This window comes from Bufo bufo, chromosome 5 (assembly GCF_905171765.1).
Source record: "Bufo bufo chromosome 5, aBufBuf1.1, whole genome shotgun sequence".
Classification (NCBI taxonomy): domain Eukaryota; kingdom Metazoa; phylum Chordata; class Amphibia; order Anura; family Bufonidae; genus Bufo; species Bufo bufo.
The window spans coordinates 529,375,316-529,476,692 of NC_053393.1; the positions used below are offsets into that span (position 1 = coordinate 529,375,316).

General features: G+C 44.4%; 1 protein-coding gene across 3 annotated transcripts; it reads left to right on the plus strand.

The window, feature by feature from the left end:
• Positions 1-27,146: 27,146 nt before the first annotated feature.
• GNGT1 (G protein subunit gamma transducin 1) lies at positions 27,147-83,926 on the plus strand. 3 transcript variants are annotated; one of them, XM_040433141.1, is made up of 3 exons: positions 27,147-27,278; positions 80,952-81,050; positions 83,491-83,923. In XM_040433141.1, the coding sequence occupies exons 2-3, from the start codon at positions 80,955-80,957 to the stop codon at positions 83,614-83,616; spliced, it is 222 nt and encodes a 73-aa protein (XP_040289075.1). In that variant the 5' UTR covers positions 27,147-27,278; positions 80,952-80,954; the 3' UTR covers positions 83,617-83,923. The 3 variants fall into 3 exon arrangements, with proteins under 3 accessions (XP_040289075.1, XP_040289076.1, XP_040289074.1); XM_040433142.1 differs by lacking the exon at positions 27,147-27,278 and adding an exon at positions 80,737-80,863; XM_040433140.1 differs by lacking the exon at positions 27,147-27,278 and having other exon boundaries at positions 80,895-81,050; positions 83,491-83,926.
• The last annotated feature ends 17,451 nt before the right edge of the window (positions 83,927-101,377 follow it).

A 101,377-nucleotide genomic window follows, 5' to 3' on the forward strand; every position in this document is an offset into this window, starting at 1 on the left:
TTTGGCATCTACAATTTTATTCTTTATCCAACACGCACTTTTTTATTTTTACGACTTACCCCTTGTCGGATTCTTTCTATGGGCAGAAGTGCCAAAAATGTAAATATTTCCTTTATCTGTTAAAATATTTCTAGAACTCTGCAGCTTCTCGTGACTACGTCTTCAGAGATGATGATGTATGATCCATATCATGGACTGAATGTCCAAAGTATAGATAAGAGACACTAAATCTTATGAAGAACGCTTTAGGAGAAAACTGGTTATGCTGCTGCACATGTACGAAGCATTAATATGTTCATTGTTTGGAATCCCATTAAAGGGGTGGTCCATTCAAGACCGGCAAGGGAATGCAAATGACATGAAGCCAGTGGAGTGCCAGATATATGGTCGATGGGCCAGTCGTTGGGTGGTTAGTGTCAAATAACTTTGCCAGAGAATTGTCTAAAATAAAACTTTCCAACAGTTTTTCATAAATTAGGGCAAAACCTGTGGGATCAGAAGTGCAAGCTCCAAGTACCCAGGCCACCAGGGCCATTGGCGCCATCTTCAGTGAGGACATGTGATGTGCTTTGTTGGATCCTGGCATGATTGGACCTCAATAGCAAAAGATGATCTTTGCAGTTTGTCTCCAGTCTGGGAGTTGCTAGCAAGTTCTCCTATGCAAGGTTAGGTGGGTCCAAAGGGGGATCTTTTGGTGGGCCTACGTTCTTACACAATTACAAAGGTCCAACCACAGGACACATGAGTTTCAACGACACCAAGGATAAATCACTTGCAAGTTGGGGTCACTTTTCTTAAGTTATGGTCAACTGGTGATCTACCAGAACATATATGGACAGGTGTTGTCTTGAGTGAACATCCAATAAAAGAGGCTCTATGGTCTTCATGCTACAGGTTACAGCTGATCATAAAAGATATCTGCTAGGTGAACACTAGATAACTATCTCTCCTAACATCTTGCAGCAGCTCATCTCCTAAGGGAACCAAAAATCAGGGAACGCTAAAAATCCAACATGGTCGATCCTTCTCTGTCTCAATGGTTGCTATGGTTTGGCTACAACCATCCATACAGTAGCGTACTCACCGTGGGGCAGACCACACTACTGCTATGGGAGAAAGAGAGAGAGGGGGTCCAGTGCTAAAAGGAGTTGTGTCATCTCATATATTGGGGACATATTGCTAGGATATGCCCCCAATGTCTGATACGTCTGGGACCCACAGCTATCTTTAGAATGGAGCACGCAAAGTCTTAGAGATATACCCCCAATGTTTCCTGTTTTGTTCCTGACATAGATGCACAGCTCCCAAGATGGCGGGGGTCCAACGTAATTGCCTCTTTGGATGGTTCCTCTTCTCTGCCAGTGCTGAGCTGTTCAGCGAATATGCAAATACAAGCAGCACAACCTTCTGTACGTGCGCATGCGCTGAAGACTTTCCCTGAAGAGACATTAAGGGAAGCGGTCATGTGGGTAAACTCCATTTCTAAAAGTTCATAAGACAGAGGTCAACCCCTTTAAGTTTTATGGCTTTAAATAATTGGTAGTACAGGTGATTGCTGGCCTGGGGTCCAAATGCCCCCATCTCCAATCAGTGTTCTTCTTCATCTACTTCTACTTATCATTAGGTCAATGTCAGTCATCTGCAGCAAAGTCGTGACAGCTGCTTATCGTGGTCTGACAGCAAATCTAATACTTCATATTCAGTCATATGTTTGGACGCTAGATGTCAGCACATGAGGAAATAGGATTTTTTTAGAACACGTTATGCGGTTGGCACAGTTACGAATACTTAGGAAGCACTGTTATGGCGGCACGGTGGCTGGCGCTGATATCAGGCATTGTAGAAGGCACTGTGCATGCATGCTTATGTGGGTGTATAACTGGCGTGGACTATTTCACGGCTATGAAGAGAATGGACCCTGCCCTGGTTGGCCCCATGCCCATGTAAGACTCTCCTCTCCTGCAGTGTAAAGCAGAAATCTTCCAGCATTCGTTGATGAAAAAATGTCTGCACAAAAACTGCTTTGTGTCTTCTTTACATCAGACGCTGACAGAAATATGATGTGTAGAGATACAAGAGCTCAGTGTGGTGTGTCGACAAGTTTGCTGATTGATTCCATTAACAACCAGCAGAATAGTGCATGAAGCTCCAGAGCACAAAAACAGACTGTAAGTCAGGATCAGTACAAGAAAAATAATGAATGCAGCTCTGGGGTATAATACATGATGTAACTCAGGATCAGTACAGGATAAGTAATGTAATGTATGTACACAGTGACTGCACCAGCAGAATAGTGAGTGCAGCTCTGGAGTATAATACAGGATGTAACTCAGGATCAGTACAGGATAAGTAATGTAATGTATGTACACAGTGACTCCACCAGCAGAATAGTGAGTGCAGCTCTGGAGTATAATGCAGGATGTAACTCAGGATCAGTACAGGATAAGTAATGTAATGTATGTACACGGTGACTGCACCAGCAGAATAGTGAGTGCAGCTCTGGGGTATAATACAGGATGTAACTCAGGATCAGTACAGGATAAGTAATGTAATGTATGTACACAGTGACTCCACCAGAAGAATAGTGAGTGCAGCTCTGGAGTATAATTCAGGATGTAACTCAGGATCAGTACAGGATAAGTAATGTAATGTATGTACACAGGGACTCCACCAGCAGAATAGTGAGTGCAGCTCTGGAGTATAATACAGGATGTAACTCAGGATCAGTACAAGATAAGTAATGTAATGTATGTACACAGTGACTGCACCAGCAGAATAGTGAGTGCAGCTCTAGAGTATAATACAGGATGTAACTCAGGATCAGTACAGGATAAGTAATGTAATGTATGTACACTGTGACTGCACCAGCAGAATAGTGAGTGCAGCTCTGGAGTATAATGCAGGATGTAACTCAGGATCAGTACAGGATAAGTAATGTAATGTATGTACACAGTGACTCCACCAGCAGAATAGTGAGTGCAGCTCTGCAGTATAATGCAGGATGTAACTCAGGATCAGTACAGGATAAGTAATGTAATGTATGTACACGGTGACTGCACCAGCAGAATAGTGAGTGCAACTCTGGGGTATAATACAGGATGTAACTCAGGATCAGTACAGGATAAGTAATGTAATGTATGTACACAGTGACTCCACCAGAAGAATAGTGAGTGCAGCTCTGGAGTATAATTCAGGATGTAACTCAGGATCAGTACAGGATAAGTAATGTAATGTATGTACACAGTGACTCCACCAGCAGAATAGTGAGTGCAGCTCTGGAGTATAATACAGGATGTAACTCAGGATCAGTACAAGATAAGTAATGTAATGTATGTACACAGTGACTGCACCAGCAGAATAGTGAGTGCAGCTCTAGAGTATAATACAGGATGTAACTCAGGATCAGTACAGGATAAGTAATGTCATGTATGTACACTGTGACTGCACCAGCAGGATAGTGAGTGCAGCTCTGGAGTATAATACAGGATGTAACTCAGGATCAGTACAGGATAAGTAATGTATGTACACAGTGACTGCACCAGCAGAATAGTGAGTGCAGCTCTAGAGTATAATACAGGATGTAACTCAGGATCAGTACAGGATAAGTAATGTCATGTATGTACACAGTGACTCCACCAGCAGAATAGTGAGTGCAGCTCTGGAGTATAATACAGGATGTAACTCAGGATCAGTACAGGATAAGTAATGTATGTACACAGTGACTGCACCAGCAGAATAGTGAGTGCAGCTCTGGAGTATAATACAGGATGTAACTCAGGATCAGTACAGGATAAGTAATGTATGTACACAGTGACTGCACCAGCAGAATAGTGAGTGCAGCTCTGGAGTATAATACAGGATGTAACTCAGGATCAGTACAGGATAAGTAATGTATGTACACAGTGACTGCACCAGCAGAATAGTGAGTGCAGCTCTGGAGTATAATACAGGATGTAACTCAGGATCAGTACAGGATAAGTAATGTAATGTATGTACACAGTGACTCCACCAGCAGGATAGTGAGTGCAGCTCTGGAGTATAATACAGGATGTAACTCAGGATCAGTACAGGATAAGTAATGTATGTACACAGTGACTGCACCAGCAGAATAGTGAGTGCAGCTCTGGAGTATAATACAGGATGTAACTCAGGATCAGTACAGGATAAGTAATGTATGTACACAGTGACTGCACCAGCAGAATAGTGAGTGCAGCTCTGGAGTATAATACAGGATGTAACTCAGGATCAGTACAGGATAAGTAATGTATGTACACAGTGACTGCACCAGCAGAATAGTGAGTGCAGCTCTGGAGTATAATACAGGATGTAACTCAGGATCAGTACAGGATAAGTAATGTAATGTATGTACACAGTGACTCCACCAGCAGGATAGTGAGTACAGCTCTGGAGTATAATACAGGATGTAACTCAGGATCAGTACAGGATAAGTAATGTAATGTATGTACACAGTGACTCCACCAGCAGAATAATGAGTGCAGCTCTGGAGTATAATACAGGATATAACTCAGGATCAGTACAGGATAAGTAATGTAATGTATGTACACAGTGACTCCACCAGCAGGATAGTGAGTGCAGCTCTGGAGTATAATACAGGATGTAACTCAGGATCAGTACAGGATAAGTAATGTAATGTATGTACACAGTGACTCCACCAGCAGAATAATGAGTGCAGCTCTGGAGTATAATACAGGATATAACTCAGGATCAGTACAGGATAAGTAATGTAATGTATGTACACAGTGACTCCACCAGCAGGATAGTGAGTGCAGCTCTGGAGTATAATACAGGATGTAACTCAGGATCAGTACAGGATAAGTAATGTAATGTATGTACACAGTGACTGCACCAGCAGAATAGTGAGTGCAGCTCTGGAGTATAATACAGGATATAACTCAGGATCAGTACAGGATAAGTAATGTAATGTATGTACACAGTGACTCCACCAGCAGGATAGTGAGTGCAGCTCTGGAGTATAATACAGGATGTAACTCAGGATCAGTACAGGATAAGTAATGTAATGTATGTACACAGTGACTCCACCAGCAGAATAGTGAGTGCAGCTCTGCAGTATAATGCAGGATGTAACTCAGGATCAGTACAGGATAAGTAATGTAATGTATGTACACGGTGACTGCACCAGCAGAATAGTGAGTGCAGCTCTGGGGTATAATACAGGATGTAACTCAGGATCAGTACAGGATAAGTAATGTAATGTATGTACACAGTGACTCCACCAGAAGAATAGTGAGTGCAGCTCTGGAGTATAATTCAGGATGTAACTCAGGATCAGTACAGGATAAGTAATGTAATGTATGTACACAGTGACTCCACCAGCAGAATAGTGAGTGCAGCTCTGGAGTATAATACAGGATGTAACTCAGGATCAGTACAAGATAAGTAATGTAATGTATGTACACAGTGACTGCACCAGCAGAATAGTGAGTGCAGCTCTAGAGTATAATACAGGATGTAACTCAGGATCAGTACAGGATAAGTAATGTCATGTATGTACACTGTGACTGCACCAGCAGGATAGTGAGTGCAGCTCTGGAGTATAATACAGGATGTAACTCAGGATCAGTACAGGATAAGTAATGTATGTACACAGTGACTGCACCAGCAGAATAGTGAGTGCAGCTCTGGAGTATAATACAGGATGTAACTCAGGATCAGTACAGGATAAGTAATGTATGTACACAGTGACTGCACCAGCAGAATAGTGAGTGCAGCTCTGGAGTATAATACAGGATGTAACTCAGGATCAGTACAGGATAAGTAATGTATGTACACAGTGACTGCACCAGCAGAATAGTGAGTGCAGCTCTGGAGTATAATACAGGATGTAACTCAGGATCAGTACAGGATAAGTAATGTAATGTATGTACACAGTGACTCCACCAGCAGGATAGTGAGTGCAGCTCTGGAGTATAATACAGGATGTAACTCAGAATCAGTACAGGATAAGTAATGTATGTACACAGTGACTGCACCAGCAGAATAGTGAGTGCAGCTCTGGAGTATAATACAGGATGTAACTCAGGATCAGTACAGGATAAGTAATGTATGTACACAGTGACTGCACCAGCAGAATAGTGAGTGCAGCTCTGGAGTATAATACAGGATGTAACTCAGGATCAGTACAGGATAAGTAATGTATGTACACAGTGACTGCACCAGCAGAATAGTGAGTGCAGCTCTGGAGTATAATACAGGATGTAACTCAGGATCAGTACAGGATAAGTAATGTAATGTATGTACACAGTGACTCCACCAGCAGGATAGTGAGTACAGCTCTGGAGTATAATACAGGATGTAACTCAGGATCAGTACAGGATAAGTAATGTAATGTATGTACACAGTGACTCCACCAGCAGAATAATGAGTGCAGCTCTGGAGTATAATACAGGATATAACTCAGGATCAGTACAGGATAAGTAATGTAATGTATGTACACAGTGACTCCACCAGCAGGATAGTGAGTGCAGCTCTGGAGTATAATACAGGATGTAACTCAGGATCAGTACAGGATAAGTAATGTAATGTATGTACACAGTGACTCCACCAGCAGAATAATGAGTGCAGCTCTGGAGTATAATACAGGATATAACTCAGGATCAGTACAGGATAAGTAATGTAATGTATGTACACAGTGACTCCACCAGCAGGATAGTGAGTGCAGCTCTGGAGTATAATACAGGATGTAACTCAGGATCAGTACAGGATAAGTAATGTAATGTATGTACACAGTGACTGCACCAGCAGAATAGTGAGTGCAGCTCTGGAGTATAATACAGGATATAACTCAGGATCAGTACAGGATAAGTAATGTAATGTATGTACACAGTGACTCCACCAGCAGGATAGTGAGTGCAGCTCTGGAGTATAATACAGGATGTAACTCAGGATCAGTACAGGATAAGTAATGTATGTACACAGTGACTGCACCAGCAGAATAGTGAGTGCAGCTCTGGAGTATAATACAGGATGTAACTCAGGATCAGTACAGGATAAGTAATGTATGTACACAGTGACTGCACCAGCAGAATAGTGAGTGCAGCTCTGGAGTATAATACAGGATGTAACTCAGGATCAGTACAGGATAAGTAATGTATGTACACAGTGACTGCACCAGCAGAATAGTGAGTGCAGCTCTGGAGTATAATACAGGATGTAACTCAGGATCAGTACAGGATAAGTAATGTATGTACACAGTGACTGCACCAGCAGAATAGTGAGTGCAGCTCTGGAGTATAATACAGGATGTAACTCAGGATCAGTACAGGATAAGTAATGTAATGTATGTACACAGTGACTCCACCAGCAGGATAGTGAGTGCAGCTCTGGAGTATAATACAGGATGTAACTCAGGATCAGTACAGGATAAGTAATGTATGTACACAGTGACTGCACCAGCAGAATAGTGAGTGCAGCTCTGGAGTATAATACAGGATGTAACTCAGGATCAGTACAGGATAAGTAATGTATGTACACAGTGACTGCACCAGCAGAATAGTGAGTGCAGCTCTGGAGTATAATACAGGATGCAACTCAGGATCAGTACAGGATAAGTAATGTATGTACACAGTGACTGCACCAGCAGAATAGTGAGTGCAGCTCTGGAGTATAATACAGGATGTAACTCAGGATCAGTACAGGATAAGTAATGTAATGTATGTACACAGTGACTCCACCAGCAGGATAGTGAGTACAGCTCTGGAGTATAATACAGGATGTAACTCAGGATCAGTACAGGATAAGTAATGTAATGTATGTACACAGTGACTCCACCAGCAGAATAATGAGTGCAGCTCTGGAGTATAATACAGGATATAACTCAGGATCAGTACAGGATAAGTAATGTAATGTATGTACACAGTGACTCCACCAGCAGGATAGTGAGTGCAGCTCTGGAGTATAATACAGGATGTAACTCAGGATCAGTACAGGATAAGTAATGTAATGTATGTACACAGTGACTCCACCAGCAGAATAATGAGTGCAGCTCTGGAGTATAATACAGGATATAACTCAGGATCAGTACAGGATAAGTAATGTAATGTATGTACACAGTGACTCCACCAGCAGGATAGTGAGTGCAGCTCTGGAGTATAATACAGGATGTAACTCAGGATCAGTACAGGATAAGTAATGTAATGTATGTACACAGTGACTGCACCAGCAGAATAGTGAGTGCAGCTCTGGAGTATAATACAGGATATAACTCAGGATCAGTACAGGATAAGTAATGTAATGTATGTACACAGTGACTCCACCAGCAGGATAGTGAGTGCAGCTCTGGAGTATAATACAGGATGTAACTCAGGATCAGTACAGGATAAGTAATGTATGTACACAGTGACTGCACCAGCAGAATAGTGAGTGCAGCTCTGGAGTATAATACAGGATGTAACTCAGGATCAGTACAGGATAAGTAATGTATGTACACAGTGACTGCACCAGCAGAATAGTGAGTGCAGCTCTGGAGTATAATACAGGATGTAACTCAGGATCAGTACAGGATAAGTAATGTATGTACACAGTGACTGCACCAGCAGAATAGTGAGTGCAGCTCTGGAGTATAATACAGGATGTAACTCAGGATCAGTACAGGATAAGTAATGTATGTACACAGTGACTGCACCAGCAGAATAGTGAGTGCAGCTCTGGAGTATAATACAGGATGTAACTCAGGATCAGTACAGGATAAGTAATGTAATGTATGTACACAGTGACTCCACCAGCAGGATAGTGAGTGCAGCTCTGGAGTATAATACAGGATGTAACTCAGGATCAGTACAGGATAAGTAATGTATGTACACAGTGACTGCACCAGCAGAATAGTGAGTGCAGCTCTGGAGTATAATACAGGATGTAACTCAGGATCAGTACAGGATAAGTAATGTATGTACACAGTGACTGCACCAGCAGAATAGTGAGTGCAGCTCTGGAGTATAATACAGGATGTAACTCAGGATCAGTACAGGATAAGTAATGTATGTACACAGTGACTGCACCAGCAGAATAGTGAGTGCAGCTCTGGAGTATAATACAGGATGTAACTCAGGATCAGTACAGGATAAGTAATGTAATGTATGTACACAGTGACTCCACCAGCAGGATAGTGAGTACAGCTCTGGAGTATAATACAGGATGTAACTCAGGATCAGTACAGGATAAGTAATGTAATGTATGTACACAGTGACTCCACCAGCAGAATAATGAGTGCAGCTCTGGAGTATAATACAGGATATAACTCAGGATCAGTACAGGATAAGTAATGTAATGTATGTACACAGTGACTCCACCAGCAGGATAGTGAGTGCAGCTCTGGAGTATAATACAGGATGTAACTCAGGATCAGTACAGGATAAGTAATGTAATGTATGTACACAGTGACTGCACCAGCAGAATAGTGAGTGCAGCTCTGGAGTATAATACAGGATATAACTCAGGATCAGTACAGGATAAGTAATGTAATGTATGTACACAGTGACTCCACCAGCAGGATAGTGAGTGCAGCTCTGGAGTATAATACAGGATGTAACTCAGGATCAGTACAGGATAAGTAATGTAATGTATGTACACAGTGACTCCACCAGCAGGATAGTGAGTGCAGCGTACCTTTGATAAAATGTTTCTCTATTTTCATCAATCAGCTTCTCCATTGTATGTGGCATTTATGTTTTTTGTACCCCGGTCTATACATCTCTTCTTTTATTGCCTGATTCTGAACTTGGCCTGACTCCATGCTGCTGAGTCAGGTTGATGAAACATCTTGGCCTGGAGTTAATGTTTACCTTAATCAAGGTGTTCAATCAGAGAACGCTGGGAAATGAAATACTAAAATCATCTGGAATGTGGGAGTTCTGCAAGTGGATACAAGCAGTGATGTGCCGAGGGAAAGCAGCCAAATCAGGGGAAGAACAACTGCAAAGAACTGGATTCATGTGCTGCTGACAACCCATTATATCATACACAGCACTCAAACTCCTAACTCAAATTTCTTAAATCATTGTGTTCTCTTGAAACAAAAGCCCTTGAAAAGCAATTGAAGGTGTTTGCTTAGTTTAGATAACACATCTCAGAAATCTCAGAAAACATGAGTGTTAACTCTACTACATCGGTATCGTGTTGCCTTAAAGGGGTTGTCAGAGTTCAGAGCTGAGCCCGGGCATATCCCCATTTTTACCCCTCCGGCCCCTATGATATGAGCATCAGAGCATTTCATGTTTGTTTACATTTTTTTACACGGCTAGGCAGAGGCTCCGCGCTAAATCACGCATGGGCAAAGGCTTTCTCAGCAGATCCGGTGCCGTACCGGGCTCTCCATGGGTAAAGCTAGGTGGAGGCTTCCGCCTAGCAGTGTTCACAGTGACGTCACAGGCTCTGATGGGCAGGCGTTTTACAGGCTAGGACAGCGCTAAAACCTGACCATTAGTGCTGGTGACATCACCGGGCTCACTGCTAGGCGGAAGCCTCCACCTAACTTTACCCATGGAGAGCCCGGTACGTCACCGGATCTGCTGAGAAAAACTTTGCCCATGTGTGATTTAGCACAGAGCAAGGGAGAGCATTGGAGAGTGCTCATGTCAGAGGGTCTAAGTGCTCTGAACCCAGACAACCCCTTTAATTTGGGAAAATGTTACCGTTTTTAGCCCTTCCATCACCAGAGGCCATCGATGCCTGTACGTCCTAAGCAAACATTTTAAATGCCTATTATGTAAATTTTTTCTTTTTTTACAAGTGTTTGCAAAAGTTTAGGCGCCCCTTGTTAAAGTGACATTTTGTGTAAATTTTTTAAATTAAAATAACTGCTTGACTAAACGAGTACTTAAAGAGAACCTCTCTCCTCTCCTGACATGTCTGTTTTAGTAACTAATTGCATCCCCGTGTAATAAAACATCTGGAGCATCTATTCTTATGACTCTATGTTGTGTGATTCCTTTATTATTCCTCCTAGAAGTTATGAATGAATTGCTAGCAGTTTGCAATAAAAGTCCAGATGGGTGTTACCAGTTGGGGGTGTCTCTGCACAGTCTGCCACTATCTAATCATTGCTGCCAGTGTCAGACTGTGCAGTGCCACCACTGGGGAAATGAAGCATTACACCCTGACCCTTGAGATTGCTGAGCTGATGGACTTGTGAGGTCCTCCAGAGTGAGACGCCATCACTGTAGTCACTCTTCCAACAGGTGATCCGGAAAGCAAAAATCAGCATACTCGCCTTCTGCCACACCCGTGCCAAGGCTTCCCTTGTCCACACACCAGTCCTTGTATGTGATGGCGTGTTAACACATGACTACCAGGGCACCTGATTGGCTCTCGTAGTCATGTGTCAACACAACACGTCATAAGAAGCTAGCAAATTAACCATGGAAGCCCTGCCACCAAGAGAGCGGGTGAAAATTAGGAAGAGGGGTATACTTTTGTTTGTTTTATTTGTTTTTTTGTCAACTTTCTGCCATAATGCAAGTAGCCAGGAGACCCCTTTAAGTGCCATTAATAAATAATGGAGGGGCATCCCCACCCCTAGCGCATTAATCTATTACTACAGCATACAGTAAATATCCACGTACTACACGCACACTTTATAGGTTTCATTGTGAACTGTGTCATGTCCCCGGGGATGGCGGCGCACAGAAATTGGAAAGTTGTACCCAGGTTCCCCCGCAGATTACAGCCGATCACTGTGGGATCTGGCAGCAGGGTCCAGGTTTACTATCATGTGGGTATTCTCAAAAATGGAATTATCCAAAGTGGACATCCACTGTAAGGCTGATGCGGAGCCGTAACGAGCGGGCTACTCTGCCCAATGCAAACTCTAAGGGGGCGAAGGAGATCATTTGGTCCCCATGGATTCAGCATATGGTTGGCAGCACAAGGGCAATGAGATGCCAACAACTATTTGTAGCATAATAGATGCAAATGCTGCCATGTTGACTTGGGCCAATGATCTGGGATGAGTGTTCTTATGAGCGCTTGTTCACTCGGTTATCTGGTTTCCCTTATGATAATGTCAATGTACCCTCAACCTTTTACTGCTGTACCCTAGGGCTGTGAACCCACCAGAGATAGGGCCGATGGTTTCCACAACTTCGACAAGTCTTGTTGTTGTAGGACACCTTCTTCTATCAGAGTTCTATGGTTCTGTAAATGATGACAATCAGAATTGAGAAAATAATCAACCCCTGGTATTGCATGGAGTCATCAAACACATTTAGCCCACAGCTAAGTAAATTTCTATATAGTGTGATTATTCACAGGCCTGTGGTTTGTGGCCCATCTTCTCTATGAGTTATCCTCACCTGAAAGAAGAACTGAATCTGTCACGTTTGGATGAAGTCAAAGACTTCTTTAAATTATTTTTATTTTTCCTCTTTCATATGTGCTGTCTATTTCAGTTTCGAAATATTATTTTTTCGAAATGATTATTTCTATGTCATGGACACTTGCAGCAAGGTGAAGGTCAATTCAGATGGGTGACATTCACCATAGTTATCCCTGGAATAGTGCCAGGTCCTGAGTGTAATACCTTGACACAGCATTGCGTATGAAGGGGTTTTCAGCGTAAGGAACGCGTATTGGGAAAATTACTGGTTGGTCTAGAAGCACCAAAAAGTATAAACTTTAGTGCCTACAGGAGTCGGCTACTACCATAAGGTGCTCTTGACCAATCGCGCTGAATAATATGAGCTGGTGATCCAATGAGAGCAGGGATGTCACTATAAGGGGTGCAGAGGTTTCTGCACACCCCTTGGACCGGAGCACAAAGGGGGCTAAAGTACCCCTTGCCCCATAGGATGGGACCAGTACATAGGATACTTGGGCGTCATGTTACCGATTTTGTATTGAAGCTCAGGAGCTTCAAGTTTCTCCTCTGAATGGCAGCATATAATCGTTCCTCCAGGTTGATGACAGACCCCATTAAAGAAGATTGCATTGTCGCATTTCACTGATATTCCTCCAAAATATGTATGAATGAACTGACAACTGGGCATTACCATTGCCCTTCTCAAGAGGACAAGTCCTGACATCCTTTGCCACTGTCCCTTTAGTGATGACAGCAGTTGTGTAGGGGCATGCAGGAATCTTCCAGGTAGGCTTTTTGGCCAGTTCGCCTCTGGTTTCTGCCGTACTCCATAAGGATACAACCTTCGCCAGATGAAGCCATCGTCTTACAATAGGGTCTGTTAGGGGTTCTGTCAATATGTCTGACATTTTGGTGGTAAGAATAATCCTGCATGTTGCACTATTCTGCCCATGAAATATGGCAGATTTTTTGATGGGACCTATGGAGGGATTGGAGTAGTATATATACAGTATATAAGTCGTTTTTCCACTATTTTTGCAGCAAAAACATGACAAAAATGCTGTGGACACAACTCAAATCAATCCTAATTCACTTCCCAGAATGCTAATCCTACCTAATTCATAATGTGGGAATCTGGAGGAGCAAGCATGCAGGAAAGACCAGCAGAGCGTTCTCCTGTAAACCCTCTCTGCTCTAGTGCTGGTCGTACGTATCATGGTGCAGATTTCACTGTGATATTTTAGACAGAATTTATGATGACATGCACTTAGGATTCCAAATCTAATTCTTGCATTTTTATGGTTAGAATTAGGACAACATCCTAGTTTAAAGAATGTATTCCTAATCTTCTTCCAGGGCCTTCTGTCACTGGGGAACCTGTTGCATCATTCTGGACATGTTAGAACCAGGCTGCCTGAAAGGTTGGCACTTTAAATGTTTTATGCAATACAAATGATTAGTGCAAAACAGGCTATTTTCATGAAAAAACAAGTAACGAGATGCCTGGGAAAAGGAGGCTGAATACTAAGAAAAAGATTCAAAGAGAAATAAGACTCAGATCCTTCTACAGTTTTCTTTATGAATCCAAGACTATGGACAGACAGATGCCCAATCAACACGGAGACAGTCACCCATACATAAGACCATCGTAATTTTCTATGTGTTACCTCATAAGTCTCTCAACAGTGGTTCATGGCTAGCACAAGACAAGAAGCTTTTTGTTCAGAAATAAGAACTTACAGGATAGTCATAGATGGCCCAATTCTCCAGTAATCAGACTTTAACCTGGCCATTCATGGTGGTGACTATGTCTTCCACTGTGCATGGGGAGCTGGGAAGGGTTATTCCTCAAAGCAACTCAATATCTCAGAAGGAGATTTTCCAATGTTCTTGGGTTTCTTACATTTTATTTCAACCTAACCTTCTAATTCTAGATAGAAGATGGTAGACCATCTTTTAGAATGAACCTTCTATTAGAGCTTTAAGCTTGCCAATATTGATTAGGAAAATATCTATTTTGGTGAAAGAAGTTTTTCTTTCCTTCAGTAGATCCCCGGGTTTTGAGATTCAGACTTCCTATAACATACAGTTGCAAGAAAAAGTATGTGAACCCTTTGGAATAATATTGATTTCTGCATAAATTGGTCATAAAATGTGAACTAATAACACACAAAGAATTAAATGTTACCATGTTTTTATTAAACATACCATGTAAACATTCACAGTGCAGGTGGAAAAAGTATGTTAACCCTTGGATTTAATAACTGGTTGAACCTCCTATGGCAGCAATAACTTCAACCAAACATTTCCTGTAGTTGCAGATCAGACGTGCACAATGGTCAGGAGTAATTCTTGACCATTTCTCTTTACAGAACTGTTTCAGTTCAGCAATATTCTTGGGATGTCTGGTGTGAATCGCTTTCTTGAGGTCATGCCACAGCATCTCAATCGGGTTGAGGTCAGGACTCTGACTGGGCCACTCCAGAAGGTGTATTTTCTTCTGTTTAAGCCATTCTGTTGTTGATTTACTTCTATGCTTTGGGTCGTTGTCCTGTTGCAACACCCATCTTCTGTTAAGCGTCAGCTGGTGGACAGATGGCCTTAAGTTCTCCTGCAAAATGTCTTGATAAACTTAGGAATTCTTTTTTCCTTCAATGATAGCAATCTGTCCAGGCCCTGACGCAGCAAAGCAGCCCCAAACCATGATGCCCCCACAACCATACTTCTGTGCTGTGCCTCTTTTTCTCCACACATAGTGTTGTGTGTTTCTTCCAAACAACTCAACTTTGGTTTCATCTGTCCACAGAATATTTTGCCAGTACTGCTGTGGAACATCCAGTTGCTCTTGTGCAAACTGTAAACGTGCAGCAATGTTTTTTTTGGACAGCAGTGGCTTCCTCCTTGGTATCCTCCCATGAAATCCATTCTTGTTTAGTGTTTTATGTATCGCAGATTCGCTAACACGGATGTTAGCATATGCCAGAGACTTTTGTAAGTCTTTAGCTGACACTCTAGGATTCTTCTTCACCTCATTGAGCAGTCTGCGCTGTGCTCTTGCAGTCATTTTTACAGGACGGCCACTCCTAGGGAGAGTAGCAGCAGTGCTGAACTTTCTCCATTTATAGACAATTTGTCTTACCATCGACTGATGAACAGCAAGGCTTTTGGAGATACTTTTATAACCCTTTCCAGCTTTATGCAAGTCAACAATTCTTAATCGTAGGTCTTCTGAGAGCTCTTTTGTGCGAGGCATCATTTACATCAGGCAATGCTTCTTGTGAAAAGCAAACCCAGAACTGGTGTGTGTTTTTAATAGGGCAGGGCAGCTGTAACCAACACCTCCAATCTCATCTCATTGATTGGACTCCAGTTGGCTGACACCTCACTCCAATTAGCTCTTGGAGATGTCATTAGTCTAGGGGTTCACATACCTTTTCCACCTGCACTGTGAATGTTTACATGGTGTGTTTAATAAGAACATGGTAACATTTAATTCTTTGTGTGCTATTAGTTTAAGCAGACTGTGATTGCCTATTGTTGTGACTTAGATGAAGATCAGATCACATTTTATGACCAATTTGTGCAGAAATCCATATACACTGCGTGCAGAATTATTAGGCAAATGAGTATTTTGACCACATCATCCTCTTTATGCATGTTCTCTTACTCCAAGCTGTATAGGCTCGAAAGCCTACTACCAATTAAGCATATTAGGTGATGTGCATCTCTGTAATGAGAAGGGGTATGGTCTAATGACATCAACACCCTATATTAGGTGTGCATAATTATTAGGCAACTTCCTTTCCTTTGGCAAAATGGGTCAAAAGAAGGACTTGACAGGCTCAGAAAAGTCAAAAATAGTGAGATATCTTGCAGAGGGATGCAGCACTCTTAAAATTGCAAAGCTTCTGAAGCGTGATCATCGAACAATCAAGCGTTTCATTCAAAATAGTCAACAGGGTCGCAAGAAGCGTGTGGAAAAACCAAGGCGCAAAATAACTGCCCATGAACTGAGAAAAGTCAAGCGTGCAGCTGCCAAGATGCCACTTGCCACCAGTTTGGCCATATTTCAGAGCTGCAACATCACTGGAGTGCCCAAAAGCACAAGGTGTGCAATACTCAGAGACATGGCCAAGGTAAGAAAGGCTGAAAGACGACCACCACTGAACAAGACACACAAGCTGAAACGTCAAGACTGGGCCAAGAAATATCTCAAGACTGATTTTTCTAAGGTTTTATGGACTGATGAAATGAGAGTGAGTCTTGATGGGCCAGATGGATGGGCCCGTGGCTGGATTGGTAAAGGGCAGAGAGCTCCAGTCCGACTCAGACGCCAGCAAGGTGGAGGTGGAGTACTGGTTTGGGCTGGTATCATCAAAGATGAGCTTGTGGGGCCTTTTCGGGTTGAGGATGGAGTCAAGCTCAACTCCCAGTCCTACTGCCAGTTTCTGGAAGACACCTTCTTCAAGCAGTGGTACAGGAAGTAGTCTGCATCCTTCAAGAAAAACATGATTTTCATGCAGGACAATGCTCCATCACACGCGTCCAAGTACTCCACAGCGTGGCTGGCAAGAAAGGGTATAAAAGAAGAAAATCTAATGACATGGCCTCCTTGTTCACCTGATCTGAACCCCATTGAGAACCTGTGGTCCATCATCAAATGTGAGATTTACAAGGAGGGAAAACAGTACACCTCTCTGAACAGTGTCTGGGAGGCTGTGGTTGCTGCTGCACGCAATGTTGATGGTGAACAGATCAAAACACTGACAGAATCCATGGATGGCAGGCTTTTGAGTGTCCTTGCAAAGAAAGGTGGCTATATTGGTCACTGATTTGTTTTTGTTTTGTTTTTGAATGTCAGAAATGTATATTTGTGAATGTTGAGATGTTATATTGGTTTCACTGGTAAAAATAAATAATTGAAATGGGTATATATTTGTTTTTTGTTAAGTTGCCTAATAATTATGCACAGTAATAGTCACCTGCACACACAGATATCCCCCTAAAATAGCTAAAACTAAAAACAAACTAAAAACTACTTCCAAAAATATTCAGCTTTGATATTAATGATTTTTTTGGGTTTATTGAGAACATGGTTGTTGTTCAATAATAAAATTAATCCTCAAAAATACAACTTGCCTAATAATTCTGCACTCCCTGTAATTCCAAAGGGTTCACATAATTTTTCTTGCAACTGTAGGTAGTTGATCAATTTCTTACGGTCAATGTTTTTTTTTTGCAACTGCCCATAGGCCTGTGTATTACTTCTAGGATGGATATGGTAGAACTGAGTTTCAAATATAGTAAAGCTTACCTGTGCTCCTACATAGGACTGTAAGCAAACAAATAGTATCTTAAAGTAAATTTTGCTTTAGAGTACCATACTTATATGTTTATCATTGGAGATGTGAATTATCTAATCTTATCAGTTTGGTTAAGAATCTCTCCAATCTCTTAACTCCCACAAGGAGGTATGGTCTTTCCCAGGTGGGTCCCCAGGCCACTGTCCCAAGAATAGTCATTTATTGGTGGTAGTAGCAATGATGAAGCAGTAGTGAAGTCAGGAAAGGGGCCAATGGTTGTTACCAAGATAGCATTCAGGATACAACACGTCAGAAGTTGACGCAGGAGCATAGTCAAGGACAGAGCCAAGGACCAGAACCAGGAGAAGAACAACAGGTACCAGGTAAACAATCCAAAGTGTGAGGCAGGAGCTTATCTAGAAACAAAGATCTTTGTTTCTGGATAAAAATCCAAGATCAAAATCAGTATAGAGGAACAGGAGCCAAGCGAAGGTTAATACTAAATCTGCAAGTAAAGGATAGCAGGCAGATTCCTCTTTATATAGGCCACTAGGCCCGATGTCATTAGCGGATGCCAATTGGCTCAGCAGCCCAATGCCACTAGCTGTGTTGAGAAGTGCCATGGCTGGATCAAGCAGGGTCATGAGTGAAGACAGAACTGGATGAGGAAACGACCTGTTGCCTAGTATCAGCTAGAGCCACTCACCACTCACATTTCTCTTCCCCGAATGCTATTATTCTTGATAAATCATCATGTTCATCTTGATTACTTAATATTAAAAAAATGTATTCTGTCAATTCACAGCTGAAGCCTTATGCAGGCCCTGGCAATATAACAACCAAGCGGCACTGTCAGGAGTCTCCAGGCAGGAAGCATAAGAAATACTACAACTTCCAAGATGGCAGTTGTATTATTTCCTTTTGCTGCTGGCCAGCTGCAGCGTGCCAGTGCCGTTATGTTGCCATGGCCAGAAGAGGCTTCAGCTGTGATCTAATAGAAGTATTTAGGATAAACCTGATATTTCTTCACTGTCATGTTAGTAATGTACAACGTAATATCAAATGATGTCATGCACAAAGAACTCTGGTGGAAGACTGGGACAGTGCTGGTTCTCAGTGATTAATCACAGTCCTTCACAATCTCCACGAAGTACGTAACAAGCTCAGATTTGAACGGGACCCAAGAACATTTTAAAGCGAACCTGTCATCAACTTTATGTTGACCTCACTGAGGGCAGCATAAAATACTGACAGAAATACTGATTTCAGCGGTGTGTCACTCAAGAGCTAAAAGTAAGTAGTTCCCGAGAACCAGCATCATAATCATTGCAGCCTAGGCCTAGAGAAGAGTCAAATCTACCTGAGAAGAGTCATGGTTATTATAATCTTCTGCTCTCTCGCCCGTCTGCTGATGGTTGGCAGTTCTCTCCTAGAGAGAAAGGGAGAAAACGAGGTACAAGCCTGTCAGTCATCAGCAGGTGGGCGGGAGAGCAGGGATTCCTGAATAACCAGGACTCTTCTCAGGTGGCCGTGACTCTTTTCCAGGCCCAGTCTGCAATGATTGTGATGTCGGTTCTCAGCAACCACTTACTTTTAACTTTTAAATGACAGACCGCTGAAAACAAACTCACCTGTGTCTACTTTATGCTGCCGTTAGTATGGGCACCATAAAGGTGATGACAGGTTCCCTTTAAACACCTATGAAATTCCTCCCTGTTAGGAGTTTGCCCTTTTTTGTTCTGAAACTGACCTAAATTATCAGTATGCAATGAATGGAAAAAGTCATGTTCTGGAAAATCCTGCCTTGCAGAGATAGATGCCAATATTTTGTTTGGGTCTTCTAAATGAAAGAAAAAGGATGGATCGTAAATTCACATGCCATATAATGACCTTCCGAGGCACTTAGTATACTGTACTTTTTTTTTATCAAAGTGCATAAACCTACTCACCACTTCACAGTGGCCTCTCTCTTGAGTGGGTCCCTACACTTAATTGGATCAGCATCTCATGGCGACCACCACTGCTGCAGCACCACACCCCAGAAGCCCAATAACACCCCTGCTGTCAGGCTAGGGCTTAGCCTTTGGCACTGGGCAGCATCAACCCATCCACAGGCAAAGCACCACAGCATCAACAGCCGCCATGCAGTACTGCCCTACGTGAACATGTCTCAAGAACTCATCTTTCCATGCAGTCCCATAAACCAGACATTAACCTTTATACACTCGAATAGGAGGGGTGCTGACACCAGAAAACAAAAGTAAGAGGCTAATGCAAATTTTTAATTTAAAAAAAGGCATTGATCGTGCTTGCACATGATATGCCTTGTTCTTTTGCTGACCCAGCACTATTAATAAATTGTACGCTAGGCACTCATTATGCTTTTTGATCAAAATGTGTAGGCCCACTCATGTCAAGGTTGCCTCTTCTGAGTGGGTCCCTGCTCTAAATTGGTGCAGCATCACATGGTGACCTAGCAGCTTTTGATGTGCCTGTGGGTTGGTAAACCCAGTGCCAAAGGGGCTTAGCCTAACAGCAGGAGCGGTGTTGGACATCCTGCAGGAGCGGTGATGCAGTGGCGGAGTTCATCATGTGTTCCACCAATTTAGTGTAGGGACCCACTCAAAAGAGACCACGTGACATGCTGAGTGGGCTTATGCATTTTGATCAAAAAGTATACTTAGTGCCTCGTGGACAGTTTATTAATTGTGCTGAGAAGATCAATGCATGCCATGTGCATGTTCGATGACTTGAATATCCAGAGGATGTATGGAATGATGGTAGATAATATCTGCGTACATTTCATGTATTACAGATGGTTAGTAGAGATGAGCGAAGTGACTTTGGATGCTACATTCAAAGTCGCTTCACAAAAAAATTTGTTATAATAGTGTGCAGAGATTCGTCTCCGTACCATATTACAATGTATAGGCTCTGAGGAGCTGAAGTAAGTTATTCACAAAGTTGCGTGAGAATTCGTTGAATAACTTTGGTAATTGATTATTACAGTGAAAAACCTTGGAACCGAACTTGGCTTTGGTTCCAAGTTTTAAAGTGTTTTTTTGAGATGAGTATCCGAAGCTCGCTTCGCTCATCTCAAATGGTTAGTCTCCTTCCTGCCCTGATTCCTGATTTTATAAGGTCAGTCATACTTGCAATAGTCCTGTTTTGCCGCTAAGCCTTGGCGTAAAAAGGGTAGGGTGTATGCAAATTAGGAACGAACAGGGGTGTTTCTGGTGGTGTTCCAATGTGGAGCTCCAAAATGTCCCTTAAGGGTACTTTCACACTAGCGTTATTCTCTTCCGGCATTGAGTTCCGTCCTAGGGGCTCAATACTGGAAATGAACTGATCAGTTTTATCCTAATGCATTCTGAATTAAGAGAGCAATCAGGATGTCTTCAGTTCAGTCTTTTTGCCTTTTCAGGACAGAGATAATACTGCAGCATTCTGCGGTTTTATCTCCGTCCAAACTTGCCGGCATTTTTTCCCATTGACATGCATTAATGCCCCGAGTATTCCGGCAAAACGGATCCGGCATTGCGGTCTGCGCATGTTCAGACCGGAAAAAAAATGTGAAAAAAATAAATGCCGGATCCGTTTTTCCGGATGATACCGGAGAGACGGAACCGGCATTTCAATGTATTTGTCATACGGATCAGGATCCTGATCCGTCTGACTAATGCCATCAGTTTGCATACGTTTTGACGGATCTGGCAGGCAGTTACCGCGACGGAACTGCCTGCCGGAAAACTCTGCCGCAAGTGTGAAAGTACCCTAATCCGGGATTAAATTGTTACATTAGTAAATATGAATAGACATGAAATTTCCTGTTAGGAGACAAGATTCCTGAAACAGTTAAATTATGAGATCTTAAATGGATTGTCTAGGGCAGGGGTGCACAACCTTTTCTGCTTGGGGGCCACATTGTCAGACTGAAGGAATCCCAAGGGCCGAAAATAAAAGTTAAAGGGGTATTACCAACTGATATACTATATTTATTGCATATTGTACATACAGTGTAAACCATAAATGTCTGGTTACACATCCAGTACTCCCATCTAATGGGAGAATACATGAAAAATGCATGTGAGCAGCCACAAGACATAGGCATACATGTCTGTTACCAGATGGTTGAGGGCCGCACAGAATGATATTGAGGGCCGCAGGTTGTGCACCCCTGGTCTAGGGTTAGAAAAATATGGCTGACTTCTTTCCAGAACAGCACCACATCTGTCCACAGATTGTCTGTGGTATTGCAGCTGAGCCCCATCCTCTTTAAAGGGAACCCATCATCAACGTTATGCGGCCCATACTAACCGTAGCATAAAGAAGAGACAGGTGAGTCGATTTCAGCGGTCTGTTATTTAAAAGTTAAAAGTAAGTGGTTGCCGAGAACCAACATCACAATCATTGCAGACTGGGCCTGGAAAAGAGTCACGGCCACCTGAGAAGAGTCCTGGTTATTCGTGAATCCCTGCTCTCCTGCCCACCTGCTGATGACTGACAGCCTACTACCTGGTTTTCTCCCTTTCTCTCTAGGAGAGAACTGCCAATCATCAGCAGATGGGCGAGAGAGCAGGAGATTAGGAATAACCAGGACTCTTCTCAGGTAGATTTGACTCTTTTCAAGGCCTGGGCTGCAATGATTATGATGCTGGTTCTCAGCAACCACTTACTTTTAGCTCATGAGTGACACATCGCTGACATCAGTATTTCTGTCACTATTTTATGCTGCCCTCAGTGAGGTCAACATAAAGTTGATGACTGGTTCCCTTTAATGAACCAGACACAAACCTTCCTCAACAGGCCATTTCCATCTCTCCCATTCACTGTAATGTAGAGTGACTATTCAATTGCCAGGAACGGGGAACTCAGGACTAATGGGAAATTATTAACTGTATAACCATTTAGCCATCAAGTATTGGCAAAGATCTAGGTTTCCTTCTTCTGGGACTCAGTCTTGGTTGATCCAAACAGGTGGTTTGTAAAAGGTGCAGGACTCCTCCCCAGAGGAACCTAAAAAAAGAGGATGTAAAAATGACCTAAAGATTACAGAAAGGGAGTAAGAAACACACGCAAGGCCCATCTGTCCTCTAAAATGCACCATAATGGGGGACAAGTTTGATCTCTGCTACTGAGTCGCCCGTCATCTATATACAGTTGTTTTCAAAATTATTCAACCCCCACTGAAATTGAGTGTTTTGGCCAGTTTGACATTGATTTTGATCATTTCAGTCATCTTGTTTACAATTAAATCAAAGAGGCACTTGTAAGTCAGACAAATATAACATAACATTTATAATGAAATAACCACAAATGTCTTTTCTGTGCTCACATCATTATCAGTTTTATTCAACCCCCAAGTGACATTCAATCTTAGTACTTAGTACAACATCCTTCTCCAGTTATAACAGCTTTTAAACGTGAAGCATAGCTTGACACAAGTGTCTTGCAGCGATCTACGGGTATCTTCGCCCATTCTTCATGGGCAAAAGCCTCCAGTTCAGTCACATTCTTAGGCTTTCGCGCTGCAACTGCTTTCTTTAAGTCCCACTAGAGGTTCTCAATCGGATTTAAGTCTGGTGACTGCGATGGCCACCTCAAAATGTTCCAGCCTTTAATCTGCAACCATGCTCTAGTGGACTTGGAGGTATGCTTGGGATCATTGTCCTGTTGAAAGGTCCAACGTCTCCCAAGCCTCAGGTTTGTGACGGACTGCATCACATTTTCATCCAATATCTCCTGGTACTGAAGAGAATTCATGGTACCTTGCACACGCTGAAGCTTCCCTGTTCCTGTAGAAGCAAAACAGCCCCAAAGCATGATTGACCCCCCGCCATGCTTCACAGTAGGTGAGGTGTTCTTTTCTTCATAGGCCTTGTTCTTCCTCCTCCAAACATAGCATTGATCCATGGGCCCAAACAGTTCTAATTTTCTTTCATCAGTCCACAGAACACTATCCCAAAACTTTTGTGGTTTGTCCACATGACTTTTGGCATACTGCAGTCGACTCTTCTTATTCTTTGGAGACAGCAAGGGGGTGCGCCTGGGAGTTCTGGCATGGAGGCCTTCATTACGCAGTGTGCGCCTTATTGTCTGAGCTGAAACTTCAGTACCCACATCTGACAAATCTTTTTTTAGTTTCTCAGCAGTCACACAGGGACTTTTCTCCACTTTGCGCTTCAGGTAGCGCACAGCAGTCGAAGTCAGCATCTTCTTTCTGCCACGACCAGGTAGCGTTTCAACAGTGCCCTTTGCCTTGAATTTGCGAATGATGCTTCCTATGGTGTCTCTTGGTATGTTTAACATCTTTGCAATCTTCTTATAGCCATTGCCCTTCCTGTGAAGAGAAATCAGCTCTTCTCTTGTCTTCCTGGACCATTCTCTTGACTTCACCATGTTTGTAAACACACCAGTAAATGTCTAGAAGGAGCTGAGTATCACAGTCCTTTTAAATCTGCCTAATTGGTGCTTATTATGCTTGATTGCTGCTCCTTGACATCCACAGGTGTTTTCAATACCTGATCGAAAACACTTGAATGAACCTCTGTTCTTAAGAGTGGTAGTCTTTAAGGGGTTGAATAATTGTGTCAATGAAGAAATCACAAAAAAAACATTTAATACTGTATTACAAAAACAATTTATGTCATTTTAGTTGCATTTGGTTCTTTAAAAAGTCCTTGTAAGATTTCATTCTGAACACAATTACAAATGTACACTAAATTCCCTAAAACCCTTTACAGCATTGGGGGTTGAATAATTTGGAACACAACTGTACATTGTTGTGTGCATGATGTTCAACTGGTAGACACCAAGGACTGGGCATTAAACCACCACTTGCCAAAACTATATGGAAAATGGTCCTACCAGTGAGGGTTGTGGGCATCTTTTATGGATTTTTGTCTGGCTTAGTAGAACCCACCCCTTACATCCCATGGTCAAGTCAAAGGAAAGCACGGACTGTGGTTAATATCAATGGCATTCATGTCATCAGTCACAGTCATGGAGTGGACTAGTGTTCAAAATCCATGTTTTGGTCTTTATTTATTTACTTACCAACACAATGGTAGCAGATTCCCTGTGAGCTGTGGAAGAGACTGTCCTACATATTGTTGGAACTGTTTCAGATTTATTTTTGGTTGTACACCATATTGTGATAACATCACAACATCACATAGGGGTACCACACCTCTCACATGGGCCAGTGGTTATTAAAAAAAATGTTTCACCTTTTGGGAGTTTGGGGCATTCTTGGGTGTGTGCCTATTGTTTTACCCCTTTGAAGAGCCTGGTTCCATTAAACAACGCAGATTGGGAGAGGACCATAAAACATGTCAGTGGCTGGTGCTATGGGTGTGTAGTTTATTTGGCCATATTTCATGGAGGTCTGTATGGCAAGACCAGCCAGGTAGAGACTGATGCAGAAGGTAGTGGCCAAATTCTGACCTACAAGCAGGTCTTCAGCTAATTTCAGAAGGACTTGTAGATGGTGCATTCTTCAAATGGTATTGCCAATATTCTGGTTTGAGGATGTGTAATTCCTTGGATCTTAAGGGGCAACTTTGCTAAAGGAATTGCTTATTGGGCTCCAACCTCTGTTACCTTTAACTGTTTCTAAAACTTTGGAAACTTTTTGCTCCCCAGGTGTCATGGAATATTGAGCCAGCAATACATTCTCAGAAAAATTGCCGAAGAATGAGTCTTGTCATGCTACTTTCACTTTATATTTTACCCTAAACACAATAATCCAACTTTATGTCATGCATGCCCTATCATTCACCACATTGGCCTCATATTAATTATCACCGTGTAAATAATCTTCACCATAGTACACAATGTACAAGATGTAAAGGTTACATAGTCACATGGTACGATCGACAAAAATACATAAATCCATCAAGTTCAACCAAGGTCTCTCTGGATAGGTACCGATTAGGCAGGGTTCTCACCAGTTGGAGCTGAACTGCAGTTCCAAGCCAGGTATGCTACCTAGGAACCTATCGGTGATGCTGAGAATATAGAACCATGAAATGGGTGTTTGCCAAGAGTGTTAAGAATGCATTGTAAAAATGTTAAGTGTTTTAGAGAATTAGAGAAATGTGTTTTCTTTCAAGAACTGTAAGTACGGATATGAAAAAAAAAATTTTTCTTTTTCCACGCCTTGGCTGGCATAGATACATATACACCAATGGCACATCTTACCACTCCAGGATCTCTAAAATACAGAAAGACAAAGCTGTCGAAAGGGGCTATCAGCTTTCTAATGGGAAAAAAAAAAACTGGTGCTATCCTTTCATGGCAGTTCCATTACTGTCTCTCTTTTTTGTACTGATCATATATATAAGTACAGGGCGTGGAAGATCTCAGTGGGGAATGGGGAAGTTTCATTTTCCTCTGGCGTAGACCACCAGTTGATGTAGGAAGTCTTACAGGCAACTTGGTTCTTCTCCAGATGGAAGAAAACTGTCTCTCTAGGAGTAAACAGCTGATTGGTGGCTACAACGAGTGTTTGACCCCCCACGATCAGATGTTAATGCCCTATCCTGAGTACAGGCGATCAATATTTTATTCTACCCGGAAAACCATTTAGTCAATTGAACTTTGACTTACATAGTAGCTAGCAATAGGTGGCGCTAGAGAGGCAGTTTTTTTTTTTCCATCTGGAGGAGAGCTAACTAGAGTGTAGCTATAGGGATTACAAAGTTAGAATCTTAGTCCTAGTGTCTTAGAGGCCCAAATGGTATATACATGTAGTCCAAGACTATTGGTTGCCTACTCTTGACATGTGCATTTATATTGTGATTTTTATTGGTTTAAAATATAACTTTTATTACTTGTGATAATACTAAAATAAGTTCTTTTTATAGGAGCTATTTTTATCTAACCTACTAATGTACTAACTAATTAAAACTATCTCTGGACATCGAGATTAGAGGCCCAAAGGCCCAACTGTGACATAGGAAGACATTGGTATTATTAATGTCTCTTGGTAACTGGGCATTAGGGCACAGGAGCTTCACCTTTGCTGCTGACTCTATATATATATATAATATTGCATAAGTCATAACAAGTAAGTTGAGATGTAGTCATAGGCTACCCATGATAAATTTCAGCAACAGGAAAGTTCTCATGATAGAGAAATTCTAGATAAAGGACCTATCCATTTGGTTTAACTAGAAGCACAGTGGGGGATGACTGTAGAAACCATATGGAGGACATATTTATCTTCTAGGACCCATAGCAACAAACCACAAACATTTCTAAGAGTCTATAAACAGTGTTTTAAAATCCATATGATCCTAAAAGTGAAAAGTCAATGGATGAAGTGCATACGAGAACCATACACTACATTTTCTAAATGACATTTATTTCATCCTACAAACTGATTGCCACTCGAGGCCTCTAGGGGCTGCTGTTCTCTTAATTAGATTCAAAAATAGCCCAAGTAATTGTCTGAGAATGAGAAGGAACAAAAGAGCGACTGCATCATATAAATGGGCAAGGCAACCGATAGAGGAAATCATCCGAGGCCAAATACACAATACTGCTGGAAACTGATGTGAACAAATGAAGATTCAGAGCTCAGAGGGGCAGATAATCCCACACCTTACAAGAGGGTCACATGAGCTGAACCACTGTGATTGGTAAGTTACAAAAAGAAATAGAGAGTAAGACCTCTATCAAAGTCAAGTCATGGGAATATGCTGGAAAAGAAGTTTTAAAACTAATTATATGTCATCAAGTATAAAAATAGTAGATTGAAACAAAAATGCCGTACCCTAAGACTTTGCAAACAAAAGTGTTATCCCTAATTCAAACAAAAACTTTATTCTGACATCAAACAAAAACTTTATCCCGACAACAAACAAAAAACTGTAACCTGATGTTAAGCAAAAACTTTATACCGATATAAAGCAAAAACTTTAACCTGACAAACAAAGTTTTTATCCCATTTCATCCCATTAAGCAAAAACTTTATCTTGTCGAAACTTTATCCCGACATCAAACAAAACTTTATCCAGTCATCAAACAAAACTTTATCCAGTCATCAAACAAAACTTTATCTTGTCGAAACTTTATCCCGACATCAAACAAAACTTTATCCAGTCATCAAACAAAACTTTATCCAGTCATCAAACAAAACTTTATCTTGACATCAAATAAAACTTTATCCCGACATCAAACAAAACTTTATCCCGACATCAATTTTTTTTTTATCTTGTCATCAAATAAAACTTTATTCTGACATAAAACAAAACTTTATCCCGACATCAAAAATTTTTTGTCCCAAGTTAAAACAAAACTTTATCCCATCATCAAACCAAACTTTGTCCCAAGTTCAAACAAAATTTTATCCCGACCTCAAACAAAACTTTGTCCCAAGATAAAAGAAAAAAATGTTATCCTTACATTAAATAAAAACCTTATACTGACTGATACAATGGCATTTCACGTGCTATTCACCATGCGATCAGGCGTTGGCGCCTTGTGGGTTTAAATTTGGGACATTGATTCTATGGCTGTTCATGCTGCCACTGTTCTGGCCTTGGTTACTTGTAGATGTGAACTGGTACCAATGTACCGTACATTGTATCTCTCCTCAGTTCAGTATTGAATGAGTTAATGTTTCTTGGTTTTTGTTGAGGAAGAGTTGAGACGTATGCATATATACCCATACATGCATGCAATCACGTGCGGCCATGTATGGTATATATGCATACATGTACTACCGCATCCTGGGATGATGTGCACAGATGTGCCAAGCATCTGTGCGCGTTTGCCCATGGGTGCCCACAGGGACTCATGGTGGCCCCTGTGGGAAATATATGCACCCTTAGCATATATACTGTGGCCCCCTTTTCTATATATATATGTATATGTATTTCTATAATCCCCCTTTATAATATGTATAGGGCAGTGGCCCCTTGTATACATGTGTATACATATTAGGATATGTATACATGTATATAACTGGGCCCCTTATGCCCCCTGATGTGTGTGTATTTGTCCCCTATGTTGGTGTATACATGTGTATGGATGTGCCCCATGCATCCATACACATATATAGATATATATTATATGATATTCCCCCCCCCCTCCATACATCTGAAACCAGATGCATCGGTGTGAATGTCCCCCAAGCATTCACACAGATGCAATCTGGTTGATTGTATCAGAATGACCAGACTAAGGTCTGGTCATCCTGATAACTTCAAAGGACTCAGATTCCACAGAATCTGAGCCCTTTGATATAATTGTCACCAGCGCCGCTGGAGACAATTATACATGATAGAAGGAGAGGAGGTTTCTCCCCTTCTTCTATTATGCGCATTCCGGCAGCGAAATTAACATCTCGCTGGCCGGAATGCTAAATACCACAGGCGGGATATCAAAGGCTTCCCCCGCCTGTTGGTATGAAAGCGCGGCCCCGATGCGCTCGTTCAGGAGACGCACGGGCCGGCGCAGTGACATCATCTCACTGCGACGGCCCACGTGTCTCCAATAGTGGTGTGCGCGCGCGCGCGCGCGCCACCCTGTGGGCGGTGCGGCAGTGCGGGCCGTGGGATATAAATATCCCACGGACCCAGCACTGGGGAGGAAGAGCCGTGCCGCCCCCCCCGCCGCTGAAGGAGATCCCCCTTAGACGAACGAGCGACCCCTGGAAAACGAGCATTAATCCTAAGTATCACTCTATATCTGTATACCCTCCGGATCCCCCTGCATCATCTGTATACCCTCCGGACCCCCCTGCAATATACCCCACTACTCTCTCTCTCTATATACCCCCTACCACTCTCACCACTCACAATATACCCCACTACTATATACCCCACTATTATATACCCCACTATATACCCCACTACTATATACCCCACTACTATATACCCCACTACTATATACCCCACTACTATATACCCCACTACTATATACCCCACTACTATATACCCCACTGCTATATACTCCCCTGGTAACCCTATACTCCCCTGGTAACCCTATACTCCCCTGGTAACCCTATACTCCCCTGGTAACCCTATACTCCCCTAGTAACCCTTTAATGCTTTGAGGTCGGCTTACACCCTTGTAAGACCACCGTCAACCTTCGTCTACCCCATAGGGACAGTTTATAGTACTAGGTGAGTGGGCTGTTAATATTGAATGTGTGTATCGTATAGCTAGTTTATGGGTGGAATTGGGAACGTGTAGTGTAGTTGAGTACTGTATAATTAGTGCTGTAATGTTAGTGTATTGCGCAGTGTATTGTTAATAAATACTGTTATATTTGTATCTATCTGTGTAACGTGTAGTTATTGGCGATAGTTAGTAAGGCGCATGCAGCTAGTGTAGCGATCAGTGTAAGGCATAGTGAAAATATTGTTATTGTTATATAAAGGCATAAATAGGCGGAGTTATCAATAGTCGACTCCTCCTATTTATGAATATTAATTACCGATATTTGCATAAATATTGGTGATTAATATCCCCCCTTTACATTGGCGAGCCAGGCCCACTGCTAAGAGTTTGTTTTCTGGGTTTGGGTTTGGTGAGAAGAATCGCTTACGCTGTGAATTAGTCAGACAGGAGGGACGCGGTCAGTGGATTCTGAGCGTCCATTGCCTGATAGTTCGTACAGGTAAAGCGTTTTTTTCAATCAGAACCAGACACAGAGCAATCTATACAGCAGAGAATCTATAATATTTTCTGATTTTTCTGTATTAATATTTTCTGATTCCCTTACACGCCCACTGGAGAGAAGTCATCACCTACACCACTGAAGAGAGAACCATCGTCATTGAAGTCGAACAGAAGTCGTCTGGCTGGTCGGGAGAAGGCGTTCCGAATATTGAAGGACCTCCTCCACGCAGCAAAACAGCACAACCAACAACGACACCAATGAAGATGGCCTCTCGTCAAAAAGTAAGTATGAACTTCGCCACACTGCAACACCTCAGCAAACATAGCACATACAACCCCATCATCCCCACCACGTACAAATCCACTGAGCTGCTATGGTCCACCTTATTGGACCAGGCATACGCTCATGACAAACTCTGCATTAATCGCAGCATGTTTAAAAAAAACAAAAAACGGCTCCAAATGTTAGCCAAATTGGTTCACACCTTTGAGGATATCATTTGGAAGCCGGAACATCTGGAAACACTTAACAGCACGGCAAAGGCAGAGGAAGTTTCCAACACTGCAAACTTCCACTGCAATTGTTGTGTTGAGAACATTAAACAGTTACACACATTACAAACACAACTACAAGAGAAATCCCAGTGTACGGTCGAGAGGGGCAGGGAGATTTGCGTGTTAGAGTCTAGACTCTCGGACAAGGAGAGTTTCTACTCTGACATGGATAAGGAACTGCTCAGACTGTACACTGAGATAAACCAGTTCAGGAACAATACGGTATCTATGGATAACATGATTGTTCAACTTCGAGAGGACCTGACTGCAAAAACGCAAACCATTGCGGATTTGCAGCAGGTCATCTCGAATCTGTCACGGCCTGGTGCTAACAGTATGGTGCCCACGAAACAGGTTTGTGTTTCGGAAATGGCACAGGGGGAGATAGCGGCGACAGCGCCAAGATCTTCCACGGATCAAACATCCGATACAGTAGACACTAGGGGACGGGTGGAACGGACGATACATTTCACCCACACACCCAGGGAGAATAGTAGCAACCGATCCCAGGAACAGGGCAACGATTGGAGAGAGGAAAGTGGTTGGCCATTTACCACTTCCAATCCGCCAACGCGTCCGGAAAGACAGGAAGATTTTTATCCTAACCATTCCAGTATGGAAAGGATAAACTTCCTGTTACGGATCTGCAAGGAGATCCCAAAATATGATCCCAGTGTAGATCCGTTTACTTCATGTGATATCTTCGAGGGTCACTGTAACAAGTATTCAGTGGCTCACGAATATCGCATGGAGTTATTCAAGTTATGGTTACCTACACACCTAAACCAAAGGTATGAGGTAACGGGGAGGACGCAACCCATGAATGGACAGTTTTATGACAAGGAGGAACGTCTCTCCATACTCATGAGACTGGCAACGGGCCATTGGGACGTCACTCCGGATATCCTGTCCAAGTTCAAACCCACTATACATGACGAACCTCTGTCTATGTGTAGTCGGTTTGAAGCAATGTACAGAAGGGTTACAAAAGATCATGGTATCGGAATTCCACAGGGTATGATACGTATGTTTGTGGAAAAATTCCCATACCTTGACACTGCAATCCGGTTGAGTGCAGCTAGGGAGCCATCCCTCACGGATGCTGCTATGATTATTGAGCAGTGCAGACAGGATACACTGCTCAATAAGAAATCTGTCAAAGTGACGGAGCGTGCGCCGGTACACGATTCATCTCAGGATGAACGGGTACAGCACACAAAAGGTAACTCGGCTATTCGCCCCACAGCCCCGCCATTGGAAAGGATGGGAGGCATTCGATGCTTCCTATGTTTGCAATATGGGCACATAAAGAGGAATTGTCCACAATGGTCACGTAATAACCGGACTAATTCTGAGAGAACAGGCAATAATAACGGTTTCAAGATGAAACCTAATTATGCCAAATCAGGGGGGGAATATGTTGAGAGAAATCTGGGATATTCACAGGTCCAGACACCAAAACGTGTGTCTGTGGCGAACGTTCCAGCACATTCGGTAACGGGTGTGGAATCCCCGAAATCCACACCAAGGTTCCATAGCAAGAACCCACAAGTGGCAGTATGTACCTCACAGGTACCTACGGGGAGTCTGGTGGAAATTGACTGAAGATCAGGGATCCCTAAAGATCTGGCGCCAGTATGTCCTATCATACTGGATTCTTCAGGGAGACCCCACATAAAAGCCAAAATAATGAATCAGGACACTGAAATCATGCTTGACACTGGTGCGGAAATCTCCATTACCAATGTCAAACATGATTTACATCCCAACAGCCCTCAGTGTGTGGTGATCGGATTTGATCACCAACAAGGGGGAGTGAAGGCCCACAGAATAGAGGAAGTAATCGTCCAGATCACCAGTTACATGACCCTTAGGATCCCCATGTGGTATTACCCCGGTTCTGACAACATTATCGGAACCGATGACACAAAATGGGTGGATCCTGGATCTGGCAAATTGCATTGTGTGGAAGGGTCCCAGACGAGCTAAGGTGTTTGTTATCCAACGCCATTGTCTGGGACCACCTTTGCAAGCAGTAGAAAATTCTACTGACATACTCGAACACAAGTGGCCTGAGGTCTCACATAATCTAGACCTGGAGCCTATTGTGTACGAGCATCCCGAACTGTGGGCCCAGAGCAAAAATGACTGTGGCAGACTGATTGGAGTTCAGGTGGACATTCAGGGTCCTGACCCTCCACCTCAACGCCAATACCGATTTCCACCAGAAGCCACCCATTCAATTATGGACACGGTCCAGGAGTTGAAGACTAGGGGTGTGGTTATTGAGGGTAATTCAAAATGCAACAATGCCCTCTGGCCAGTCAAGAAAAAGGACACTAGTGCATGGAGGCTCACCATAGACCTCCGGATCCTCAATAAATACACCCCAATGTCAGCTCCAGTGGTGGCCCAGACTCCCGACATCATGGCCAGAATAAGCGGCAAAAGCCGCGTATTCTCGACTCTAGATGTTGCTAACGGGTTCTTCTCTATCGAACTCACGGAGTCATGCCGGTACAAATTTGCCTTTACGGTGGGGGACAAACAGTACATGTTTGCTGTACTGCCTCAGGGGTTACACAGCAGCCCCACGTATTTTCATCAGGCATTGGCGGCCGTACTGAGTGTGTTCTCACGACCGGAATGCCTTCTACAATACGTGGATGACCTGCTCTTGCATACAGAAACCATAGAGGAACATTTGGTTCTGTTGAAAGAGCTGCTGGGACTCCTGACAAAGTCAGGACTCAAGCTGAGTCCCCATAAGGCAAATTTGGCCAAAGCGGAGGTAACCTTCCTTGGGGTCCAAATTTCCTTTGGAACCAAAGGAATCATGACAGCCCGTGTGGAAGCCATGGTGAAGCTACCCAGACCCGGCACTCTTCAGGATTTGAGAAAATTCCTGGGGGTGGCCAACTTTATGAGGGAATTCATAGAGGACTTTGCTGCCAAAGCAAAACCTCTCTATGAGCTCCTTAGAGGGGAAGAACCCTCAATCAAAGGCTGGTCCGAGACACAGGAAGAGGCCTTTTCAATTTTGAAAAGGGACCTATCCTCTGCACCTGTGTTGGCTACTCCACATCCAGATGGGGAAATGGCCATACAGGCGCATGCAGGGATGGAGTCTATCGCAGCGGTCCTTCTTCAGAAAGTAGGGTATGAGGCCCGACCGCTGGGATATTTCTCCAGGCTACTTTCACCCGTCGAACGAGGGTTCGATGAATGTGCCAAACAATTGGCAGCCATACACTATGCCGTCAAGACTACCGAGCATATTGTAGGCTTCCGACCCCTCACCTTGCAGACTCCACATTCTCCTTTAGCCCTCTTGCTCCGTGATACTCTCCCTGGAGTCTCCCAACAGAGATTCGGGAGATGGATCATGGATCTCAGTGGCCGGAATCTGCAGGTGGACCATAAGGCCAAGTATGTTCTGTCTCAGTTGCTAAACCTGACTGGAACCGAACATGACTGTGGCCAACCCGAACTGGACGACTCTCCACAGATGTTCAGAACCGACAGATGTCCAGATGACAGAGTCATCTTTGTTGATGGCTCTCGATTCTATTTGGAAGGAGAATATGTCACGGGTTTTGCTGTACTGGATGAGACCACTGGTACCCAGAGTCTTGTCAGGCTACCGGGTCACATGTCAGCACAGCGTGCAGAGCTAGAGGCGGTCAAAGAAGCTCTGCTTCTTCAGCCCCCAGGGAAACGAACTATATACAGCGACAGCTCGTATGTAGTTCGCTCCCTCACCCTGCATCTTGACATATGGAAGAAGAGAGGCTTTGTAGACAGCCAAAACAAACCTCTGGCTCATGTGTCGGTCCTGAAAGAGCTGTGGGAGTGGGGCATGGCACATATGACGGAAGCAGCCATTATCAAAATCCCGGCACATCAAAAAGGCGATGAACCTTTGATAATGGGAAACAACAAGGCAGACGAGTTGGCCAAACTAGCGGCAGTGTCTGGTACCCTCCGGGAACCGGGCATGGTGCCGCTACCAACTCACCGGATTGCAGCACGTACCCATCTGAGTGACGGCCCGGTGTCATTTGAAGAGGAACAATCTAAGGATCCTCTTCTAATGACACACATCAAATCACCTCAACACCCCTGGTCTGTACAACAAGGGATCCTGTGTTACGATACCGGTACTCAGCAACTTCCTCTTCCGGTGGTCCCGCAACATCTGCAAGCAGAACTGACGCGATTGAACCACCAACTGTTTGGACACCTTGGCCGGAATAAACTCTTGCCTCTCCTGAGAGACAAATTATACTGGCCAGGGATGTCCCATTCAGTAGAGGAGGTTACCCAACAGTGCCTGGTGTGTGCTCAAGTCAACCCAAGGGCATCCGCCCTGAAACCAGTGTTGCAACGGGTTCCACCTGCGGATGGTCCGTGGTCCGCGATACAAATCGATTTCATTGGACCATTACCAACCGGAAGTCGTAACTGCCGTTACGCATTGGTAATAGTGGATGTCTTCTCGAAATGGGTAGAAGCCATCCCCACGGTCAATGAAACGGCTTCCACGACTGCCCGTGTTCTCTGGGAACAGGTTCTGTCACGATGGGGTATCCCCAGAGTGATAGAATCAGACAGAGGGACACATTTCACGGGTAAGGTAATGAAAGCGCTTTGTGGTCTCTTAGACATAAAGCAAAGGTTTCATGTGCCTTACCACCCTCAGTCAGCGGGTATCGTGGAACGGATGAACCGGACCATCAAAACCCGGCTTTCCAAGGCGCTGCTGGAGAAGGGTTCCTCTTGGGTAACCTATCTTCCAGCAGTGCTGATGGGTATTCGAGCCACCGAAGCCTCCAGTACCAGTATCTCCCCGTATGAACTGATGACCGGACGTAAGATGCCCCTATGTCTCCCCAACGAACCTCAAGTGTCAGAGCCCACGAAAGACGCCATCGCCAGAGACATGTTTCTCCAACAGGTTCAACAGAACCTGAAAGAGCTACTGCCTCACGCAGCAATACGGCTACACAAACCGTATCTACAGGGGGAAACGCCAATGCCCGCTGTAGGAGAAATGGTGATGGTAAAAGTATTCCGTCGGGCTGGCCCCTGGGACGCAAACTGGGAAGGACCATACAAGGTCCTTGAAGTAATGGGAGACACCATGCTGAAAGTGCAAAGGCCAATCACCAACAAAAAGAAATCCCATAGACGGCAGGAACTCTTGTGGATTCACATCGACCAAGCCAAAGCCACCCGAGCTTCCCCAACTCAATAACATATACCGTTCTGAGTTGGGTGAAGGGGGGGAGGGGTAATAGGGCTTGGTGGGTCGATGATAAATCCATTCCACTGATCACACTCCATCTAATTACAGTACACAAGAGGGAGACACGCCATGGGACCACTTGACCAGGGAAGAGCTAGGCATTCTCTGAACGGGATATGTCTCCAGCTTGTGACACTGGCGGTAAGCATGTTGACGGCAGGGTCGGCCTCTTCAGGGGAGGGCCTGGGGACTAACATTGATATGGCAAACATATCACTTAATGGACCCGGCCTTTTAATGGTGGAATGTTTGGGTGGCAAAATCCGGAAACCATACGAGAACTTCGCCTTTACTTCAGGTCAGTGGTATCTGTATGGTTTCCAAAGAGAGGGTTTTGCCAACGGTGTAATTCAGCATTATACCCCAGTGGAGAATGTGTCTGCCATTCAACATGACTTACACGCCCTCTGTCTCAAGGAATTTAGGCATTTTCAGGACTCAGACCCTACACCTATCAAATCCTTAAGATGGGTATCTAAAGACCCACACTTGCACCCATACCAGCAAGTGAGAGCTAACACTACTACGGTGTTATGCACTAAGAAGGGAATACTGAGTCCTGAAGATGTCACTGGGGCAGAGTACAGCGGTTGGCACATCCTGAAGGCTACCTTCCTGGAGAAGGATAGCCTAGACAGGTTAAGGGTTAGGACATATTTTGATAGGCCCATTCCAGTAAAAGGCACCCTGAAGGCTTATTGCATGTTAAGAGATTCCCAGATGATTATCACCAGGGAATCCAGTTACGTTCAGGGACATGTGTCCACTGATTATTTACGAACCAATATAATGATGTTAAAATTAAACTGCAGTGACTCTGGTCAAGCCATCTGGAACGATCAGAGTGGTCTGGTGAAACTGGAAGGCTTATATCGAGCCACAGTTTTAAAGGTACGGACCGACGCAAAGGACCCCAGGTATGCTCGGTTAAGGGGATCTCCATCCATACGGTCTTTCATGATCACCATCATGAGAGACAACTGTGTTTCTGAGGTGACAGGATACTATTTTGTCACCTATGCTCACTGGGAGCAAGAAACCCAGATGGTGATGTTGGACACTAATCCCTGGAGTTGGGATTTGGTGTGCAACGGGATAGACACCCCTACGGTGGATGTATGGATGGATGGTACTCCTATGACTGAAGAATACCGGGGGAGGTATGTGTCTTCCGATTGTAAGGACCCCAGGGGTAGAGATATTAACTTTGACATCAATATAGATGGTTCGTTTAAATGGCCTTTTTGTGAGACAGCAGACGAGGGGTGCTGGACCTTTACTCAGTGGGTCTATCTGTCCCAAACAAAACCTGTAGGGAAGCTAGTGTTACAGGCTGGAGAAAACGATCAGTGGTACCCCTTCAAAGGAAGGGGACAGATCTGTGCAACAGTGGTGAGGGTCCCCTACGATACAGAAGATCTCCAACCGGTAAAACCACATTCCGACTCTTGCACCGCCCCTATCCATCAATTGGCATATCCTGTAGCTCCTCAACTGTCATCCCCCTGGAAAATCATCACGGACGCCAAATTCATCCTATTTACCTGGAGAATTTCCGTAGATGACTTCCGAGTTGACCATTGGGATCACAGGTGTGAGGAGTTCGTCAGGAACCAAATTGACATGGTAAGAGGTTGGATAGAGGCGGGACAAGAGATAAGAAAAGACGACCCCCCACGCAGGAAGAACAGGGGGAGGAGAGATCTAGTGGCTATGGGACTTGGCGGAGGCGCTTTGGGAGTGGGCGCCCTGAACACTATGGATATGGAAGTCCTGAGAAATAAGCTTGGAGAAGTTGCGCGACATGCCGGGGAAGGATTCAGGACCCAGCTTGATGTAAACCACGTCCTAGAGGGTTTACAGCATTCGCACATTGATGCCACCACCTCTCTATCTTCTGCTATACGTGAGAAGTTTAGGAGGTTAGTGGTGGGTCTGTTAGAGGAGCAGGATCGGGCTCAGCTTGCTCTGGCGTGTACGCAGGTCCAAAGCGAACTCTCGGACAACCTTAAACATATTGTCTCAGCACTACACAACGGCCACTTCCCATTCAACCTCCGCCAGCGAATAAGTCCACTGATCTCTCCTTTCGCCATCAACCACACCAACTGGTGGGCGGTTCAGTGGCATGGGTGTCGAAATTCAACCTGTACTGCTTCGTCATTGGCACCTGTGTCCGGTCGCACTAGACAGGGATACAGTGTCATCAATCTAGGTACGGTGATGAACAACCGAACGGTACTTCATCCCCAGCTCCCCTCGAGCGTTCTAACCTATGAAGAAGGCCATCCTTCTTTGTTTGACACAGAAGGATGTTGGTTGAGAGAGGATGCCATCCTATGTCAGGGTGGTCGAGATCGGGTGCTTGGGCACCAGTGTTGGAACACCGAGGGGACCTGTGAGATGAAGGTCAACCCAATACCTTCATCCTCTTTAAAATACTTGGGACAGGGATATTGGTGTTGGTACCAAGGGAATAATGGGTCATATACAATTTATGGATTCAATTGTACCGAGCGAGGAACACTCTTCCCCGGAGCGTACTGTACCCTTAGCCCCGTTCTAGGTCTGGACGTCGCAGGACAGCAAGGAAGAACCCCAATCACCCCGGAAAGAAGACTCGACATCCGCCCCGATGTTCCCGTGAGACTTCAGAAGATTCCCCTTGGCCTCGGCAAAGAACTTAAACAGCTCCTGATGGATTTCAGCCAAGAGGAAGAAATCTTACAACATCTTCGGGAGACGGAGAAACAGGCCACTATTCGACTTACCCATGACCGAATGAAAATTACCGCAGTTGCCACAGCTTTGGACAAGGACTCAAAGATCTCATGGTGGGAGAGTCTTTTTGGATACAGTCCTAAGGCAACCTCGTTTTTTAATTTGCTGATACACCCGGTGATAGTGCTACTGGTTCTGGTCGGTCTCATGTACATAGGACTGGGGTGGATGTACCGGAGGGTCAAGAGACTAACGGACCAACTAAGCCAGAACCAGACGGCGCTTCACGAACACAATCGCCGGAGGCTCAGGACTTGATTCCACCAACCCCTGAAGCCGAGGAAGATTCTAAAGACAGGACAATTCATGTGGGGGGGGGGGATTCAGGATGGAAAATCTCTAATTGATCTTGAGACCCTATGTGATGTATATTGGACTGGTGCGTATGAGGTTTTCGGAGGTACACCCTGCCCATCCTGAGACCTCATAGTATTGCATATAAATGTTTTTGGGTGTGGGTGGGTTGGAGGAGGGGAAGGGGAATTGTGATAGATGTTTTGTATGAATGGGGATTAGATTAGGACACGACAGGGACAGGGCCCCTCTGTTTGTAATTTGCCACCTTGAACCCTGGAATAGTGAAGTTCATAAGGGAAGGGCTGGATGTGTAGTGTGGCGGAGGTGTTCTCCACCGTTAGAATTTGGGTTCCGAGACATCACCCCGCTCTATGGAAGAACTGACCTGCCTAGTAAAGACCTACTAACCTGTCCATGGGAGTACCGCACCTACCCAGACTGAACACAAGATGTTGGCAAAAGTCGTACCTGAAGGTTGGCGCAGTAAAAGACTAAGGTTGCGAAGGTCAACCCGCTCCAGATTCCTTTGGGGCGAGATGGACTTGAAGATCGGCAGCATTGCTGAGAGACAGTAAGAGTGTGGTCACCCCAACCCCAGGGGTGGCTAACAACGGAAGACCAGTCAAAGACTGCAAGGGTCAAGCCGCTCCGGAAGTCCAAGATGACAGTAGGAGGGACTGATCAAGATAAAAGAGGTCAAGAAAGTTCTAAAGAAGAAGATGGTGTGCCCGGTGGATGGAGGAGTAGGTTACGGTGAACGGCAGGTCAGAGGAAACCTGGAGGGGTGATGTCTAGGTACCTAAGAACCTGTTGGACACTACAGTTCTTCCTGAACTATCACTGAAGATGGGGTTGAGGGGGAAGGGGAGGCAAATACATCTCAACCCTTCTCCCAAGATATTGTCGTATTTCCGACAACAGGGGGATTGTTGAGGAAGAGTTGAGACGTATGCATATATACCCATACATGCATGCAATCACGTGCGGCCATGTATGGTATATATGCATACATGTACTACCGCATCCTGGGATGATGTGCACAGATGTGCCAAGCATCTGTGCGCGTTTGCCCATGGGTGCCCACAGGGACTCATGGTGGCCCCTGTGGGAAATATATGCACCCTTAGCATATATACTGTGGCCCCCTTTTCTATATATATATGTATATGTATTTCTATAATCCCCCTTTATAATATGTATAGGGCAGTGGCCCCTTGTATACATGTGTATAACTGGGATATGTATACATGTATATAACTGGGCCCCTTATGCCCCCTGATGTGTGTGTATTTGTCCCCTATGTTGGTGTATACATGTGTATGGATGTGCCCCATGCATCCATACACATATATAGATATATATTATATGATATTCCCCCCCCCTCCATACATCTGAAACCAGATGCATCGGTGTGAATGTCCCCCAAGCATTCACACAGATGCAATCTGGTTGATTGTATCAGAATGACCAGACTAAGGTCTGGTCATCCTGATAACTTCAAAGGACTCAGATTCCACAGAATCTGAGCCCTTTGATATAATTGTCACCAGCGCCGCTGGAGACAATTATACATGATAGAAGGAGAGGAGGTTTCTCCCCTTCTTCTATTATGCGCATTCCGGCAGCGAAATTAACATCTCGCTGGCCGGAATGCTAAATACCACAGGCGGGATATCAAAGGCTTCCCCCGCCTGTTGGTATGAAAGCGCGGCCCCGATGCGCTCGTTCAGGAGACGCACGGGCCGGCGCAGTGACATCATCTCACTGCGACGGCCCACGTGTCTCCAATAGTGGTGTGCGCGCGTGCCACCCTGTGGGCGGTGCGGCAGTGCGGGCCGTGGGATATAAATATCCCACGGACCCAGCACTGGGGAGGAAGAGCCGTGCCGCCCCCCTTGCCGCTGAAGGAGATCCCCCTTAGACGAACGAGCGACCCCTGGACAACGAGCATTAATCCTAAGTATCACTCTATATCTGTATACCCTCCGGATCCCCCTGCATCATCTGTATACCCTCCGGACCCCCCTGCAATATACCCCACTACTCTCTCTCTCTATATACCCCCTACCACTCTCACCACTCACAATATACCCCACTACTATATACCCCACTATTATATACCCCACTATATACCCCACTACTATATACCCCACTACTATATACCCCACTACTATATACCCCACTACTATATACCCCACTACTATATACCCCACTGCTATATACTCCCCTGGTAACCCTATACTCCCCTGGTAACCCTATACTCCCCTGGTAACCCTATACTCCCCTGGTAACCCTATACTCCCCTGGTAACCCTATACTCCCCTGGTAACCCTATACTCCCCTAGTAACCCTTTAATGCTTTGAGGTCGGCTTACACCCTTGTAAGACCACCGTCAACCTTCGTCTACCCCATAGGGACAGTTTATAGTACTAGGTGAGTGGGCTGTTAATATTGAATGTGTGTATCGTATAGTTAGTTTATGGGTGGAATTGGGAACGTGTAGTGTAGTTGAGTACTGTATAATTAGTGCTGTAATGTTAGTGTATTGCGCAGTGTATTGTTAATAAATACTGTTATATTTGTATCTATCTGTGTAACGTGTAGTTATTGGCGATAGTTAGTAAGGCGCATGCAGCTAGTGTAGCGATCAGTGTAAGGCATAGTGAAAATATTGTTATTGTTATATAAAGGCATAAATAGGCGGAGTTATCAATAGTCGACTCCTCCTATTTATGAATATTAATTACCGATATTTGCATAAATATTGGTGATTAATATCCCCCCTTTACAGTTTTGTATTTGCATCTGTTTGACTGATGAGTTCATTGGTCTACAATATATTTCCTGAGTTGTTACCTTGCTAGAGATTGAGGGTCCTGTCTCTGGCTATGCAACATTGACTCTGTTGAATCTTGCCATGCTCTGTCTGTGTATGGATTGGTGAAATCTGTTATTTAGTTTCTGTTTGGTCTGTTCTTTGTCTTTCAGCAGTCTGACTTTATCGGTTGTCCTAGTCCTGTTTACCATGCTCTTGAGTCTGTTCCATGCATGCTCTGAATTTTGTCTTAGTTCTGTTTGCAAATGTATTCTTTACTGAATCTTTTCCCACAAAGCTGTATGCACTCATTAACATTGAAATTGCAACACTAAGAAGGAAAAGTCATAGAATTATGGAAAACTGGATCAATAGACATGTTAATGATGTGCAAGTGATCAAAAAATGGAAATAAAATATTCACAACATCTCGATTTATTCCTTATCGAGTGTGAGCTCCAAACAGAGAAGTTCATTTTATCAGCGATGTTATGAATGGTTGTCTGAGGAATGTTCTGCCACATTGAATGCACTTCATTAAGATCCATTGCTGGCAGCTCCCTTTGCAATTACTGAAAAATGACGTTTCAGATGTGCTCGATGGGAGGCAAGTTTGCAGATGCTTCAGGCCATGGAAGCACGTTTACACCATGTAGGCTGCTTACAGTAGCACAAGCAACATGCAGGTTTGTGTTGACCTGCTGAAAAATGGCCCTTGGGACACTTTGGAGAAATGGCCATAGCACTGGTTCCATGACCAAATCAATGTAACACCGAGCTGTTAGTGTACCTGAAATGAAGACAAGAGGGGTCCGGCTACCGTACATTGCCACCCCACACTATAATCCCAGGAGTAGGACCGGTGTGACATTACCTTGTGAAGGCCTTTTCATGGCGTTACCAACGTAGTCTCCAGACCAATCTCCAGCTATCATTGGATCTGAGACAAAAGCAAGATTCATTGCTGAAGAGGATAGACCTTCATTCCAGCCTCCGTTGCCATCTTGCTGTGCACCATGATAGCCTTTGAGAGCGGGGGTGTCCACCTCTATCTGGCTTATAGTCCAATGTCATGTAGACACCTTCTGTTAGTTTGTGTAGACACTGTTTGCCGCACTAAGCTTGGGATGTGATGTTCAATTTCACTTGCAGTATAGAAGTGATCACTATTCACCATTCTTCTAATCAGACGATCGACTTTGTGCACCTCTTCCTGTCATTTCAGTTCTTCGTTGTTCTTCCAACCACCAGGACACGCAACGTTGCACAGTGCTGACATCTCGGCCTAGGAGCGTAGTGATCTATCAGAATGATAAGTCAAGGTCTTTCAGTTCAAGGGTTCTGTCGGATCCGCAAAACACGGACACGGCAATGTGCATCGCCGGCACTAATAGAATAGGACATGTTCTATTTTTTTCGGGAACGGAATTGCAGACCCGGAAGTGCGGTCCGCAAGTCCGTATCCGGGCAGCCCATCGTGCTGCCCCATAGAAATTTCGGACGTGTGAATGGACCCAAAATATTAGATTACTTGCAGAACTTAGTGATACCTTCTACTAGAGATGAGTGAATTTTAAAAAAAAATTGATTCAGCTGGTTCGCTGAAAATTTTGCTTTAAACCAAATTTATTTGCGGCGAATTACCTTAGAAAACAGCTATTTCAGGGCTGCAGAGAGCCTTTATAGTGGTGTAGAACACTGTGCCTTGCAGTAACATGTATAGGGAGTCTGCTGTGGTAGTGAAATAATACTGTGAGTCAGTATGACATGCAGATGACAGGCGTCGCTCTTAGAATCACTGCACACGTCACTTATTTGGGCAGTCACGGGGCCAAAACTGACCAAATAACTGAAGTATCAACTCAGCCTTCAGACGCCGATTACTCGGCGAAACATGTCGGGGGGCAGATTCTGAGTTAGATTTTTAGCCCAGGTAGTGACCGGAATGTATGAATACAGATAGCAGAGCGAATTAACACAAGCGCCTGTGGAAGCGCGCAGTCACAGACGCTATTCAAGAGTACACAGAATCTCAGTGAGAGACCAACAGCTCACCCTGGAAGTTTTAATGTTTAGGTTCTCATTAAGTTGGTAGATTTAGGTATTAATGGCAAATAATAAAGGTCAAGTTTTAACAATTAGTGTGGAGGGGGAAAAAGCGTATTTCAGCTGTTGCAATACAGCTTATGTTACAATAGAAATTTTACTACATATAACTGCAGCTCTGAACGCTGAATCAAATTAGTTTTTCAACCGAAATACGTCACTAAGGCCCCTTTCACACAGGCAAGATTTCCGCGCGGGTGCAATGCGTGAGGTGAACGCATTGCACCCACACTGAATCCGGACCCATTCATTTCTATGGGGCTGTGCACATGAGCGGTGATTTTCACGCAATAAACTTGTGCGTTGCGTAAAAATCGCTTTGCGTAAAAATCAAGTTTTTCCACGCAACTCAGGCCCCATAGAAGTGAATGGGGCTGCCTGAAAATCGCAAGCATCCGCAAGCAAGTGCGGATGTGGTGCGATTTTCATGCATGGTTGCTAGGAGACGATAGGGATGGAGACCCGATCATTATTATTTTCCCTTATAACAACATGAAAATAAGGGAAAATAATAGATTTCTTAATACAGAATGCTTAGTAAAATAGGGCTGGAAGGGTTAAAAAAAATATAATATTAATTTAACTCACCTTAGGGCTCTTTCACACCTGCGTTATTGTCTTCCGGCATAGAGTTCCGTCGTCGGGGCTCTATGCCGGAAGAATCCTGATCAGGATTATCCTAATGCATTCTGAATGGAGAGAAATCCGTTCAGGATGCATCAGGATGTCTTCAGTTCCGGTACGGAACGTTTTTTGGCCGGAGAAAATACTGCAGCATGCTGCGCTTTTTGCTCCGGCCAAAAATCCTGAAGACTTGCCGCAAGGCCGGATCCGGGATCAATGCCCATTGAAAGGCATTGATCCGGATCCGGCCTTAAGCTAAACGTCGTTTCGGCGCATTGCCGGAGCCGACATTTAGCTTTTTCAGAGTGGTTACCATGGCTGCCGGGACGCTAAAGTCCTGACAGCCATGGTAAGTGTAGCGGGGAGCAGGGGAGCAGCATACTTACCGTCCGTGCGGCTCCCCGGGCGCTCCAGAGTGACGTCAGGGCGCCCCAAGCGCATGGATCACGTGATCACATGGATCATCCATGCACTCTGACGTCATTCTGGAGCGCCCGGGGAGCCGCACGGACTGTAAGTATACCGCTCCCCCGCTCCCCGCTCCTACTATGGCAACCAGGACTTTAATAGCGTCCTGGGTGCCATAGTAACACTGAAAGCATTTGGAAGACGGTTCCGTCTTCAAATGCTTTCAGTACACTTGCGTTGTTATGGATCCGGCAGGCACCTCCGGCAACGGAAGTGCATGCCGGATCCCAACAACGCAAGTGTGAAAGAGGCCTTAATCCACTTGTTCGCGCAGCCCGGCTTCTCTTCTGTCTTCTTCTTTGCAGTGCACAGGAAAAGGACCTGTGGTGACGTCACTACGCTCATCCCATGGTCCGTCACATGATCCATCACCATGGTAAAAGATCATGTGATGGACCATGTGAAGAGCGCAGTGACGTGATCACAGGTCCTATTCCTCAAAGAAGAAGACAGAAGAGAAGCCGGGCTGCGCGAACAAGTGGATTAAGGTGAGTTAAATTAATATTATATTTTTTTAACCCCTCCAGCCCTATTGTACTATGCATTCTGTATTAAGAATGCTATTATTTTCCCTTATAACCATGTTATAAGGGAAAATAATACAATCTACACAACACCTAACCCAAAACTGAACTTCTGTGAAGAAGTTCGGGTCTGGGTACCACATTCAGTTTTTTATCACGCTTGTGCAAAACACATTGCGATAAAAACTGAACGGAACGCAATCGCAGTCAAAACTGACTGCAATTGGGTACCTACTTGCGCGGGTTTGCCACATAAATCAAGGCAACTGGACTTACTGTAGATTTCTTGAAAACGTTTCACTCGTTCTTCCAACAAGCTTTCTCAATTTTGAGTGACTGTACAAAAATTCTCTGGGAATAAATATGTAACTGAATCAACATCTGGTAATTATACCCAGCATGGGGTCAAAGGTGTTGATTCCATTATCCTAATTAGAGTCAGTAGGTGATAATGACCTCCCAGAAAAAGGTGTCAAGACAGCATTGTATGTGGCAGACAATAGATGTCTAACCCCCCGCCTCTATTCAAGCTTGGCTTCTGCATTTTTACGTAGATGGCCTCCTTCACACCTCGTTTGTACCAATCGGCCTCCTTATCCAAAACACGTACTTGACTGTCTTCAAAGGTGTGACCTGTTTCTTTTAGATGTAAGTACACGGCTGAATCTTGACCAGAGGTTTTGGCTCTTCTATGCTGAGCCATACGCTGATGTAGTTGTTGTTTTGTTTTGCCGATATACAGTTCTGAGCATTCCTCATTGCACTGGACTGCGTACACAATGTTGTCCATTTTGTGTTTAGGCGTTGGGTCTTTGGGGTGAACCAGTTGTTGCCTCAGTGTGTTGCTGGGTTGCCGGCGAAACAAAACAACAACTACATCAGCGTATGGCTCGGCATAGAAGAGCCAAAACCTCTGGTCAAGATTCAGCCGTGTACTTACATCTAAAAGAAACAGGTCACACCTTTGAAGACAGTCAAGTACGTGTTTTGGATAAGGAGGCCGATTGGTACAAACGAGGTGTGAAGGAGGCCATCTACGTAAAAATGCAGAAGCCAAGCTTGAATAGAGGCGGGGGGGGGGGGGGGGGTTAGACATCTATTGTCTGCCACATACAATACTGTCTTGACACCTTTTTCTGGGAGGTCATCATCACCTACTGACTCCAATTAGGATAATGGAATCAACACCTTTGACCCCATGCTGGGTATAATTACCAGATGTTGATTCAGTTACATATTTATTCCCAGAGAATTCTTGTACAGTCACTCAGAATTGAGAAAGCTTGTTGGAAGAACGAGTGAAATGTTTTCAAGAAATCTACAGTAGGACCAGTTGCCTTGATTTATTCTTTACAGATAGAGCTGTACAATGGCTATCTGGATCCCCAAATAATGTTTCCCTGCACTTGTAAATCGGTTTTCTAGCACTGTCCCTAGCGCCTTCTGACGTCTCTTCCTGCACTAAGATTCTGTGCAATGATTCCTCCCTATCCTTTCCCTGCACTTATAAATCGCTTTACTAGCACTATCCCTAGCGTTTTCTGACGTCTCTCCCTGCACTAAGATGCTGTGAAATGATTCCTCCTTATCGTTCCCTGCACTTCTAACTCGTTTTTTCAGTTTTTTTGTTCACAATGAGGTTTTCCCTATTGCTGTCCCTAGTGCCTTCACACGTCTGTCCCTGCACTTAGAACTCTGGAAAATGGCAGAATCTAAAATGGCTGCTGTATTGATAGGGCTGTGACATCACAGGGCTGGCTGGCTGCTGATTGGCTGCATGCATGAGTGTCTATCTGGGTGATCCCACCTTCCCAGATTTTCTTGCCCCATGTCCTCAGTCCTCACACGTATAGCCGCCATTTTAGGAAAAATGCGTTTCGTCACCACAAAGCGCGAGGAAATTCGCATTCGTTGCGAATCTAATTTTTCCTGAAATTCGGATCGAATTCCACTTTGTCAGCTTCAATTCGCTCTTCTCTACCTGCTACTTTCACGATTTGTATAACCTTACATTTTGTCCTTCTTGGTGCTGATATTTCAGTGCTGAGGAGTGTATCAATCTGCACAGCTCCTCCTGTTCTCAAACACCCCGCCCACAGATAGGACTACATGTACAATGTGATGCGTTCCCTTTAAGCAGTCAGTCTGAATTTGATCATTTTGCATCAACACAAAGGCTTTTCGGACAAGCTGGGAGGTTGACATCACTTGGAAAACAACAGGGTGGAGACCACCACTTTATAGCATATTATTATTATTAGAGATGAGTAAATTATTCAAAAATTCGATTCGGCTGCTTTGACGAATTTTACCAAAAAATTGCTTTGTTACAAATAAGTAGTGGGTTCAATGACAGGGAGAAGGCGATTGCACTGCTCGTCGTCATTGTAGCCCTCAGATGTCCCGTTCATCACTGATCGCGGAATCTGATATCAATAACAGAGTGTAAAATTTAAAAAAATTAATAAAAATGCTACTTACCTCATCCATTTGCTCTCGACGGTCCGGCGGCCACCTTCTTGCTTGAAATCTCGCGCAGCCGGTGATTACACCATTACGCCGGCCGGCGTGGTGACATCATACGTCACCGCACACTGGATTTCGTTGCGAGATCTTCAAGCAAGATGGCCCTTCGCGAGCAAATAGATGAGGTAAGAATGTTTTTGTTTTGTTTTTGTTTTTTTACGCTATTTCAGGTAAAATCGATTCATTACCACGAAGCACAAGAAAATTCGGCTTTGCAGCAAATCAAATTTGTCCTGAACTTCAGGTCTTCGCTCAACACTAATTTTTATATTGTGCATGTTAGCAATAACATTTTCAGTGCAGATGAAGGGACTGTGTATATTTGGTGACGCACTATAGATTATACTGATAACGTGCACATTCTTGTTAAAGCCAGGGCCGCCGTTATCACACACCCCTGCTCACACCTCACATTATGCCTCTTCCTGTTGACGAGGCCACATTCAGGGCCCGGCATAGTCTCTTGGTGTATAATGAGCTGTGTATCTATGAACAATATCCTGGGAACTAGACTAACCCTCTGCACAGGTCATCCGCATTACCACCCACAACATGCCTCCCCGGGTGCCGGGTGTGTAACAGCAAATAATTGCCAACCATTAAAAGTAGGGTCTTGCACTTTGACTTGAAGCTCAGGCAAATAAACTCTCCCATTATCTACAGTATTCCAACCTTTTACTAAGAAATTCCTTTAACGTCCAACAATCTGTTCATTAATGTGATTTTTAATCCATCACCCATTAAAGGGGTCCTCTCACTTCAGCAAATGGCATTCATCATGTAGAGAAAGTTAATACAAAGCACTTACTAATGTCTTGTGATTGTCCATATTGTCTCCTTTGCTGGCTGGATTCATTTTTCCATCACATTATACACTGCTCGTTTTTATGGTTACAACCACCTTGTAATCCAGGAGCGGTGGCCGTGCTTGCACCAGAGGGGACGCCACTTTTTCCTATAGTGTGAAAGTACGACTGCAGCGGGCCGCCCCCTGGGGCCCTATTAGAGGGTTGTTACCCAGGTGTAGGAATGGCCGAGTGGTTTAGGGTGGCCTAAAATGTCCCTTTATGTTGAGTGCGAGTGTCACGGTGCTCCTACCTGGATACAGCTAGAACCCCAGGCGTTGGCTCCGAAGCAGACAAATAGGGGGTAGTAAGTGAGGGATGAAAGAAGTAACTTGAGTCCAGACCTGGTATGAAGTTCAATAGCAGCTTTACTTGAATAAACGTTTCTCCAAACAGTTTCAGGCTTTGTCTTGGTCCCAGCAGGCTTTATAATATAACAAAATAGCAAAGACAGGTGCACGCTGCGGTCTTACTAAACCCTCAAACTGGTTTTAAAATTGAGAGATTAGTCAACTTGTCCTACGGTGTAGAACATGTCTAAGCCCGGGCACCACGCCAAGGTTTCTCAAGTAGCCCGGGACCCTACACTCTCCTACCTGAGCCGTATGGGCATTACCAGGAGCCAGTGGGCAAATTACAGGAGCATGAGGCCGACTCACAAACAACTCACCAGTTACCTCCAGCATGTGCCCATGCTTGCAATGGGAGGAGGGAGGAGTCTGCGAGTCCCACTCAAGACTGGCTGATACGTCCCAGGCCTCACAGGTGCACCTAAATGTGGCCTGTAGATGGAAAACAGGCACATTTAAATTGGAGTTTATACACCTCCAGGAATCTCTATATATACAAACTGAAAAGACTAGCGTGGTATTAGCAGGAGGTGCTCAAACCCACATGCAGTCGTGCATATATATAGGGTAGTGTTAGGTCCCGGGCTACTTAAGGAACCTTGGCGTGGTGCCCGGGCTTAGACATGTTCTACACCGTAGGACATGTTGACTAATCTCTCAATTTTAAAACCAGTTTGAGGGTTTAGTAAGACCGCAGCGTGCACCTGTCTTTGCTATTTTGTTATATTGTTATATTGATTATGACATCCACACAATTGCTACCTTGTGTGGGATGTATATTGTGGTACTTGTGGTTCGCTGCGGGCATCCTCCACCGTATGCATTTTTGCTGGGGATCGCCATTAGCAACGGGCCACAAGTGCAGGATTTGCTCCCCTATATATATGCACGACTGCATGTGGGTTTGAGCAGCTCCTGTTAATACCACGCTAGACTTTTCAGTTTGTATACCCAGCAGACTTTAGCTTTAAAACTCTGGCAGGCAAACTCAACCCTGCTACATCAGTTGCTCTCTGACTCTGCTGTACTGACAGGCTGACTTGGTAACTTGGCTTCTTCCTTATGGTGCAACTTCTCTCTTTGTAGTCTGTCTCCTGAGGCTCCAAACTGTGGCCTCCATATCCAGCAGAGCTGAAGGTGTTCTGGCTGGCTTGGCTTTGCTTGGCCTGGGCACGTCCAGTAGAGACATGTCCAGCATTTGCTTCCTTCCCCTAGCAGGGGGTAAGCTAGACTGCAACTAAACTTGGACACACCTTTCCTGCAGGAAGTTGGACTCGCCCACTCCTCCACAGAGGGGGGTTAGAATGGAATGGTAAGTTCTGCTGTGTTTGCTGCCACCTGCTGGTGAACCAGGCACATTACACGTGAACATAAACAGTTACAAAATAGGAAATGCACAGTGTTTGGACCTGAAATAAATACACATGATGACATGAGGTTAAGCAGTAAAGACAGTAGCGGGGTGCAGAAGTGGTAATGCCACTTTCGAGCGTTACACGACCACCACTGATGGATTGCAGGGGGGTCGTAACCATGGAAACAAGCAGTGTATAATGTGATGGAAAAATGAATCCAGCCAGCAAAGGAGACAACATGGAGAATCACAATACATTAGTAAGTGCTTTGTATTAACTTTTTCTACATGATAAATGCCACCTGCTGAAGTGAGACAACCCCTTTAACCTCAGTAATTTAAGATAATGGATGCCTTTAAGGGCTCAGGCAAAGGTAAGGACTCTGTGCCATGAATGTGTCTCTGCAATCTCTTTATGTGTTTCCTTTTGCAGCTATGCAGTTACTGTTGTGTTGCTATTGGTTACCATTGACCCATTTTCACCCATTTAGTTTGTGACTTACTACCTCATGTATCTCATGTGTATGTGAAGCCCTTTAATATGTTATGTCTGATACGCTACATAATGAGGCTTATCCACTGTAAGATGCTACCATGATACTGAAGTAAAGTAGGCTCCACTGTGGATTAAATGCCCTGAGAATCTATTCTATGTGAAAGATACACACTATGAGTGGTGACATCACAGGTGACCTGTAAAATGGAGATAACATATTGTATATGTGAAACTGCATTATGATTCAAGTAAACCTAATTGGCAATATTAACAAACTGCACTGTAAGTAGTTGGCATGTGTCTATAAAGAAGGGGTTAATTTCCAAGCAGGCGGCACCCCAGGGCTGAGCCAGGTCAGTGTTGGGGTTATATTTCTGTAGCTAATTAATACTGGTGCTGAGATGACTTCTTGTTCAGAACCACATGAGAGTCTAAAGAGAGTGCACCTGGAGTGCTGGTCTCCCTAATGAGAAAGAGCATCCCCCAAGATTCCCCCCAAGGCCACTAAGCTAACCAAAGCAATTTCCTCTTGAGACACCCAGTATTATTGTACTTCTAGAAAGAGAACTTGCTTGCATGTCTTATTCCCAGTTTAGTATTACATGTGGGTCTTTCTGTGATTTGCCCAAAAGAAATCACAAGAAATTTAGGTTCATTAGAATCTGATTATTTTTTTTTTTTTTTAGGATGAGTTCCAAATCGGTAGAACTGATTAGCTCATCTCTAGTGAAAGGTCGTTGTTGTGGATCTGGGGGCACTATTCCTCCTTGAGGAGAGCATCTATTGGATGTAAAGAGACTTATAAGCCATGCGATGCTTCTGGGGGAAAAAGGTATGCAAATAAAGCTACTTTCACATCTGCGCTTTCCCTTTTCGCTATTGAGATCTGTCGCTTCAGTTTTGTCCCCATTCATTGTCAATGGGGACAAAACTGAACTGAACGAAACGGAATGCACCAGAATGCATTCCGTTCCATTTAGTTGCGTCCCCATTGTGGACAGAATAACGCTACAAGTAGCTTTTTTCTGTCCGCTATGTGGTTCGGAGCAAGACGGATCCGTCATGACTCACAATGTAAGTCAATGGGGACAGATCCGTTTTCTCTGACACGATAGAAAACGGATCCGTCCCCCATTGACTTTCAATGGAGTTCATGACGGATCCTTCTTGGCTATGTTAAAGATAATACAACCGGATCCGTTCATAATGGATGCAGACGGTTGTATTATCGTGACAGAAGCGTTTTTTGCTGATCCATGACTAGAGATGAGCAAATTTATAGAAAATTCGATTTGGCTGCTTCGCCAAATTAAAAAAAAAAATTTGCTTTGTGACATATTACTTCGTCACAAAGCGCATTTTGGAAGTAGCGGGTGCAATAACAGGGAGATGCGATAGCGCCGGCCCCATCATTGTACCCCTCACATGCCGTGTTCATAGATGATCGCGGCATCTGAGTGTAAAATTAACAATAATTCAAACTTAGTGTTGAGCGCGAATATTCGAATAGCGATTTTTTTTAGCTAATATCGGCACTTCACTAATTCGCAAATATTTCGAATATAGCGCTAGAAATTCGTTATTTAAAATATTTTTTAGTTTTATTTTTTTCTTTCCCACTTCCTAAAAGTAGTTCTTACCTGTCCTGAGGATTCCTGGCTGCTCCAGTCAGTGCCCGTTGCCGCTTCTGCCGACTTCCGTGCTCATGGAGTGTCCCCATCACCATGGGAACGCCTCCATACTAGAATGTACTGTCGGATGTGAGAATTAGGTTGAAATCGCAATGCGATTAATATAACTTGAAGTAATCGCATTGCGATTTCAGCTTAGACCTGGTTTACGATGGTTGGCTTGGTAGAATTAGCGAAGATGACGAATATGACGAATGTATTCATCATATTCCTCAAAACAAAGATAATCAAATATTCTCCATCTTTGTTTTAGCTCCATATTCGTCAACTTCACTAATTCTAGCAATCAAATAGAAAAGTTGACTATAGAGACAGCTGTGTTTAATTCGCTATGCGATAATATTACTTTGCTTTTTTTTTTTAATAAATAGAATAATTATAATAATTATCAAGTATTATAATTATTCTATTTATTTTTAAAAAAAAGCTAAGTAATATTATCGCATAGCGAATTAAAAACTGAGCTGTCTCTAGTCAACTTTCCTATTTCATTGCTAGAATTAGCGAAGTTGACGAAAAAAACGAAGATGGAGAATACTTTGTTATCTTCGTTTTGAGGAATATGACGAATACATTCGTCATATTCGTCATCTTCGCTAATTCTAGATATCAAACCAAAAGGGAAAGTTGCCTTAAGTTAAAATCGCAATACGCGATTATTTAAATCGCATATTAATCGCCATAACTAGAATAATGATGAATATTCGATTTCGACGAATATTCGCGAATTTCGTCGAAATCGAATATGGCACCTCCCGCTCATCACTATTCAAACTTACAAATTCAAACTTACCACCTCTATTTGCTTGCGACGTACCGGCCACTGCCATCTTGCTTGAAGATCTCGGCCGTAATCCCATACGGCGCGAGATTACGTCATCACGCCGGCTGACGCGGTGACGAATGACGTCATCGCGCCGGCCGGCGTGATGATGTAATCTCGCGCCGCACGGGATTTCAGCCGAGATCTTCAAGCTAGATGGAGGCTGGCGGCCGTCGCGAGCAAATGGAGTTTTTTCGTTTTTTAGACTATTTCAGGCTAAAATCGATTCACTGACACGAAGCACGAGGAAATTCGGCTTCTAGGTGAATGGAATTTATTCTGATATTCAGATCAAATTCAACGTCGTGGGATTCGATTCGCAACGGCACGACAGATCCAGCAAAAACGCTGATGCGAAAGCAGCCTTAGCTCTCTTAGCTTAAGGGCTTGTTCACACGACCGTGCTGTTTTTTGCTGTCCGCAAATTGCGGATCCGCAAAACAGGGATGGCGCCCATGTGCCTTCTGCAATTTGCAGAACGGAACAGGAGGCCTATTATAGAAATGACTATTCTTGTGCGCAAAACGGTCAAGAATAGGACAGGACTCAAAATTTTTGGGGGGCCACGGAACGGAGAAACGGATGCGGACGTCACACAGAGTGCTGTCCGCACATAGAGCCCTAACTCTGACAAACAACAGATTGACCATGCTCTATCAAGACGAGACACCAAGACGTGGTCGTGAGTAGGCAGTGGTCGGAGCAAGTGGAATACTAGAAGAAAGAGTAACCATGCGCAGGGTCAGAGCAGGCAATGTATACAAGAGAGTTTGAAGAGTGCCGGCTGTGTCATTGCTTCCCCTCCACTGATTATTCTTTGAGATAAGCATAACTTGACAAGAATTGCAAGTATCAAGCCTGTGACCCTCTCCCTCAAAGACTTCCTAGACTCCCACCTAACTGACATGCCATAAGACATTATAGTATCAAAGCCTCTAAGGCTCTAGACTAATGTTCCCCAACCTGTGGTTTCTCCAGCTGTTGCCTGTGGCTATCAGGGCATGGTGAGAGTTGTAGTTCTGCAACAGCTGGAGATCACTGCCCTCGATAACCTAACATTTATATGTATTATAACGGTCCACTGCTAGTTGTGTGATGGCAACAATATTTAATAAAATTGCGCCAAATAGATTTTTTTAACCCCTTGAGTCCCATTTAGGAGGGGATTTAAATATTTCAAACAGCAGAGGGGCTAATGTCTGGGACCAGTGATAACGCTGATCACAGACATTTAACCCTTTAGATACCGTCGTCAAATGTGACCATAGCATCTCAATGCTGGAAGCGCACTTTTTTTGGGCCAGGAACGGTTCTCTCGTGCGGCAATCGGGGGAGCCGTTCCTTCGCTATTATGCACTGGGTCTCTCTAAAGAGCTGAGCTGTACTTTCTATTGAGCCTTGCAGGTGGCAGGTCTCCATAGCTCCATAGGATAACAGCAAACCAGGCTTTGATTGTAGTTGTATTGAACTACAATATAGGCTAAAAGCAATCTGAACATTGCATATTATAGCCTCCTAGGGGGGCTAAAAAAAAAGTAAAAAAAAAAAAAGGTTTTACAAAACATAAAAAAATAAATATATAAAGATATAAAAATTTTAATCATCTTTCTTTCCCCAGAATAAAAATAAATAAACAATAAGTAACATAAAGATCATATTCTTTCATCAATTAACTTACAAAAACAATAGAATATAATGTGATCAAACACATTCCAAAATGGTATTAACAAATACTACAGATCGTCCCACCAAAAAAATGAGCTCTCAAAAAGTTGTAACTATAATAAAGGGGGTCGGAATATGATGAGAAGAAAAAAATACTTTTTTCAAAAGTTTCTTTTTTTTCAGTATTAAAACACAATAAAAACTATGCGGTGTCACTGTAATCGTACTAACCCAGAGAAAGAAGACAAATGATCAGTTTCACAGCGTAGGGAACGCAGTGAAGATAAAACCCCAGATCACTGGGTGGCAAAATTGAATTTTGTTCCAATTCCACCTCATTTGGAATTTTATTTTCAGTGTTCCACTACACCGTATGCAATATTGAATGGTGCTGTTAGAGATTATAACTTGTCCCACAAAAGATAAGCCTTCCATATGTGAATAAAAAAATAAAAAAGTTATGGCTCCGGAAAGGCAAGGAGGAAAAATTTAAATGCAAAAATGAAAAAACCTCCGGGACTCAAAGGGTTAATGATAAATTTCATTATTATTATTATATATTTTTGCCTTTCTTTTAAAGTGAGGATTTTACCGCTGAATTGGCATCTGGAATCTGCATCCATACCAGTGACTTTACACTTGTGAGGATGATGATTGATATTTTGCTCGTACAGTCAAGTTGTGAGTGGAAAAAAAAAAAAGTAAAAAAGGGAAAAAGGAAATATTTTATTACGTGCCAGGAAAGCTCCCAGCCCCCACGCCACATCCTCTGAGACAAAGCTGCGGAGGAGTCCACTGAGGTCACCGCTCTGCAGCTATTCCCAGCAGAATAGTGTAGAATTCAACATACAAGAAGATTTCTTGCAAATGTTATCTTTTGGAATACAGTAACGCAGCATGATAAGTTTACATACGGTATAAAAAGCGTAACAAACCCAGGCCAAGAGCAACCGCAACGTAAAACTCAGCAAGAAGGCGGCTGCATCAGTCGTATCATGTACGTCATAGCAGTGAGTGGTCGGTAATCATAATACCGTATTAAAGGGTTTTCAGTTTGTGGATCCCCAGGAGTAAAAGTGATTCCCAGCAAGAAGATAATAACCTAATAAAACCCAAAAAGAAATCTAAAGTGTCCTTGTTCAGAACAACTAGAGTTTATGCCCCATTTTCTTTGGTACAGCACGCAAACAATTGAAATATGCAGAAGCCAAACAACACCATCTTCTAATACACAAATAACAATGACATACAGAGCCCACTATAGTACAACCATACAGTGCCCAATGATACTACTGCTATATGAAAAAATGACACCAACCTACAGTTCCTTAATAACAATGCGCTACACTGAGGGAACCCAATTAATACAACTATTTATGGTCTCATAATAATACAATCATACAGCATCAAAATCGCCATCATACAGTGTAAAAATAAAACTACATATCAGTGCCCAAGTATTATAGCTACACAGTGTCCAGCACTGCCCAAATAACACCAACCCTAAGTACTTAAATAAGAATGCCCTATATTGATCAGATATTAAAGTCATAGTACCCAAACAATACATACAGCAATACTGTTAAATTAATACCACCATACAGCAACATAAAACCAGCATACGGTGTCAAAATATAGTCGCCATACAAAAACAAATAAAATCACCATACAGTACCCAAATAAAGGCACCACAGAGTGGCAAAATAATAAGGAAATATCGTGAAGAAATGAACCCGCCATAGAGGGACCAATTAATACTGCCATACAGTGAAGGAATACAGCCACAATACAATGACCAAATAAAAACACTGCAATGTCCAAATACATCCAGCATACAGTGACAAAATTAACCCACCAAATGATGTCCAAATAAACTATCATTTCAAACTACCAGACAGTGTAGAAATAAAACCATCATACTGTATAAAAATAAATCTACCGTACAGTGACCATATAATCTAATTAATACAAGTCATGCAGTGACCAAATAATGCTGAATGTTTCTGTGGACCTGATGGGGATGGACCCAAAGACACGCGCCTCTTTTGCCCTCAATATTCAAGATCTGATCTTGAAAATTCCCTAAATTCCTTAAATGTACAATTATTTTAAGGAATAAATCCTGTCCTGTGTTATATTACTACCATCATCCATGCATACACCCGCTACTGACATGAGATGAGTCCTGGGCTGAGATTCAGTAATTACTGCCCGTTTCACTGCATGGCGCTGCTTTTGATTGTGAACTAATTGGCACTTTGGAGCACATGAGACGTCATTACCAAGTCACTTAATTTTTGGTATAGGTGGAATATACAGGTGAAATTCGAAAAATTAGAATATCGTGCAAAGTTCATTTATTTCAGTAAAGCAACTTAAAAGGTGAAGCTAACATAAGAGATAGACTCATTACATGCAAAGCGAGATATTTCAAGCCTTTATTAGTTATAATTTGGATGATTATGGCTTACAGCTTATGAAACCCCAAAGTCACAATCTCAGGTCCCCTTTGCTCAGGGGGTATGGAATAATTAGCTGACTGGAGTCTGACACTTTGAGCCTAGAATATTGAACCTTTTCACAAAATTCTAATTTTAAGCTGCATTACTGAAATAAATGGACTTTTGCACGATTTTGTAATATTTCGAGTTTCACCTGTATACTAGCCGTTTTAAAGAGCATGTCTCCCTAAATTCAGAGGCATCCCTACTACAACTCCCAGCATGCTCCATTCACATCTACGGCAGTCCAGATAGTAACCCAAGTTAGTGTGCACATTGGGAGTTGTACTGGAGTGCTGGAGATGTCTGACCCCTGTTCTAGGGTAATGAAGAGGTTAAAGGTGTTTTCCAGGAGTTACAGGGGTTGTTCCATCTGTGCATTTATGGCATTCCCACAGGAAGCATCATAAATGACTGATAGGTGTGGGGCCCACCTCTTGGTGGGACCAGAGTTCTTCCAGTTTACTTGCTGGAACTGAATCTAACAGAGCAACAAATCATATTCTCACTGCTCCAGATAATAAAAGGTCCAGGAAAAGTGTGTTTGCACTGTTCTCCTCAGCCCCTACCTAATGCTGTCAGCAGTTTAGCCTGCTCTAAACTGCTGAAAAGCTGAAGTGAACAAGGAGGATAGTCATAAAGAGCAGAGCCGTATTTCAGGGGTAGTTGAAATAGACTTGGCAGACAAATAGGACCACATGTACTTAGCTGACTGCGAGTGTCAACTGGCGCCCTGGCTGCTGAAGCTCGTCCCGCCCCCACAAGCGATTATCTGCTGCCGGCAGCGGGCAGGAGGAGCGTGGGAGACGAGGCAGACCCGGAGCATGGATACCTGCAGCCGTTCATACTTACCGGATCCTGGCGCTTGAGAAGACAGGAGGGAGGTTGGTTGCGTCCACGCCACCACGCTGACCCATCTGCTTGCCCTGATCCGAGGTGCCGCGAACTGCAGACCAGAAGTGACGCGCCGGCGTTTGTGTGCACCCAGGATAGGACGGCAGGCGTTATGAAGCCCTGCACCCCTCCCACAAATGCAGGCTGAACTTCAGCCTGCTGTACATATATTTGTATTCGGGTCGGCTCAAGATAAGTACGCCAACCTACCTACTTACCTACTATGCTAAGCAGTAGGGGTATGCCGAGACTGCTGTACGGAGGGTAGGCTAAGGCCTCTTTCACACTTGCGTTGTTGGGATCCGGCATGCACTTCCGTTGCCGGAGGTGCCTGCCGGATCCGTAACAACGCAAGTGTACTGAAAGCATTTGAAGACGGAGCCGTCTTCAAAATGCTTTCAGTGTTACTATGGCACCCAGGACGCTATTAAAGTCCTGGTTGCCATAGTAGGAGCGGGGAGCGGGGGAGCGGTATACTTACAGTCCGTGCGGCTCCCGGGGCGCTCCAGAATGACGTCAGAGCGCCCCATGCGCATGGATGACGTGCCATGTGATCACGTGATCCATGCGCTTGGGGCGCCCTGACGTCACTCTGGAGCGCCCGGGGAGCCGCACGGAAGGTAAGTACACTGCTCCCCGCTACACTTACCATGGCTGTCAGGACTTTAGCGTCCCGGCAGCCATGGTAACCACTCTGAAAAAGCTAAATGTCGGCTCCGGCAATGCGCCGAAACGACGTTTAGCTTAAGGCCGGATCCGGATCAATGCCTTTCAATGGGCATTAATCCCGGATCCGGCCTTGCGGCAAGTCTTCAGGATTTTTGGCCGGAGCAAAAAGCGCAGCATGCTGCGGTATTTTCTCCGGCCAAAAAACGTTCCGTTCCGGAACTGAAGACATCCTGATGCATCCTGAACGGATTTCTCTCCATTCAGAATGCATTAGGATAATCCTGATCAGGATTCTTCCGGCATAGAGCCCCGACGACGGAACTCTATGCCGGAAGACAATAACGCAAGTGTGAAAGAGCCCTTAAGGGGCCAAAAATAACAAACATAGCTCAGGGCAATAGTGTTAACAAAATTACAATACCAGATTCCTGAAAGCATTAAACATTTCACGCTGTGGATTTGGTATATATCGTGCATGACAAGCCGACTGCCATCTGTCCAACTTCTTAATAACATGCACTGAGACGTTGTGCTTGGAGGCCAATGCGAAAGGAATGCCCTGTGATGGAACTGGGACTGACCCCAACATTCTGTTGTGGAAATTTTATTAGGATGTGTATTTAATATATTGTGTATTGTCATCATGTCTCTCAGTGTCAGGGTAAACCATTGGAGTGGATATCTTCCCGTGTATGTCCTGTCACAGCTGCTGGGCGCAGAGGTCTCCGTCGGCGAATGGTCCATGTGCTAAGCCTGGGCTGTGGGCCGGGGGAGACTGATGTGTTCAGCAGAGCAGTGTTGTTGGCTGATATATGGACGCGGGCTAGGGCCCCTCGCGCAGGACGCAGATTTATTGGCTTGGCGTGGATGCATTTGTTAAGAGAACAATATATGAAAGGAACGTGCGTTGGTTGTCTCTAGTGCGCCTGATCAGCCGCTGGAGATAATGACGTTGTCTTGTAAATAAACATGCATGAGGATCATAGTAACTTTATCTGGCATTGATCACTGAGCAAGGCTGGATAAAGTTTGCTCCAGTGGTTATTGTATACATGTGTTTGTTAGCTGGCTATGTTCTCATCTTCCTATGTCATCACTTCCTGTATGTCATCACTTCCTGTATGTCATCACGTCCTGTATCCTTGTCTTGGGCCAGCCCCTTTTACACCTTTTGTGAGTAAATAAAAGAAACAGACTGGGCAGGGGGAAGGGAGTTGCTCAGCAGAACTTAACATGAAAACACCTTTGGCTGACTGTGGTTGAGATTTTTACCTTTCCTTACACAAAGTTTGATGCGAGCGGATTACAACTATTAATATTTCTACAACAATTCTTCAATAATATTCGGATGAATTTGAGAAAGTTCTGACAACTCAAAGGCGCAGAGCCCAGCCTTAGCAGAAGAGCATCCCCTGGGGTTGCTTCGGTAAAGCGCGTCCAATCCTGCACTGCCATAACTGGGCACCACTTATTACCAGTGGGGAAGTATCTAACATCTGTGAGCTGACCCGCTCGGGCCGTCTTTGTGGATGTTAAAGTAAGAACTTAGCATGACCCATCCCATGACAGCTGATCCTTCCTCAGATAGCTCTTGCATGTTGTGGCGCAGGTGAACTCGCCTAGTCCGAGGAAGCCATAGAAGGCTAGGTACCTGGTGTCTTGATCAATAAACTAGTGTGCTTACTGAAGGGGTTTAGCATAGTTTATCTGAAAGCAATCTAAACATTGATCCTGTAAATGGCTGTCGTGTAGGGCGGGCCACAGCGGACCCCTTCTGGATACCCTTCAGTAGCATTTTAATTGGATGGGCTGAAACCAAGGAGGGTTGATTAGGATGTCATAGATACAAATGATGTTGAATCCCAGCCGGATATAACTTAATAGTGCTAAATGACAGCTTGTGGTAAGAGTGGCCAAAAATGCGGCAAAGGCCAGTAGGTGAGAGATGTTGCCCACTTCGGCCGAAGAATGGGTTCTCTTAAAATTACAGAACGAGGTCCATGGCTTCTTATATATCCTCAGGGTGTTACAGGACAGGGCTTTAGTCATAAGGGACCTGGCGGTGGCGAAATGAACCCTGGGCACTGGTGATGGTACGCGGTCTGCTTGTGGAGAGACCTGCAAAAAGAGAAGAGCCAATAGCCCTGTATGGAAACCTGCGGAAAGACCATTGATAGCATACTGTACCCAATCTGCATGTGGATGGGACCCTAACAGGATAAGACAACAACCCTGTACAGACTAAAGGCTAAGACAAACTCTAGTATGCTGAGTTTCTATTCAACCTTACGTCCTTAGACTTGAGGACCACCGAGACCTCCCCTCAGACTATGGTCTTGTTATCTGGCGCCTCATGAGTTGTTATGAGGAAGGACGCTAAGTTCACGTCCTTGCTGTCAATTATTTCCTATCGAAAGTTGGCTAGAACGAAGTGGAACGGTGCGATAGGGGGTACAGAACCTGACCCACCAGCAACACTAGCCTGGAGGCTAGAAGAACCTGCGGCTGCCGGACTTTGGCACACCAAACGGGCAGATGTATCGCCTGCCTCGACCGACTCTAGCCTGGCCTGAAAGTTCAACATTGATGACGCCATGGAGTTGATGGCCGCGTGCAGTTGCGTAAGCGAGGTCTGAATAGTGTCCATGGACACCACCTGCGGATTTTGGACCTCCGGAACTGAAGACAGAAGACGGAACAGTTCTGCCTTCCTTGCGGAATCTGGAAATGGAATGCCTCTTTTGGATAACTGCCATCAACTTGGGCACATGACCTAATGATGGTGTGGAGTCTCTTGCGGAATGTGACACCACGCTCCCACGGGATGATGATGTATCGTCCATCAATGATTCTTGAGACATCCTACTAAAACACAACATGATTAATGCAGAAGATGAATAGCCCACACAAGTTTGTGCCATTTACCAGTATCACGGACCACCGATCTGCCAAGAACCGCTGTACCAGCACGCGAGATGCCGCCCAGCATGCGGAGCACCCCTTCACCGAAGTGACTGACTATGGGAAGATGTGTACATAGCGGAATAGAATGTGACCTAAGTAGCCTTGCAAGCCCCGAACGAGTGTAGACTGAGACGTGAGAGTGGACGAGGTATCCTGTGGTCGTGACAGGACTTAACGTGACTGTAGACGTGACGGACGTATTGAATTGATGCCTGTAGTCGTGACAGGACTTAAGGTTTTATTTTTATTTTTTTTATTTATTTATTTTTCTTTCTTTTTGGATGCATATATGAAAGAAAAACCTGTAGACAATTGACCCAATAATTAATAAGTAACGCACTGCTCGAGATGACCCCACTAGAGAAGATGATGGGCAATCAACTTGCGACACACGCTGCCGAACCTTGGATTTGATTTTATTTTTATATATTTTTATTTTTATTTTATTTTTATATCCCCTGGGAGGCAGAACTGCAGTAGGAAACAGAAAAAAGGCCGCTGGAAGGATTTCCTGGAAAGGTGGTCCTGTGAAAGCAGAGACGGCAAAGGTGACCCTGAGGAGCTAGAGAGACAAACTAGAGAGAATGAGTTGGAAAAGCAGAGCGAACCTGAGAAAAAAGTCTGAACGGTAGGCTCTGAATGCTTGACTTGTAATGGCAAGAAAAAAAGAAGACCCAACAATCTGGAAAAAGAAAAACAGAGAGAAATGATAACTAAAGTAGACTCTAGTGGCCCAAACTACGTGTGTGAGTCTCCCAAAAACATTGTATTGGTGGAGCACAGATGACCGAGCCAAGCGGGCGGAGCGTGGAAGCAAGCAACCTGCTGGACCCCACGGAAGACCACGGATGTCTGAGGCATGTGTGGTACGAGGAGCCCCTTTAATTTATTAACACCCCTTTTTTTTTTTTTTTTTATCACTGTAATACTACACAACCATAACCAGAATGTATCAAGACATGACAGGCAAATGTAAGCTGTAATAACACCGCCGACCAGCAGATGGCATGCTGGGACAACCTAAGGCAGCAGAGCGCGGCTCTGAACACATGGAAGCCGGCTCTGCCGCCCGCCGAGACATGCAGGTAGCAACGTGTGGCGTGTCGGTGCCGATCCCTCTCCCCTGCCCAGGAATGAAGCCGCAAGGCCCCGATCTTACCGCTGGAAGACGTGAACGCTGGGATGTAGACATCGATGCCAATGAGAGGCAGAGACCGTATACTCACGTGCGCACAGGCACCCGGAAGTGAAGCAGAAACGAGCCGCCGGTAAGGTGAGGAGGAGGCTGCGGCTTATAAGCAGTATAGCCCCGCCTCCCCTCACACAAATGCGGCAAATAGCCATTTGCCTATGACATATATACATACATAAAAATCATCCTTCCCATTGCCATGTCCGAAAACACCGTTACTATTAAAATACAGTATAAAAATATTTATCCCATATGATGAAAGGCGAGCAAAAATTTCAAAATGCCTGATTATATATTTTTTTGTTGTTCCATCACTTCCCCAAAAAATTGAATAAAAAGAGATTAAAAAGTCATACACAGCCCAAAAATGTATTAGTAAACACTACAGACCGCCCTACAAAAATTTGTCTTTTTGAGTATCAAAACACAAGAAAAATGACCCATGAAGTTTACTATAGAGACAGCTAAGTTTAATTCGCTATGCGATTATATTACTTTGCTTTTTTTTTATAAATAGAATAATTATAATAATTATCAGGTATTATAATTATTCTATTTTTTTTTTTTTTAAAAAGCAGTCATATAATCGCATAGCGAATTAAACTTAGCTGTCTCTATAGTAAACTTTCCTATATGATTGCTAGAATTAGCGAAGTTGATGAATAGGTAGCTAAAACTAAGATGCAGAATACTTTGTTATCTTCGTTTTGTGGAATATGACGAATACATTCGTTATATTCGTTATGTGGAATATGACGAAAATATTCGTCATATTCGCTAATACTACCAAGCCAACCATAGTAAACCAGGTCCAAGTTGAAATCGCAATTCGATTAATTCAAGTTATAATAATCGAATTTCGATTTTAACTTAGCACTGCTATATTCCATATTAGGCTAGAATTAAATATAGCAGTGCTAAGTTAAAATCGAAATTCGATCATTATAACTTGAAATAATCGAATTGCGATTTTTCACGTAATTCTCAAATCCGACAGTACATTCTAGTATATAAAGACGTTCCCATGGTGATGGGGACGCTCCATGAGCACGGAAGTCGGCAGAAGCGGCAACGGGCACTGACTGGAGCAGCCAGGAATCCAAAGGACAGGTAAGAACAACTTTAGGGAAGTGGGGAAAAAAAATATATAACAATAAAAAAAATTAAAAAAAACAAATATTCGAAATATCGAATTTATATCACTATATTCTAAATATTCGCGAATTAGCGAAGTGCCGATATTCGCGAAAAAAAATCGATATTCGAATATTCGCGCTCAACACTAATATCTATCTATCTATTTCATATCTATTATCTATCGATCTATCTATCTATCTCATATCTAAAATTTATCTATCTCATCTCTCTCTCTCTCTCTCATATTTATTATCTATCTATCTATCTATCTATCTTAATATCTGTCTGTCTATCCATTTTTTTATCATTTATCTATTGATTTATCTATACCAATATCTAAAGTAGCAAAAAGGCAGCACTCCAAAATCAGTAAAAAATGAAGAAAATGTTTTTTATTCACCCATGTGGATATGCGACGTTTCAGCTCAACACTAGAGCCTTTCTCAAGCAGTTATACATGTGAACAGATCAGACATACAGTGGATATAAAAAGTCTACACACCCCTGTTAAAATGTCAGTAAAAAAATGAGGCAAAGATAAATCATTTCAGAACTTTTTCCACCTTTAATGTGACCTATAAACTGTACAACTCAACTGAAAAACAAACTGAAATCTTTTAGGTGGAGGGAAGAAAAAATATAAAAATAAAATAATATGGTTGCATAAGTGTGCACACCCTTAAAGAGGACCTTTCACTAGATTAAAAAATCTAAACTAACTATACAGACATGGAGAGTGGTGCCCAGGGATCTCCCTGCACTTACTATTATCCCCGGGCGCCGCTCCGTTCGCCCGGTTTGCCTCCGGTATCTTCACATGTTAGGCTCCACCCAGTGGAACCTGCCGGCGTCTCTTTCTCCCATGCTGTAGCGCTGGCCAATCTCTGCGCTCAGCTCATAGCCTGAGAGAAAAAAAAAACTCTCAGGCTATGAGCTGAGCGCAGCGATTGGCCAGCGCTACAGCATGGGAGAAAGAGACGCCGGCAGGTTCCACTGGGTGGAGCCTAACATGTGAAGATACCGGAGGCTATACCGGGAGGACGGAGCGGCGCCCGGGGATAATAGTAAGTTCAGGGGGATCCCTGGGCACCGCTCTCAATGTCTATATAGTTAGTTTAGATTTTTTAATCTAGTGAAAGGTCCTCTTTAAACTAATACTTTGTTGAAGCACCTTTTGATTTTATTACAGCCCTCAGTCTTTTTGGTATGAGTCTATCAGCATGGCACATTTTGACTTGGCAAGATTTGCCCACTCTTCTTTGCAAAAACACTCCAAATCTGTCGGATTGCGAGGGCATCTCCTGGGCACAGCCCTCTTCAGATCACCCCACAGATTTTCAATCGGATTCAGGTCTGGGCTCTTGCTGGGCCATTCCAAAACTTTAATCTTCTTCTGGTGAAGCCATTCCTTTGTTGATTTGGATGTATGCTTTGGGTTGTTGTCATGCTGAAAGATGAAGTTCCTCTTCATGTTCAGCTTTCTAGCAGAAGCCTGAAGGTTTTGTGCCAATATTGACTGGTATTTGGAACTGTTCATAATCCCATCTAGCTTAACTAAGGCCCCAGTTCCAGCTGAAGAAGAACAGCCCCTTGGCATGATGCTGCCACCACCATGCTTCACTGTGGGTATGGGGTTCTTTTGGTGATGTGCAGTGTTGTTTTTGCGCCAAACATATCTTTTGGAATTGTGGCCAAAAAGTTTAACCTTGGTTTCATCAGACCATAACACCTTTTCCCACATGCTTTTGGGAGACTTCAGATGTGTTTTTGCAAAATGTAGCCTGGCTTGGATGTTTTTCTTTGTAAGAAAAGGCTTTCGTCTGCCACTCTACCCCATAGCCAGGGGCGTAACGATCGCGGTCGCAGGGGGTGCGACTGCGACCGGGCCCGACGGGGGGAGGGGGCCCGCTGTACTAACATGTAATGAAGATCTGTGACGGGGCCCGGCATGAAGTACAGTGACAATGCCAGCCCCGTCAGGGCGCTCCATTACACGTTTAATATTATGAGGCAAGGTGGGGGAGGTTTGCGCAGAGAGGGGGAGGAGGAAGAGGGGGGACGCGCGCACTCACTCATATACACTCGGCCCGGCAGTTCTTGTCACTGCCGGGCTGTCTCCAGATCATCAGTGAAGCAGGAGCTCTAGCGCTCCCTCTGCTTGCCGCACATCGCGCTGCTGGCTGTGGGAGGAGCTCTGAAGGCCCGGGAAACTGCCTTCAGTACAGCCAGCAGCGCGATGTGAGTGTGGCAGTGAAACATCAGGGAAGAGGGTAAGTATGTTTTTTTTTTTTTTTGCAGACTGGGGGCAAAGGGGAAGGGGGGGCACAAAAGTGTGCATCTCTACTGAGGGGGCACCTAATCTGTCATAACTACTGTGAGGGGGGCACATATAAAGGCATTACTATGAGGGGGCACATATATCAACTACTGTGAGGGGGGGCACATAATCTGGCATAACCACTGTGAGGGGTACATATGTGGGCATATCTAATGTGAGGGGCACATAATCTAGCATAACCACTGTAGGGGGGCACGTATCTGGTCATTACTGTGAGGGGCAAATAATCTGGCATAACTACTGTGAGGGGGCACATATCTGGTCATAACTACTGTGAGGGGGAACATATCTGGCCAATACTACTGTGAGGGGCACATATCTTGCTATATCCACTGTGAGGGGCACATATCTGGGCATATCCACTGTGAGGGGCACATATCTGGGCATATCCACTGTGAAGGGGGCACATATCTGGGCATAACTACTGTGAAGGGGGCACATATCTGGCATAAATACCGTGAGGGGGCACATATTTGGCATAACTACTGTTAGGGGGCACATATTTGGCATATCTACTGTTAGGGGGCACATATCTGGGCATAACTACTGTGACAGGAACAAAGGTGGGCTTAATTACTGTGAAAGGCCACAAGGTGGGCATTAGTACTGTGAGGGGCCACAATGTGGGCATTAGTACTGTGTGGTAGAACTTAGGGGAAATGTCCTAAATTACCCTGCTATACATTGGCATAGCTCAGTCTACCAGGCCAGCACAGCGCCCCCTGCTGGTGATTTCATAGGGGCAGTCACCATCCCTTCCTTATGTGATTATTCATTTTTTTCTCTATCACCACAGGGACCTTGTTCTGGATCCAGTGGATATCACGCCGAAGCCAGCGACACCCTGGATGAGGTAGGACCAGATTTTATTAGGACTGGGTTAGTGTAGCCATGCATTGGGCTTAGGGCTCTTTAACACGAGCGGATCCCGTGTGGCTAATCCGCTGTGTGAAAGAGTGCCAAGCCCCGCTCCGGACAGCAGAGACACGGAGCAGTAACATAATTGATACAATGACCACTTTATCTCACTGTGATTTTGTAGTAAAAAGGTCACAGAGAGGCACGGAGCATTATCAATCATGTTACTGCTCCGTGTCTCTGCTGTCCGGAATGGAGCTTGGCCCTCATTCACGCAGCGGACTAACCACAAGGGAAAGAGCCCTTCGTAAGAAAATCTGCCGCTTCTTTGTAAAAAGGGGGGGGGGGGCCCCGATCCAAAGTTTGCACTGGGGCCCATAACACTCTAGTTACGCCACTGCCCATAGCCCAGACATATGAAGAATACGGGAGATTGTTGTCACATGTACCACACAGCCAGGACTTGCCAGATATTCCTGCAGCTCCTTTAATGTTGCTGTAGGCCTCTTGGTCACCTCCCAGACCAGTTTTCTTCTCGTCTTTTCATAAATTTTGGAGGGACGTCCAGTTTTTGGTAATGTCACTGTTGGACCATAGCTTTTGCTGTGGGATGCGACTAAGAAAATTTCAGGAACGACCAACTAGACCTTATTTGGGGTTAATCAGAGGCATTTTAAATGATGGCCGGAGTATGCCGACTCCTATTTAACATGATTGTGAATGTGATTGCTTAATTCTGAACACAGCTACATCCCCAGTTATAAGAGGGTGTGCACACTTATGCAACCACATTATTTTAGATTTTTTTTGTTTTCTTCCCTCCACCTAAAAGATTTCAGTTTGTTTTTCAATTGAGTTGTACAGTTTATAGGTCACATTAAAAGGTGGAAAAAGTTCTGAAATGATTTATCTTTGTCTCATTTTTTTTACTGCACAGAAACCTGACATTTTAACAGGGGTGTGTAGACTTTTTATATCCAATGTATATGTAAAGTGAATGTGCAATGAATCATTAATCAATATACATAATTAAACATAAAAAACTAAAGTAAAGTGCTAAAAGTGCCATAAAAAGTGCGTCGTGCCACAGTACATCATTATGTATTCATACAATTGTGCACATAATTATCTTATCAATATACATAATACATAATAGATGAGTACACCAAATCACATAATACCATGATTAATATACATTACAAAATATGATTACACCTGTATATTTCATATGCAAATGATTGTTAAATGAATAGATCAAAAGATTAGGCTCACCAGGAGACAAACAACATGTGTGCACGCCGATAATTATGTGCACAATTGTATAAATACATTATGATGTACTATGGCACCATGCACTTTTTATGGTACCTTTAGCACTTTACTTTTGTTTTTTATGTTTAATTATGTATATTGATTCATGTTTCATTGCACATGCACTTTGTGTATATATACACTGCTCAAAAAAATAAAGGGAACACAAAAATAACACATCCTAGATCTGAATTAATTAAATATTCTTCTGAAATACTTTGTTCTTTACATAGTTGAATGTGCTGACAAAAAAATCACACAAAAATAAAAAAATGGAAATCAAATTTTTCAACCCATGGAGGTCTGGATTTGGAGTCCCACTCAAAATTAAAGTGGAAAAACACACTACAGGCTGATCCAACTTTGATGTAATGTCCTTAAAACAAGTCAAAATGAGGCTCAGTAGTGTGTGTGGCCTCCACGTGCCTGTATGACCTCCCTACAACCCTGTGGATGCTCCTGATGAGGTGGCGGACGGTCTCCTGAGGGATCTCCTCCCAGACCTGGACTAAAGCATCTGCCAACTCCTGGACAGTCTGTGGTGCAACGTGACGTTGGTGGATAGAGCGAGACATGATGTCCCAGATGTGCTCAATTGGATTCAGGTCTGGGGAACGGGCGGGCCAGTCCATAGCATCAATGCCTTCATCTTGCAGGAACTGCTGACACACTCCAGCCACATGAGGTCTAGCATTGTCTTGCATTAGGAGGAACCCAGGGCCATCCGCACCAGCATATGGTCTCACAAGGTGTCTGAGGATCTCATCTCGGTACCTAATGGCAGTCAGGCTACCTCTGGCGAGCACATGGAGGGCTGTGCGGCCCTCCAAAGAAATGCCACCCCACACCATTACTGTCCCAATGCCAAACCAGTCATGCTGGAGGATGTTGCAGGCAGCAGAACGTTCTCCACGGCGTCTCAAGACTCTGTCACGTCTGTCACATGTGCTCAGTGTGAACCTGCTTTCATCTGTGAAGAGCACAGGGCACCAGTGGCGAATTTGCCAATCTTGGTGTTCTCTGGCAAATGCCAAACGTCCTGCATGGTGTTGGGCTGTAAGCACAACCCCCACCTGTGGACGTCGGGCCCTCATATCACCCTCATAGAGTCTGTTTCTGACCGTTTGAGCAGACACATGCACATTTGTGGCCTGCTGGAGGTCATTTTGCAGGGCTCTGGCAGTGCTCCTCCTGTTCCTCCTTGCACAAAGGCGGAGGTAGCGGTCCTGCTGCTGGGTTGTTGCCCTCCTACGGCCTCCTCCACGTCTCCTGATGTACTGGCCTGTCTCCTGGTAGCGCCTCCATGCTCTGGACACTACGCTGACAGACACAGAAAACCTTCTTGCCACAGCGCGCATTGATGTGCCATCCTGGATAAGCTGCACTACCTGAGCCACTTGTGTGGGTTGTAGACTCCGTCTCATGCTACCACTAGAGTGAAAGCACCGCCAGCATTCAAAAGTGACCAAAACATCAGCCAGGAAGCATAGGAACTGAGAAGTGTCTGTGGTCACCACCTGCAGAACCACTCCTTTATTGGGGGTGTCTTGCTAATTGCCTATAATTTCCACCTGTTGTCTATCCCATTTGCACAACAGCATGTTAAATTGATTGTCACTCAGTGTTGCTTCCTAAGTGGACAGTTTGATTTCACAGAAGTGTTATTGACTTGGAGTTACATTGTGTTGTTTAAGTGTTCCCTTTATTTTTTTGAGCAGTGTATACACTCACCTAAATAATTATTCGGAACACCTGTTCTATTTCTCATTAATGCAATTATCTAGTCAACCAATCACATGGCAGTTGCTTCAATGCATTTAGGGGGGTGGTCCTGGTCAAGACAATCTCCTGAACTCCAAACTGAATGTCAGAATGGGAAAGAAAGGTGATTTAAGCAATTTTGAGCGTGGCATGGTTGTTGGTGCCAGACGGGCCGGTCTGAGTATTTCACAATCTGCTCAGTTACTGGGATTTTCACGCACAACCATTTCTAGGGTTTACAAAGAATGGTGTGAAAAGGGAAAAACATCCAGTATGCGCCAGTCCTGTGGGCAAAAATTCCTTGTGGATGCTAGAGGTCAGAGGAGAATGGGCCGACTGATTCAAGCTGATAGTAGAGCAACGTTGACTGAAATAACCACTCGTTACAACCGAGGTATGCAGCAAAGCATTTGTGAAGCCACAACACGCACAACCTTGAGGCGGATGGGCTACAACAGCAGAAGACCCCAACCGGGTACCACTCATCTCCACTACAAATAGGAAAAAGAGGCTACAATTTGCACGAGCTCACCAAAATTGGACTGTTGAAGACTGGAAAAATGTTGCCTGGTCTGATTAATCTCGATTTCTGTTGAGACATTCAAATGGTAGAGTCCAAATTTGGCGTAAACAGAATGAGAACATGTACCCATCCTCTGATGGCTACTTCCAGCAGGATAATGCACCATGTCACAAAGCTCAAATCATTTCAAATTGGTTTCTTGAACATGACAATGAGTTCACTGTACTAAAATGGTCCCCACAGTCACCAGGTCTCAACCCAATAGAGCATCTTTGGGATGTGGTGGAACGGGAGCTTCGTGCCCTGGATGTGCATCCCTCAAATCTCCATCAACTGCAAGATGCTATCCTATCAATATGGGCCAACATTTCTAAAGAATGCTATCAGCACCTTGTGGAATCAATGCCACGTAGAATTAAGGCAGTTCTGAAGGCAAAAGGGGGTCCAACACCGTATTAGTATGGTGTTCCTAATAATTCTTTAGGTGAGTGTGTGTGTGTATATATATATATATATATATATATATATATATACACTGCTCAAAAAAATGAAGGGAACACAAAAATAACACATCCTAGATCTGAATTAATTAAATATTCTTCTGAAATACTTCACACAAATCACACAAAAATTAAAAAATGGAAATCAAATTTTTCAACCCATAGAGGTCTGGATTTGGAGTCACACTCAAAATTAAAGTGGAAAAACACACTACAGGCTGATCCAACTTTGATGTAATGTCCTTAAAACAAGTCAAAATGAGGCTCAGTAGTGTGTGTGGCCTTCACGTGCCTGTATGACCTCCCTACAATGCCTGTGCATGCTCCTGATGAGATGGCGGACGGTCTCCTGAGGGATCTCCTCCCAGACTTGGACTAAAGCATCTGCCAACTCCTGGACAGTCTGTGGTGCAATGTGACGTTGGTGGATAGAGCGAGACATGATGTCCCAGATGTGCTCAATTGGATTCAGGTCTGGGGAACGGGCGGGCCAGTCCATAGCATCAATGCCTTCGTCTTGCAGGAACTGCTGACACACTCCAGCCACATGAGGTCTAGCATTGTCTTGCATTAGGAGGAACCCAGGGCCAACCGCACCAGCATATGGTCTCACAAGGGGTCTGAGGATCTCATCTCGGTACCTAATGGCAGTCAGGCTACCTCTGGCGAGCACATGGAGGGCTGAGCGGCCCTCCAAAGAAATGTCACCCCACACCATTACTGACCCAATGCCAAACCGGTCATGCTGAAGGATGTTATGGCAGCAGAACGTTCTCCACGGCGTCTCCAGACTCTGTCACATCTGTCACATGTGCTCAGTGTGAACCTGCTTTCATCTGTGAAGAGCACAGGGCGCCAGTGGCGAATTTGCCAATCTTGGTGTTCTCTGGCAAATGCCAAACGTCCTGCACGGTGTTGGGCTGTAAGCACAACCCCCACCTGTGGACGTCGGGCCCTCATATCACCCTCATAGAGTCTGTTTCTGACCGTTTGAGCAGACACATGCACATTTGTGGCCTGCTGGAGGTCATTTTGCAGGGCTCTGGAAGTGCTCCTCCTGTTCCTCCTTGCACAAAGGCGGAGGTAGCGGTCCTGCTGCTGGGTTGTTGCTCTGCTACGGCCTCCTCCACGTCTCCTGATATACTGGCCTGTCTCCTGGTAGTGCCTCCATGCTCTGGACACTACGCTGACAGACACAGCAAACCTTCTTGCCACAGCTCGCATTAATGTGCCATCCTGGATAAGCTGCACTACCTGAGCCACTTGTGTGGGTTGTAGACTCCGTCTCATGCTACCACTAGAGTGAAAGCACCGCCAGCATTCAAAAGTAACCAAAACATCAGCCAGGAAGCATAGGAACTGAGAAGTGGTCTGTGGTCACCACCTGCAGAACCACTCCTTTATTGGGGGTGTCTTGCTAATTGCTTATAATTTCCACCTGTTGTCTATCCCATTTGCACAACAGCATGTGAAATTGATTGTCACTCAGTATTGCCTCCTAAGTGGACAGTTTGATTTCACAGAAGTGTGATTGACTTGGAGTTACATTGTGTTGTTTAAGTGTTCCCTTTATTTTTTTGAGCAGTGTATATATACTGTATCTGATCTGTTCACATGTATAACTGCTTGAGAAAGGCTCTAGTGTTGAGCCGAAACGTCGCGTATCCACATGGGTAAATAAAAGCATTTTCTTCATTTTTTGCTGATTTTTGAGTGCTGCCTTTTTGCTACTTTGTGTACTGGGCAATAGTCTAGTCCCTTCGGGCATGCACCCTTTTTTGTTCAAGTTGGATGTAGTGCTGCCAGATTTTTTGCTCTACACCAATATCTATGTATGAATTATCTATCTATATATTAATTTTCTATCAATTATCTATCTCTATCCATCTATAATATAAGAATGGAACATATGTGATTTATACACTTAACAGCAACCCTGTAGCAGATTTACAAACACGTCAGGCTATATTTGTTTTTGTACTAATCTGGATTGCACAGTCTACTTCTTAACTGGATTAGGACATGATGCTCATATGACCTAATTTAAGGTCCGTTGGAAACTACTTACTGCAACTGATACCCTTGTCCAGCTACAAGTCTTATCTAGGTCTCCAAGACCTTAAAGGGGCTCTCTGGGAATTCTGAAAATAAAATTACTTAAAATTACTTTATTGTAAAAAATATTCCCAAATACATTTCATTAGGTATAATAAATGGCGGAGTTCGCCATTAATAACCATGTGAACTCTTCCACTGGGGTGTCTCAGTTTTTCTGAAATTTTGGTTTCCACCCTCGATTTAATTCTGGTTCATTTGTTCCTTCACCTAACCCTGAAGCTGATAGGGTAACGTCAGAACTGTGCACAGTCCGGGCTCGGGTTCAACTGAACCTGAAAAAAGCTCAGGAGGATCAGAGAATTAAGGCTAATAGGAAGCGTTCCCGAGGGGTGGACTTTCAGGTCGGAGAAAAGGTTTGGCTGTCCATCAAAAATGTGTCGCTAAAGGTGTCGTCCAGGAAGTTTGAATCACGTTTTATTGGTCCATATGAGATCCTCGATGTTATTAATCCCTTATCTTTTAGGTTGAAGCTGCCAGATTTGTTCCGTATTCACAATGTATTTCACAAATCATTGCTTAAGAAATATGTTTCGCCTGTAATTCCATCGCAGGCAGCCCCTCCCCCGGTACAGGTGAATGATCAAAATGAATTTGTCATTTCTAAAATCATTGACGTCAGGAGACTTCAAAACTCATTTCAATACCTGGTTCATTGGAAAGGTTATGGACCTGAGGAAAGGTCCTGGGTACCAGTTAATCGGATTCATGCTACTAGGTTGATTAAGAAGTTTCATCATGATCATCCTGCCAAACCATCTCCGGTGACTTTGGGTCCAGTGGCCCCTCAAAAAAAGTGGGGGTACTGTCACGGGGTGCCGGCTTCACATTTCCCCCCCTCAGTGCCGCCGGCGCCCTGCGGCTAGTACGGTGCGAGGACGTGCGCTGCATCCTCCTCTCCACAGCAACGGGGGGCGGGGAGGACCCGGCCGCACTCACCTCCTTAGCATGGTCGGCGTCCTCCACTCCCATAGCAACTGTAAGGAGCACTCGGCGCTCGGCTGGTTGCAGGGGAATGAGTCATTGTCATGGTCTTACCTGCTTGCTGCTCTCCTTCGTTTGACATGTGCTGGCGGCCATCTTGGGTCCTGGGTTTCTTGTAGCCTTCCACCCTGCGGCTCCTCCTTCCCCTGGGAGGAGCTGGATGCCTAGCTCATATATATAGGAGGTCTGTGGCTTCAGTTCCTTGCTTGGTCCTCTTGTGTTCACATGCTTCTAAGACTGCTGCTGCTTCTGGTTCCTGATCCTGGCTTCGTCTGACTACCCTGCTGGTTCCTGATCCTGGCTTCGTCTGACTACCCTGCTGGTTCCTGATCCTGGCTTCGTCTGACTACCCTGCTGGTTCCTGATCCTGGCTTCGTCTGACTACCCTGCTGGTTCCTGATCCTGGCTTCGTCTGACTACCCTTCTGGTTCCTGACCTCTGGCTTCGCAAAGACTCTGCTCGGTTTCACCATCCGTTTGGACTTTTGCTTTACAGCTTTATTTTCAATAAAGCTTTCTCATTTTCACTTATCTCTTGTTGTACGTCTGGTTCATGGTTCCGCTCGTACCCTGAGATCCTGTCGGGGGCAGATCTTGGGTGGAGTCTCCTCGTCCCCGGTTTCCCGTGTTGACAAACCACTGATCACTGTTGTCCTCTCCTGGGTCGGGGGCTCGGTGACGACCCAGGCGTTGGTGGACTCTGGTGCTGGTGGTTTGTTCATTGATAGTGTGTTCGCTGCCGCCAATTCCATTCCTCTGCAGGCTCGAGGTTCCCCACTGGCTCTTGAGGCGATAGACAGCAGACCCCTTCTGCCGCCACACGTGACTCATGAGACCCTTCCAGTGGGGATAGCCATTGGTGCCGTTCACAGAGAGTCGGTCTGCCTCCAGGTTATTTCGTCTCCACACTACTCGGTGGTCTTGGGGTACCCCTGGCTCCAGAAGCATAATCCGACTTTCGATTGGAGATCGGTCGAGATCCTCTCGTGGTCACCGCAGTGTGGGGCTAGTTGCATCCATGGGTCTGTCAAGTTGCTGTGTACTTCCTCGGACTCTCTGTTGCCTCCTGAATACGAGGAGTACCGGGAAGTATTCGATAAGGTGCGCGCGGTTGCCCTACCTCCGCACCGCCCATACGATTGTGCCATAGAGTTACAATCTGGTGCCGTTCCTCCTCGTGGCAAAGTCTATCCACTGTCGGTAGCGGAGAATGAGGCCATGGAGGAGTACGTGAGGGAGGCGCTTTCACGCGGACACATTCGCAAATCTTCGTCCCCGGCAGGGGCTGGATTTTTCTTTGTGAAAAAGAAGGGCGGTGAGTTGAGGCCTTGCATCGATTACAGGGGTCTCAATCGCATCACGATCAAGAACGCTTACCCGATACCCTTGATTTCCGAGCTGTTCGATCGCCTTAAAGGGGCCACGGTCTTTACCAAACTCGACCTGAGGGCGGCATATAACCTGGTAAGGATCAAGGCGGGCGATGAGTGGAAGACCGCGTTTAACACCAGGACCGGTCATTACGAATCCTTGGTTATGCCCTTTGGGTTGTGCAATGCGCCCGCAGTCTTTCAGGAATTCATCAACGATGTTTTCCGTGACCTGTTGCAGCAGTGTGTGGTAGTCTATTTGGATGACATCTTGGTATATTCTGAATCCATGGAGGCCCACATTCTGGATGTCAGACGAGTGTTGCAACGGTTACGAGAGAACAAGCTGTTCGGTAAGCCTGAGAAATGCGAATTTCACCGATCCCAGGTAACCTTCTTAGGTTACATCATTTCCGCTGAGGGGTTCTCCATGGATCCTGAGAAGGTTTCGGCTGTCTTACAGTGGCCCCAGCCCAGTGGTCTTCGTTCCCTGCAGCGCTTTTTGGGCTTCGCCAATTATTATCGGAAGTTCATCAGGGACTTTTCCATGCTGGCCAAGCCTCTCACGGATCTGACCAGGAAGGGCAGTAATTCCCAGGTCTGGCCGCTCGAGGCCATCCGAGCTTTTGAGGCCCTAAAGTCCGCCTTTGTGTCGGCTCCGATTCTGTCGCATCCCAACCCTGGGTTGCCCTTTGTCCTCGAGGTGGACGCGTCTGAGACGGGAGTAGGCGCCCTTCTGTCTCAGCGTAGAACACCAGAGGGTCCTCTGCTTCCTTGTGGGTTTTACTCCCGGAAACTGTCTTCCGCGGAGTGCAACTATCAGATTGGTGACAGGGAGTTATTGGCCATCATGCAGGCCCTTAAAGAATGGAGGCACTTGCTCGAGGGTTCGGTGGTTCCGGTTCTCATCCTGACGGACCACAAGAATCTGACCTACCTTTCTGAGGCCAAGAGATTGACACCACGTCAGGCCAGATGGGCTCTGTTCTTGTCACGTTTTAATTACGTGGTCTCCTACCTACCCGGTTCCAAGAACATCAGGGCGGATGCCTTATCACGGCAGTACTCCGAGCTGTCCAGGGAGGAGTCGATTCCGACTTCGGTCATACCTCCGAATCAGATCCTGGCCGCCATTCGCACCAGCCTGACCTCTCCCCTGGGTGAGCAGATTTTGGCGGCTCAATCTGGTGCTCCCTCTGGGAGACCCAACGGCAGATGTTTTGTGCCTGAGGAGTTGCGCACTCGGTTGTTGCGAACCTACCATAACTCCAAGACCGCGGGGCATCCTGGAAAGAATCAGCTGTCCTGGGCTGTTTCACGTCTGTTCTGGTGGCCTTCCCTACGTTCCGACATCGCCGCATATGTAGCGGCATGCTCCGTTTGTGCCCAGAGTAAGTCCCTTCGGCACCTTCCGTTGGGCCTTCTGCAACCCATAGCCACCGGGGAGCGCCCATGGTCACACCTGGGGATGGATTTCATTGTGGACCTCCCTGCATCCCGAGGCCATACGGTCATTCTCATGATTGTGGATCGGTTTTCCAAAATGTGCCACTGTGTTCCTCTCAAGAAGTTACCCTCTGCACAAGAGTTGGCCACGATTTTTGCCAGGGAGGTCTTCCGGTTGCACGGTTTGCCTAAGGAGATTGTGTCGGATCGGGGGAGTCAGTTTGTGTCCAGGTTCTGGCGCGCCTTTTGCTCCCAGTTGGGGATTCATCTCTCCTTCTCCTCGGCCTACCACCCTCAGTCCAATGGGGCCGCAGAACGATCCAATCAGGCCTTGGAGCAATTCCTTCGTTGCTATGTCTCCGATCACCAAGACAATTGGGTTGACCTCCTGCCTTGGGCTGAGTTTGCCAGGAACACGGCGGTGAACTCTTCCTCTGGGACGTCTCCCTTCATGGCCAATTATGGGTTCCAACCTGCCGTGTTACCGGAGGTATTCTCTCCCCAGGATATTCCGGCTGTGGAGGATCACCTTTCCGTCCTACGTGCTTCTTGGGTACAGATCCAGAAGTCCCTTGAGGTCTCTGCGCAGCGCCAGAGATTCCAGGCTGATCGCAGACGAGCGCCTGCTCCTTCCTACCAGGTCGGAGACCGTGTATGGTTGTCCACCCGCAACCTCAACCTTCGAGTGCCCACTCCCAAGCTGGCGCCTCGCTTTGTTGGTCCCTTCCGAGTGCTTCGCAGGGTAAACCCGGTAGCCTATGCCCTTGCGCTTCCTCCTGGCATGCGGATCTCCAACGTGTTTCATGTCTCCCTGTTGAAGCCACTGGTGTGTAATCGTTTCACTTCCTCGGTTCCTCGGCCTCGTCCGGTCCAAGTGGGCAATCGTGAGGAATATGAGGTGAGCAATATCCTGGACTCACGCCTGGTCCGCGGTCGGTTGCAGTTTTTGGTCCATTGGCGTGGTTATGGTCCAGAGGAGCGTTCCTGGGTTCCCTCCGCAGATGTCCATGCTCCTGCCTTGCTCCGAGCCTTCCACGCACGCTTCCCTCAGAAACCGTTTTGTGCTCCGCGGAGGAGGGGCCCTTGAGGGGGAGGTACTGTCATGGTCTTACCTGCTTGCTGCTCTCCTTCGTTTGACATGTGCTGGCGGCCATCTTGGGTCCTGGGTTTCTTGTAGCCTTCCACCCTGCGGCTCCTCCTTCCCCTGGGAGGAGCTGGATGCCTAGCTCATATATATAGGAGGTCTGTGGCTTCAGTTCCTTGCTTGGTCCTCTTGTGTTCACATGCTTCTAAGACTGCTGCTGCTTCTGGTTCCTGATCCTGGCTTCGTCTGACTACCCTGCTGGTTCCTGATCCTGGCTTCGTCTGACTACCCTGCTGGTTCCTGATCCTGGCTTCGTCTGACTACCCTGCTGGTTCCTGATCCTGGCTTCGTCTGACTACCCTGCTGGTTCCTGATCCTGGCTTCGTCTGACTACCCTTCTGGTTCCTGACCTCTGGCTTCGCAAAGACTCTGCTCGGTTTCACCATCCGTTTGGACTTTTGCTTTACAGCTTTATTTTCAATAAAGCCTTCTCATTTTCACTTATCTCTTGTTGTACGTCTGGTTCATGGTTCCGTGACAGTCATGTGGCGCTGGCCACGTCACATGACTCCTCTTTCTGGGAATGAGTCATGCGCTGGCCACGTCACATGACTCCTCTTACTGGGAATGAGTCATGTGGCGCTGACCACGTCACATGACTCCTCTTCCCCACTATATATACAGGCAACCTGCTGACCACAGGTTGCCTGTGAATAAGGTCCTATCCAGAGTTCCTAGTGTAATTCCGTGGCTTTTGACTCCTGACTCATTGATCGTCTCCGTCCTTGCTTGCTCATTGTGTCTGCTTCGCTTCTCCTAGTTTTTGACTTTGGCTTGTTTTTGACCCGTCTTTGCTTATCTTCTGGTACTGTTGTTACCTCCAGGTTCTGACTCGGCTTGTTGACCATTCTATGTTTGTCTGTCTTGTTTGTCCCTCCGCACTTACTAAGGCTAGGGAACGCCGCCCAGTTGTGCTCCGTTACCTAGGACGGATAGTGCAAGTAGGCAGGGACAGGGGTGTGGGTGGAGTCCGTGGTGCACCATCCCCTCCCCCTCTTTGTGACACAAGGGACATTTCAGATGGTGACATCCCTTTAAATCCTAGTAAACAAACATTTGTAAATTACGAACAAAAATGTATATTGTTATAATTATTTGTCAGTTACTGCTGTTTTATTGTTTAATGCAATTAATTTTAATTTATTTTTACCATTTTATTATTGTTATTCTTACTTTGTTATTTTTTACTGTTATTTTTTATTATTGTTATTATTATATTTCAGACTTTATTCATTATTATTATTATTATTATTTTATTAATGTTGTACTATTGTTTATATTATTTTATTTATTGTTAATTTTCTTTCATCATTTATTATTTATATTAATTATTATTATTATATTTGTTTTATATTGCAATTTATTTGAATTAGTATTTTATTTATTTTTATTTTTATTTTTTCTTGTTTGCAGTAAGCAAAATAGGTAATACATATTGTAAATTTCTGAGGGGCACATACTTTCAGTGACTGCGGACTTGAAAAGCAGTGATGTGGCGGATACCGGCATGAGTAGATCAGATTAGTTGAGATTATGCAGATTACTTTAGAAAATAGCTAACTGCTATTGTTTTAGAGGCTTTGGGGAAGGTAGACAGAAGAGGCAGTAGCAGAGGAAGCTGCTACTTCAGGGAATTCAGCTAGCGGACCGCTGAAGCACAAGTAAGTCCTCATGTAGAGAGCTCTACATACTATGACCAGTTCCAGAAAAGCTTCATCGGCCTATATTGTACCTTTTTTCCCCCATCAGAAAATGCCGGTCATCAATATAGAAGATCTAACAGAAAAAGATAAATTAAAAATGGAAGTCGAACAACTCAAGAAAGAAGTGAAACTGGAGAGACAACTGGTAAGTGGAAAGTTTACACTGAGAAAAAAAAGTCGAAAGACCCTTGCAAACTTTTTATTCGGATGTAGCAAAGCTGTATTTATCATTTTCTTCTTCGTTGTCTGTATAACCGGAGACATTTTTGAGTTGCAAAAAGTTTTCCTGCAGTCCTCTAAAAACAAAGATAATATTGTGATATCACAACACGTCCTGCTTAAAAACAAAGTCAGCTCTGCTTCACCCGAAAGTGCAGCTATACAATGTAAAGAAAGTAGCACAGACTAGGATGTATGGTTGCCTTTCCTGTATTGAGAGATAAATGGAGGTTTTGGTGGTTTTCAGCAAGTGACATGTGAGCCTGGGAAGTGAAGGGGGGAGCAAGTTGGGGTCAACACCTAGGAAATGTCTTCATGGCTTGACTTTTCCTGGGAAAGAATGGAAGTTGGGACAGAAAGGCGGTGAAAAAGTATGGAAATGTATGAGTAGTAGATAATATCTATACAATAATCCATATATATATACCAGTTTAGGATAGAGAGAGAAATAAATAAATAAATAAATAAATATTTGAGATAGATATGAGATAGATATGAGATAGATAGATAGATAGATAGATAGATAGATAGATAGATAGATAGATAGATATGAGATAGATAAATAGATAGATAGATAGATAGATAGATATGAGATAGATAATAGATAGATAGATATGAGATAGATATGAGATAGATAGATAGATAGATAGATAGATAGATAATAGATAGATAAATAATAGATAGATATAAGATAGATAGATGATAGATAGCAGATAGATAGATAGATAGATAATAGATATATAGATGATAGATATAAGATAGATAGATAGATAGATAGATAATAGATAATAGATAGATAATAGATGGATAATAGATAGATAGATAGATAGATAGATAGATAGATAGATAGATAGATAGATGATAGATAGCAGATAGATAGATAGATAGATAATAGATAGATAATAGATATATAGATGATAGATATAAGATAGATAGATAGATAGATAATAGATAATAGATAGATAATAGATGGATAATAGATAGATAGATAGATAGATAGATAGATAGATAGATAGATAGATAAATAATAGATAGATAATAGATAAATAGATAATAGATAATAAATAGATAATAGATGGATAATAGATAGATAGATAGATATATAGATAGGAGATAGATAGATAGATAGATAGATAGATAAATAATAGATAGATAATAGATAAATAGATAATAGATAATAAATAGATAATAGATGGATAATAGATATATAGATAATAGATAGATAGATAATAGATAGATAGATATATAGATAGATGATAGATAGATAGATATGAGATGATAGATAATAGATAGATAGATAGATAGATAGATAGATATTTGCTTATAGTTTGGAGGTCAAGAGAAATATAAGACCTCCTTTACGCTTCAGATGATTACTGATATAATAGTATATAGTGTGGATTATGACAGTCATACCTACAATCCTATTACTGTAAAAACTCAATCCTCATCCTCTTTTTGACATACGTTTCATAAAATAAACCAGGTCACACAGGAAAAGTGGCAGCGGGCTCCTCTGATACATTGTATCTCCTGCTATTGCTGTAGTTGTTATCTCTTACCAAGTGGCCTGGATGCATCTATAGATATCTAGAATGAATTCTCACAAATAACCCAGCCATAGACCTGAGCATTGATCCTTAACCCCCTACTGCAAAGGACTTTGATGCAAAGATGATTTGCTATATTCCACCATGGGAAGTTGTTCAGTAAGACTGAATTGGATTGATAGACAAGGTGTCCAGGAAGCTGAGATATGGGAAGCTGTTAGGTAGAGGCTACAAACTGGAGAACTGGTAGACACAAGGGCCTATGTCATAACATTTACCATAGACACTTATATTATCCATTCAAACACCACTCATTATATTCACTGCAAAAATTAAGACATCTCAAAATCTCAGTCTACTCATACACTGAACATTCAGGGTTCTCCGAAGTTCACATCAATATTAAAGAACCTGTGACTGTAGGTGTCCAGGAAAATGGATTTAGGGAGTTATGAGGTAGAGACTACAAAGTGGAGAACTTGTAAATATTAGGAGTCCACTAGATTAAAACAAAAAGTGATTTATTTATTTTTTGGCCCCGTTTGTACCCCCAGTTGACCATGAGACCTCCAGTTTTAAGACTATGAAACACAACTCACATATTTAGCTTCCCGGACCACTGTAAGTGTCAAATAGGGAAGGTCACCAAAGGGACATCTGAATTTCTGGTGAAGTTACGCTTTCATTATTAGCTGCTTGTGAAATTAATTGAGACGGAAACTTCTTGAAATTATAAGATTTGTGAAAATGACAACTTTAGGAGGACATTCCTACATCCATCTGACCTTGAGTATCTTTTTTTTTTTTCTTACCAAGGTTTCCAAAATGTGTGAAGAAATCAAGACTTATATTGAAGGCAATTCTGGAGAAGACCCCCTTGTAAAGGGAATTCCAGAGGACAAAAACCCATTCAAGGAGAAAGGTGGTTGTGTCATTGCCTAAGTACCTTTAGGACTGTTTTCTTCAGTCAAGCAACGGTGTAGATGTCTTTCTTGGCTCTCCTGGCACATGTATACAACCCAGTGCTACACTGTGTGGAAACTGGATGAAGGACTTTATTTAATTTCCTACTGCACTCTGCGAGAACTAGCATCAACCTTGGGCTTTCCGCTCACAAAGAATGTCTTGAAATATACTGTAAAGTCTAACTTGACCCTGAGTATAACATGTTGCTAATGGGTTGCACTAGGGTTGCACTGTTTTAATAAAAGATGTGTCTGTAAAGCTAATTATTTACTTTTATTCTAGAATAAAAACTTAATAATGGTGTGGTTCTTACTGGTGAATAAGAGCATGAGAAAAATCTAAGATTTGTTAGATAGCAGGACCCCCATCTCATAACCTGAAGCACCAAGTTGATATTAGCATTACATTGATGGCCCATTGATTATTAAGGAAACTGTCATAAAGACGTTCTACACCTTGGACATTCTCTACCTATTAGGAAAATCCCTTGACTATAGGGTGATCACAAAATGTCCCCCTGCTGGGATGCCGATCAGTTACAATTGCAAGAAAATGTAAGTGGATCCTTCAGAATTCATAGAAACATATAAGAACCATTTGGCCCATCTAGTAGGCCCAATATACTGAGTACTATGGATAGCCCCTGGCCCTATCTTATATGAAGGATGGCCTTATGCCTATCCCATGCATGCTTAAACTCCTTCACTGTATTTGCAGCTACCACTTCTGCAGGAAGTCTATTCCATGCATCCACTACTCTCTCAGTAAAGTAATACTTCCTGATATTACTTTTAAATGGATGGATTTATACATTGATTACTAATAAAATGTGGTCTGGTGCTTAGTCCATTGAATTAAGAGAATTAAGCCACCCAAGTAAATCAACTACAGAATGGTTAAAAACAAGAAGATTTGTGTTTTGGAATGACTAATTGAGATTTCTGTCGGTAACCCTATGGAGATGCCGTGGCATGGACTGAAGAGGGATTTACATGCAAGGCATTTGAGGGATATTGATGGACTGAACACATTGGCAGGGAGGAATGGTACAACATTTCTCCTCAACTTTGTGCAAATCTTATTTTCAGCTACAGGAAACATTTGTGGAGGTTAAGGGGGATCTACAGTTTATTAAAATCTATCCATTTGTAACCGTTCTCCACTCTGGCCAAGAAATGATGTTCCTAAACAGAGGTCCTCCTTCTTTTAATTTAGGATTCCCCAATAGGGTGTATAAAAAAAGGTTTTTCTTGATTGGACAAACCCTTTAAATTTCCACTTTCATAGCACTGGAGGAGATTTGAACACTTGCTGGCGATTCCTCCAAGATCAAAGCAGAAGCCATGTGGTCAGCCTATCTCTAACGTACACTTCTCAAAATAAGGGGTTGTCCGTAGATTTAGACAATTCCATCTTCTGAGCTCTCTGTGGGCATTCTGAATTGATAGGGGGTCCTGCCCAGTTTAGGACCCACCTCTGCAGCTTAAGAAGACAGTTACTGGACATCAGTTTCCCTGCTGTGACATGTTGCATTACATACACTCAGAGGCAGTAATCCTGTCCATAGCTCGTCCTGCGCTCAGCTGTGATGTGGATACAATTGTATCCAGTGTAGACAATGCTCTGTGACTCCAGACTGATACATTGTAACTCGGAGAGACATTGGTGCAGCTGCTGCTTATGTTCTTGGCTCACAGAGTATTTTCTAGACTGGATACAAATGTATCACTTCTCAGCTGAGAGCAGGACCAGCTACAGTGGGGGAAATAATTATTTGACCCCTCACTGATTTTGTAAGTTTGTCCAATGACAAAGAAATGAAAAGTCTCAGAACAGTATCATTTCAATGGTAGGTTTATTGTAACAGTGGCAGATAGCACATCAAAAGGAAAATCGAAAAAATAACTTCAAATAAAAGATAGCAACTGATTTGCATTTCATTGAGTGAAATAAGTATTTGAACCCCTACCAACCATTAAGAGTTCTGGCTCCCACAGAGTGGTTAGACACTTCTACTCAATTAGTCACCTTCATTAAGGACACCTGTCTTAACTAGTCACCTGTATAAAAGACACCTGTCCACAGAATCAATCAATCAAGCAGACTCCAAACTCTCCAACATGGGAAAGACCAAAGAGCTGTCCAAGGATGTCAGAGACAAAATTGTAGACCTGCACAAGGCTGGAATGGGCTACAAAACCATTAGCAAGAAGCTGGGAGAGAAGGTGACAACTGTTGGTGCGATTGTTCGAAAATGGAAGGAGCACAAAATGACCATCAATCGACCTCGCTCTGGGGCTCCACGCAAGATCTCACCTCGTGGGGTGTCAATGGTTCTGAGAAAGGTGAAAAAGCATCCTAGAACTACACGGGAGGAGTTAGTTAATGACCTCAAATTAGCAGGGACCACAGTCACCAAGAAAACCATTGGAAACACATTACACCGCAATGGATTAAAATCCTGCAGGGCTCGCAAGGTCCCCCTGCTCAGGAAGGCACATGTGCAGGCCTGTCTGAAGTTTGCCAATGAACACCTGAATGATTCAGAGAGTGACTGGGAGAAGGTGCTGTGGTCTGATGAGACCAAAATAGAGCTCTTTGGCATTAACTCAACTCGCTGTGTTTGGAGGAAGAAAAATGCTGCCTATGACCCCCAAAACACCGTCCCCACCGTCAAGCATGGGGGTGGAAACATTTTGCTTTGGGGGTGTTTTTCTGCTAAGGGCACAGGACAACTTATTCGCATAAACGGGAAAATGGACGGAGCCATGTATCGTGAAATCCTGAGCGACAACCTCCTTCCCTCTGCCAGGAAACTGAAAATGGGTCGTGGATGGGTGTTCCAGCACGACAATGACCCAAAACATACAGCAAAGGCAACAAAGGAGTGGCTCAAGAAGAAGCACATTAAGGTCATGGAGTGGCCTAGTCAGTCTCCGGACCTTAATCCAATCGAAAACCTATGGAGGGAGCTCAAGCTCAGAGTTGCACAGAGACAGCCTCGAAACCTTAGGGATTTAGAGATGATCTGCAAAGAGGAGTGGACCAACATTCCTCCTAAAATGTGCGCAAACTTGGTCATCAATTACAAGAAACGTTTGACCTCTGTGCTTGCAAACAAGGGTTTTTCCACCAAGTATTAAGTCTTTTTTTGTTAGAGGGTTCAAATACTTATTTCACTCAATGAAATGCAAATCAGTTGCTATCTTTTATTTAAAGTTATTTTTTCGATTTTCCTTTTGATGTGCTATCTGCCACTGTTACAATAAACCTACCATTGAAATGATACTGTTCTGAGACTTTTCATTTCTTTGTCATTGGACAAACTTACAAAATCAGTGAGGGGTCAAATAATTATTTCCCCCACTGTATGCACAGGTTTACTGCCTCTGAATGTAGACGAAAGTGTTCTCATTCACTGACGGAAAACACAAAATAGCGAAGAAATAAAAGAAAATCAAAGTATATCAGAAATTTGTAGAAGTTTTCATTTATACAGTAATTTAGATTTATTAGCTGGAAAATACCGTTAAAGGGGCCATCATTAAATGTCATTTTAATATAATTCAGCATTAAAAAAACTAGTTACTTTTGTAATTTACTGTCTGTTACAATCATGGGCCAAATGTGAGATATTCTCTTTACTTTATTATAACGGCACCCCTTGTTGTTTAATCTGCATAGTAATTTCCACCTACTCAAGTGGTCGCACATGCTCAGTTCCATCCTTTAGCTGTTACTAGTGTGGGTATTCGCTCTGGTAGACAGGATGTGCGGACACAGTACAGAGGCAAATTACCAGTTCTTAAATCAAACTTCCGTGTTTATTCACACATAAAGCAAAAACAAAACGTCACTTTGCAGTCTTGGTGATAGTTCACACACAATGGAAAGTCCACATAGCAGAAACCACCTTGTTGGCAGTTCTGTCTCCAGCAGTCCATAGCAGGCTTTTTAGGGGACCCGTTTCCCTTACAGACGGGTTTCAGCCCTCCAGCACGGCACAAGCCTCAGATCCCAGCACACAGACCTCCTGAGCTCCACTGTCAGACTGAGGTAATCCTCCTCACCTGGCAATGCTGACTGGCTTTTAGGCCTGGCAAAACCCGGCCTGTAACATGGGGAGTAGTCACCCACCCAGCTCTTTGACTACTCCCAGTAAGAGCCGTCCCGGATCAGCTATACAGCCATACTAAGTATTAAGGTGTCAAACAGCAACTGCTGCTGACACATAATAGCCGTCTCTTACTCCACCGAGGCCAGGAACCTCGGTGACACGTACCTATCACCCACGATGATTCCTTGCACCTTCTTACACTAGCCATATCCGCTGTTAGAAGCTGTAACGGTTACAGGGAGAGAGATTCAGCAGAAAGAAGATGTGATAGGTAGGGAGCTGCAGCGTAAAGGAGGCGCCTCCTGAGCTGTAATAGGGAGAGCTGCAGCAGAAAGGACACACTTCTTGGGCAGCCAGTCTGAAGAGAATTTAACAGAGCAAATGGAGAAATGAATAGGTAGATCTATGGATCCATGTAAGGTACAGGGCTGGTTCAAGATTTATTAGAAAGAGGTTGGCATGTACTATATGATTTTCATGTTTTACATTAATCATGACATAACTCATTTAAGGGATTAATCCGGGGCTTTCTGAGCCTATACAATTGAGTCTGGCACTTCACTCATCTTATGTACACAAGTTTTATCTGTGGCTCTGATGATAGAGAAAGGACCACACATTAAGCCACTTGCCTCGCTGCTGATGTAACCCCTGCACAGCTGTCCTTCAGACTGCAGACACCACAACCCTGCAGTGTGTCTGTAGACATCCATTTCCTCCATTAAAGAATGTCTGAAGAATGGAGATGCAAATTTGCTGAGTCTGGGACCTTGTGATTCACTCTACTTGAGAAAGTCTAGTACATATCCCACAACATTCTGCTCTCCAATATCATTTGTGCTGACCTGTTGTATTTTCAGGATTCACTGCTCCCAGGTCTTCACGGTTTGATATATTTATGTCTGTGTCCTTTTCTTATCTCTTCTTAAAAAGTAAAAACATAGGTGTATGTGTAACCCCAATCTCATGCTTCCCAAGGTCATTTTCTCAAGGCTGCAGGAAGCTGAGATATGATGAATTATTTGATGAGGTCCTGGTGGTCATCCAAAACAGGCAAAATATAGTACATGAAAAAGGACACCAGGAAAACTTCATGCAATTGAGATAAGATCGAGAAAGTATAAAATGCTAGAGGTGGTTGATCAATGATCACACAACCAACGTGGTGCCCCCTTTATATTGGGTTCTGCAGCAAGATATATGTTGGGGCAGGGTCACATTAATACTGGGTGGCATTATTCCTTGCTACGATGCAGACTGCCCCTTGGCATGGTAGTGGTCATACAGATGCTGGATAATCTCCTCTGGTCATTCCAAGCTCTTTCATCTTGGACCCATAGTTTAGACAAGGTGGTTGTTGGCTGCTGTCCATGGGAGATCTGTGCTCCATCCAGACCCAGACATTCTCGATAGAGGAGAGATCTGGTGATGGAGCTGACCAGGGGAGCTGCCGGATACTCTGAAGAGCAAGTTGTGAGGTCAGGCATTATTTTGTTGAACGCTATGTCTCCTGAGTCAAAAAAGGCAGTAGGACTGTGGTTCCACCAGGTCCTGGACATTCAGAAGGCTGGTCAATGTTCTCTCCAAAAAATACCAGACAGGATCGGCGATGGTATCTAATGGCACCTAACATCATGACACCTGGTGTTGGTTCTTTGTGTCTCCACACTATGCATGATGGCAGTAGGCACTCTCCACTCTGATGTGGCTATCCTTAGTACCAAGGCAGAGCCTGCTATCCTCACTGAACACTACAGTTTGCTATTGATGGTCCCACCAGAGTTTTCAGGAGGTACTAAAAATGTTCAGGTGCCTAAAAAGACTCAAAACCCTTGTCAGGAGGAACTGAAGAAAACAATGCAACCACATACAAGTGTCCCAGCTGTGGCCTTCATTATATGGCCTCCATAATGCTCAGTATGTGCTTTGTGAATGGGAATCTACCCAAAATCCCACATGGTCTCCTAGGGATACCATTTGGAACCCTCCGTGATGTCTCTACTAGTCATTACTAGTAGTACCAAGGCAGAACCTGCTCTCATCACTGAACACCCTTGTGGCGAAACCAACCTCGCCACTGGGTTTTGGAGAGGCCTGTTTATCAGCCTCTTGCCTCAGGATTATGGCCCATACTAACTTTTAAACCCCTGAACCTATTCAAGTGAATTTTGGATAGGTTTGTCCCCAAGTTATACTGTTTAAATTGATGTAAGTTATATGTATGGCCAATGTAAACTCACAAAGTTGTAACAATTTATAATAAGTGTAACTTGTGAGCTTGGGAGGAATATGCTGGGTGTGTTTCTATTGTGCCATTGTCCCATTGTGTGTTTAAATGGTGATGTCTGTCCTGTTATATCCACATGTGTATTGGTGATTTCTCTTTGTCTTGAGAGATAATTGGATTACGCCTCGGGTGTCTCCAGGGCAGAGAGGAGGAAACCATGATGCATTGTGGGGATGTATTGTCTCTGTGTATCCTACAGTGTTGCATATCTGTCCTATGTCACAGTCTTCATTCTGGTCCCCTAGGGGCGTGTACACCAGATGGGCTTGGTTGTTTTATACCTCCCTGTGGGCGGACCTGTATTTGCAAACAACTGTAATAAAAACCAGGCTGGGTGTGCCAGCACCTCAGACCACTGCTTGACCCTCAACACGGAGCCTTGTCTCGTTATTGGGGGGATCCGCTGTATGCTGTTAGAGACTGATTGCCAGGAGTGTAAGCTGATTCCTGTTCGTCTGCTAGCAGCTATTCGTGAGGTTCCAGTTTGGAGTGCTATTTTGTATCCAGTTCGGGAGGTTGGTGTCCTGCAGTAGCTGTGCCTGTCTCTCAGAAAGGGGCATATCGCCTAAAACGGATTTTAACCCCTTGTCTGCTGAAACGGACCGTTACATTGGTGGCAAGCAGCGGGATCGTTCCCACAGCCAGAAGGACAGCTACAGGAGACACCATTTCTGTGGATTCTACAATTTAAGGACAACGCATGTCCCAGTACAGCGACCCTAAAAGCACCAGGATGGAACCAGCAGTGTTAGACGAGGAGGAGGACCTGGATGGCCGGGATGCATTAAGGAAAGGCATCTGGTACCAGGCCCTGGATAATGTACAATACCAGCGGGGTGAGAGTCTCCCCAGTGAAGAGCAGCGGTTGCAGAAGCAAGTAGCCCTGCGGATGCCCTTCCTGGGAGAGCAGCCCCTGGAGGAATGGGTGAAGGAACTAGAGCACCGGGTATGGCAGGAGCTATGGCTGGAGGATGCCTACCAGGCGCTTTGGTGGTATATGGCACAGTATATACCCTGGACAGCCGAACATGACAAACCAGAGGGAGAGGAGTTTGATGGTCCTGGCTTGTTATGGGAGTCCTTTGCAGAGCCTGACTTCGGGAGCCCTGCACAGTCCAGACTTCAGGACATTTTCTATGAGAGGGAGGCTAGGCATGAGTGGGATGACCCCCATGAGGTAGAGCAAGACCTGGCTCACCTAGCAACCCTGGAGTGGGAACTGGAGCAGGACTACCGAGATCTCTTCCACTCCATTGGGAAGGCTCAGCAGGACGGTAAGGTGACAGACCCAGATCCAGACCCATTCAGCTGGGCAGATATTGTAGAGTGTTACTGGGAAGGACCCCAGGTGGCCAGTAGAGATGGGACCGAGGTCTCTCCACCGGTCCTGCAGGGAATTGGGAGCCCAGTCTCCATTCCCCAGCGGCAGTGTGAAGTGCAGGGAGAGGAGAGCAGCGTCCTCCCTCCCCAGCGGCAGGCTGAGTTACAGGGGGCAGAGGTAGTTGTTCCTGCCCCCCAGCAGCAGCATGATTTTTTGGGAATTGGGAGCCCAGTCTCCATTCCCCAGCGGCAGAGTGTCTAGCAGGGAATAGAGAGCCCAGTCTCCTTTCCCCAGCAGCAGGACACTGTATTGGGAGCGGAGACGGTTGGTCGCCCTCCCCAGCGGCTGGAAGTATGTATGGGAGAGGAGCTCGTTACCCCCTCTCCCCAGCAGCAGCTTAACACACCAGGGGGAGACAGTAAGCCCCACAACAGTGCAGATGGGACCGTGGTCTCTGCACTTACAGCACAGGGGGTAGAGACAGTCGGTCTCCCCCTCCAACAACCAGACTCTAAGCCAGGGAGCAACACAGAGACCGGGAGTACCAGCTTCCAACATAACCTTGGTGGACTCACTGGACAGAGACAGGCTACCAAATGCAACAGGTCCAGTATTGGGTTGTGGGTGGGCTGCCAGACTAACTCAGGTACCGACCGGCGTGAGGTCAGGTATCTGGTTAGTCTTCCCTGGGGGGGGGGGGGGGAGATGTGTGGCGAAACCAACCTCGCCACTGGGTTTTGGAGAGGCCTGTTTATCAGCCTCTTGCCTCAGGATTATGGCCCATACTAACTTTTAAACCCCTGAACCTATTCAAGTGAATTTTGGATAGGTTTGTCCCCAGGTTATACTGTTTAAATTGATGTAAGTTATATGTATGGCCAATGTAAACTCACAAAGTTGTAACAATTTATAATAAGTGTAACTTGTCAGCTTGGGAGGAATATGCTGGGTGTGTTTCTATTGTGCCATTGCCCCATTGTGTGTTTAAATGGTGATGTCTGTCCTGTTATTTCCACATGTTTATTGGTGATTTCTCTTTGTCTTGAGAGATAATTGGATTACGCCTCGGGTGTCTCCAGGGCAGAGAGGAGGAAACCATGATGCATTGTGGGGATGTATTGTCTCTGTGTATCCTACAGTGTTGCATATCTGTCCTATGTCACAGTCTTCATTCTGGTCCCCTAGGGGCGTGTACACCAGATGGGCTTGGTTGTTTTATACCTCCCTGTGGGCGGACCTGTATTTGCAAACAACTGTAATAAAAACCAGGCTGGGTGTGCCAGCACCTCAGACCACTGCTTGACCCTCAACATGGAGCCTTGTCTCGTTATTGGGGGGATCCGCTGTATGCTGTTAGAGACTGATTGCCAGGAGTGTAAGCTGATTCCTGTTCGTCTGCTAGCAGCTATTCATGAGGTTCCAGTTTGGAGTGCTATTTTGTATCCAGTTCGGGAGGTTGGTGTCCTGCAGTAGCTGTGCCTGTCTCTCAGAAAGGGGCATATCGCCTAAAACGGATTTTAACCCCTTGTCTGCTGAAACGGTCTGTTACAACCCTAGTTTGCCATCGACGGCCACCCTCTGTGATGCTCAGTGTGTGCTTGGAATTTTGTAGGTAACTGGACTAAAGGTTGTAAAATCTACCTAGGATCCTATTGTGTTCTCCTAGGGATCCCATTCCAATCTTGGCAGGTCTATGTAGGAACAAAATAGATTTTAGGCACTTTTGGTGATTTTATAGGAATTTCTTTCAAAAATAAATAAATCCCACCATTTTTTATATTTAGTCCCTAGAGATGTACACCTTCATCCACTGAGCATTTCATCTCCATTTGACACTCACAAGTGGGATCATCTCACAGTTTCCTCTATGTATCGCTGTCACCCAGCTTTTCTTCATTCACTTTTTATATAATTCTGTAACCATTCCTCATTCACCCACTTCCAGATGATCAGATCTGCATTATTCTCTAGCTGAGTTAACCCTATATTCTCTTTTTAGTCGTAGGCCAAGTTTCACTACCAATTTCTGAGATCTGTCCAGCGCCGGAGAACTCAATACCACCGGGTGACAACCAGGATGGGGAGTAACCAGGGTAGCAAATGTGTGAACAGTGTCGTCTGCACCATGTCCAGGGGCGTAACTATAACCATAGAAGCCATAGCAATTGTTGTGGGGCCCAGAGGTTGGGTAGGACCAGTCAGGGGCATGGATATTTTACCTTTTTGTTGGGAATAACAATTTTGTGGCTTTTTGCTATAATGTGGGTTTTTTGATATGTGCTCCTATTATAAATAAGTTTAATTATTGCTAGTGGCACTGCTGTTTTAATTTTCTTACACTAGCTGGTGGGGGCCCCTTTTCATTTTGCTATGAGACCCTATGAATTAACCCTTGACCATACCATTCACAATTCAAACGCTGCAACTTCAACATCCAATAATGGATGTTACCATCATTGTTCACTAGATGATTCTTCTCCGTTCTTATGGACGAATTATTCTCTCTTAGGTAGAGTTACTATGTCCATCGTCCATTACTGCAGACCGATCAGTTGTATCCGTCAAGTTCACACTGTAACTTTCTTCCTGCTTTATTGCAGCAGAATGCTTCTTTATAGTTAAAGGGGTTATCCAAACTATAAAACATGTTCCTCAATGCCCGGGCCCCTCATATAGATCATACTTACCCTGCATCACGGGTGACGCTAGGGAGGCTCATCCCCGTCACGGCCTGCTATTGGTTGCTCCCCCCATTGCTGGATGTTTTGATCCGTGTGGCAGAGAGATGCAGTGGGGACCAGGAATGATGCAGATGTCGAGGAGTGGGGGGCCCAGGGATTGGGGGCATGTTTTATAGTTTGGATAAGCCCTTTCAACTTTTAGCAAACTGGTTGACGTCTAGAATTGTGCTAAAGACATAGGGCTTAAAGGGGTTGTCTCACTTCAGCAATTGGCATTTATCATGTAGAGAAAGGTAATACAAGGCACTTACAATATAACTTTCACAGGGTAATAACTGAGGGATTTATCATTGCTCCTTGGTCCATTGATGATATCTTTTCCCTTCTCCTCTTATGCTAGTTATTTTTCCAGACACCGACACATTTCAAGATACTGCAGCATCTACGTCTGAAGATCCCTCTAATTCCTCTATAACATCCATTGAAAAACCATCTGATTGAGCAGTGACCCAGAGGATCACTGCAAAGGGTTAATTTAATGGTACAGAGTTTTTTTTTTTTTGTTAAATTACTTATTCCATTAAGCACTATATATCCTAAATGGTTATGTACGGGTAACACATAGTTAACAATGGCAACTTTGGTCCAGTTTCCTGGGGTGATGGGCTGGTCCCTTACTCTGGTTAGTGTGTCTAGTCATCAGAACTAGAGGAAGGGTGTGTGTTTTCCTCAAAAACTAGGTCTGCATCCACCCTCCTGACTTGCATCCATCTAATTAGCATCAGGGACACCCTGCCTAATACCAGGCAGGAGCCTCAGAAAGTCCAGTGTGTGCCCAGAGGGGAAAAAGGGTGCACCTTCCATTCAGTGCATGGCTCCAGGGAGCACTGGAGTGAAGACAGTCACCAGCGCCACAACTACCACTCCCATTTTTCTCCGGCTCTCCCCCTGCACTCAGTAGGGAGGACTTAGTTTCCATGAAATGAATGCATCTAAAGGAGTACCTCCTGGGGCAAAGAAATGCCAACCGAGAGGTGGCTGCAAGGATCAAAGGAGGAGGGAAAAAGATATCTACAATGGGCCAGAGGTAACAAACAGGAGTCCCTCAGTTCTTATCTTGTCAAGTTATATTCGTTAAGAAGTCCAATCGGCATTGTTGAGCAACAGATTGCGGGTTTTTGTTTTACCCTGTCTATGATGTCTTTAAAGAGGAGCTGCCCCCTCTCCTGACCCCTGTTTTGCCCCCTCTCCTGACCCCTGTTTTGCCCCCTCTCCTGACCCCTGTTTTTCCCCCTCTCCGGATGCCTGTTTTGCCCCCTCTCCTGACCCCTGTTTTGCCCCCTCTGCTGACCCCTGTTTTGCCCCCTCTGCTGACCCCTGTTTTGCCCCCTCTCCTGACCCTGTTTTGCCCCCTCTCCTGACGCCTGTTTTGCCCCCTCTCCTGACCCCTGTTTTGCCCCCTCTCCTGACCCCTGTTTTGCCCCCTCTCCTGACCCCTGTTTTGCCCCCTCTCCGGACGCCTGTTTTGCCCCCTCTCCTGACGCCTGTTTTAGTGACTACTTTAATTCCCCATCTAGTAATAATTCTGGAGTATCTATTCCTATGACTCTATGCTGTGCCCCTTCCTTTACATATTTCCAGTAGGGGGGGTGTCTCTGAATACTCTGTCGCTAGCCAATCAGCGCTGCACGACCCCAACTGGTAACACCCAGATGGACCTTTATTGCAGACTGTGATAAATCAGATCCCGTGGCCTAGGCGCAGATCAGTCCCATTAATAGTGAATGGGGCAGAGCTGCAATAGTAAACACAGCCACTATCCGATGGACGGCGCTGTGCTAGGTAAGCTGCGAGGAGGACGTGAGGCTCACGGGAGCTGAACAGAACAGCTTATCGGCTGCGGTCCCGGGTGTCAGACCCCCGCCAGTCTGATATTGATCAATTGATCAATATCAGAAACTCGGAAAACCCCTTTAAATGCAGAATTATAGAAGAAAGTGAAGGAAGAAAAGCTGGGTGACAGCGACACATAGAGGAAACTGTGGGCTGATCCAACCGGTGAGTGTCAAATGGAGTTGAAACTGTCATTGGGAGGAGGTGCACATCTTGGAGGCTAAATATCAAAATTGTGCGATTTTTATATGGGGAAAATCCTATAACATCTATTTTTCATTCGTTACCAAAACTGCCTAAAAATCTGTTTCCTCCCCCACATACAACTATAATGGCTGGGGTAGGATGCATAGGAGAACACGTAGGATTCTGGGTAGATTTTTATTTACAACTCAGTTAGATACGAGATACTAAGAACATTATGGAGGCCACAGAGTGCAGGGTACCGCTGGGCCTCTTGAGTGCAGGTAGTGCCTACAGTTCAGAGCTCAAGGAGCTTTTATCGATAGGAATTTCTTTTGAGACTGTCCCCCTCGCTTGCAAAAACAAACATGGATCAATGGGGGGATCAGTATGTATCTACTACTGGTCATTGTGTCGTTTCATCTATGAGGCGGTGCGAACGTTTCATAGATGACGTTTTTGTAAGTTTTACGCCCAGCTGAGTATTTCCATCCCAGAGGTTAGATTGTCAGGAGTGGGACGCAGGGCACATGTCAACCCCTATAGAAAAGAAATAGAGGGCAATTCTACCTTCTTTAGGTAGCAACAAGTACAAATCTCAGCACCACTCCAGTAAATAAAACATTCACCTTTATTGATAGACTTGTATGAAATCAACTTCACAGCACAAAAGCATAAAAGCATGACTATCCAGCTAATGCGTTTCGGAACATGTCTTGTTCCCTACTCATAACCTGATAGTGTATATATATACCTGCCCCACTCCAGTCTACTTCTCTCTTCCACAAGTGTTACAATCATTAAAGCTAGACATGAAACCAAAAACCATCTAATGATGTAACAGGGGCATTGCTAGGACCTCAGAAGATCGGGCACCACTGTGAGAGGAGCTGAGTCACATTATCCTTGTAAATTCCAACCTCTTGGCTCCTTCATGTCATCCATATCACATAGTTAACAACATACCCTACGTGGAGTGGGATGTCTGAGGAGGAACGGGACAGCACTAGACATATTTAGGTTGGAATCACAGAGATGATATGCTGGGATAGAGGATAGAGGGGACCCGGAGGGGGGTCTAAAGGGCAAGCTACTTGAACGGGGACATAGAGGATAATGAACTGAATGGGAACACAGGAACACAACAAGAGGAGGTGATGGATGGGGCAATAGGGGCAGAAGAAAGTTCCTTAGTTATAGACGATAGGTCAATGATCCAAAAATAATTGTATAGAATAACTCCTAATTTTAACCCCTTGTATTCAGGTAGCAGTAAGAAAGGCAACGATGCTGTGCGCTCAGGTGTGTGTTTTCCAGGACGGATTAGTACCTGTGTTCCGGTAAGACTTTCTTGCAGTTGCCTTTACTTTTCAGATTGCTGAAGGATCGTCTCCTTAAATAATCGTAGAGTTAAAATCGCATGGCCATGCTTCAGTTACTTGTGGTAGTTAATAGACAACTTAGGGATATCAACACCTATGCTCCCCTCACCTCAGACCCCACCTCCAAGTACCAACAACAACTTAGAACATTATTGTGGAAGTATGTTGACAGAGGTTTTCTGACTAAGCGCATGGCCGAGAAGCTCTATCCCCAGTTCCCTATTAAACCTGTGTGGTACATAGTACCCAAGGTCCATAAATCGCTGGTAAACCCACCTGGACGCCCCATAGTGTCAGGGAACGGTTCTTTGACCGAATCTCTGTCCCAATATCTGGATTGGATGTTGCGCCCATTGTTGAAAGGGGTCCCTTCCTATTTGGAGGATACTACCGATTTTTTGGAGGCCTTGAAAGATATACAATGGCAGGATGGTTTCTATTTAGCTGCGATGGATGTGGAGAGTCTGTACACCAGGATTCCACAGGAACTGGGGATAGAGACAATTCGGGATATCTTGCGCAAAATTAACAAGAGTGACGAATATGTTGATTTTGTCACGAAATCCCTCTCATTCATACTGACACATAATGCTTTTACCTTTAACCAGGAATGGTTCAAACAATAGACAGGCACATCAATGGGGACACCTGTCTCATGCACCCTTGCTAATTTATTTTTAGCCATTTTTGAAGAGAGGTACATTTACACTGTCCAGAATCCATTCATTCGATATATCAAAGTCTTTCTCCGATATATCGATGATATATTTATTGTCTGGACAGGCGATAAACATATGTTTAGTGCATTCGTGGAATACCGTATTTTTCGCCCTATAAGACGCACCGGCCCATAAGACGCACCTAGGTTTTTGAGGAGGAAAATAAGAAAAAAAATATTTTTAACCAAAAGGTGTGCTTTTGGTGGGTTTTGAACTAATTGTGGTCTGTGGATGGCGCACTGTTATGGGTGATCTGTGGATGGCGCACTGTTATGGGGGATCTGTGGGTGGCGCACTGTTATGGGGGATCTGTGGGTGGCGCACTGTTATGGGGGATCTGTGGGTGGCGCACTGTTATGGGGGATCTGTGGGTGACTCACTGTTATGGGGGATCTGTGGGTGACACACTGTTATGGGGGATCTGTGGGTGACGCACTGTTATGGGGGATCTGTGGGTGACGCACTGTTATGGGGGATCTGTGGGTGACACTTATGGGGGATCTGTGGGTGACACTTATGGGGGATCTGTGGGTGACACTTATGGGGGATCTGTGGGTGACACTTATGAGGGATCTGTGGGTGGCTCTTATTGGGGTCTCTGGATGGCACTGTTATGGGGATCTGTGTATGACAGTTATGGGGGGGGATCTGTATTATGCTATGTGTCATCCACAGATCCCCTCCATAAGTGTCCCTGTAGTGAATGACCCTCAATACAGGGGCTGGGGGCCGGCATCTGCTTTTATAATGACAGCGGGGCCCGTGCAGTGACTGTATTCTACTACACGGGCCCCGCTCACTGTATAATCGTATCTCTAATAGTTAATTGTTATGTATATAATCGGGTAATCAGCGCCTGTATTACTTACAACTACAAGCACTCGGTAGCAGAGAGGAGGGAGGAGGCAGGCCGGGAGGACGGGCGCTGGCAGCGTGAGTCACTACGTCATGCGCTGAAGCTGCCTGCTTCATTCATAAAGTGGGCGGCGCAGGCGCGTGACGTACTGACTCAGGCTGCCAGCACCCGTCCTCCCGGCCTGCCTCCTCCCTCCTCTCTGCTACCGAGCGCTTGTAGTTGTAAGTAATACAGGCGCTGATTACCCGATTATATACATAACAATTAACTATTAGAGATACGATTATACAGCGAGCGGGGCCCGTGTAGTAGAATACAGTCACTGCACGGGCCCCGCTGTCATTATAAAAGCAGATGCCGTCCCCCAGCCCCTCCTCCCTCACAGATGATACACCCGCCGCGCGGCATCGCGGCGGATGTATCATTGAAAATTCAGCAAAATCAGCAGCATTCGCCCCATTAGACGCACTGCTATTTCCCCCCCACTTTGGGAGAGGGGGGGGAAAGTGCGTCTTATAGGGCGAAAAATACGGTATCTGAATCAAGCGAATAATATGAATATGCGGTTCATCAGCACAGTCAGTGCGGAGGAACTGGATTTTCTTGATGTCAAGGTAAGGGTTCAGGATGGGCAGCTAAACCCCACCATCCACAGAAAAGCTACATCCACTAATTACATTATATGAGTTATCACCCACCGCACATCAAAACCGCAATTCCATACGGCCAATTCATGCGCCTTGCCAGAATTGTGAAAGATGACGCTGAGTTTAGAGAGCAATGTGTGGACATGAAGAGACAATTTTTACAGAGGGGTTACCCGGAGAAGATAGTAGATAACGCATATTTGAGGTGTATACACAGGAGAGAGATTCTGGGTAGAGACATCAACACAAAAAAGAAAAAGAGGAGACAACGAGATAATGACGGCGAGCGCAGAGCAGTGCTCACATTCGACTTTTCCCCAATGGCTTCAACCATCAAAACAGTGATTAAACAACTGGCAGATGCTGCAGAGGGACGCTTCCCTGGCAGCTATAGTAGACAATCCCCCAATTGTCAGTTTTCGCAGAGGTAAGACTATAGGAGATGCCATTGTTAGGAGCAACCTCCCCAGTCCAGTTGATAACTGGCTGGGCAGGAGTGCTCCCAGAGGAAACTTTGCATGTGGACACAAGCAGAAATACCTGCAGCTGGGACATGTAGGACATTTAGGACATGTAGGACATTTAGGACATGTAGGACATTTAGGACATTTAGGACATGTAGGTCATGTAGGACATGTAGGACATATAGGACATGTAGGACATATAGGACATGTAGGACATTTAGGACATTTAGGACACGTAGAACATGTAGGACATGTAGGACATGTAGTTAAACAATTTATACACTGTAAGACCCAATATGTTGTATATGCGATTCTGTGCCCATGCGGGAGGTTTTACATTGGTAAGACACACAGGTGTCTATATGTACGCTTTAGGGAACACAAAAAATCTATCACTACCAGAAATGGAGCAACCAAATTAATTGAGCATATACATAATGAACATGCGGGGAACAGTGACATTTTGAAATGTGCGGGTATTGAAGTTGTCCACACCCCCATTAGAGGGGGGGGGGGGGGACAGAAAATGTATTCTCCTGCAGCGAGAAGCAGCTTGGATAATCGGAACTCAAGCCATGGGCCCTCTAGGGTTAAATGACAAGAATGACTTAGCTGTTTTCATCTGATTGGTTTTAACACACATGTTTTTTTATACCACATTAATTGTAACAAGTGACGTGTATGAGATGACCCCCTCCTCCTCCACGTCACAGGAGGCTTGACAAAGCGCAACACAGCGCGAAACAGCTGTAGCCTATCCATTCACCTGTGTTCTGTCCGCGTCCACTATGTGTACCAAGGAATAAACTGCAAACAGCAACTTTGTGACCAGTGGTGAGTGCCGCGGTGCTTTCTTTCTTATGCTATCATACCCTGTATTATCAACATTAAATAGTGCGCCTGCTCCATGGTGGTTTGAGTGCTTACCTAATAAGATCAATTTGTCTAGTGTGTATGTATTGAATAGGATGATTAAATTTCAAGTTCAAGCACCTATTCATAGTCATAGGGGGTCACCCTATAATTTCCTTCTTATAGTAGTTATATTCTTGTACATAGGAGCAGTATTATAGTAGTTATATTCTTGTACATAGGAGGCAGTATTATAGTAGTTAAATTCTTGTACGTAGGAGGCAGTATTATAGTAGTAATATTCTTGTACATAGGAGGCAGTATTATGGTAGTTA

Coding starts and splice junctions, on each gene's coding strand:
- GNGT1 (XM_040433140.1), top strand. CDS start 80,895: ATGACCAGTTCCAGAAAAGCTTCATCGGCCTATATTGTACCTTTTTTC. Junction 81,051..83,490: donor TGAAACTGGAGAGACAACTG/GTAAGTGGAAAG, acceptor TTTCTTACCAAG/GTTTCCAAAATGTGTGAAGA.